The sequence below is a fragment of the Anastrepha ludens genome, chromosome 3 (genome assembly GCF_028408465.1).
Source record: "Anastrepha ludens isolate Willacy chromosome 3, idAnaLude1.1, whole genome shotgun sequence".
In the NCBI taxonomy this organism is placed as follows: Eukaryota; Metazoa; Arthropoda; class Insecta; order Diptera; family Tephritidae; genus Anastrepha; species Anastrepha ludens.
In genome coordinates, this window is record NC_071499.1 from 115,315,335 (window position 1) to 115,446,616 (window position 131,282).

The 131,282-nt window shown below is 36.1% G+C and overlaps 4 protein-coding genes across 6 annotated transcripts; 2 read left to right on the forward strand and 2 right to left on the reverse strand.

Annotated features, from left to right (window-relative positions):
* Positions 1-15,630: 15,630 nt before the first annotated feature.
* On the forward strand, positions 15,631-104,090 carry LOC128858841 (microtubule-associated protein futsch). Of its 3 annotated transcripts, none has more exons than XM_054095367.1 (6): positions 15,631-15,724; positions 78,196-78,368; positions 83,476-83,698; positions 83,765-83,923; positions 83,995-103,431; positions 103,502-104,090. In XM_054095367.1, the coding sequence occupies exons 2-6, from the start codon at positions 78,279-78,281 to the stop codon at positions 103,669-103,671; spliced, it is 20,079 nt and encodes a 6,692-aa protein (XP_053951342.1). In that variant the 5' UTR covers positions 15,631-15,724; positions 78,196-78,278; the 3' UTR covers positions 103,672-104,090. The 3 variants fall into 3 exon arrangements, with proteins under 3 accessions (XP_053951342.1, XP_053951340.1, XP_053951341.1); XM_054095365.1 differs by lacking the exon at positions 15,631-15,724 and having other exon boundaries at positions 78,201-78,368; positions 83,995-101,685; positions 101,743-103,431; XM_054095366.1 differs by lacking the exon at positions 15,631-15,724 and having other exon boundaries at positions 78,201-78,368; positions 83,995-101,685; positions 101,761-103,431.
* An 18,223-nt stretch (positions 104,091-122,313) lies between these two features.
* Positions 122,314-123,660, reverse strand: LOC128857684 (putative gustatory receptor 39b). The gene is made up of 3 exons (XM_054093430.1): positions 122,686-123,660; positions 122,455-122,622; positions 122,314-122,379 (listed from the first exon to the last, which is right to left on the reverse strand). The coding sequence occupies exons 1-3, from the start codon at positions 123,658-123,660 to the stop codon at positions 122,314-122,316; spliced, it is 1,209 nt and encodes a 402-aa protein (XP_053949405.1).
* Positions 123,661-125,486: 1,826 nt separating this feature from the next.
* On the forward strand, positions 125,487-126,234 carry LOC128857685 (uncharacterized). The gene is made up of 4 exons (XM_054093431.1): positions 125,487-125,647; positions 125,747-125,918; positions 125,976-126,080; positions 126,151-126,234. Exons 1-4 carry the CDS (start codon positions 125,487-125,489, stop codon positions 126,232-126,234), a joined length of 522 nt encoding a protein of 173 aa, XP_053949406.1.
* A 2,093-nt stretch (positions 126,235-128,327) lies between these two features.
* Positions 128,328-129,669, reverse strand: LOC128857686 (putative gustatory receptor 39b). Its single transcript, XM_054093432.1, has 3 exons — positions 128,695-129,669; positions 128,435-128,602; positions 128,328-128,375 (listed from the first exon to the last, which is right to left on the reverse strand). The coding sequence occupies exons 1-3, from the start codon at positions 129,667-129,669 to the stop codon at positions 128,328-128,330; spliced, it is 1,191 nt and encodes a 396-aa protein (XP_053949407.1).
* Between the last annotated feature and the right edge of the window lie 1,613 nt (positions 129,670-131,282).

Here is a 131,282-nt window from a genome sequence, read left to right on the forward strand (position 1 = left end):
AACGATAGGTCGACCGGAGCGAGGTGCATCTTTCACATCGAAATTTCCAGAACGGAAGCGAGCGAACCATTGTTGTGCTACACGAACTGATACAGCATCGTCTCCGTAAACTTCACAAATTTCATTGGTGGCTTGCGTGACATTCTTCCCTTTTTTTTACAAAAATTTCAAAATATAGCGAATTTCTTCATTATTTTCACTCATTTTTGAACAGCTATAACTTTTTTCAACTTCTCCGAATTTTATTTTTTTTTTTGTTAAATGAAGCTTAAAAGGTCACCTTATAACACCATATGATATGACACAATGTGTCATCTATCTCCAGTACTACCAATCACATTATGTTGTTGTTGTTGTAGAAGCATAAACATTCTCCTGGAACAACAACAACAACACAATGTGATTGGTAGCACTGGAGATAGATGACTCCAACGACATCTATTGACATAATAGGAAAAGACTTTTTCGACTACCCAATATACATACATCCTTCATGTAGCTTTGACCAACTTTATTTTATAAGGCAAATGGAGGCAATTGAGTTTTTTGCGAGAGAGAAACTTTTTGTTTTTGTGCTTTTTTTTTTATGTTTAGTTAGAGTGAGTTTTGTAGTAATAGTATTGAACTACGTATTTTTACACTGCTTACAAGTACTTGTAAGTTAAGTGAATACATAGGTACATACATATTTGGTGCGTTTAATAATAACAACAGCATAGGAGCTTGTTGAAAAGTTTTGACAATTTTTTATGAAAAAATAATTTAGTCTACTAGGAAAACCCATATAAATCCAACTTTTAATTTCTTTTGAAAATTTACAAAAAATAAATAGAAATTACTCAGAATGTAACATTTTGAAGTTCAAATTTTTATAAACATCCGGGCCTTCAATTTTGTAGCTCAGTCAATTCTGTAAGTTTGAATTCGCTCAAAAATCGCGTTGATTTTGGGCAATTTTTTTTTTTTGCTGACGGTATTGGATGCTTTATTGTTTATAAAAAAAATGTCGAGCATTTGTTATGCGATTTATTTATTTTTTATTTGTTTGATAAGTATGCACGTATTAATATATTAGGCGGACCGAAAAGTAGAGTAGAATGGGGTAAGATAGGTATGGGGGCACAATAGGTAGGTGGGGTTTTCGTCGCACTGTTTTTGCAGAGGTCACTCGTCTTATGTGAATTGAATAGTGGTGGGGAACAACGTTCGCGACTGTCATTTCGGCCGTCACCATTGATAAGTTATCCTAGTTCTGGCGTCGTTTAGTTTTTTGTGAGCTTTTCTCCGACATACCATTTTTTTTTTATTCTACGGTGCAGTGCATTTAATGTATGTAAATATTTGTCAGGTGAGTTTTATTTTACGTAGAAAATAATGCTGAACACGAATAATGTGTTAGTTTTTTGATATTTTTGTTTTTAAAAAAAATATCGACACTAACATAAAACATGTGCTTGGGGGCAATATAGGTCAGCCGTCTGGGGGCATTATAGGTCACTACTTTTAATTGAATAAAATAAATTTTAATTGTTTTTGCAGCAAAATGGTGCGTAATTATGTGCGAAAAACGCCAAAACGAAGTGAAGAGGACATAAAAAACGCAATCGCGGCAGTCCGAGATGGCGCTAGTGTTCGATCACCCTCGAAACAATTTAAAATTCCGTTCGAAACATTACGTGCTCGCGTGATGAATTAAAGACAAATTCCTAACTTTTATAACATGTGCAGTGTTCATACTCTATAAATAAATGTTAAAACGTTAATTTCCAAGCCATGTGCATTGTTCTTTTCCCCTCACATATAGTGACCTATCGTGCCCCCCGATTTTGAAAATATCGAAAAAAAGTACCTTTGTCTTATTGAATGCAGCTTCCAAAATATTTAGCCAAACATAAGTCAGTATAACCAAAATGTTAGCAGATAAATAACCTTTCAAAATCTTGCTTATTTTTCAAAATCAGTGCAAAAACACCGTAGCAAGAGCTCTCCAAAAAAAAATGACCTATCTTACCCCATTCTACTCTAATGTCGTTTCTGCGCATGTCAATGATGCTTTAACGTTTGTAAGCTCATTGCGTAGTTCAAAGGCGTGCCAGAGACATTTTAAAGTTAAAGTGGTCTGTTTAGTTGTGGGATCTGACACCCTTAATTCTCTTTCACTATTTTGAGTTAAATGACTTACCAAATACCAGAAGAGATTCAACTACGCCATCGCATGTTCGCAGTTCAGAAGTAATTCACTTCCCCAAAGTTCCTTTGGACGATTTTGCCTATTGATGGTATGGGTTTCGCCGTCCATCTGCCACTCGTTGTAACCGCAGCAGAAAATTGAGTTTGTGGCCGCCATGATTAGCTTTGTTTTGCTCTGTGTTGGCCAGCCGATGTTTGTCATTTATCTGCTTAGCATTTCCGTGAACTTTGCTGTTTTACTAGCCGCAGGTACTCGTATATGGGCCCAGAAAGTAAGCTTGCAGTCAAGCTGAATACCTAGGTAACATATTCCACTACTTTTTAGGTCACTAGGGAAGTGTCGCCTATTTGCATGCTGACCTCGAGTCATCACGCTGACGTCCGTCTTATATTAGGTGAGTTCCAGGCCGTGGTTCTCAACCCATATTCCAGAGATTAGGGTCGAGAATAAATCCTTGGGCTGCGCCAGACGTTACCGCTGTTGTTTCCTGACCAGCTGGTGTGTCTGACCAGCTGTTTGTTCATGCCCATAGGTAGTTCTGTAGAATCCTTAGCAGGTTCCTTCGAAACCTTTCTCATACTACTCATAATGTCTAGCCATCGTAAGCTGTTAAAGGCGTTTCGTACATCAAACATTGCCAGGATGGTGCAATGTGGTTCGGGTAGTCTGCGTTGAATGCTTTCGATGCTACGTATCACCTCCTCTATTGCGCTAAGGGTTGACTTTCCGCGTCGGAAACCATATTGCCTTGCTGACAATCCTCCTGCACTCACAACAGACTCTGCAAGCCTGCGCTGTATGAGTTTCTCATTTCCATTTATTTCGCTCACTGCAACTCTTCTTAACATATAAACAATTTTTAAAATTTGGTTGAACTGAAAAAGGTCATCTCCAAATATTTGACTGAAAAACCAATTAATTTTTATCGATCTGGCATTAAAAATTTGCACACTAAATGGCAAAAGGGTGCTGGTTGCTGACATCATTGATTGAAAAGAAAAAGTTGTAAGAAATTCACTGTAAAAAAACGACATTATTTTCCGGTCACCCTAATATTAATATTATCGGATTAGTTAAAAACGTATTTTTACTTTTACGTAAAGGGGCGTAGTACATAAATTGAAAAATTTGAAGCGGGCTAACTCGAATTTTTGATTTCTCGAATTATGTCGTTCTTTCAGAAAACGCGCGATATTTTATATTTTTTTCTCTCTCAGCGAAATTCCCTTTCAAATAAATTAATATTCAACCTCTTTTAAGCAACACTCGGATATTGAATGTAAAAAGCTTTGAAAAATATTTATGAGCGCTGGCAAAAACTTTGGAAGGCTTTAAATTATAAAAAGTTACCGAATGACAGCACAAAAACTCAAGAAAAAGAAAGTGTGGGAAAGCAAGAAGAAATTGGCAGCCTTTGGTGGGCAGTGACTTGGAAATGCCTGCTAGCGATTGAACAAAAATAATGACTAAAAGTAAGAAACAATTTCGTATACAAATTAAACGAATAAAAATAAAAATAAAAATAAAAATAGAAAGAAAACTGAAAAAAATTGTAAGAAAAAAAGCACGCATTAATGTTGACAGAGGCACAACGTTCACTTAAAGTTTTTGCTGATGCTTTTTGTTTTTGTTTTTCGCTACTTCCATGAAAGTACATGTTTTTCTCGTTTTTCGAAAGCCAACAAGGCGCTATGAAAAATGCGAATGAAGCCACTCAGCCAAAAGCAGACAAGGCAAACACACTTGAAAAACGAAAGAAGTGCGAGCGAGTGTGTGAAGGCATGTGCACGTATGTATGCATATGTGTAGGTAGCTGGCATGAATAATGTATGCCTGTATTGTTCAGTTTGCATATGCTATGAATACGTGTATGTGTGTGGATGTATGAGTATGTGTACATGTGCGCCACATTGGATGGTTGACTATGACAAAAGTAGGAAGATCCTCAGCAAGTTGAGACAACAAACAAAGGCACACATACTAACACATTTCCATTTATGCAACAAAAAGCACACTTACTGGCTCGTGTATGTACGAAGTTGTGTCTGAGCCAAGTCAAGAAGAATGGAACTAGTAACTACTCGTACAATTACGCTGCCGGTGATATAACAATAAAGTAACAACTACATATACAACCAAGTAATGTCTGACTGTTTGCTTCGACCCACCATTTGTACACCATAGTTGGTCATAATGTTGGCAACAATCGAGGCACAAGGACGACTGGTCTGGGTGCTGCCAAAACAAAGCTTAGCTGGTCACCGGAGGTGAGGCGAAATGTTGCTGAGGTAGGCTGGTTTGAAACAAAATGCTGCAAAACGACAACTGCGACTCTACCAAGTAAAAGGCGCAGAAGAAGATTGCGAAAAAAGATAGCGAAAAGTTAGGCGTAAGAGGTATAAGAGACGTAAGAAGCGTAAGAGACGTAAGAGATGTAAGGGGTGTAAGAGACGTAACAGACGCAAGAGGCGTATGAGATGTAAGAGACATAAGAAGCGCATAATGTGTGGAATGTAAGCAAAGTGGCCGTTGATAGGTAGCCAGCAGAGTGCATTTGCTAGAAAGTGAATGCTTGGCTCTGAGAGTGTGTATGTAAAAATCTGTAAAATTGAGTCAGCTGAAAAAAATTGGAGTGAAAAAATAAATAAAAAACTTAATGAATAATGAATAACTAAGTAAAACTGTACGCTTTTCATTTGATTACTTTATATATCACCAAGAAATGGAATGGGCTGTGGAAATCGCGGTTTTTCTATCTCTGATGTATAAAATATGTTCAAAAAATTAGGTGTGCAATACAGCAAAGCCAATTTCCCTGTTTGCTTCACATACAGGCATTTTTTGCACCATTCCGATTACGAAATCCTTTCATCAGAAATTTAAAATATATTGTAGTATCGAATAAAATAAATAAAATACAAATAATATAATATTGGCGGGCTAATTTGCTTAATTGTAAAGGTATATTTTTTATCCCTTTCATGATTCCGGCATCTGAGGTGTACAAAATCGTAAGTAATTTAATGTGGAACATTACATAATAACCCTTTATCTCCTTTAAAACTAGGTATATTTTGCCTCATCTATAACCTGAAATTTGAATAGATTGAACCAAGGAACACCAAGAGATGTGGTGTCTCCTAAAACACTCAGGCTAAAACGCCCATTGTATTTAGAGCTCTGGAAAGAGGGTAGATAGTCACGGAGGAAAGGATAAAAGTATCACAGAAAGGGATAGAAAATAATAGAGACAGAGACAAAGGTAGTTATTCCTGGGAGAATTTTTCAGTTAAGCAAGATCACTGGCGTAGTTAATTCTATTTAAAATTATAGTGTAACTGGCGGTTGCAATGCGGATTAGTGAATTTGCTGATTTGCTTATTGGGTTGTTTTGTCAGTAAAAGATAGACCGCAGACAACAAATACGGGTATTAATGGCCCTGATACTAAGAAATTATTTATTTATTTAATAAAAATCTTGCATTGCTATTTCTCAAACTGCTCCGAAATATCAAAGCAATTAATGTAAATTCGAACGTGTCAGTGCAAACTAGCATTGCATCCAATCTTGCTTATTCTTCTCTTTAAAGGATTCATTATTTTTCATTCACAATGGATATTAACTGTCATTTTTCCTAATTCGCTTCAACTTAGTAAATTAAGTTTGCATTAGTTGCACTTAATTTCTGAGTTAATTCCGAATTAAGTTGTTAATCCAGACTAACGTCACCGGCTGTCTAGACTATTGGGGAAAGTACTATTGCAACTTAAAAAGAGTAAACTGTAAGTTGTCATGCTTAATTATGCCTTCAATGTGGAAAAAAACATAATTTTCATATAAACATTTTCGAAAATATATAATTTTATCTGTTTCAAAAAAAATAAAAAAACAAACCAAAAACCAAAACTGATTAGTGTGCAATAGTCACATCTCAAAACTTAAATCATCCTGTGTTGAGCTCCCAAAATTATTATTAGTAAAGTAAACTTTTCAATTTTCGTAAGCAAGATTTTTAAATCAGTTTGTCTTAACAAAAAAAACAAATAACTGATTACTATTCCATAATGGCATCTCAAAACCAATTAGCAAGCTATGTATAAAATTGTGTGTAGTTTGCAAAATCATTTATAATAAATCTTTGTTTTTTTTATAATTTCAAAAAAAAAAAAAAATTACATACATATATATTTTGAGATTTTTGAAAATCAATTGTTTTGAGCTCGCAAAATCATTATTAATAAAAAAACCTTTTTTTTAATTTTCGTAAAAAACATTTAAAAATAGTTTTTTCTTAAAACAAGAACTAACTAGTTCCTATACAATAGTCACTTCTCAAAACTAAATTCTCAAGTTGTGTTGAGCTCGTAAAATAATTTTTAATATTGTACAATAATAATTTTTTTTTTTTAATTTTCAAAATAAAAATATACATAACACATTTAAACCTAACAGTACAATAAGGAGATTTTCGAAAACAAATTTTTTTTGAGCTCGCAAATTAATTATTAATAAAAAAAATCTTTTTCAAATTGTCTTAAAAAACTTTTTTCTACAATAATTTTCTTAAAAAACACTTTGTTTTAAGTTTTCTTAGAAAATCCTTTTTTTTCATAAATAAATTTTTCTATAAAGTCAAATAACTGTACAAACTCATTCTTAATAATTTTTTTTTAAGTTTTCAAAAGTTATATAGATATTTCAATCTAACAATGCAATATGAAGATTTTCGAAAATAATTTTTTTGAATTTAATTTAAAACTAAATTTAAAATTTTTTATTTCAAAAAAATTAGTTTTTATTAATTACAAAATTTTCCAAAAAATTCATTTTTATTAATTTAAACAAAATTTTTCAAAAAATTCTGTTTTTACCTATTTTAAATTTTGTCCATCGAGTTCATAAAATTTATTTTTCTTTTTTTTTTAAAAAATGTATTCTAACAATTTTCATTTTTGTGCGTCGAGCTCCCTAAATCATATCATAATTTTTTTTTTGATTTCATAGAAATATTTTCGAAAATAAATTTGCCTTAAAAAGCGTTTGAGTGCTGCACAAAAGCCACATAGAGTGAGTGGGCTGTTTGCAAGCCTATCTATTATTTACGCGTTGATGACCCGTAGCCAAAGTACACAATTTGATTTTTTTTTGTTGTTGTTTTTTTACTCAATCATTTTTTACGTCCGTCCTACCCTATGCTACTTATGCAATAAGTTTGCTTAGTTATTTATTTATTATTATATCTTTTGTGTACAGTGTATCAACCAACAGCATTGATATACACACCAAAATAGTTTTCTTAAGAATATTGTTTTTTTACTTTTATTATCATATTTTATTTATTTTTTATTTTTTTGTGTGTGTTTTCAGTACTTTTTTTTCTTGGTTTATTCTTCATTTAGTGCGTATATTTCTTCTCCCCTTGCCTCGTTGTTATTGTTTCTGTGCGTATTTAATTGTGCAAACACTGCCTGAATCACATTTTGAATGGCTGCCAAGTGCGGGGCATCACAACCAGCCTTTCTCCGGTGGCCATTGTGCGTATTTCTGCATACATTTTGTTATTATGTATTTTCTTGATTGTTTGCATTGTTGTTATGCGCATAAATACAAGTAAGTGTGTAGAAATGTAGCAACATTTATATTTTTATTACTGTACACGCACACATACACCCATGCGCCCAATAACTCGCACTTGTGGAGAACAGGGTAAAATGGCTCATCAACGCCGGCGTACACAGACTTACAATTTACCTAGTCGTTGTTTCATTGTGCTTTGTGGGACAATATTAGTGTGTGTTGGTATTTACTTAGATGCCTGCTTTTCTATAAATATTTGATAAGTTCTAATATAAGCATCTTTGTATATTTATGGTTGCTTTGTTTGCTCATTGTGGCTTTTGTGAATTGGTTTACATGTATTTTTTTTCTTTAATTAGAATTTACGGCAATTATGGTTATTGAGCGGCCGCCATTATGAATATTATTGTTGCTGGTAGAGAACTGAGAACTCAAATTATGTTGTTCATCCATCAAGTGTTTAGAAAATGTACTTTAATCATACTTGCGAGTGGAACGTTTATATGGATATTATGTCTTTAAAATTTACGAAGTAATCAAAACGGTGACCTGCTAATTTAACTTTAAGCTAGCATCCATACCGCTTACTTGTTAGTAATATAGTTTTAAGTATATTACCACCAGACCACAGAGGCACAAGTGATGATTGGTCTGATAAGTGCTGTGATGTCCATAGGACCACAGCAGGTTTCAGATCCCAGGTTTTACTACAAGCTCTGCGGCATTACTGAAAAATCCTTCAAACGCGATTCACCTTCAGTGAAACGTGTATCTCCCAAGTCAGCTTCTTATCCAGAATTATTCCTAGATATTTAACTTCATTGGAAAGACAGAAAGTGTCACACCTTTCAGTGTTGGAAGACTAAGCCCATCCAATTTCCATTTTCTCGTGAACAAGATTATAATGGTTTTGTTCGGATTGACAGAAAGATTGTCTCATGCACGCAGTCATCGATTTTGTCCAGAATACTCTGCACTTTCATGAAAAGCCTCCTTAGGGATTTATCAGCTGTTAGCGCACAGGCATCGTCCGCATATGCTTGGACATGAATGCTCTTCTTAAAGAGCACGAATGCTCTTCTAAAAAACCGTTTCCAGTTTCTTACTTACAAAAAGAAATGGAAGGATTTGTGTACGTGTTATTTGTTAAAACTATCTTCCCCACAATTCCAGAAGAAACTGTGGAATAGGTACCGGAATTTACTACTTGACCGTGTTTACATTACATTATTTTGAAAATATAACTTTATTCTGAAAAAATGGTTACAAGTGAATCATTGAAAGTATTGCCCATCGCTGGCTACTACTTTTTCCCATCATTCTGGTAGATCTTGTATACCGTTGCGGTAAAACTGTTCATCTTTTGAGGCTATCCACGGATCAAGCCATTTTTTGATATCTTCATATGAATGGAACTGCTGCTCAGCTAGACCATGTCCCATCGATCGGAACAGCTGATAATCGGATGGCGCAATATCTGGAGAATATGGCGGGTGGGGTACGATTTCCCATTTCAGCGTTTCCAGGTAGGTTGTAACGGGTTTAGCAACGCGAGGCCGAGAGTTCTTATGCTGTAAAATCACTTTTTCATACCTATCTGCGTATTGCAACCACTTCTCGCGCAGTGCTCGGCTCAATCGCATCAATTGAAGTCGATACCGATCCCCATTGATGGTTTCACTTGGTTTTAACAGTTCATAATATATAACACCAACTTGGTCGAGGCGACGACGTAGAAGCATGACTTTCTTTTCCTTGGATTGCTGTAATGAATCCATTTTTCATCACCCGTCACGATGCGATAAGGAAAGCCCTTCCTTTTTTGCCGCTGGAGCAGTTGTTCACAGGCGGAAAAACGACGTTCCACATCCCTTGGTTTTAACTCATAAGGAGCACAAGGCCCCTGTTTCTGAATCATTCCCAAATCATGCAATCCCAAAGAATGGATTAGCGGGTAACTCCTAATACTGAAGCAAGCTCTTCTTGCGTTTACCGGGATCCTAATTGAGCAATGCCTCCAATTCCGTGTATTCGAAGGTTTTTGGCCTTCCTTCACGCGGACGGTCGTCAACATTAAAATCACCGTCTTGTCTTTGAAGCAACGGCACCAATCTCGGCCCGTTGTTTCACTTAAAGCAGCATCTCCATATACTTTTTGTAGCCCCCGAAGCGCTTCAGCCGCCGTTTTTCTCGAATAAAAGAGGAAAAGCAACACTTCCCGCAAATGACGATTATTCGGCATAAAATCAGATATTTTCACAAAACCGAAAGTATATCATACCAAAACAAAATCACTAATGTGCCGAAGCAGACATTTTCACAAAACCAAAAGTATATCATACCAAAACAAAATCACTAATGTGTCGAAGCAGTTTGTTTACCATATGTCTAAGCTTGGTTTTTGACGTTTAGGTTATGTTAGAATCGACTAGCATACACTGCTGGCGGCATCTATTGACGAACAGCGGGAACTTAGTTGCGCATCTAACAAATACATATTGTCGTTTTACATTTAAATATACTTACATAAATTACAAAAATATGGATTTTTCTAAAGCTTTCGACAGAGTCTCCCACAACATTTTATAACATAAATTATCTTCGCTTGGGTTTCACTCTGTTTTCCTGCATTGGTTAAAGTTTTCTTATTAATTGGTCACATTTTGCTATTCTGAAAATACGCTAAAGCCGTCCCAAGCGGTTTTTTGTTAATTTGAAGCTATTTGTATGCAAAAATTTGAGAAAAACCACTGAAAGCAATTTTTATTTGGCATAAAGCCTAATATAAGTCCCCCAGAGAAGCAGATTTTACTCAAGATGCCAACAACGAAAAGGTTAAATCGAATGGAAATTTATCAAAATACCCAAAAACTTTGCCCGAACATGAATTTTCATTATATAAGTATGCCTTCGATACAGTATATTTATACATATATACACAATTTATATGTACATGGTATTATAAACAAAATTTACAACTCATATGTATGCGTAAGCATCACGAAAATATTTATAAAAAAAAATAAAAGTCATCAGACAACTGTCAGAGCTACTGGCAATCATCAAACGGAAATTATCTTCCAATCACATTTACTGCTGTAATATTGAATAATGCACACACATTCACATAATGTACTATATGTATATCTATGCGCATGATTAAAGAACAAATAGTAGGAAATACCGATAATCAAACAGTTAGATAAAGAAAAGAAAATATATGCAGTGATGTCACTCTAAAATTGGTGATGGAGAGGGCACAACAAAGTAGAAGAAAGTTAAAAAAAAGAACACAAACTGGATAAAACCTAAGAGAGAGCGAGAAAGAGATGTGAATAACGCTGGATGGGTCTCATTCGACGTTAAGCTGATGCAGAGCATATCATGCAGGACCTCTTGTGTTACTGCCAAGGATTCTGCACATCGCGGAAGCAGTTAAAGGTTTTGCGTTCATCACTTCATTGAGGAGTATTTTGGGGATCAGTGGTAGAGAATTTTTCTATGCTATTCGATCCTAGTAAATTTATATTTATTTATGCTTAAATAATTTTTTTTTTTTGCTAGTCAGTTGCTTCAGTTTACAAAAATAAAAATATAGAATTAATGTATCTTGTTCCGACTTGACTTTAGAAAAATTTCAAAAAAAAATTAATAATTGTAAAAGTTATCGCTGTGTGGAGATTCATCTAAAATCAATCGGTCAAGAGAAATTAGTTTTATTAATAAGTAATCTTGTGCCTGATCACAATTATTTTCGGTATATTTTTTCAATATGGTGGCCTCAAGAAATATTTTTCAGATTTTCGAGAAAAATACCGACAATTCGTTGGTTAAAAAAAATCGAAATTTTTTAAGAAAAAATTCTTCGATCAGGCACGATTTTTTTATGTTTTTCAAAATCAGTATAAATTTTGCCAGGCAGTTTTCAAGTCATAGTGATCACCAGTTCAAAAAACATAGTTTTGAGAAAAACGCATTTAAAGTTTAGCTTCTTGCTCTCGAACGCTCCGGAGCGGCCGAGCGCCCTTTGCTAACTGTTGAATAACTCGAAAAGTGTTTGTCTGATTCACTTCAAATTTTCACACAATTCTACTTCGATATTATACTTTAAGAAAATGTAAAAATTCCTTTTCCATTTTGAAAATTCTGGCTACCCCTATCCCATTAAGCAACATACATTCGATTTTCTATGTTTTTATTTTGCTGATATTCTGGTCGCTTTTCCAAACGCAAGGTATACATATTTAATTTTATTATGACAGATACGTGTTTTCGTGCGCTTCTCCATTTACAAACAAAGTGGGCTATTGCAAAAACATGTATTAAAGAAATTGCACCAAGTTTTGTCTAAAATATAGAATTATCTACTACAAAATATTTGAAATATTGCTGCCAAGTATGTCGTAGCTGAGGAGGATTACTTTGAAGCAGATAAAACAGATGTAGATAAATGTATAAATACAAAGGAACAATTCATCTTACTTTTGGGACAAACATCGCTCAACTCATTCAGGGTAAAGTCTAAAATAAACAACACTGAGTTAAACAGAAACGACAGGAACTTCGTTCTGATAACTTTGAGTTTCTTCATTCGGAATAATCCCTTTGGCCTCAATGCGCCTGTTTTGCGCCATCTAAAAACTTTTCGAAAGAGTGTTTCAGGTCAATAACCGGAATGTCATTCAGGATGTCTGTGCAAGCCTCTTCCATATAGATGGAATCGTAAAACCAAATGAGCATCGACTTGATTTTTGACTTCTCCAAACGCCATTTTTTGGGTGGTGGCTCATCTGGGGCTTTCTATTCAGCACTTTGACGCTTAGTAATCGTCTTTGCTCGCCTCTTTAATGAGGTCTTTCGAATGTTGAATTCTGAGCAAATTTTGGTCCTCACTTAACTTGTGCGGAATGAAACGTATACAGACCTTTCGTAAGCCCAAATGATCAGTTAGAATGCGATAAATCGATATTTTGGAGATATTCAACTCCGATTCCATTAATTTTCACGATGAGTTGGGTTCATTTTTTATAAATTTACGAACAATTTCGATGGAGTTTTCATTTATGTCCTCACAACCACCTCTGAAGCGTGTAAGCCACTCACTCACGCTATAAACTTTTTTCATCAATTCAAATGTTTCGGTAACGATTTTACCGATTTTAAAACAAAATTTGATATTAGCTCTTTGTTTGAAACTCATTTTTGTACCGATACACAAAGATACTGACACTTTAAATGCAATAACTTCGCTTCCACTGAAGCGAATGTCACCAAACTTTCACTGGAAGTCAGCTAGGGATGTAACTTCCCACACACTAACTCATTAAAAAGATGGTGCCATCAAGAACATTTGTATGACGCCAGTCTTGTTTATTTTGGACTTCACCTTGTAGTTTTTTTGTGTATTTTATTCATTTTTACGTGTATTTTTCCATTTTGTTTTTTGTATTTTTTCCATATGTATTTTATGTGTCGTCTTAAAAAATTCATATGTGCATGTAAGGAAGTATATAGGCATACCTCCATATACACTACAGTATACATACTTACTACTTCCAAGTTGAATACGAAGTATGAAAGTACTTAGTCCACTAAGAAATCTGACACAGAAAATAAAATAAAAAATTATTTATTAAAAAACTTTTCCTATTTTATGGACATGTACGTATAAATAATACATGATTTCGAAAAATGTATGTATTGCAATGTATGCGCATGCATGCAAATTTATTGATCACACATACCAGCTGAAAAATAAATATGATAATAAACAAAAAACTTTGGCATACAAATGAAAAAATTAGCAAAAACAATAGTTGAAAATTAGTAGTAGCAGAAATGCAGAAAAAGAAAACTAAAAGCGCATATTTTCAGATGTCCTTTAACACTTTTCAATTTCCGCCAAACAAGCAAAAAAAACGATGTACTTATATTATTCCAGTTTCTTTGTTTTACCATTTCAATTTGTGTGCCAGAAAAGTTTTTTCATTAAAATAAATTTGCCTGTATTGACTGCTGTCTATACAGAAACTTGTCTGCCAAATAATTTACACTACTGATTTTGCAAATGTGTGCCTCGTTCATTTTGTGCCTGTATACATATACATAAGTATACATATACGTATAGATATATATATATGCATATAATATACATATACATAAACATATATACATATAGTAAGCAGTGTTATTCATCGGCTTTGGTTTGTGTTCAGGAACTCACGCAGATATTTGAGTTGGTTCGCAAATTTTCAACAAAGTTGAAATTTAAAATTGAAATTTGAAAAAGGCAAACCGAGAAGCACCGAGGGAATGGTAACACCTAAAACACTCAGGCTAAAAAGTCCATTGTATTCAAAACTCGGGGAAGTAAAAGGGTGGATAGTAAAGGAGGGAAGAAGAGAAGTGACAGAGGGAAGGAGAGAAGTGACACTATAGTGACAGAAAGAGAGACAGAGACAGAGTCCGAGACGAAGATAGCTAGTCCTGTAAGAATTATCCAGATTCTTTAGCAAATCTGAAAATATTCTCCAGTTTAAGAGAACGAATATTGCCCATTCACATTACATCGCAACTCAAATTTCGCAGCCCTCCCCTGGCAAAAGCAAGACAGTCACAGAGAAAATGCTCAGCGCTATCCGACTTCTCTAAGTAAGCCAGGCAAATCAGGTCTTCAATGATTCCAATGATGGTCATATGCTGACCCCATGAGTTGTGTGCTGGTCGATGTTGCGCGAACTAGCTGATGCCGACATCACATGGAACAGTACAAAAACAACCGCACAGAACCGTGTACGATGGAAGAGTCTTGTCGAGGCCCTCAGCTCCTGGGCGTGAACAAGGAAACAAAAACACAAAAAAAACTTAGTCTTTGAACAAAAGTTTCATTCAGACTATTTACAAAATAGGGTAATTAATAATGGAGGTTTTAAAAATCTGGAATACTGAATTGAAAATATTAAAAAATACATTTTTCGAAGATGAAAAATCAAGTTAAATGGAATTCGAAATTAAACTAAATTCATTCCAAACCCGAACAAAGATAACCATGTCTTTATTATGAGTAAATGTTTACATTCATAACATTTATGTCCGAGGTGAGGGTCTCGCTAAAATTTTCTGATAAATATTTTTGTAGAACATTTTTTTCCTCAAAAGTGCCTTTATAGAGTACTTTTTGGGCTTATCTGGAAAAACAGGTCGAATAGATCCACGAAAAGAGAAGCTACAAGGTTAAAGTGTTCAAATGAAAATGATGTCCAAAAGAAAGAAAAATGATGTCCATCAAATTCCACTATGGAATATTAACAATTGTATTATTATCAGTAATCAACTTGTAACATTTTTTAGAAAACATTAAAAGTTTCGAATGGGCAACATTTACAAAGTTTGACCAGCTGTTAAGAAAAACCAAAACGTACCGGAGCATACCTCAGTCTTACAAAAATTGCCTACTAACAATGTGCTTTCCCAACCAGCTAGTCCCTTTTCTGTTTCCAATATAATATTTTTATCAATAATCAACTTATCGCACTTTTTAGAAGGAACATCAAAATTTCCATGAGCAAAATTTGCGCACTTTGACAAACTCTAAAGAAAAACCGACACGTGCTGGAGTAAAACTTTATACTACAGAAATCGTCTACTGATGACTTGCTTTCAGAAATATTTTTCCGCTTTTCTGTTTCAATAGAAAATTTTTAACTTTTTTTACTTTGTAATCGAAAGTACGAGCGCGTAAGGCGCACACGTCTAATTTAAAAATATTTTCAATATTTTGTGATGCTGTTTATATGAAATATCCTCTCATAAAACTAATTGTTGCCCTTTTCTATTCTTCTTTTGCTACATTGCAGGTTTCCTCTCATGGGACGTTGGCGATTGTCATGTCGATTTGGAGGAGGAACTGAATACGATAACACAACACGCATCTGATGGAGAGGAAGCTCGTCACGGTAAGTGTGTGAGATATTTGAAAAATTTCAAATTTATGTAATAGAAGAAAGCGTACACGCTTTAAATATGTGTTTTTAAGAAAAATAATAACCATATGGAAAAGTGTAGGTAAAAATGATATAAAAAACTTAAATTTCGCAAATAGTTGCGTATACGACATGTCGCACAATTAATCACAGCCATCACATACAAAGTACTAAGACTGAGTATGTAACATGAAACTTATTTGAAATGCTGCACGCAAACTGAAGTTTATGTAACTTTTAAAACTTAAGATGAAAAAGCTATGAAAAAGAGGTAGAGAGGCATAATAATCAGTTTATGAGTAGTAAAAAAGTTATAAAAGAAGGAAAAAAAGAAGTACTTACAAAGTACCTTAAGGAATTAAATGCGAAGGCAGAAAATTGTATGAGCATAAATATTAAAACAAGAAGAGCTATGTTGGATCATAGCGTACAACTTACTCTATTTAATATGCGCTACAATATTTATATGTTGTGTATATATATGCAGTATGTCCATACGCATGTGATCTCTTTCAATTTTACATCACGCCAGCTTAATACTTATGTTTGAAGTTATGAGACGCAGAGACGCCTGGCGAAACTCGTTACAGTCGGCTTTAATCCGTTAACGGGTTATGATGCTTTATGAGGCCATATAAGTAAGTAAGTAAGTCTCATCCCACAACTATCAGAAGCTTAAGCTCGAAAACCATGTTACAGAAGCTTCTTTCGATTAATTTAGAATGACTGCTGATACATACATATATTATTACTTGTTAGTAAAAATCTATAAACACATGATTTCATAATTCTGATAGTCTACAACAAAATTGTTCAGAGATAAGTCTGCATTCTTATCTATATAATGCATTTAGTGACAAATGCAAAGTTTATTTGAAAAAAATAAAAAATTAAGAGCCAAAAAAATTGAAATTTTGTTAAATCTATTCAATGGACGCCTTACGATCCAATAGGAGCTAAAAGGAGGTTAAGTTAGGGAGTACTGGCTGGTCTGTAAAAAGATCTTACTTAGACCACCAGAGCGCTATGTATCTGGAATCGAAGATATTATTTTATGTAATTCTCAATGCAGATCTTCACGAGTTTTAACAAGCCGTTCAGCCTTTTGTCAGCAAATTCCTTCAACAATGAACAATGTATTGAGCCTAGGCACATTTGTCCAGTCTTACGAAGAGCATGGCAGTGGAAAAGCAGGTGATTGAAAGTACCCATAGCACTCGTTTCATTGCATGCGTTATACGCATCGCTTTGGACAAATCCCATTTTCGCTGCGTGCTGTGGGGTGCGATAGTATCCCGTCAGTACACCAACACATATTTTTTCGTCTTTCCTAGACAGTGATAAAATAAAGTGTGCAGTTTTCATTTTCTAGATCCTTAGCAGAATTTGGCAGTTTTGTAGAAGGTTGGGGGTTCCCATATCGACTACGTTTCCAGAGCTGATTCCTCATTTAGTTATATTTTCAGAGCGGAGAGTGTCGTGCTCAATCTCATGAAGCGAATGTCCGCCTTAGCGAGCTCATCGGCTCCCTCATTTCCGGTTATGCCTTTGTTTCCTGGTATCCCATAACTACTGGCCTTCCTCTTTTCCGTAGAGTTCATTCATTTTGGATCTGTACTTTTGAACACATTCCGAGGTAGTGCAAGGAGCTATAATTGCTTTAATAGCCGCTTGACTATCAATGAAAATCTTTGTCCTAATATTAAAAGGAGTTAATTCCAGAGCTACTTCAGCTGCTTTTTTTGTTGCGACATCATAGATTTCAGCTTGAAATATTCCACAGTAATTAATGAGTCTGCAAGACTTTTGAAGATCAAATTGCGAGCAAAAGATAGCCGCTCTTATCTCAACACCGGATAGTTCCGTGAGAGAGTCAAACTGGCATATCCCTTTCCAACCTTGCTCTACTCCTAGCTAAGGCTAGACAATTACAAAGGAAGTGATCTACTGTTTCTTCCTCTTCCTCGTCTCTACAAATTCTGCAGAATTCATGTGAAAATATTTCTAGAAGAGTACCTACCTAACAGCCAATGACCGGTGACGCAAGCCACGACCTACGAGATGTTTTTTCTAGAGAGGTTAAGCAATTCGCCTGATCTTTTCTAATATATTTGCAGCCAAATTAGCCTGGTTGTAAAAGAGATATTATATTCTCTCCAGGACCTATTGGCCTCCTGAAGAATATTATTTTTCATCCTTAATTTGCAAGTTGCCATAGGGATTCCAATATTGTCTCCATTTGCAAGCATAGGAAGATTAGTACCCTTTCTGGCTAGCGCATCGGCCTTACAATTTCCATCAACATCTCTATGTCCCGAAACCCATATAAAGCCGACCGTCCAGACGGTGCTAATATAATTTAGAGCTGCCAGGCATCCTGAACAACTTTTGGTTTTACTATAACTGTCTCCATTGATGTGAAGGCTGCCTGACTGTTCGAGAAAATATTTATCGTAGTTTTTTTACGGCGTGTTTGTTAAGGTACGCTTCATCTGGGAACCAAAATAAACACCACAAACACTATCAACTATAAGATCAACCAAGAGGAAACTAACCATGGCAAAAGAGCCTAAGTGTGGTGAATAGAAGTGCGGCTGGGACTTCTGCCTGGTAGAGCCTGCAGTAATCCGGAAGTCGGACATATAATTCTAATCCTAACTCTTTAGAAAAAACTCCATATCCTACTTTATTTTCTAGCTTGCATCCATCCGAAAAAGTATAGTAGCTAAAGGGGGTAAAAACAAAAAAAAAATAATAATCAAAAATTGTTCAATCTTCTCTATATCGGAATATAAGAGGCATAAACGGTTCAATTCTGCTCCACAAAGAATAAACCATTATTCCTCATTTTCGTTTTTTTGTGGAATAGGAAAATAAATGCGCCACTTAAAAAGAGGGCAGTCAACTGCACCACTGATGATATTAAAGCTAAAATGAAGAGAAAGAATACTGCTTTTGTTTTTTAACGACTCCGAATTGATAAGGGCACATTTTGCAGCATATCATTCATAGTCATATGCGGACTTAAAGTATTCAGTCACATTTTCATTATAGCCATTTGCACACTTAGGGGCATTAAACTACCTTGACTACATTATTTTATGTCATTTTGAACACTTAATTTTTTTTTTAATTTTTTCCCCACATATTCCATGCTTCTGTGCTTTTAATCTTCGCCATAAAAATGTTTTTGAACTTTGCTGACACTTTTAATCCGAGAGTTAAGTTAAAATTTTTACCAAGTGCGCGCACTTGACGTTCTGCAGATTGCGCGCACCTGCCTGCATACGCAGCATATGTGTGCATATGTATATGCAACACAAACTTCTGCGTTTCACTCGCTACCGCAGTGTATCCAATTCCCTACGCTGCGTATTGTGGCGCTCATTTCCTGAACGCGCCAGCTTAAGCGCAGGAATATCATATGTTCGCTTGTTCGCTTGTGTGGCTGTGGACAGTATGGCATTTGGTTGGCGTTGCTTTTTTTTAATTTTCATATTACTTCACTTTACCATTATTACATTTCGCTCCTCACCTCTAATGGCGTTTTCCTTATTTTTCTTGCTTAATTTCCATTTTTAGCATTTTCCGTACATTTTTCATGTTCTTACATATTTTTTTTTTGTCTTTTTTCACATTTCTCATTTTATCCGTTCCGTGCTCATATTACTTTTGCGGGTAATAAAATTAAAATTACCACAGCGTAAATAGTTGGCAGGCCAATATGGCTGAGTGACCATGTGGAAGGCATTTAAGTATATGTGTGCGTGTATGTGTGTATGTTGAAAAGCATATGAATGCTATTTTGCATGGTTTTAAGTAAGTGGTTTCAGCGCACTTAAATGAAAATGTTGTTTATCCATATGCCCAAACATACATACATACAAACATACATAGGCATGTTTGCTTAGTCACAAGCGCACATATTTGCGCTGAAATAAAAATTTAGAGAAAATTTATATTTTTTAGGCATATAAAACTTTTGAAGCTTGCTAAACATGTCTCAGCTGGGGTCGAGGAAAGCTTTTTCGCTAGCAAAGTAATTAAGTTCATTTAGCGCATTGCACTTCGTTCGCAGCGCACTCGTTTACATGAATCAGTCCCATCATTGAATCTACCGCATGTTCTATGTAAGCGATTCCAGGTCGAGTATTCTTGGCATTGTCATCAGTTCTCCTAAAACTTGGGTTCGTAAAAGTTGCTAGGGTTGAGTATAGGTAGATAGATAGGTAGGTAGTTAGCCACAAGTTGCAGTCGGTCTTTAAGACAACTTACTTAGACTGTTGGCGATCCAATGCAGCTTTCCTGCTACACCTTGTTAAACCATTTTGTTTTGTAAACCCACAGATCTGGCTGACTAAGATCTGACTCTAAGGGCATTAGTGTCATTCAAGAACGACGACCCAAGCATCTAAACTTAGTGGCATGACACACAGAAGAGTAGCAAATGGGCAGATATCTGGCAGACTCTTCCTCCTCCTCCTACTTGCAGTTTCTGCAATAGTCGAGCCTTCTTCATGGCTCAGTCTTCCACAAGTCGACCTAGGAGGCAATGGCATGTGATCAAAACAACTAACATAGATCTATTTTTCCTTGATCGATTAAGTAGCGCCTTTGAGCGGCTGACGTTCCGTTTTGGCCAAATTCTTTTTGTAACGTTACATCGTCAGACTATCAACCCATCTGTGAAGTGGATGAAGTGGCTGAATGCTACATGTACCACACACTTTGTTGATTGAGAGGGGGGTATACCTACAAAATCCATACCAAAAGGGAGGCGAGTGGTAGTGGCATCTCTCGCTAATTTATCTGCCGTACAATTCTCTGTTATTTCACTATGCCCTGGCGGCGGAATTACTCATAAAGCGATGCCCGGCCTTTACGAGCAATGATAGAATTAGTAGCAACCAGATTCAATTACAGCTTGGCTGTCGGAATAAATATAGATTTCTCTGAAAGTAGTCAAATTTTTGCCTAAACAGGCAGCTATCTCATTAATGGCTATAGCTTTAGCCAGAGGTACGCTGCAGTAGATTTGTGTATAAGAAGAAAAATTTTGAGTTTTTTCTCTGCTGAAAATTTTTGTGCAGATTTTTTCAAAATGATTTTTAATAACCTTCTTGTTAATTTATAAGATGAAATAAAATATATAAAAGAATTGATAAAAATTTAATTAAACAATTGTCTTAAATATTTTTATTAAAAAAAATGTGTAGGTTTTTAAAAAAAAAAATTTTAAATAAGACTTGTTAGGGACAAATTTTTTTTCGTCAGTTCTGAAAAACACCTCCCTCACATTTTTTTCTAAGTTTTTTATTAATGGGCTTTTTATTTATTAAATTGTTTGTATAGCCTTTGTTTAATAAAATACATAAAAAACTAACACAACAAAATTTTGCGAAAAAAGTAATTAAAAATTTTGTTTAAGTTTTTGGGGAGAAACTGTTTTACGTAATTTTTAAAAACACCTTCCTCAGCCTTTTTTTGTTAATGGATTTTTATATTTATTAAATTGTTTTTATAGCTTTCGTTTAATTTATAGTATAAAATAAAATAAATTAAAAATTACCAAAACAAAATTTAGTTAAAAAATACAATGTGTAATTAAAAATAAAATATTTTTTGTTAAAAATTGTTGGGGACCAACTTTTTTTGTAATTTTTTTTCTTAATTTTTTATTAATGGATTTTTATATTTGTTAGATTTTTTTTAAAACTTTCGTTTAACTTATATTAAAAAAAAAATAAGAAAGAGATATTATAGGAAAAAATATTTAATTAAAAAAAGTTTTTTTTTAATAGATTTGTTTTATTTATTAACAGTTTATAGATAAATAAGATATAAAAAGTATTTAAAAACATTTTGTTAAAGAGAATAAATTAAAAATTAAAAAAAAAATAACTAAAATTTTTGAGTTAAATTTTTTTTTTTAAACATTGTTGGGAAAAAAATTTGTTAGCCATTTTTAACTACTTCTTTCTTCTTAATATTTTATTAATTGATTCTCACAACTTTTCGAGGTGACAGCATTTAAACAAAATTCGGAAGAAGAGCTAAATTTCGGCCTAGTTCAAAATTCGGTTCAGAAATCAACATTTTACATTTCCAATAGAATTCGATTCAGGTCACTTGTATCTTTAACGCCACACAGTAGTCAGGGAAGTTATGTATGAGTATTAGCGAAGAACGATATATTTAAAGAATTATAGGTTAAATAGACTGGAATAAAAAAATGCGTATGCAAAAATGTTCAACAAACTCGGAACTGATTAAAATGCTCGTATTAGGCTTTTTGAGCTCGTTCAGAACGAGTTTAAAATACGTTTTTGAAAATTCATTAATGCAAATCCCATAAGATGTTTGAGATTTAACGCTTTGCCTTCAAACAACGTGTGGGAGTTGTGATCTTACTTACTTACTTACTCCATTAAATGAGAACCCGTAATGGCTACTTCTACCCAAAAGTGAAAAGCTCGTATGAAATATGAGGTTATTTTTACGCACGAGAAAAGCTTTTATCGCAATTGGCATACACAAACGTATAAGGATAAATGGCTGCCCAAGTGAGAACCCAAAAAAGTGCGAGCGCATATGTCTGAATCATAGCCCAGCGAGAGCAGAGTAGCTGAAAGGAAGTTGCTGAGAATGCACACATCATCTTCCAGACTCCACCTGCAGAAAGTATTTTGCTTATTCAATTCCCCATTTAAGACTATTTTTAAGTTTCTCAAAAATGTAGTATATTACTATTTGGTTCGGAAGATTTGTAGCGCTCATCGCGAATCTAAAATTTTAAATACAAGAATTTTTCTCTCTTCAAATCCTGACAATTGTTATTTGTACAAGTAAGTAGTTACTAGTAAATATGTAATGAAATTAATTATTTAAGCGAAATATTTTTTAAAATTATTTAGTTAGAATCTATTAACTATGCTTATGCTGGTACATTTGCGTGAAACATCTTATTAAAATGTCTACAAAAATTATTTTGCTAAACTACTAACTTTGAATGTAAAAAGTAAAGAGGTATTGCAGACGTGGCAGGCAATGGCAGGCAACGCTTTGTAAATTGATCTACTATTAACGTAAAATCCCAAGGTCATAGTGCACGTCTTATATCCAAACTGGCTGCGCTCGCAATTTATTTGTCAAGCGCCAAACCAACAAATTAATTCATGTTTCATTTAAAGCAATTAATTCTACTAAAATCCGGTGAAAAATTATAATTAAATAAAAATGACATTCATATAAAAGCGAGAAATCTGCTAAGCTACATACTTGACCTTTGGGATTTCGCGCAAAAAAATGTATGGCAATTAGATTTTTTACAAAACCCTTCCGTCAAACAATTATTATAATTTTTTTTTCTGTTACTGCGCATTAACGAGCATTTGCTTGTATGCATGCGGCTGAGCAAGAAATTTCACCACCTTGACTTAATGGCATTCGCATGGGCACTATAAAAATTTTGCGTGTTTTTCCACATTCTACTGGTATTAGTATGGCACCGACTCGAACGAGTTAGGCGTAACCAAAAACAAAGTAAAAAAAACCAAAAAAAAGCGGGTAGTGCCAAACCACCAAACCGCCAACAATCAGCCGTCATGCTGGAGCAGCGCTGTGTCAACTAAATTACTGGCAGCCGTGGAATAGTTGCACGTTTGGCATTTCTTTCGGTCGCCTGTTACCAAGCGCATGGAGATGCAGATATACATACATATATCGGTACATGGAGGAGACATGTATGCACATACAGTCTTTCGCAGAAGTCTAAGACCATTTGAGTGTAATCTGTAATGCACTGTTAGAATTTTGTGATATTTATTAGATTTTTCTTGGGCAAGCTCATGTATTACTTTATTATTATTAGTATTTCCTATGGCTCCAGGAAGGTAAAAAGAACCAAAAGGGCAAATAGTGTTACTTAAAACGTTTTCATTTATAAGATCCCAAAAGTTCACTGGACTGCTTTAAACTTGCTAGGTTGCCCAATATAATTCCGATACAAATTTAAAGATTTCTTGATAAGATTCGTAGGCCTTGGCTGTCTAACAAACTTGCGATCTTCCGGTGCCGGTCGTTGAGCTGGGTATTAAAGCCGATTTTGTACGGCCTGAATCTCAGAAGAGATATGCGAAACACGATAGGGATACTAACAGCGCATTGTCTAATTGGAAGGCATTCAAATAGACTGGAGGTACGCAGAGAAGGCTCAGAGGTCTAAAGGATGAACTCGAGTGGTATCACAATGAGGCCACTAAGGTCTAAGTGTGTCGAATGGCAGTCACTCAAGCTAACTGAACCTTACTTAACCTAAATGAAGCTGTACCTGTAAGACATTTTAGTGTTTTATAAAAAAAATGAATTGTGAATTTAGTTAAACCGCGCTGGATTTTGCAAAACGCGATGAATAAAAAACCCTAAAAGCTTGAAAAAAACTCTCTCGCATTATTCCAAAGTTCCAAAATTATTAATATATCACAAATCTGCCATCATCTATAGTGGAGAGAGTAAAGTTTATTCTTTGTATCACACTTCTTCATTTCCTCCTGAAAACTAATAATGCTATGTCGAAGAAAAGCTCAACAGGATTGGGGTACAATTTTCCCAAAATCACTTTCCCAAAAAAATTTTTTCCCAAATTTTTTTTTTTCCAAAAAATAATTTTCCCAATGCCATTTTTCCCAAACTAAAAATTTCCCAATAAATTTTCCCATAAAATATTTTTCCCAAAATATCGTTCGTCTGTAAAATATCGCATATACATTTGCAATGAATGGGCGAGTACATTTTTTATTATTTGAAAAGAAATGATTTTTTGCATTCAATTAATTCCGCCATAATTAGAAATTTTGACTTTAGGCAGCAAATTTTGGCTCATGAAATTTTGACACGAAAAGAATGACGTGAAAAAACTTGTTTATATGAGTGAAGTTGGATACATTCGTTACCTTGTCTTTTTATCCGAATTGAAAAATGTATATTGAAAAACTTTTTCGAATCTTTTTCGATTACTTAAGTATAAGATTTTTGATTATTATATACACTCATATTGTCGGAATCGTCGAAAAATGTGAAATAGTAGAATAATAAAAATTAATTTCAGTAGTATTTGTTCGGGAAAGCTATCTATTGGAAAAAAGTTATTTTGGGAAAACATGCATTCGGGAAAAAACAATAAAGCGGGAAAAAATATTTTTGGGAAAAAAAATATTGGGAAAATTATTTTTTGGGAAAAAAAATTTGGGAAAAAATTTTTTTGGGAAAGTGATTTTGGGAAAAATGACCCCCCACCGCTCAACAGCTACCATTTCCTATTATATTAACTTAGAAAACTATATAATAATAATAATTCATTATGTTTATTGTATGTATAATACGTCCCGTATTTGCGTTATAGCGTTGGATTTTTGATTTTTTTTTTTTTGGCAGCAAAGACGGCATATAAAGGAATGTTGACCGTTCGTTAAATGGAGAAAATGCACACGAACGCCAGCAAAAAAAAAATCCAAAAATCAACGTAACTTCTAAGCAAAACTTTAACTTTGTTTATTTTAAATTTAATGAGCTACAAATCTGCATACTCGAAATTTTTCGAAAAATTCTAAAAATAAAATTTTTCACTTAAGATAGTTTGAAGTTTTCATGGAAATTTGTCGAATTTTTTTGTTAGTTTAGTTAGTTTTCACAAAATTTATTTATTTTATCAAAACTCAATGAGCCACAAAATTGCTTATTCGCCCTTTTGTTAAAATTATTATATAAAAATAAAAATTTTTCACATAAAAGGTTTGAAATTTTCGTGAAAATTTCTTGATTTTTGTTTTTAATTTTCACAAAATTTATTTATTTTATCAAAATTCAATGAGTTATAAAATTGAATCGAAATTTTTATTTAAATTCTCAAAATAAAATGTTTAACATAAAAAGTTTCCAATTTTAATAAAAATTTGTTTAATTTTTTTTTTAATTTTCACAAAATTTATTTAATTTATCAAAATTCAATGAAATATAAAATTGCATACTCGAAATTTATCACAAAAATTCTAAAAATAAAATTTTGGACATAAAAAAAATTCCAACTTTCATGAAAATTTGTTGACTTTTTTTTTAATTTTCATTTCATTAATTTATTTATTTTATCAAATGAGCTATAAAACTGCATACTCTAAATTTTTCTAAAAATTCAAAAAATAAAAATCTGAAATGTTCATGAAAATTTGTTGAATTTTTTTACAAAATTTGTAACTTCCATTCATGTGATTTTTTTAAGGAAATGAACTATTCCTTCATAAAATAAATTATTGAAATTAAATTCAAATTAAATATTTTGTCAATATTTGTTGCCTATAGTTAATTAACGCAGAGTTTTTCATTGTGCCGCTGAAAAAAATTAAAACGAAAATTAATTTTCCTTCAAATAAATGCGATAATCATTGCAATCTTCATTTCAACCCAGTTTATATTATATGCTTCGAAAATTTCAAAGTGATTTCGCTCTAAATTTGATGAAGGTTAAATAAACTACAGTGGCCTTAAAACTGTTGCACCAGACTGTATATAGAGCAGGACATAATATACGCTGCTCATATATAGAATATATCATTTATTTACGTAGCGTATTAACTATGCATGCACATAGGCTTACCTTCCCTGTGTGTGTACGTGCTTACATGTGCGGCTGGCTAATAATGCCGCACTTGAGCTACTCGTTAGCACTTTTGCGCTAATGTCGAGCGGCTGAATGAGTGGCTTTTGTGCAAAACTAAAATATTTAGTTACGTATATTTGTATGAATGTATGTGTGTTTTATGCACATACACACCGATAAGTATGGTAATTATGCAACACACGTAGAAAATCATACGTGCAAATATTTATACAAAAAAAAGGTGCAGTTTTCCATAGAAAAATGTAGCCCGCACAAAAGCATATGCGCTGCCGATTCATACGCTTCTGTGCGCACACAAAAACTTTGCACGTTTGTATTTATGATCCTACAACTACAATTATTTCATTTGCCACTTGGCATGTGTGGAAACTTTATGCATAGGAAAACATAAAAATGTAAGAAAAACGAAATTTAACCATTGCTTTGCTTAGTCACAAAAAAGTTTCAAATTTTCTCGTTTTCAGCCTTACTGCTCATATTTCATAACTCATTTCCTCACTTTTCTTTTTCTTACCACTCATATCCGTTGGTTTTTCCAGCTTAACATCTGGCAAAAGCGCTGAAACATCGCTTGCCTTTAAGTCACGCGCTCAGGCATATAATTTTCAAATTCTAAATTTTTTCGGCTTAACTCATGCTTACTGCCTTTTTTCGCATAACTACTCTACAGGGTTTTTTCGTAGTCCGCTTTAACTACACACACGCACACACATATTTTTATACTGTTTCTTTGCCACAAATTCCGTGCTGACTTTTAGTGGCCATTCAATTTTCTTGAGTGTCATTCGTCTTTATATGCATATGAAATGTAAAATGCATGTGTTTGGGCACTTAAAACTGCACAAATTTCATATGAGAGCATTTAAGTATTTTCGTGAAAGCGCCGAAAATTGCATGCACTCAAGTTTGAAAGTTTTTCTGCTGATGAGAAAATATATTTGCACCAAGTTCTCAGGGGTAAGAAGGCAAAATTTTAGCAACCAGATAAGATTGTGAACAAACCCAGCGACGAATGTGAAATGCTCCGATGTGAATTAAATTGCCCCTATCAGAGCATGAGCTGCTAATTCTGAACATCAATGTGACTATGTGAATTCTTCCGTACTTGAAATACCTCGAAAATTTCTAGGAACAAAAAAATTTTCCAGCTCAAAAAAAAACTATCAAAATTTTTATGAAATACAAAATAAACTCTTAGCGAAAATTGTTGAAGCTATAGCTAAGTAATAATATCTTCCCACATAGTTGTGACAACTTTCTCCTCCAATTTGCGATGTTCATATTGATGTTTTTCCACAAATGGCGACCCACGTAGTCGAATGGATTGATGCGTGACTACCATCCGGAAGTGCACAGACTCGAATCTCCGTGCATGAAATACCAAATGGTTTGGTCTTACATATGGAGAAAATGCACAAGAACGGCAGCAAAAACAATTCTGAAAAATCAACGCAAAAATCAAACTTGCACATTCTTGCATCAAAATTAAATAAGCCGCAAAACTGCATACCCAGAATTTTTATTTTTAGAAAATTCTGAAATTCAGGAATTTAAAAAAATTAATTTGCAAAAAATAATTTGACACATTGCATCAGTGGCGCCAGCAAGAGGAAGCGGGCGACCGCGGTAATAGCGCAGAAATTTAGCGAAGTCCTCAACCAACTGTGCGATCCTTCTGCCAGAAAAAGTGTGAGACACAGATGGCGCTCCAAGCAGTAAGAAGGCGTTGTTCCTAAGCAATGACAGGTGGGCATTTCCACTACTTAGGACTGGTAGCGGCAGGCTAATCACCTTTCCTGTCAGAAATCAAGAACAGGTTAATGAAACCAACGCAAAACTGATTCCCTATGCCGCCGAGAGAAGTGGGCAAGGAAAAAATAATAATAATTTGAACTAAAAAATCATTAAGAAAAAGTTTTCGCACCCATATACTTTCAGGCACAAAAATTCTTAACTTGCTGAGCATTTTTAAAACTCGCTTTGATTGTAAGATTTAACAAAGATTCTTACCTTCCTCAGTTATTTTTGAACTGCCAAATTACTTGCGAAAAGGTTCATTTCAACAAAGCTCCCCAAAACATTTGAAGACTTTTTCACTTTTTATGCCATACAAGTACTGGGAATTGGAGAACGTCTGTTGTGTTTAATGTGAGTACCTGCCCGCGACGAAGTAATGGTTACTGAATAAAACAAGATTCAGCTGCTACCACTTGCTACCTTGCGACCCCGAAAACATATAAATTTACATGCATCTTGATTATGTTCTAGAATATACGCTATTTCACGTGAGGGGGTGGCCAATAGGGGTGGAAGGGGGTGGATTTTCAAAATTTTAAGATCAAATTCGTAATCAGCGACCCCGACAACCCCCGAGTAAGAAATTTTGAATCAATTACTTAATTTTTTGAGTTTTGGCCAGCTTTTCGGGAATCGGCCGCACTGTGCGGGAGCATAGGGCCCCGACAAGACATTTGTCTTGCGCTGGTTGCGTTAATCTATTTGGCTTTTGACAGGGTTGGTGATTAGCCTGCCGCTATCTGCCTTAATTTCGTATTATTTTATTCTTCGATGTAATTACAGGTCTTGGTACCAATTGGCCGTGTGACAAGGACACTCGCCTAGGTAGGGCCCGGCAAGACATTTGTCTTGCGCTGGTTGCGTTAATCTATTTGGCTTTTGACAGGGTTGGTGATTAGCCTGCCGCTATCTGCCTTAATTTCGTATTATTTTATTCTTCGATGTAATTACAGGTCTTGGTACCAATTGGCCGTGTGACAAGGACACACGCCTAGGTAGGGCTCGAGGCCAATCTAAGCCTTTGCCATTCTAGCGGGCCCGGCATCCAGTTGCAATGCAACTCCACATCAACCAAAAAGTTTTAGTCGCATTTTAGATAATGAAAACTTCCCCGAAAGGCCGTTCCCATGAACTGTCAGAACGATCTCTGACGGCCCCTGTTCCCCGTGGTACCAAGAGTAAGTCTTCGGCCGGACCTTGTACCCGAAAACACCACCAGTTGAGCTTCCATGCTGCTGAGGGAGTGGTAACCCTAGATCTTAGTCACTTTTTACAACAGGCATACCTCGGGCAAATCCTTACCGTTGACGCGGTTATTATTCATTAAAATTAATTACATTGCATTCAAAATAGGTGCCCTTTCAAAATAATATACTAAATCCTGCCATAAAGTCTGTTACAAGTTAAGTCCGTTATAGGTTTGATATTATAATACTTTTTTAATAAAGTTAGTCTTATTTAATCATGTGAATACTAAAAACAAAAAACAATTTTACGTCTTCATTCCAAATGGTCACCATTTGCTTTTACTGCTTTTGCACATGCCTTCAAACGACTAGGCCATTCAGCTACGGCTGCACGCACGGTTTACATGGATATTGACATCGCTGCTCAAACTAAAGATTGTTTGAAACTCTCCGAATTCCTGTGAGGCCTTCGACAGGCCATGATCCATAATTCTGGCCACAAATTATAATCCAATGATTTCAGATCTGGACTACCAGAGGGCAAATCTTCTGCGACTATGAACTCAGGAATATTGTTCTTTAGCCACTGCTGCGTGGATTTTGCCCTAGGGCTGGAGCGGAATCTTGCTGGAAGATCCAACGTTCTCCATTAAAGAGAGTATTGCTTAACTGTTTCACCACGAATTGCAAGATATCCTCTGGGTACACTTTTGGTTCGGTCTTAACCAATTTTTGGCAGAAATTAAAAGATGTAACGCCTTTACGAGATACTCCCCACCAAATCGTTACGGAGGCTGGATGGTGGACGCGCTGAACCCTTAGAACAACATTTTTTGCGTCTTTAAAAGTTTTAGCATGGATCTTTTCGTTTTGCTTATTAAAAACGTCTTCAACAGTGAACAGTTTCTCTTCCGTGAAAAAAATATTTTCATGGCCGTTGACCGCGTGCCACCGTCACTTCTGTCGAGTCTAATTTTCTTCAAGCGCGTTGTCGAAACATGATCAGTTGAGCGACGGAGGGCTTTCATGTGGAAATCATAGAGACTATCGGCATTTCATTTCTTTTTTTACGATTTTTGCATAAAACTACATGGTTCTAATAGCTTTTATGCATTCATTTTCCTCATTTCCATTATTCGTTTGATTCTGCTACGCACACCTGTAAAATAATTTTCGAGTAAAATCATGCACTTTCAACAATTACATCAAAGGCGGCAATTTTGAAAATATTGAACAGCAACTTTCGCAGCCCAGAAGTTGAAAGCAAAATAATTCACTCACTAACTTCAATTTGTTTGCAATCAACGTAACACTTGTCCTTGGCAGCAACAACCCCGCATAACACAGCAGCATCTAAAAGGCATAGGCTCACTTGTGTGGAAGCATATTTGCAGGCGCATACATTCAACTTGAATGCCAATGTTCCAGAATTCAAGTGTGTTTGTATAAGTTTGTTTTGCAGTATGTGTAAATGGGTTTCTAAGTTGGTCGGTCTACATGTAAATGTTGTTGACATTTAACGCATCAAAGAATGCCAATAAAGCAAACACACAGATGCATGAAATAGGCAAAGGAAGGGGGCAAGTAAATGCAAATTCGCATATAGATTTTATTTCGTTTGATAACTTATTGCATTTTTGCAATATTTTCACTGAACTTTTTTCTGCATAACACACAAATATCTGAACTGTAGTATAACTTTATTTATATGATGCTTGTTTCCTTACCACCTTGAGTAAACGAGATTGATGTAGATGTACCTATGCGTGCCAAAATGTTCAAAATTACTGCAGAAATCGATTTAGCCATGCTCGAAACGTGGCGTGTGTGTTGTATTTGGCCCAAACGAAATTAGAAGTAAAGATGGGCAGCATCAGGCACTAACAACGCCTATCCCCTATGTACGGGCAATTTTCATATGTGTTAAAAAATTGTATAAATTTATTTCATATTTATTTTTATTTTTTTAATTAAAACTTTTTTTTGAAAATTAAAAAACAAAGTTTTCGGAAAAAATTTATATAAAACTGAAAAAGTTAAAAATTTTACTTAAAAAATAAAAAGTACATAAATTTTTTTTTAATTTTTCTCCAAAAACATTATTTTTTTAAATGCATTTATTTTATCCTAAAAACTTAGAAAAAAAATTGTAACATTGAAAAACTCTCAATATAAAAGAAATCTCTAGAGGTGAAAAATTACTAACAAAAATTATTCCCCAAAAATTAATATACAAAAATACATTTTAATTTTAATGAGAAAAACATCTAAAGGGGTTTTTTCAAAAATGACTAACTAATAAAATTTTTCCCCCCAGAATTAAAAAAAAATGTATTTTAATCAAAAATTAACAACAAAAAGTTTTGCCCCAAAAATTAAAAAAAAGATTAATTTTAATAAGCAAAAAATCTAAATCAAAAGGGGTGTTTTTCAAAAATGACTAATAGAATTTTTAACACCCAAAATAAAAAACCAAATCTAATGGGAAAAACTGCTAAAGCGGGGATTTTCTAACAAAAAAAATTTTAAAGTAAAAAAAAATAAAAAAAAAATTTTTTAATTTTAATGAGAAAAAAAATCGAAAGAGAAAAAAATATAAAGGGGCACTTCTCAAAAATGACTAACAAAATTGTTTCCCCAAAAGTTAAAAAACCAAATTTTAACTTTTCAATAAATTTTTTCTAAAATATTGGCGTTTTCTTTGTAAGTAAGTAATGAGATGAAAATTTAAAGGGGTGCGTTTCAAAAATGACTAACAAAAATGTTTCGCAAAAAATTAAAAAAAAACTTTACTTGTAATAAAAAAATGTTCTAAAAATTTTTTTTATTTTTTGTAAGTAAGAAATCCAACGTAGAATCTCTCTTGCCAACAAGTGCTACTTTGGACTAAGTAGGCAACTGAGCAGTAAAGTCCTCTCTCGACGAACAAAACTAACACTCTCTACATTTCTCATCATGCCCGTCCTGACGTATGGCGCAGAAGCTTGGACGATGACAACATCCGATGAAGCGACGCTTGGAGTGTTCGATAGAAAGATTCTGCGTAAGATTTTTGGACCTTTGCACGTTGGCAACGGCGAATATTGCAGGCGATGGAACGATGAGCTGTATGAGCTTTCCGACGACATAGACATAGCGCAGCGAATAAAGATCCAGCGGCTTCGTTGGCTGGGTCATGTCGTCCGAATGGATACAAACGCTCCGGCTTTGAAAGTATTCGATGCGGTACCAGCTGGTGGTAGCAGAGGAAGAGGAAGGCCTCCTCTGCATTGGAAAGATCAGGTGGAGAAGGACTTGGCTTCACTTGGTGTGTCCAATTGGCGCCGGTTAGCACGAGAAAGAAACGACTGCCACGCTTTGTTAAACTCGGCCAAAATCGCGTAAGCGGTTATCGCGCCAATTAAGAAGAAGAAGAAGAAGATGTAAAATGCCCATCGATCGAGAATTTCACAGCATTGCTGATCGGAGGTGGCGAGTGGAAACTACTTGCGTTACGACCAGACAAATCTGGCCATCCGACAATCTGAAACAGACAAAAACCTTTATAAGTCTTTCGAAACACGAACTAAGGCATATAATATCTCTTATCACCGGCCACTGCCTTTTGGGCACTCACGCACGTCGGCTCGGGGTTCCTCAAAACGACCTGTGCAGATACTGCGAGGACGAAGATGAGGAAGTATCGAGCAGACATTTGCTGTGCAGTTGTCCCGGTCTAGCCAGAAGTCGACTCGCTCTTCTAGGCTCTCCAACAATTGACAATCTTTCAGTACTCTCGAACCTGAAAATCGAATCTCTCATCAAATTCTCGAAACGAATTAATATCTTTGACCAAAATCTACAATAAAAATCTCGGTTAGGTGGGGAAATCATTTAAAATAATGAGCTCTATGGCAACACAACGGACCCAACTTGCGGTCTATGTGGCACTCCGATGCGGGGTCACCCTTAAACCAACCAACCAACCTACCAAGAAAGAAATGAGAAAAAAATCTAACGGGGTGGTTTTCAAAAATGACTAACAAACATTTTTTCCTAAAAATTACAAACAAGAAATTTTTTAATTCTATTATTTTTTTTAATTTTACAATAAAAGGCATTTTTTCTAAAAAAAAATGTTTTGTTGTCAAGAATATATATTTTATCTCAAAAACTAAAGAAAAAATTTACAAATAAAAAACTAAAAACTTATGAAAAAACTTCAATATGGAATAAATCTCAAACAATCTAAAGATGCTTTTTTTCAAAATGAGTAACAAATATTGTTTTAATGTTAAGAAAAAAATTGGTTACATCTTTTAAATTTAAATATAAATTTTTTTTTAACTTTTTAATTTTACGTACATGAGTTTTATCCTAAAACACAAAGGAAAAAGTTTCAGTACTGAATAGATCTCAAAATTATTTAATTGGTTTCAAAATGTTTTCAGTTTACTTTTTATTTACCTAGAAATGAACAAATTTTCAGAAAACTTTACGGCAATATCCAAAATACTTTTGTCGCTCGACAAAATTGCCGATTCGTAGTGATGTCACATTTGGTTTACCCAAACCTCTTGAATTATCCAATAGCCTGATGGATCTAATCAGTTCTCTTAAATACGATAACAGTCTCTTGTGGTTTTTTGTATTTTGTGGCGGTGAGGTAAGGTTTAAAATGCCTTCGCACTTCGAGCAACCGTCGTCTGCTGCCCTAAAACAATTCTTTCTCTTTCTTTCCTGGACGTTTGCTCTGCCCTAAAACAATTCTTTCTCTTTCTTTCCTGGACGTTTGCTCTGCCCAGGAACTATGGAAGCATTTCATAGAAGACAGAGAACATCCAAGGAGGCATTCTAATAAAGACTGCCTCTTCTACGCTCGCTCCGTCTAGAGTCGCCAGTTTTGGAGCCAGCATCATGCTATCGATTCAATTTGTAATTAGGTGGGTAGGTGGGTTAGTTTAGATATTTGCGAAAATACCCATGTGCAGTTAGCATCGGAGTAATATAGAAGATCACCTCTCTGAACTGTCTGTCATGCCATTTCTCTATGTTGGTACAAGGCTCGTCGTTCATCTGACTTTCGTCACTGGATTAAGAGTTGCTAAAAATGGAGAACCGAGATGTCGAAACCTTTTTCTGGGCACTGCAGAGCAGTAGCAGAGGAGTTGAGAGCTCATTTCTTTCTTCTCATAATATTTTACAGCCTCTACAGCAACTTTGAAAAGGCAGGCATGGCTTTTCTAAAAACTTTCCAATGAAGCTGTGTTACGTGATCACTCCATACATTTTCTTATTCTTACTTTAATTTAATTTATTTCATTTTCTCTAAATTTCAATGCCAAGTGCTTTGCAAAGTATTTCAATTTGCCACAGAGTTAGTAAAACATCTGCAGCGAGCTTGTCAAATTGGTTTTCAATGCAAATTCTTAAAATATTTACAGTGCTTATGTATACCGTCTTGCTTAGCTGTGCAGCTGCTGTAGCTGTGGTTGTGTGCGTGTACAACTTAAACGATTTACATGCATTATGCAAACGCATCGGCAACACTGTTGTTAACTGCCGGTTGTCTGTTGCTTAAGTATGCAAACAGCTGTCAGCAAACAATTGTCAATAATGATTGGATAGAGCAGGAAGACAGGAGAGAAGAAGGAGGAGTAGCTGTTAGAATACAAAGTTAAGAATATCACAGTGGAATCACAAAACAAAAGTGGGCAATTAAATGAAAAAATCTTGATGCTCAGAATGCATATTTAAAAATAATAATAATCTGATACTCTTTGCAAGTCACCATGTCAGGAGCAATAGTTTGAAATAAAAAGTTAAAATTAAAATAAAATTAAAAATAATAATCTTTTGTTTATTAAAATTAAAATAATAAACCTTCCACTTCTTCAAGCAATCTCTAAGTATATTGTACAGAAAACTGATGGAGAGGCAGCTCTATATGTGTCTGCAACGACAGCCAAGCTGCCCTCATGGTCCGTAGACATAATCGCCTGATGCTAACATGGATCCTGGGACGCGTGGGTAACGAGAGCTCTGACTCCTTAGATAGGAGCCAAAGACGTTCGCCTCAGAGCCCATTCTGTCACTCCCTTCTGGAGCCATGAAAGCTCAGTTAGCAAAGGGGCTACTTCAATCCACAAGCGAGTTTGGCAGACTGAGAGATGGCTGCAGATGAACAAAACTGATATTTCCTATCATGTTCGACCGACTGTCGCAAATCCTGACAAGCCATTAAGCAGAAGGGACTCTAGGCAACTGGTTGGACTGATGACGGGAAACTTTCTATGGGGGAAGCACATGGAAAAGTTAGGCATCTCAGACAGCGCACTCTGGCCAGAATGTGGAGAGCAGGATGATACAGCGAACCACTTCCTGTGCGTGTGCCCACACTCGCCCGAATAAGGTCTGAGGTATTTGGAACTGATGTGTTAAGATACTTGCAGTTGTCCCGACAAAAAAAAAAATTTTACAACGTATGATTGCCTGCTCAATCTGCTAAAGGAAAGTGAAATTTTTTTGTAGCATTTTTTTGGGTTTAACTGCCTATTAAAAGTTTATGATCAGCGATTATTGAAGGGAAACCAATGTTCCCACAACAGCGGCTCTACATTACGGAAACGACCCGGATTTATAACCGGCTAAGGAGTGTCACTCTAGCAGCATTTCGAATACATGTATGGGGAATGTTTATGCCGCTACAACAAAGGGAAACTAACCGATTTTCTCCAAAGCTGAGGAATTATACCAAAATTTAGGGGGAACCACTGATAGGGCTAAGTTTCTTTAAAGTTATACATACAGCAAAGTTAAAGAGGAATTTGCGACTTCAAACTTCACTAACTTTCTATTCTCAAAAATTTGCCTGAATACCCCATATATTCATATCATTATATGTATGTATGTATGTAATTATTTTTGTCGACTTCAGACACCTTAAGCTGAAAATTTTTACATCTTTTCATAACAAAAAGAACTAAAAAGTAGGCGCCAACTCGAACGCCCTCGCAATGAGCGCCTCTTTATAATTCTTCTAGGTACTAATATGTTTGTTAATTTTCGCTTACTCCCTTTTTGGGTGTTTGGCCAAACTGCTCCTCTTATTTGTAGAGTGCGTCTTTTAGGTGATTCCGAACGGCAGATGGATTTTGTATGATATCTCAAATATATATATTATATATATAATTGGCGCGTACACCCTTTTTGGGTGTTTGGCCGAGCTCCTCTTCCTATTTGTGGTGTGCGTCTTGATGTTGTTCCACAAATGGAGGGACCTACAGTTTCAAGCCGACTCCGAACGGCAGATATTTTTATGAGGAGCTTTTTCATGGCAGAAATACACTCGGTTTGCCATTGCCTGCCGAGGGGCGACCGCTATTAGACAACTGTTTTTCTTAATTTTGGTCTTTCACCGAGATTCGAACCGACGTTTGCTCTGTGAATTCCGAATGGTAGTCACGCACCAACCCATTCGGCTACGGGGGTCGCCTATATGACATAAATTTGGAAATCCTACTCCCATAAATACGTATACCCTGGACAGTCAATAAAAATGCCCACTATACTTTTCTAATAAAATTCCTGGAAGACTACACAACTATTACAAAATCTTAGTTTCCTTCTATTACACAGTTTATTGAAAAACCGAAGCATCATTTCCATTCTATTTCCATCAAACCCTAACTACAATTAACCTTTTACTACAATATCGCATTTAAATTTCCAAATTCCTGTGCAAGCTTTTTAATTAAATAAAAAATAAATAAAAGTAAACTCCCATAAGAGAGAGCAAAGCTTACTCACTTTTGCTGCCTTAACAGAAAATGTTGCCTTAACAGTGGTAGACTAACAGACAAATGCAAAATTGCTTACAGATATTTTTCAGGCACATTGAGAGCCGTAACTATACGAATAAAAGAGGAAACAAAATCCTGTTGACGCTTACTTTGGTGCCACCATACTACAAAAAAATACGTCAAAAAAATTGTTTTTGTATACAATTTGATGTCAATTCTTAAAAATCAAAACGATCGCATTTTATTTTCTTAAAAAAAATCCTAAAAACTATCTATAAAAAATGAGTATTTGACCAGACTTAAATTAACTTTTTCTTTTAATTTTTTTGCATTTCAATTTTTTTTTTAATTTTTTCAAATTTGATTGTGGAACCTTTTAAAATACATTTTGTTTTTAATTTTCCTTTTTAATTTTTTCTGCTCAAATATATGTTTATTTGACACAATCACTCTTTTTTAATTGTTGCAAAGTGGGATCAGCAAAAAGTTTTGTAAGCTTTCAACAAGCCACTTTGGCCAGGACCAGTGTCAAAAAAATTTCCTGAGACCATGTTTACTCATTATATTAAATACTGGCAAATTTTTTATATTCCAAAATGATGTATTTTGCCGCATTCAAATATATTAAATGAAATATTTTATTATTCTATTAGCTCATATCTGTCTCTGTGTTTGTATATGCTCATGCAATCAGTTATCGCTACCGCGACTTGAAATATATTTCCAATCGCGCTTTTTGCCATTCCATCGTATTTTAAATGAATATGCAGATCTTCGAAAAAAATTGCATTTACACCCGACTGCACAAGCGGAATATGTTGAAAAATTGCAGCAAAAACTATTTGCCCTCCACAAAATTATTTAAAGCCAACTTTTACAGAAAATTTCACACACAAAACAAAAAAAAACAACTATTTTTTAAACTTTGTGTAGCAAATTCACAGCGGCACACTTAATTACCGCTTGCCCTTAACACCTACCGCTGCATATATCGTTTGTGCACTTTTCAACTTTGTTATTATTTTTCCCGTTTTTCTGTTCTGTTGTCACTTGCACCGTGCCCATGTAACAAAAGCAATTTAAACCAACTACAAACGGGAGCAGGAAAAAAGTGCGCACTTTTGTGGCCAGGGCGGTCAGCCAACAAAACAGTTGACCGACTACAACCGCGCTTCTCAAACTTTTTTTTTGTTAACTCTATTCACTTCCTCTCCTATATTCACAAGCGCTGTGGGGAATTTCTAAGTTTTTGTTTCAAGTCTGTTTTATACACTTTGTCACATAAACGGCAGCTGTTAGCGAGGCTGTCAGTTTTTACGCCATTTCTCTTTTCTCGTTGCCACCTGGCGGCTGGCATTTCAAGGTGTCACGCTGAAATTTTTTGTTTTTCAACGGAAGGATGTTGCAACTTTTTTGCTACTAAACTCCGCATTTGCAAGCACAATTTGAGGTTTAGTTTAAGGATTAGGATCAAAAATATTTTCATGATGCCATGAGCAAGTCTAGCTTGAGCTTTCACGTCTCGAGTTGTCAGGTGAGTAGCCAACATGAACTGTTGAAAATTGTGTTGCGATTAAAGTAAAAATTGTCTTGAAATAAAATATAAGTGGATAATGTGTCAGTTACAATATTGAAAGGTTTAAACGTAACTCCTTCTATAGTTTGTGTTGAGCTTGGATGTTCATCCTAAATGGAGGATATTGAATATTAAAAAGTTTGTATTTATCAAAAGTTATTTCATTTATTTTTTCTTTTTGTCTTTGAAAGAGTTGTCAGAACGTTATTTCCATCATTTAATTTTAAAGTCATGCCTTTTCAAACCTCTCTTATACTCGAACACTCTAGCTAACATTTATGCCTATCAACGCCTGAACGCACACTAATGTCTACTATGTATCACTAATGTGATTTCAATAAACTTGTCAATCACAGTGGTACATCAAATATCTCTTCTGAACATTGCTGTAGGCTTTCATAAAACCGCAACATTGTTAACGACAGAGACATCAATAGAAAATCAAACACAAACACATTGCAAATACATTGTCTGTACGTGGCATATTCAGCTTTTTTAATACATCAATATGTATGTAGGGGTATATGTTTTTTTTTCAAAATATATTGCCATTGTGCTATTCTTGCATTACGTTCGCATATAATGAAGGAAATGTTGTGTGCCATAATCGAAATATCCTTGAGAATCACAGTTGGCATATGTCAATTATTTGTTATTGCATACGCAATAACCGCAGCAACGGGTGTAAACACTAGTTGGATAGATATGGTTTAGTGCATACCCTGCAGGGTACATCTGTAGTGGTATTGGTGTGGCTTTAATCACTAAATTTTAAATCAAAATTATTTTGGGTCACGTTTTGTTCCACTCTTTTTCATACAGGCGAGTGGTGAATTTTAGATGGACTTGTACTAAATTTTAAATTAGTACTAAATTCGGTAAATTTTTTGTATAATTCTTAAGCAGTGCTGAATTCCATATAATTTTACTAATAGCTTAGAACTAGTACTCAATTTAGTATACGTTTTTATGTTTTTACGTTTGTAAGTACTAAATTTGGTATTTTTTTTTATAATTGATGTTTAGTACTAAGTTCGGTCTAAGTTTTGTAATAACTGGGAACTAGTAAAGAATCCGGTATATTTTTTTAAGTACTAAATTTGTCAATTTTCTCGTTTTTCTATAATTGGTTCTTAGTACTAAATTCGGTATACATTTTCTAATAACTTAGACCTAATAAGAAATGTGATTCACCTGTTCTAATATTTTGGAACTAGTACTAAATTCAGTTTTTTTTTATAATTTGTTTTAGCACAAAATTCGGTATACCTTTTCTAATAACTTAAAACTAGTACTAAATTCAGTACATGTTTTTAAGTACTAAATAAGTTTTTTTTAATTTGTTGTTGGTACTAAATTTGGTGTAAATTTTCTAATAATTTAGAACTTGTACTGAATTCAGTATATATTATATATATAATACTAAATTAGGTTTTTTTAGAAATAAATTTAGTATATTCTTTTAAGTCCTAAATTCGTTCATTTTTGTTTTTTAATTTGCTATAAGTACTAAATTTGGTATCCTTTTCTAATAACTTTAAACTACTAACAAATCCAATGTACGTTTTCTAATAATTTTGAACTAGTACTAAATTCAGTATATTTTTTAAATACTAAATTTCGTTTTTTTATTACTAAATTCAGTACATTCTTTTAAGTACTTAGTTCGTTAATTCTTTGTTTTTTTTAATTTGCTAATAGGTACTAAATTAGGTATACTTTTTATACCTTAGAAGTATTAAAAAAGCCGATGTACCTTTTCGAATAATTTTGAACTAGTGCTAAATTCAATATATTTTTTAAGTAGGTACTAAATTCAGTAATTTATTTTGGATTTGTTTCTTATAATTTGTTTTAGTACTAAAAGCAATATATTCTTTTATGTACTAAATTCGTATATTTTTTCCATAATTTGCTATTAGTACTAAATTGGGTATACTTTTTCTAACAACTCAGAACTCGCACTAAATCTAGTATATCCTTTTTTGTTAACTTGGAATCAGTACTGAGTTTGGCATTCTTTGCTTAATAATTTAGTACTAATATTAATCTCGTCATTCCTTTTACAGGCCATGTACTAAAAAGCGTAATTTTCCCAACACTTTTTAAGAATTTGCAACTAGTACAAAATTTGGTATACTTTTTTGATACCTTAGAACTTTTTCTTTGTGCTACTATTACACGGCGGGTTAAAAATCCTTGAAGTGCCAAGGTACACCTCTTTATTTTTATTTTATTTTTACATCAAACTACACTTTTTTCAAATTACTTGTCTGTCTGTTATAACGGCAGCTCCTTCTTAATCTTATGAAATCTCAGAACTATTAAAAAAGTTTTTTTTGTCAATTTAGAACTAGGTATAAATTGGCTATACCTTTTCGTTAGCCCACAACTAGTACTAAATTCGTCACTCTCTTTTTTTCGAAAATTTAGCACAGTGAAAAACTCGATATACCTTTTTTGATTACTTGGCACCGGTACTAAATTCTGAATATTTCTCTTGCAATTTAGTACTTGTAAAAATTTCGGTATACTTTTTGCATAACTCGGAAGTATTTCTAAATTCGCAATCCTTTTTTGCTTTTTGACAAGTAAAAAATAAGACATATCTTTCTTAAGAACTTGGAATTAGTAATTAGTTTTGCATTTATTTGCGAATAATTTTGAACTAGTACGCATAAAATTTGATATACCTTTTTTGATAATTTGTAACTATGTAGTACCAAATTTGTCCGATAAGGCTAAGTACGTCCTAAATTCCTTTTTTGAAGAAGTTTTAAATTAGAACAATTTCTTATATAAGAAAAAATATGCAAAGTAGCGCACCTTGTTGACGCTGTCGCATTCACTGCTAGGGTAGAGCATTAAAAGCACAAAGCTATTTACGTAGAACAAACTATTTTTTTTTTTGTTATAAATTTCTGTTTTTGAATATTTCTTCTTCACCGTTCTGTTTTTGTATCTGGAAACAGAAACTTTGTTCACCTGTACTAGCCTTCTCTGCAGGGTTTGCTTTGCCTACTACACATTCACGCATTTTTCCCCACACTTCATATTTTACATTTTCCTGGCATGCTTTTTGGGGCGCAGCAGCAGGCTGACTACCAGAGTGCAGCTGATAAACCTAACCTGAGGCTTTGATTTCCGCAGCAAAACCGCGACAAAGCCAACACTCAATGCTGTTAACAGTAAGATGTCAAGTTGGGGTGTACGCTCTTATACATGTGAGAAAATGATTTGTGAAAGAGCATGGCGAATGAGGGGTACGAAAGTGGAGAGTGAGTAAAGCTGTTAGAAAGATGAGATTTTCATATTAATATTGTTGAAAGGTCTGTTATTGAAAGTAGTTATCATTGTTTTGTAAGGAACATATATGTGTATATGTATGCGTGTTGGTGAGTGTACGAGATTCGTGAATAAGCAGCATTTAAGAAAACCCAGCATTTAAGGATCAGCAAAATGTTAACAAGCCAGCTATCATAGAGCAGATTAAAAAAATTGCACTAATTTTTTCGAAGGCTTGAAAACCACTACCAAAATCGTAAGTAATTATGGCAAACGCAAAAATATTCATTAAATATGAAATGTGAATATGAAAAGTTAAAACATTTTTTTTACAAATAAAATATTATTTCAACCTAAAATTTACTATCTTCGGTTTTCTCAACAAAGTTATAGATTGGTAAAGCTCAGTTTATCTGGCCGATAAACGAATTTTCGTTCGCTTAAAAATCGTTTAAGTGTACTTTAAAATTTACTTTATTTGTATTTTAAAATTCTAAGATTAAAACTGAAATAAAAGCAAGTGAAATTTAAAGTAATACAGGAGAGCTTTTTAAATAATTACTAACCGAAAAAATAGTGGCTCAACATAGGGAATTTTTACTCCAGCCTTGCCTTAGTTTGGAAATTATCAGATCTATCTTTATCAAGAATTTTGACTGGAACTGAAGTATAAGCACCCCTTGAACTAGGCATGGCATAACTGTTGAAGCTTTTTAGATTATTATTTTTTCTATGGCCCCGAAGGCAGCCAGATTCCACTTGTTTTAGTCGCTAATGTAAAAAATATATTAAGATTGGAGAATGAACGCTAGTTAGAGGCACTTCTTGTTTTTATAAAATCCCAGTAAATCCCTACATTTTCACTGATAGACAGACGGCGTTAAAATCCCTCACAAAACAGTCAACAACCTCCAAGGCAAACATTAAAGGCCGCATATCTCTTAACGAAATAGCTGAGTCAACTCACCTAAAGGTAAAATGGGTACCTGGCCATCGTGGCAGGAAGATATCTACAGGCAGCCAGAGCTGTTCATATAATGGAGAAGATCGATGGGATTTAGGTTGAGGCTGTTGAAGGAAGGGGCACCCAGTGACCTCAATCGCCTAGCTGTCGAACCCGGACATTTACAGAGAAAGTGCTCAACAGTCTCCTTCTCTAAAAGGTCCCCACAGCTTCTGCAATGGGGGTTAAATGGCAACCCTAGCTTTTCCGCGTGTTTGCTACTAGTTTGAAAATTGAATGGCCAAAGGGCTTTCTGAGTCCTTGTATGTTATAGTGGGGCGAAAGGGTTCTCGAAATAACAGATGAAGTAATGGAGATCCATCTTTTCTGCTCTCAATGATAAACGCGCAGGATCTGTGTTAAGCCAAAATAAGTCTAAGTCATAGTCTTAGCACACTGATTTTCATTTTATCAGAACATTGTTTAATAGGGAGACACGCCCAGAGAAGGGACGTGCAAACATATGACTTCTGCAAAAGCTGTCTAGATGAGGAAGAGATGATCTCGCACTGCTTGTGTTAATTTCCTATCCACCCGTAAATGCACCATTTTAGGTAGACAATTCTTTAATGAGCTGGAAGGTCTCAATACTGTGGAAATCAGGGATCTTCTAGAATTTTTGAAAAATACACAATGATTTTAGTTTAGAGATAAGAACAAGTCCGCCCCACAAGGTATCAAAGTGAGTTGTGAAACTGAGTGCGTTCCACAGTGGACAACCGCTTCAACCTAACGTAACCAAATCTCGTACCTTTCCTTCATCACAACACTCTCACCGATCGCTGTTTGAATGCAAACCAAAGTCTATAGGGAGCACCAGCCTGCAGTTACGTATTAGATGCATATACAGGATGGCGCAAAATTGATCACTCTATCGGATCGTCATTCATACTTGTTACTTGTGAACTGGACAGCTGCAGTATACAAACAGATAAGCAAAGAAGCGCGTAAATGTCAAAATAAAGATTTCTATAACTAAAGATATTTTTTTTAATTTATTAAAAAATTTGTTAAAAAAAGTTAGATGATTAATTTTGCGCCAGCTTCTATGCATTTCCTTTTAGATATTTCTAACATTTTCACTAACAATCATTTCTTCTAATTTACGTATTAAAAACAATTTTAAAAAACAAAAATCGAATGATTAATTTTGCGCCAGTTTATATATATGCATTTCCTTTTAGAGATTTCCATCACTTAAAATAGAATTTTTTTTTATTTATTAAAAAAATTGTTAAAAAAAAACTTGGATGATTAATTTTGCGCCATCTATGCATTTCCATTTAGATTAACTGATTATATGTATTTCAATTACAGCTATAACAAATACTTCAAATTTTTCATCTTCAATAATAACTTAAAATTGTACGAAATTAATTCGCACTTTTCATTTTCATTAATTGGAGAGTTTTATTCGTAAAAAACTTACAACCCATAAATTCATATATGTTAACATAAAAACTCATAGTAAAATAGTGCAATTTAAATATCATAATTTTCATCAAACCAAATTGCATATTTGCATTTAGCAAACTTTTTGCCTTTCGTTCTACCGCACATCCATAATTCGAATTTCATTAATTGTTTAATGAAGTGAACGAGTTGATAAAATTTTCATTTATTCGCTTGGTATGACATTTTTTGCATCCCATATTCAACCTTCATTGACTTTAATTGGCAAAAATCGAATAATTTTAATCAAAAAATAAATTCAACCAAATGGTTCTACTCCCTCACGCTCCGGACAATTGCAGCGAAATGTACTCGAAGTTAAGTTCATTGAACGACTATAACTGACAACCACCCCTTACGAAAGTGGGGACTTTGTTAGCCTTCACTTCTCCCTGAACTGTCTCCTATACAAATTTACTAAGCAGAGCTTATCAGTAACTAACTGTATCAGTACCAACGCACGCAGAGTTGAGCCGTGAAGTTCACGTTTGTAAGTGCAGAGCACAGTTAGACTGCCCAGTATACTCGCAGCTTCTCTTTCCCCTAGCAACCAACTTGAGAGTTAGCCTGACTAGTCAGCTCGTGACCTATACTCGTACAGTTTCATGCGCTGAGCTTCAAGTCTGGTAACCATATGGGCTTGAATGCTAAGTATTCAGACGCAACCGAAAGAGAAAGAAATCAGATGAGACTCAGCACTCTGGCAGGCGAAAAAACATGCGTCAAGTAGTTTATTGTCTCTTTATATAAACCACACAATAACAATAAATACCAGACAAATCATTTCAGTATTTTTATTAAACTTTTCTTACAAAAATTTCCACATCTGCTGAATTCCTTAAATTTTCAACGAACTCTAAATCAGCACAAATTTTAGTAACACTCGCTTTCGCATTGAATGTCAGTCATTAAATTTCATCCTATTCAATTATTCTTCGGAAATAAGTGAGCTATGCAATTGTGCAAATTTGAAAGTATGCAAAGCAATTTTTGCACAGCAATTTGCATTTCCACAAATTTCAAATACTTGTGGGGTATTGTTGTTGTGCATGTGAGCAAGCACTAAATTTTCACTTGCTCTGAATCAGGTCAAGTTAATCAACCAATTTGCAGCCACCTACCAACCAATAAAGCCCAGCAGCAAACAATAACGCACAATCAACATAGGAGCTGCAAGCAAGGCAGCTAACAACAATAGAAGAAAGGAAATAGAAAATTTATTATGAATGCAAGTGTGAAAATGGCGAATGGATAGAAGCCAGAAATTTTTTTATTACAAAAACAAATTTCGTATGCAAATAAGATACTGAAAAGTTTTTGGTACGAGCTGTATGATAAGCCAGCCATTAACAAAGACACGAAAAATGCTGGTGAGATGGAGGGAGAGCGCAAAACAAAGTCACTGAGAAAAAAACTAAGAAAACAATTTATAAAGTTCGTGGATAAGAAAGTTAAACAATTGCTTTGCCATTGGTGATTTTGAGGATATCTGATGAGCAAAAACTTGCTGCGCAATTGAAAATTTTCAATTGCAGCTTCTGCCAGATTCTGACGCATTGTTCGATTGGTTATTGGCGGCAACCATAATTTAGTCAAGTGATGTGGCACAGGAGCAGAGTTTTTTTGATAGGGAGGTAGAGTTCAAAATGCCTTCGTACTTACAGCTAACGTCGTTTACTGCCTTGAGTAGTGTGGCCACTAAAACAATCCCTCTTTTACTTCTGGGTACTCCCTCAGAACGGCGTACTACATGAAATGGATCAATTCTATTCACCCACCGGTCCAGCTTTCAGCCAGCTATAGGCTCGTCTTCTTGTGTCTCTGTATGTGAGGCTTCACTTTGTTGCACTAAGTCGAGGCCTATTTTTTTTTTAATAACGGCCCCTATGTATATTTTTACTGCATTCCAGCTATCCTCGCGTTCGAACATTTTGCTGATTATGTTGCTCGGCCCCAAGGCACCAATTTGCTTCCTCAAATCATTTCTTTTCGCGAGCCATCTGTCCCAACGTGTATTCTGGTTCATCGATCGCCGAATATACACCTGGGATCACTTACCTTGCCCATGCTGCATAGGGCACTTCTCCGAAGTTCCTCCCAACTCATTTTCCTATTGATGGAATGAGTTTCGCCGTCTATCTGCCACTCAGTTCAGTGCCCTATCGGCTTTGCAACCACAGCATGGCTGGGCACCTTCGTTCCGTAACGTTAGTGATGAGTGCTTCTTCATGGAGTCTCACGCATCCATTCATTCCCAGGTCATGAGGTCGCCGGTTGCGCACAAAGTGCCATGAAGTAGAAGTGCACACCTTATAAAGAACCTAAACTAATCTATGAGGACAACAGGTATCTTCCCGCTGATTACAAAAACTGCAGCGCCAGAAAGAATGCGGTACACTGGTAGCCCCAACGCAGTTTAGCGCATTTCCCCATACTTCGCTGCTATACAGGAGAATTAAGTTTGTGGCCGCTACGATTTGCCTTTTTTTTGCTCTGTGTTTGCCCCCCTATGTTTGCCAACACACGATCCGTCCATACTGCGCGCTGATTATAATCGCATGTAGCTCCCTCTCGACAGCTATCTGTTCGAGCAGAGCGTCTGCTGTGCGACTTCTATGCATCGCCATACCAGCTATAACATCTCTTAATTTGTTCGCATGTTCACATCTTGGCTCGGATCCAGCCGATTTTTTGATCGCCGATCTCAATGAGCTTGGCGACTCCTTCTGCAGATAGCGTGAGAAAAGCAAGTATTTGTTTCCGCGCGTTCTGGGCTGCTGTTTCCAGCTCCGCCTTGGCCACCAAAGAGTCGGGATGTCGTATTTCAAACGTGGTGCTCAGTTTTAACTCTGACGGACCTTACTTTAACCGGTCTGGATGCCATTCACTTCAGTCGGAGTATCTGTTCGAGTATCTGCTGTTGATTGAGTGGCAGTGTTCTTACGGGAATTCAAGAGCGCCCTTTCGTATTCTCCTGCCTACCACGAACGTCTGTAGTTCAACGTTAGCTCCAGCATCTCAGCCATTTTCGATACTTCAACTTTGACTTCGTTGCTGATGTTCTTTTGCCGTCTGAATTCTTGCCAGATAGAACTTTTCACCTCTTCATATTTTTAATCAGCTCAATCCGAGGAGACATTTCAATTGCGTCGATTGACGTCCTCTCTTTTGTGGCATTCATTACTGTATTACCACTTTCTGGGGTGGGAGTGGCGAGCCATTCTGCCGCTGTTGACGTTTACAGCGCTGGATGTAGACCTCCAAATAAAATTCAAATTAAAATTAAAATTAAAGTTACAATTAAAATTAAAATTAAACTTAAAATTAAAATTAAAATTAAAATTAAAATTAAAATTAAAATTAAAATTAAAATTAAAAATAAAAATAAAATTAAAATTAAAATTAAAATTAAAATTAAAATTAAAATTAACATTAAAATTATAATTAAAATTAAAATTAAAATTAAAACTAAAATTAAGATTAAAATTAAAATTAACATTAAAATTATAATTAAAATTAAAATTAAAATTAAAAAAAAAATTAAAATCAAAACTAAAACTGAAATTAAAATCAAAATTTTATTTGAAATAAAACTTAAACTTGGATTAAAACTTAAATTCAATTTAGATCTCAATTGAGGAAAAATTAATATTAGATAATTAAAATTTTATTTTATTTAAATTAAAATTCAAGTCAATATTAAATTAAATAAAACAAAAAATCAAACTGCTCGCTTTATCAATTTGAAATACAATGAATCGGAAATTGTTCCGTCAATTGTTCGCAAAAGTTAGAGAACGAGACCAATGCAATGTATTCACATATTTCACGCTTCCTCGAATGTATTTTTCATGTCATTGTCCAATGCAAATTACAGTCATTCGACATTTTTCTATTTGCTACTTTTTTGCTTATCATTTGCGGACACACAAAGAGAAGAAAATAAAAAATACATAAATATGGGCGAACAAGAAACGGTTGGTTGGCTACTATGCTTAAATAGGTGTGCGTGTGCATGTGTGGTGACAAATAGGTGAAAGAAATTTACAAGTTTGCCAAAGACAGTTTCGTAGTTAACACCAATTCAAACAAATATGCACGTATGAATACATACATATATGCATGCATGCATGCAAACATACATACATACATATGTACGTGCATACATGCCACTTACTTACATAAACAATGAGCGCTGAGAATATGGCAACGCTAACATGACAAGCGAATTTATTGTGTAGCATATTTTAAGGGATAAGATCCAACAGGGGGGGGAAACCCAAAGGTATGCGACTGCGTTTGTGTCTTATGGTGTATGTATATGCTCATACATGTATGTATGTATATATATATGGTATATATGTATATGTATAATGTATATTGAAATTCTTTGCCATGCACGCCTTTTACTTGAACCCAAAGTTTTAAATAGCAACTAAAAACTTACACATTCTCGAAGTTCATTTGCGGTGAAAATAATCTTTGTAGCTTACACACACCCTTAGACGCATAAAACTTCACTAGTACTCGTGCATATGTATGTGTATTGGTGTGTCTATTAACCCATAAATATCTATTTCTCACTACTGCCGCCACAAAGTATGGCAGACGAAAGTAATATCCTTCCCTACTCTGCATAAATTTGCATAAATATATGGCCACACACATACACATGTGCATGTGTATCTGCACATGTATAGCTCTATACTTATCTCCACTAACTCTTTGCAGACATTCAATAATTCCCAACTACAAAATTGTATTACTTAGGTGCGCGCGTAGTTACATACGAGTATAGCTTAACTCTATGGTGCGCCGTACAGTATGCAATAAATTTTTGCTACTTTTCACAAGACGCTTACCTTGAGAAATCCCATTTCATGAGCACTGTGTGCACTATTATGCAAGCAGGGTATACCACGACCACATCTGTATGCAGGTATATGTATAAGTCCGCTTGCGTGTAGTGGCGTATCAATTTCGCAGCCAAGCTTTCATTCATACTCGCACAATATGCGTATGAGAAATCGCTTAAGAGTTGCCCACACTCTGGCGCATAGATTTTTCAGAAGATATACGGGTGTTTTGGTGACATGTTGGCTTGCGTAATAAATTCGAATTACACTTTGAAGTTGGCACTTTTCGTTGCTTGCTGTGTGAGAGTGTGTGTCTTCAACTAGGTACTTGTGTCAATATAAAATTTTGTTAATTTATATGTAAATTATTGTGAATTATTTTGAATTATCTGCTAAAAAGTTCCGCCTTGAGGTCGCCTTAAGATTTTTTTGAAAAAATAGTAAGCCTAAAAGTATGTTAAATTGATGTAAAGCCTAATAAAATAAAGACATAAATTATTTAATTTTATGTGCCGGAAAGAGGTTCAGCATAATTTTGGGTCGCTTAAATTACTTTATTATCTGAACAAAAATGTGTATTGCACCTTTGTGGAAGAACTACAAAAATTATATAAGCTACGGAACAAAATTTAAGCTGCTGCTTTTCTCACTCTGCTATGCCTGCATTCGCAAATAGGAACTCCATCTACCTACCGTAGGTTTCAAATTAGAAAATCTCACTTATAGAAGACGGCAGTAGAGAAATATGTTGCACAAAACTTGCAAAATTAAAAATTAGGAAGTTTCAAGTTTCTAGCGATACTGCGATTGGTGTGATCAGGGCCTCCAAATATTCGAATTTATTTAATTATACATTTCAGTCTACAGATAAATCTTGCAGATCTATTTATTAAAATGTTTTCGATTATTTAAAACATATTATATTTAGTCATTAAGTGGTACTTGTCCAACTTTTAGAAAAATCGCCTAAAATGCAACACACTTTTGTTTTCTTCGTATGCATATTTTGTCTGAGCAGACTATTATTGCAAGTTTGGAGAAATAATTCTATGGAAAATCTTAACCTCTTCCCACATAAATTTTCTTCAGACTTTTCAAAAACACAAAAAAAACTTTCAAAACTTTCCTTTATTGAAGGCGTGCAACATTTGAGGAGAGGGCATGGACAACATGTTTATGGATCGCTCAAAGTTGGACGGAAGGGGTGGTGGGAGAGTATTCTGCAAAGAACTCCCCATCAAGCTTAAATTTAGGCTACCTTACACTTTAGTGTTTTCCAAGTGGAGGTAGCCGCAATTAAAAAAGCAACGGATTAATTGCTTACATCTGCAACTAATGCAAAGGCGATAAATATTTGCCCCGACAGCCGGACGGCAACTACGGCCATGGGCTTCTTGTTTGTGCGTTTCAAAATAGTCGTGAAATTCCTGATTTCCCTCTCAATTGCATCGGAATACTTCGATGTAAGACTCATTTGGGTTCCGGGTAACAGTGACATAGCGGAAAACTGCTGGTCAGATGAGCTGGCTAGACAGGGGACCTCGAGATTGTTCTATAGCGAAATGAGAAGATTGGGGCTCCCTTGCAAGTCTAGTCTACTGGGGCGGCAACCCTTGGCCGAGAAAAACCCGAGTCATTTCGGTAACGTAGAACCAGCCGCCATAGGAATGACTCCTTGAAAAGCTGTGGTCTGCTGTTGGAAAGATGGGCCTCGCGTTAACTCAGCAAGCGGTGTGCTAATGCGCAAACGTGCAAAGCCGCGAGATTCTTCTGCCCATAGGTAGATCGGAGACACTTGGAGGAACTTCTGAGGCTAATAAAGCCGCAGCTCAGGAATTTAGTGGATGTGCTTAACGGGCATTATCCGTTAAATACTTATGCGCGGAGGCCTGGAATTGCTTTCCTAGTCCTTGGCGAGTGTCCTTACCGGTCATTGTCCGTTAGGTATTCATGCGCAGACTTGCAAGTCCTTCACACAGAAGCTGTCTGGCAGATGACGTGGAATCATCTCAGCACTTTTTTCCTCAGCCTCATCGGCCTAAGATTCAGACTTCTAGGCTCCCACTGGTTTGCTACACCTGTGAATATATCTGGTTTAAGCATTGCATACCTGGTGAATTTCATCAGCAGCTTGCAGCGGTTAACGCATTGTAATTAGCACCCCTTTTGGTCGCCATCACCCAATCCAAAGCCCTTTTCTTTCTTTTTCGCCGCTCATCGGGTTTCCCCTCTGTGTTTTTTCTCTGTATGCCCAAGTGGGCTCTCGTTTGGACAGCCATTTGTCCCAACCACTAGGTGGCGTTGTAACTATCCATAATTTTCCGCTTCGCCATTTTCTGTCACCAAATCCTTTTCATTTCAAACTTTTCCAATCATTTATACTCTTTAATTCAACTTCAACTAAAACCGCTGTCAAATTTAATGAGATACTGCTTTCTCGCATTGCCGGTGGCTCACTAAGCCTTTAAATGCTTTCCTTTCCTTTTTAAAACCCACAATCCTTTCAGAGCTACAACGTCCATTGTCACCGTCGGTCGCTATAATCTTCAGCGTCAGCGACTTTATTATTTGAGGTTGCCACATTCATTTGCAATTGAATGATATGAAAGCTGAGAACTGAAAGCTAAAAGCGACTACACCCAGTGCATCTATAAGTATGCATGTATATGTGTGACTCAGAAGACCTCAAAGGCGGTGTGAATGAAAAGGAATAACAACAAAAAAAAAGAGAAATAATTTGAAAAATAAAACTAAATAATTTAAAAGAAAAATTAAAATGTCTGTCTCATTTAAATGGATAGTGGAAAATATGAGAAAAAAATTAGATAAAATATTGTCAGCTAGGCAAAACAGTTTTCTACTCTCTCCCTCATTGCCAAGAGAATGGAATGCACATCTATACATACATGCACGCATACATACATACATTCTTCTTTGCTTTAGAAATACACACTGTTGTGTAGGTATTTTTTATTGGACTGTCTTTTTTGTTTGCTTTGTGATTTTAATGAGCGTAGCGTAATTAAGCCACAGCATTTTAATTTAGTGCATTAAAAAGCATGCGGCATAGCAGACGTTTGCCGGTAGTGGTATTTTTCATAAGCGCGCATAGAAGTTTGGCAAATAAAGGAAGCGGATGCAGAGAATAGGTTTCCATAAAGATTTTTTTTTTTTTTTTTTTGGTGAATGAAATTAATGAGAACAGCAGCATAAAGATTTGATAAATAAAAATATGGAATATAGTATGCAAATAAATATATAAATATGAAGGATATGAAGAATATGAAGGGGAAAAATGTATTAAGTATTCTGGAGTCTCATAACTAATGGCAAAACAAGGTTAAAATGTAGCAGACTTTTATATTTTGGTATACATACTGAGTTTTTCTGAGCAGACGAATAATGAAATTTTCCAGAAAATGAACAACGCTTGCAAATCATTGAATTTTATTATAAAAATGCGGGTTCTGTTAAGAAAGTTTAAGATCCAGTTTTTTATCTAAACATTGTGTTCAGCCACGAAGCTCATTTTTGGATCAATGGGTACGTAACATAAATAAGCAGAATTGTCGATTTTGGAGTGAAGATCAGCCAGAAGAATTGCAAGAGCTACCAATGTATCAATGTATCCAGAAAAGGTCACAGTTTGGTGCGGTTTATGGGCTGGAGGTTTCATTGGACCGTATTTCTTCAAAGATGCTAACGTAACTGTGGATGGTGAGCGCTACCGTGAAATGATATCCAACTTTTTTTGCCCAAAATGCAAGAGCTTGACTTGCATGACATGTGGTTTCAGAAAGGCGGTGCCACATGCCACACAGCACGCGTAACAATAGACTTGTTGAGAGGCGAGTTCGGTGAACATTTTATTTCACGTTCGGGACCTGTCAATTGGCCACCCCGATAGTGCGATATAACGCCTTTAGATTAATTTTTGTGGGTCTATGTTAAAGCTCATGTCTATTCAGACAATCCTGCTTCAATTAACGCATTGGAAGACAAAATTAAAGCATTTATATGTGAGATACCGGCCGAAACATTGGAAAGAGTATGCCGAAATTGGACTAAGCGGATGGACCATTTGAAGCCCAGTCGCGGTCAACATTTACATGAAATAATCTTCAAACATTAAATTATATGGACTGTACTATTGATTTAAATAAAAGTTTCACACATTTTTTTGAATTTTACGTGTGTTTTTTTGAAAAACTTTCCTATAGATCTTAAAAAATCACCCTTTATATATTAGAATATTTTAACCCTCTAGCGACCACTCAGATTCTATTATTTCTAGACAATTCATGGAAAATATTTATTCACGGAAAATAGTCAAAAACGCTCTTCCGGGAGAGAGTTAATGGCTTAAATGTACTACAAAACTATTCCTACTCAAGCTTTGCTCTATTCACGTACCATCGAACTGGGTATCTTTTTAGATTTTTCGCTCTGATACGCATTTTGAACGTATTTTCCAGTATCCATTCACACAATTATGTGAATATTTAAAAAAATGTTACATTCTTTACTCGCATATGAATAGTAACTGCGGGTTGCCACCTGTTTGTATTAAAAATCTAGTTATTTATTGGAAAATAGGAATAGACATCACTGCATTTTGAAATTTGTAAGAAAATTTTGTTCCAGAAAGAGTATTTCTGATCTGATAGCGTTGCCACCTGAATTTTATTGCAAAAATTGCATTTTACTACACATTTCAGTTGAATATGAAAATATAGGTGCTAGATGAAAGTGTTTAAGCAAGCTTTAATAAAAACAAAATTTTTGCTGGTGTTGCCGCATGATTTTCATAGCAAAGGTGGCAACTTTCAATACATTTTATTTGATTATTAAATTATGGACGCCAGGTGAAAAGTTTCTTTGTCTTTAAAAAAAACAATATATTTTTACTGACGTTGCCACATGATTTTCATAGCAAAAGTAGCAGTTTTCAATATTTTTTATTTAAATACTAAATTATGGATGTCAGATGAAAAGTTTCTTTAATTTAATAATAAAACATTGAGCGAGTGTTGCCACCTATTTGTTTGAAACTAAAACATTAAATATAAAACATATACAAGTAAACTTATATAAATGCAGATGTCAGATGAAAAGTTTCTTTAATTTATTAAAAAAAACCTTGAGTGGGTATTGCCACCTATTTTTTTCAAAACTAAAACATTAATTATAAAAACAATTAATTGTAAGAGCATAACCAAATAAACATATATTAATGCAGGAGTAATGTTAATTTTGAGCCAATAATTTGTTTAAATCGCGTTGCCATCTAACAGAAATAAAAAATTAAATAATTAACAAAACTTAATTAGTAATTAAAATATAGGTATCAAACGAAATGCTTTAGTTAAAATTATTTGTGTATGGCGTTGCCACGTAATTCTTAAAACGCATATGTTAAATAAGAGTGCAGATGAATTAAGTTATAGGATGTGGATATCTCGCAGAGTATGATTGAGAGCGTGCTAACTAAAAAGTATTTTTAAACGGTGTTGCCACTTATTTTTTATTAAAAAATTATTCTTTCGTATTATTTCCTTATTATATTAAAGAGTTAAAATTAACAACAAAAAAAAATCAGCTGAAAATTAGAGCTCTAGATACTCGGGTATTAAGTAGTACGAGTAGTTGTATACTCGCTCGAATTTCGAATTTTTGAATTTTGCTCGCTATTTTTGCGCTTTTGAACAATTTAAGCAGGTAAAGAAAAAATATAGATTCTATTTTTCAGCATTTGCACTAGCTTTCCAACGTTGTTCGCACTACATATGAATAATTAGTAAATCTAAAAAACATGAAGAAAAATTAAATTACAATGAAGCAAAAAGAATCAACTCGAGAAAACTTGATGCACCCGAGCTCAAGCTCAAGAATTTTGGAGCAATGAGCATTCTATAGGTGAGCGAATATTCGTTACTCATACGCCCGGGCAGCTGGAAAATGTGCGATAACAATTGATAGTTATACGGAAAACAAAAAATGTTTTGCTTGTTGCTGTTTTTATGCACTTGTTGAGTGAGAAATAGATTAAGGATTTCACTTTATATCCAAGCGGGGCCGCGTGAACCAGCTGGTTATTATATACAATTTTTTTCTCAACCAGTTAAGTGCTCAAATCCTGATAAAATTCGATGTATAACTGTTAAAAGGCACATAATTTGTCATGCTTTTACCATATAAACATATACTCCATACTTTTTACAGCATTCTTTTGCCGCATTTTAACTACCCTAATATAACTTCCTCGTATTAAGGGTGAAGCGCGCAAATATTATTTAAACCAGATTCTAATGAAAAAAAGTATATACTCGTATATAGATTTAATTCTACATCTAGCAGTTGAGCTAAACACACACAGCACGTGAAAGAAATCCTGATTTTTTTTCATTTCTTCTACTTCCTTCAAAGCCACATTCATAACAAAGTTGTGCTCAAGCAAAAATGATGACAGCAGTAGTTCATATGTACTTGTGGCAAGTCAAAGCGCCTGTTAGCACGTAAGCAGCAGCGTGCGATGTTCGCCTTATTTGCGGACGACTTACTCCTACACAAAATGCACATCAAACATTCAAAAGGCTCATCCGCGCAGGTGGCACTCACAGGCTTTACCATGCAAACTGTCAAGGCACACTCTTGAGCTCCAATCTCTCGACACGCCCTCTCGTGCGAATTCAGTAGCAGCTGCTGTCAGCCTACCACCACTACATTTGAACCATTCAAACGGCTGCTTACGCTTGACAATTCAAGTGTGCAGATAATGAACAGATGGCATTAATGACAGCTGGTAATGTAATGAATACCGCAAATGTGAAAATCAGAGAGGAAGTCAAGTCAGAAATAGACTGAGGCGCATGAGACGCATGAGTGCTTGCTGATGTATGCATGCAGCACGAAACCAACTTAAAGCCAACAATAACAATAGATTATCATATTCATGGGCTAACCATAAAAGGCATGGCTGTACAAGTGAAATGCTGCGCCAACAATCGACGTTCACATTTCAAGTGACCTCTTTCAATTCGCCTCACACTTGGCGGAAAGTGGCAGTTAATCGACAGCGCTAACAACAAAAGTGCCAACAAATAGCCGAACTATAAATACTACTACACTGCGGGCTCTGGCAAAACTTTGGCTCAACGCAATGACAATAAGCATTAACGTTTGACAACGCACATTTTGGTGTGGCAGGAAGCTGTCTCCCAAGAGTATAAAATTCACTGGATTAGTGCTGGAGCGGTGGCTGTTCTCCACGTTTTTCCTGCCGCTACCACCGACATTTTCAATGACGAGAAAGTGCCGTAATGAAGTGTACACAAAACTAAACGAGTTGTTAACTCGGCTGTGATGAGCATCAACCGCCTGCTTAACTGTCTGAGTCTTACTCGCTAATTCAGCCACTTGACTGCTAGTTCCTGCTAGCTGCCTGGCTTTCGCTTGGCGTAAAAACAATACGTCAGCTATTTCATTTTTATTTCTATTATTTTTTTTTAAATTTTAAGCACTTTCACTCATCTCTTCAAGTCTATTTAGCAGCTCAAGTGTTTGCTATCGCCTTGGCTTGCATGAAAGTAATCACAAAATGACACTCGCTGCAGCACCTCAAGTATTTGCGTTTGCAAATGATTTGTGAAAATTTAGCAGGAGATGTTCATTGCTAAAGTGAAGTGTAAATTTGCTTTGGAAATTGAGGAAAATTGCACAGCAATGGTCACTGGCACTTGAACTGCGCTGAATGTTTAAGAGAAGCTGCACAAAATAAGAGCTTTGAAGTGATTAGATGTTAAATACAGTAAGAGGCAGGAAGCAGAAGTGAAGTCATAAAGAGCTTCTTCTTCTTCTGCCCAAATTAGGAGCTCTAAGCGGAAAATGTAATTGAGCAGCTAAATATTTATACGAAAAATTTGCGGTAATGTTCAATTAACTTCCGAAAATGCAGAAAAAAAATTAAAACAAAAAATTGGCAACAGTAGAGTAGTTGCATATAAAGTTAACAATTGAAACCACTTTTCTCCTGTAGTATAACACTCCTTCCGGGACTACTTTCTGCATTACTTCGGGGGGGCTCAGAACGACGTCCATAAAGGAACAATTATATTCACCCACGTCTGGGGCCACCGTATTTGTAGCCAGCTTTCAACCAGCTATGGGTTCGTCTGCTTGTGTCTCCACCTGTGAGGCTTCGCTCTGTTGCACTGATTCGAGGTCTATCTTTTCTTCCGCAGGAGGTACTCAAAGTATCGCTTTACCGTGTTCCAGCTGTCCTCGCGTTCAAGCATTTGGCTGACTATGTTGCTCGGCGCGATGTCACCAATCCGCTTCCTCAGAGCCTTCTGTCACAATTAAAAAATGTGTGTTCACCGTCATCGCTCGGCGCTTCACAGTATATGCACATGGGATCGCCCATACCAAAAAAGTGCAAAAATTATAAATCTTCCGGTAGGGTGATTAATTTTGCGCCACCTTGTATTTTATTTACGAATTTAATTATTTTTGTAAAAAAATATCACGGCCTCGGTAGTCTATCGTAAGTACACTAGTCTGCCATTCCAGAGGTTTTGGGTTCGAGTCCCACGTAAAGCAAGGTCCTTGCACTTTCCCAAATATACCTGCTTTCCGTGTTTCTAAAAAAACGAAAAATCTCATTCCTCAAACGAAAAACTTATTCTTTCCATCCTTACTCCCGCACAATAGTCAGCGCATTATTTGCATTGTGGCTGCTAAAAAAAAGCAAAAACAAAGAGTTACACATTGCATCAGTGGTGCCAGCAAGAGGAAGCGGGCAACCGAGGCGCTGACACCCCAAATTTAGCGAAGTCCTCAACCATCTGTGTGGTCCTTTTGCCAGAAAAATGTGAGATACAGATGGCGCTCAAAGCAGTAAGAAGGCGTTGTTCCTAAGCAACGACAGGTGGGCGTTCCCACTACTTAGGACTGGTAGCGGCAGGCTAATCACCTACTCTGTCAGAAATCAAATAGATTAACGAAACCAACGCAAGACAAGTCTTGTCGAGGTCCTATGCTCCCGAGAGAAGTGAACAAGGAAAAAAACAAAAAATCAAATGTGCGCAACACAGCAATACATGAAACATTATTTTTATCAAAAGTGGGCGTGGCCGATTTTTTTGTGAGGACTCTCACACTTGTGAAGTCATTTTAACACTCAACATAGGCAAGCAATTGATGTTTCGTTATTTTATAATAGGCTTCCTGATTTTTTGCCGCAAAGAGTATAAACATTTTTTAACAAAAAAACCTTTAAAATTCTTTGGCAAGCTATTCTCTTTTTTCTGAAGAAAACTTAATTGGTACCTTGCATTTCGCATTCATTCCACTTCACATGCCTTGCCTGTATTTGCCAATTTTGCCACAAATTGCCTCTAATATATGAAAACAATTTGTGCCTTTCAGTTGCGACATTCAACTACCTAATATTAAATGTCTGCTTCTATTAAGCTATTTGCCGGTTGGCTAATTAAGGGCAAACTCATCAGTTATTTGCCTTAACTTGCTAACTTTCACTATCTATGCCTTTTGCTTATCGCTTTCCTTTTATTTCTCGCAAAACATCAAAGGCAAGTAGGCACATGCATGCACTCATACACATACACACACACATATGTGAATGTACTTGTGTACAAATTAAGTGAGATAAATTTTTTGCTTGCACTTCTTTTTAATCAACGACATGGCTCGTTTAATTGCCAACATCGAAGAGTCAAGGCACATTAGGAGGCTACAAAAGCGTTTTTCCCTTGCAAATATGGCAACAAATGCGAAGCACTGAAGCAATAAAGGCGAAGAAATATCATTTACCGAAAACCAGTATCTTGTTGATAAAAATTTTTCATTTTCCATTTAGTTGGATGTCTGCATTTTACCCTTTTTTCAATTGTGCTTTTGCTTTCATCTCAGCTATTTTTTTTTTTCTATGACAGGATGCTTATGAGCAAGATTTCAAGTTGGGTTTCGACATAAAGGAAATGCAAATTGTTGCAAAAAATTCGTTCAGGGTAGAAAAAGCAACTTTTTCTATAGGCCAAGAAACGGCTTATTTGTTCTCAAGGCAAACACAGTCGAAATGGAACTAAAAGTCAGCCTACTCTGAAGTCACCTGTACTTCATAAAAAGTGGGGAAGCGCGCGCGAAAAAATTTTAGTACCACAGCATTGCGACCAATTTTGGGTGCTTTTCTTGCTTATTTTTCATTTTTATTAATTTTCTACCAAAATATCGTTTATTGTACAACAAAATTCATAAAAATAAAAGTTTCAAAGTTTGCGCAAAATTCCTAAAAAGTCGATACATTTTCGTCAAAATTTCAAAATGTTTAATCAAAATTAAAAAAAAAAATTGGGTACGCAGTCATATAGCCCCTAAATTTTTTTTTTTTTTTTTTGTATAATTTTATTTTAAATCTCATTAAATGTTATTCTTTTTTCAATTTTATTTTATAGCTCCTAAATTTTATTCTAACAAGGTGCAAGTTTGAATCCCTCAAAATTTTTGTCGATTTTTGATCATTTTTTCCACTGACGGTGTTGCATATTTTTCTCCATGCAACAAAAACTGTCTTACATTCGACGCCTTTCTTGGTCCAGATTAGGTTAGATTGAAGCTCTGGTTCACTATGGGACAACTCAGGCTCATAGCGCATTTTGATGCCGCGTGGTGAACTCGTCCTTATCTCTCCTAAGTCCAGTGTGTAATTTTCAAAAATTTTAGAAGATCCGTGATTTCCACAGTACTGAGATCTTCCAATTCACTAAAAAAATTGTCTATCTAAAGTGGTAAATCTACGGCTGGATAGAGCAGGGCAAAGACACATTAGGTGCGAGATCACCTCTTTTCCTTCCTCATCTAGCCAGCTGCTGCAGAAGTCATGAAGCAAAATGAGAAATTATCTGTAACTCATCCGTATTGCGACCCCGTGTCGATTGGGCAGGAGCAGGGCTGCAATTTCAGAACTCCATGATTGATTTTAGCAAAGCATTTCATAAGCTTTCGCACAAAAGGCTGTTGGAAAAAGTGGAATATGCTGGAGTAAGGGCAAACTACCTTAGATTTTTTCAAATTTATCTCGAACGAAAAAGTAAGGATATTCCCAGTATTTTCGATTCTACAGCCGTTTTAGCAGGTAGAGTCAGATTCGTCACGCGACCGCATCAATGGACGCATTGTCCACTCTCAAACTTTAAATTCAATTATCTCAAAACTACTTTTTTCGGCGTTGTGTTGTCAAAAAAAAAACATGTTCAACCGAATCGTCGAAATTTTAATATTTCGTTCACAACATCAATGGCTATCGCCCGTACTAGAATCAAATTATTATTTGAATTATTTCGTATTTTTGTTTTTTATTAATTCAAAACCGCGCAATTTTGTCAAATTTTATGTTTTTTTTCTAGGGTCATAGCTACAATCATACTGACTAAAAAATATTTTGGGTTTTGAGTTTTAGATAAATAGAAGAGTCAAAATGGACAACACCGTCCAGCTTCAATTTTTCGGGAGGTTCAACTTCAGCGCCATTTTTAAACTTTTTAAAATTTAAAACAAAACAAATTAAAAAAAAAATGTTTGGTTTTTAACTTTTAAATTAAAAAAAAAAATTTTTTTATATTTTTTAAATTTTGTAATGTCGTTTTTCATTTTTTTATTGTAAAAAAATCGTGAAAATACCCTAAATTTCGAGCTTTAGACCACCAGGACCCCTTAACAGCAACACAAAGCTTGACATAGTCACAAGCCAAAGTAACCGCAGACAAAGCTTGCTTAGCTTTGCGGGTTTTTTCAGAAGAAACGAAGTTCTGATCAACGTGATAAACGGTTCACTGGACAGGGCTAGTTTACTGGGGCAGCAGCTCTTGGAGAGGAAAAACGCGAATCATTCTAGTAACGTAGAACCAGCTGTCATGGGAATGAAATTCTCGTTGCTATTGGTTCAAAAAACTTGGTCATCTCATGTACATAAATTGCTTTTGAGATCAGTATTGTAACTACTAGAAAATGCTCGCAAAAGTGATTACCAGTTGATTGCCAAGTCAAGGATGCAAGGTGGAGCAGGTGAGATGGCACTTTACTGCCAAGCTTCTGATAGTCTTATGAGATGATGTGTTATTGTGGTTTGCCCTTTCTTGCGAGTCTTTTTCGGGTAATTTCCTCCCTTCCAAGAAAATATTCTATACTTATCGCCTGACCTTTTTTTATTTGCAGCAACACCTTTAAGCCATTTTTTTTTTTTAAGTTCAATTCCCGGTGCCTTTTTGGCAGAATAAATTTATGATACATACAGCTGCATAAAAAGTATTCAAAAGCGATCGAATTGAGTGTAGCAAATGGACAAGATGGCTTTCCCAAATAAAAATGCTTCCATAAGCCGTACAAATAAGAAGGAAATTATTTGCATTAATTTTATTATTTTTTATTTTTCTTTTGACGGGGCTTTTATTATTGAAGCAGTGGAAAAATAGGTGGTGTGCCTTCTCTGCAAGATTTTCGGGGGTCGAAAATTAGCAATTTTTTATTCCTTATTATTTTAGTAAAAGACAAGTAGGTAGTACATCTTATTCGCAAGATATTCGTGAGTTGAATATACGAAAATTAGCATTATTTTGTATTCCTAAATGCCCCACTAATAAGCGACCACAGAATTGCTGGCAGCAAACCTCAGGGTATGCCCTCAGCCGTAAAATTTCCAAGCTCTAAAAAACAGTAAGCAAAGGAGCTTAATAAAGTAAAAAAAGCTAATCACTCAGGGTTTAAGGCATTTCCAAGGGACAAACAAATTAAACAAAAACAAAACACGACAGGCATCAACACTAATTGCAGTTAATAGCAGCCTTCACCATCAATTAACTTATCAATTTACCCATTGGAATGTTAATTTCCGAAACGTCGTTAACAGTTTCATGCATAGAGTTATGTGAAAATTAAAATTATGAAAAATTAATGAACAGCAGCAATAAAGAGAATCTGAATTTTCCACGTTTTCCGCGTTTCCACGACAGTCGGTTCTACGTTACCGAAACGACCCGGAATTATATCCGGCCAAGGACTGTCACTCCAGCAGCATTCTCCGTATCTAAGTATGGAGAATGTTTATGCTGCTACAATTAGAATCTGAATTTTGGCAACACTGTTGTTTGAACTGCTCATTATTCAAAAAACAAAACTGCTCCAAGAATTTTTTTAATAAATAATAATATTTTTTTGAAAAAAAGTGTACAAATACTGCAATTAAAAATGGAGTCAATAAAAGGAAAGTAATAAAAAAATGTCTAAAGCGTCATTCATTGTCTGCTTGACAAATGTCAAAGATGACCTAAAACAAGGCATCGTCTAGGAATTGTGCACTGGTGGCATCTAGACGTCACTTTTGAAAGACCCTTTATATTTGCAAGTATTACTCATTAAAGAAAAAGTAGGAACATATGCTCAGAAATTAATTAGATATAAGGTTGGCGGATTTTTTAATAATATTAAAACATTTTTTTTTTAAATTATGTTTTTGTTTATTTTTTCTTTTTCTCTTTTTTATTGTTTTTTATTGTTTTTTTTTTGTTTTTGTAATTTTTTTATATATACATTTTTTATATATATATGCATACATATATATAATTTTATATAATTATTTTTAAAATTGTTTCTCTTGTTACTTTTTGTAATGTTTTTTTTTTTTGATTTTGTAATTTTCGTAATTTTTTTTTTATTGATTATTCATATTTTTTATTTATTTATTTTTTTATTTAGATATTATACTTCTTTTTTTTAAGTTTAAAACGTAACAAATTGTTTTTAATTAGAGTTCTGGGCTCATCTACATTGAATTTTTAGCTGTCGCTCAGTTAATTGTAGCACCTAATTGCTATCGCAAATGAATCACACAATCTGAATTTTTAATAAATTCAAAAATAATAACGCAATCTTGCTTCAACCATCGTACTCACTGGTTTGGGACGCTTGCAACTTTACCTTGTTCCGAAAACAGAAAATAATAACGAAAAGACGGAGATTTACCGCAATTGCGGAGTTAAAGTTCGCGTCGATGGTAGAGCTTAGGTCAAACCAAAGCGCTTTTTGGTCAGTGAAGTTTCGAAAATTAGAAAAGAAAGCTGGCACAATTGTACGGCTCTCTTATATTATAACTGAGTGCAACTACTTTGAATGGCGCTTAATAGATATTAATGAATAAATAAATAGTTAAAGTTAAAAGTTAAATTAATTTAATTACAATTAATTAAAAAATTAATAAAATTGATAGGGATTAATTAAATTAATAGTGAGTTTACTTTTTGAAGACACCTCGTATTTCTACAGAAATGAAATTTTTACATAAGATAATAGCCCCAGATGATAGTTGCCTTACTACTGAGTAAATAAAAAAAATCGAAAAAATATATTAAATTAATAGTGAAAATTATATTAAATTTAAATAAACGGAAAAATAATTAAATTACCTTACTTACTTACCTTACTTTATGAACATACATATCTCGTATTTCAAGAGAAATTTACTTTCTACTCAGGCTAGTTGCCTTACTACTGTAATGTAATAATTTATAAATATCTTTCATATAAATAAATAAGTAAATACTTTTTGCACGTAATAAAATATTTCTACGACTCAAATTTAGTAACTTTGACCCACTGTAAAAAAAAGCTGAGACGCGCTGGCCAATACCTTTATACTACAAATATCATTAACTTAAGATGCACTTATATAGTAACTTTTCCAATCAAAACAACAAAAAATTGAAATAAAAAAAATATTTCGCTGTTCTAAGCCTTGCAATAGTCCTTTAAACTAACCAAAATACACCAATTTTACTCCCCTTTGCATTACATAACATATTAATGTTACTACACGCTGTCCCCAACATTTTACACCCAACTGTTAATTCTGTACATATAAAGCCATTTAAATACAATACATAAATTGATTATGCTCCCAAGCGCTCGTTAAGCCTTTTCCCCGTTTATCAACATCGTCTGGCACATCAGTACACTGTTACACTACTCACCACCACCTCTCTCTCTCTCTCTCTCTCTCATTAGCATTCAAGCACTCCATCTCTGTTTATCTCTCTTGCGCTCTACTTCCCACATAATTTATGCTATCAAAGTTCATTTCCTTTAACGGCTCAGTTAATTACTAACGACTTGTAAGTAATTATGATTATCCGTAATATTCCACTTATATATTTATAATGAATATCCCTGGTAACCATTTAATAGTGGGTATGATAATGTGCGAATGGCCTCTAGTTGATTTTATTACAATCAGTTTTTCTTTATTTATTTATTTTTTTTTTGTCCACATATTTTCCATTTTAATTTGTAGTAATGAGCTGTCGTCAGCTATTTTAATGTGTGCTATATAATAGTTATGGCATTCTTTCCTCTGCTGCTCCAACTCCCTGTCGCCCTGAAGCTTAATTGCAAAGCAAGGCCTGCAACTATTTTGTGGACAAAAAAAAATAGCACTTGGAGTATAAACGCAACATCAGTCCCCATCACTGTTTACGCCCACTAGCGGCGGCTATAGCCACTTTTCTGGAAAACATTTCCACCTACACTACTTTTTTCATATACACAAACACATTCACTCTAACTATCGTTATCTATTTTTTAATTTTTCTTTCTCTCTTACTTTGCCAAACGCACTTTGCACTCTTCTTTCCGTAATTTATTTTACTTTTCCATTCACTATATTTTCAGTGACCTCCTCCTTTGACCCACTTCAATTTACTATTTGGTTTCACTTCACACTAATCGGCAACCCTTCTCAATTCCTCCTCCACTCGCTCCTTAATGACCGCTCATTAGAGTTTTATTAAATAAAAATTGCAAATCTCTTGAGAGCAATTTGTCGCATTCATGGCGTAGGAGTCCAACAAATTACACGCAACGCAGAGAGAAGTGATTGGAAGGGGTTTTGGCTTATTTATTTTATTGTTTCTTTTTATAGAAAATCATATATTTGTTTCTTCACACAAACAACAAGAACTTTCTCAACACTTAGTTGGTGGTCATCTCGTGTAATTGACTTTTGAATCAACTTCTTTCACCAATACAGTTATATTAATATACATTCGTGTTTGCGCTGCTGCCGTACAGTGAAATTAATAAATTTTTGAATAACGAGGTATATCTTCGCATTCAAAATACTTGAATAACTTCTAAAGCATTTTAGATAAATTGTAACAAATTGAAACAAACTTTAAACCAGCTTTAAAGCTCCACGTCCCTCCCATCTCTTTACTCATTTCCTAACAAACAAAGAGAGCAATTTTCCATACAAATACTAAGACAAATATGGGCATACGAATATTAAAGATTTAAAAGAAACAGTAAATGGAAGAAAGTTTTCGAAAACTTCAGCAAGTGTAAAAATATAGACTAAAAACTGAAGAAGTGAGCGCGTGACCGGTAGTCCGGTTCATTCAATGCCGCAGCAGTAGAAGCAGTAGAGAATTTAACCACATACTAATAAATGACTTGGCCACAAGTGAGTGGCGGCCGCTTTGCGCATCTGCCAGCACGAAGCAAGCAACCAGCTTATCCACCGCTCCACCGCTCAAGGAGAGTTTGCAACACTTGAATTGCGGAAAAATTAAATTTTAAAAAGCTATTCAAATTGAAAACTAATCGTACCAGCGAAACCCACTTGAGCAGCAGTGGAAGTCAATGTTGAAAAGCAAGGCAAAACAAAAGCAAAGAAAGATAAGGCAGTAGAGCCAGAGAAGTGAGCGCAGTACAGATAAGGAAGCACACGAAGTGCCAGAGATAAAGGAAGTTTTAAAAGTGCTGACGTTGAATCTCGACTACCTCGACAACTCTCAAGAGGCTGCAAGTTTTACTAACATCCACACACACATATGCGCACATACTAACATTTTGAAGTGGAAACACTGGTCCAGTCAGCACATAATTTGAAACTTTTAAAAGCAGTAATGGCAGCTACTGAATTTAATGTTCAAATATTTAAAAGTGTCCTAAGTACATACATTAAAAGTTAAAGAGTAGCGAAGGCAATGGGTAGAGTAGCCGTACCATTTCCATGATTGAGCGCAGGGGTAAGCAACAACTCGCATACGCCTTCAAGCCTTCAAACACCAAAATAATATCGCTCAAAACGTGCCACAGCCACACAGTCTCATTCGCATTGCTGTCATATTCTTAAATACCCTACACACATTTTAGTTAAATAGCGCCACGTGCCGCTACAACGCTCGTCAACGAAAGTGTTTATTCAATTTTACTGTTACTTTTAGTTAGCACATTTTGTTGCTTCTCTTTATGAGCTTGGCTGCAATATGGCACCGCTTGTTTGCAGAGCGTTCTTTCAGGCGCTTCACACGCTGAGTTATGTTCGTTTTATTGGCTAATAATGGCAGTGTTGTACACTTAATTAATGAATATAATGGGTGCTTAGAGAGAGTGCGGGTGCTAAATGGCAAGGCTTTCGTGGTATATTCCATTTGATGGGTTGCACATTTGTGGGAGTACAAGCCGGTATTTGAAGTTTATTTTATATACGAGGGTTGCTTGAAAGACCCGAAACTACTTCATTATTTGGGCTAAGCCTTTTTTATTTACAACGTAGTCTCCTTATAAGGCCCTCGCCTCATTTGAAATGGTGTTTTTTGGGTGTTAGTAGTCCGATGGATCCGAGGCAACCAAGTCCGGAGAATAGTGGGGATTTAAAACGAGTTCGAACCCTTATTACTACTGCTACTTTTTCCCACTTTTCGGGCAATGAATAATCGGAAGAATCATTAATTTTTTGAAGTCATATGGTTTAAAGTGCTACCCGACAGGTGCGATCGACCAGAGTAGATGATAAGCGGAACGTCTGGTGAATATGGCGTGTGAGAATTTCCACGGTAGAACTTCCCAATGCAGTATTTAGCCTAGAGCAGTAATGGGCGCGCTTTTCTTATACTGCTCGATTTAACATCATCAATCGGGTGTGGTAGAAGAAAAAAATTGTACAATTAAAAAAATAAATCAACAGTGCCCGCAATTGACCGTTTTTTGGAGCCAAGATGGTCACTTCTTAACACATCCGTACCAAAGACCTCGGGCCTGATTCCAGCGAAGACCGGGCAGACGTACAGAAAATGGTCCTCCTCTCCACATGCTGGGCAGAGTGCACTGTCTAAGATGCCTAGATTTTCCATGCACTTCGCCCATGGAAAGTGGCCCCTCATCAGTCCAACCAGTTGCCTATAGTCCCTTCTGCTAAATGATTTGTCAGGATCTGCGACAGTCGGTCGAACATGGCAGGTAACATCAGTTTTGTTCATCTGCAGTCTCTCTCAGCCTGCCAAACTCGTTTGTGGGTTAAAGCAACCCGATTGCTAACCGTGGATTCGATAGCTGCAGAAGGGAGAGGCAGAACAAAGAAGTTGACCTCAGAACTCACCCCAGCTACATAGTCAGAGGTCTCGATACCCGCAATATCCACGATAGCATCATAATATTTTGTCTACCAACATAGTTGAGCCTGGATTTACAAGCCACAACTATATCGTACAACATCCCGAGGACGAATTACCTGTTACGATGCGCTCGCTCAAACATTTCGCGTATTACTGCAACCCCTACAAGTGACTGAAAGGTAGGGGATCTTGCAGTCAGACCCAAACTTTCTTTCAATCCCATCTGCAGAAGCTGTCAAGCGGTGGGTGTGAAAGAAAGTCTCTTCCATTATTTAAGCGAATGTCCAGGTTTGGTCAGAACAAGACTTCGCTCTTTCGATAAATCTCTCCTACAACAAATTAATGAAATCCCAGGCATAGAGATAAAAAATTTGCTGTTCTCACAAAATGGATCTGACTTAAAAAAAAAACCAAGACATCACACGAGAACATTGGTAATCAAACGGCGCTAGCCGCTAATCAAGATTATTAAGATTATTCAAATACACAACCACTTCAAAAACAACAACAACATAACGCTGCCACTAGCCGTTCTATTTCTACATTTTCGACGGACACCAAGTTCTTTAATTATTTTTTTAAGTAACACAGAAATTTTTCATACAAAATATATTTTGCAACTAGACTGCTACATATTTTCTTTGAACCTGAGAATGTTGTGCATCTACAACCCACTTTTGTTGCCCATAAAGATTTAGTTGCGATAACCCACAATAGCTGAAAATTAACCAAATTTCATGTGAGATTACGGCGGGGATTTCTCTCACGCGCACACTAGCACACCTGTGAACTAAACCAATCAACAAACAACATGCAAAGGGAGAACCAGACACCATTATAGGGATCAACAGATCGAATTGCATATACTCGTATATAGTGTAAAACTACAAGTATATGCGTGTATAGCCAAAATAAAGCTGAGAGAGTAAGTGAGTGAGTGCATTGTTACTATGTGACAACCGCACAAGTTGTGACAGAGCAGAGAATAGCAAATAGCGGCACTGGCATAGAAAGCAACAAATGCATGCTCTTAGTGCCCCTAGCTCACGCTCATTTGCCCCTCTAAACCGGTATACGTTTCAATGATTTTAATTTCGGATCATAAAAGCTGCACTCACACACATATTCACTACTTATCACCATACTCACACTTCTCCACTTCAACTGAAGCACAATCCGATTTGAGGTTTGCTTCCGATGTAAAGTGGTAGAACTGTGTAGCTGTTGTAAGTCCCGAAGCAATGTGCTATGCGCAATTGTGCGGTTCACATACACGTACATAGCAATGAATACACTTACATATACATATGTACATACCTATATGTACATTGGTATTTGTGCGTCACTAAATATAACGCATGTCATTTGATGTCATGTCAAATTATGTCGTTTTCTGAACCACAGGGATTTGCACTTACCTCAAAATAGCATGATAACCTGACATAACGGCATGCACATAATGGCAACCACAGCATGCCAACCACAAAAGCATGTTAGTACGTATATACACATACATATGTATGTATATGTAAATGAGAATGGGAATGTGCTGGTGCTGGTGCATAAGTCGATAAAATGAATTGTGGTTTAATTTAGTAAGATTTCAAAATGATAAACAATAAATTCCAACATACCTCTCAAATTTCTGTATGCCTGAAATTTAAAACCAAATAGGTCATATGGCAAGGGCATACTGTAGCTACTGTGCAACCTACATGTGTGCTTATCATGCAAAACAAGTTGTTTATTTGTACATGGAAGCGACATAGCATAAATAATAGTCACACACCCACACGCAGCCACCACGGAGGGCCGAGCACTCAAGCGGAAGTCTACTACAGTTAAATTCATTTGTACCAAACTGGTTACATTTCTAGTGTACGTTGAACTGCTAACTGGTTCAAGTTAACTGGTTTCTCTTCTCATCGCTAGCAACTGGTGAATATGACACGTTGCTGTCCATTGAAGTGGATGTCCAACGAGAATGAATGGTGGGTACGTTGCACATTTCCCAACAAGCACACAGGTTTCAGGGCGACAAATTTTCAAAACATATGTTCTAGCTGCTCGCAGCGTTGGGAAAATCTAAAGAATAATAAAATGAGAATATTTTCATTTAACGTTAGAATTCTTAACTTGAAGAGATGTAATTGTAATTTTTTTGTCTTATGGGCAGGCGAGGTGTGTGCTTCTGTTTGCGCACGAAATTCTTCCCTTTTTAATATAAAAAATCATTTTTCATTTTCGGCTGCTTCTGACGCAAAAAAACGATTATTTGCTAGTACATTTCATCTTCAACACTTTCACGCCCTAAAGACAGATGTGGCTACCAGCGACTTGCGTAATGAGGTGGCTCGAAATTGTCCAAATCCTACTGGTTCTAAGTAAACAAGATTTTCCCTATAGGAAATAAGTAATCATTGCAAGTGAGCATCTAAAAAAATATTACATCTATAAAATAAAACCACCGAAGTACTCTGGTTGACAACACTGACCAGCAAAGCGCGTATGGTAATGAAGCGAGCGATTCTGGGCAACTATAAAAACAATTTCAAATTTGCATATGTATAAGTACCTATGTGCATATGTATGTTTATGCGTAATAAACATTGTGAAAATAAATAAAATTGTGGGAGCAGCTGACCCTGAAATATGCGCATGGGAGTGGATGCTGTCGCTGATATGTCGGAAATTTTCATTTTTCGTAGCATACTTTGGGGTGTATCAAGCCCAAATGCGCCCCTTTCAAAATGCGAAATCCTGCGCATGAAATATGTTTTATGGAAGTAGCCCTATGCATGTATGTATATGCATTTGTACTTGTGTAGTTGATATTTTTTATTATGTTTTTCGTACATGCGATTCTATGAGCCAACCTTGAGCAAAACAAATGAAAATGCAAAAAAATCAAACAAATATTTTCGCCCCTTTTTGCAACTGCAAAAGTATCGATACTGTTATTTTTTTTTTTGTTATTTTTTTAACAATATATTTACAATTTATTCTTTAATGTCCCTGTCCTGCCGTTTGAGTCTCACTATTTGGTGGAAATATTATTTTCTCTTTAACTGGCCTTTGAGTAGCTTTGCATTTGCGCGCTGAAAAGTACACAAGCAGATTGTTTTTTAACACATTTTCTAGCCGTTCAAGAAGACTCGGAAATTCAGTGTCACAAACAGTCGCCCATAGCAATCGTAAAATTTGAATTTATGAAATAAGAAATCTCTAACTTTGCATTGCAGTTGTAAAAAGGGAGGTGGTCTAAAATGTTTCTTGACGCCCCACACCGCACAGTTTTGTGACTATACAAAGTTAGGTAGAAAACAAAATCGATTATTTGAATTTCCCCTCAAAAGTCAATACCAGTTAAAATTTAGTTACTAAAAGTGTTCGAACTGATGATATATTTTTAATGCATAAAAAAAATGAATATAGCTTTTCAGCTTCTGCCTTCTCTTATCAGAAATAAGATGGTTATACTTAACACCTAAATTGTTTTCCAAAACCTATTTTATTAAATTTATTTTATCCTAAAATAATAAAAATGAAATAAACTTATAAATAAACAAAACTCACAAAATTAATTGTATTTGTTTCCAAAAAATATTATTTAAAATAAAATTAATTTAAGAATGAGAAAGATTACCTCGAGTTTTTCACAAAAGACAACAAAAAAATTACCAAAAAAATATGAAAAAAATTAATTTGTTTCCAAAAAACATTATTTAAAATAAAATAAATTTATAAATGAGAACAAAGACACGATAGACAAAAAAATGTCCCAAAAAAATCACAAAAAATATGTATTTGTTTCCAAAAAACTTTTTTTTACTTTAAATTTTTTTAACTTTATTTTATCCTAAAAATTAAATTATTGATAATATTAATTTAATAAACATAGAAATATGAAAAAATCTGAGAGGAGTGTTTTTCACAAATGACAAAACAAATATTTCAAAAGAATATTAAATTTGTGTTCGAAAACATTTTCAAAAAAAATTATTTTATCATAAAGAAATAAAAATAAAATAAATTTACATTCTCACAAATGAGAAAAAATCTGTTTTTTATTACAAATGGCAAAAAAATGTTCAAAGAAAAATTTCAAAGGAAATTAAAATTCTTTTCCAAACTAAAAACATTTAAGAAGCAAAATAAATTTATAAATAAGAGAAAAACCCCAAAAAAATTTTATTTTATTTATTTCCAAAAGGATTTATTAAAAAGTTTTTTTTTTAGACTAAAATAATAAAAGTAAACCAATTTTAAAAGTAACCAAAATATCTAAGTAGGAGGCTTTCATAAATGATAAGAAACAAATTTTTCCAAAAAAATTATACATACAATATTTACGAAAAAATATTCTAAAAAGTTTATTTCAGCCTAAGAAAATAAAATTAAATAAATTATTAAATAAGAAAAAAATTTGAGAGAGGGGGTTTTCACATAGGGCACAAATGTATTTTTTTCGAAAATTTTTTTTTAAAGTAATATATATTTTAGTCTAAAAAATTAAATTTAAATAAATTTATAAAAAAGAGAAAGGATCTGAGAGGGGGCTTTTTCACAAATGACAAAAAACAAATTTCCCCAAAAAATTTAAAAGAAAAAAATATTTGCATACGAAAAAATATTTTATACAAAATTTCTTTCACAAATGACAAAAAACAAATTTCCCCAAAAAATTTAAAAGAAAAAAATATTTGCATACGAAAAAATATTTTATCTTTTTGCATTTGTTTCGAAAAATTTGTTAAAGGTTTATTTTATCTTAACAAAAATAAAAATAAAATAGATTTATAATAATAATCAAAATCTGAGACGGGTGCTTTTTATATACAAAAAATTCCCCAAACAATTTTCAAAATTATATTTGTTTCCAAAAAAATTATTTTCAAAAAGTTATTTTAGCTTTATTTTTTGCTTCAAACCAAAATTTAAAAGATTTATTTTAGCTTAATATAATAAAAACAAAATAAATGTATATTCACTCACAAATGAGAAAAAAATAAAAGAGGTGTTTTGCCCAGGTGACAAATAAAATGTCCCCAAAAAATCAAAAACTGAAAATAACATTGGCTTCCGAAAAAAATTCTTTTAGAAGTTTCCTTTGCCCTACGAAAATAGAATTAAAATACATTTTTAAGCAAGGAGATCTAAGAGGGGTATTTTTCATACAAAAAAAAAAACAATTTCCCCAAAAATTTAAAAAAATTTTTTTAAGTTTATTTTGTCCTAAAAAAAAGAATTAAAATAAATAAGAAAAAAATTTCAGAGGGGTGCTTTTCACAAATGACGAAAAAATTCGCCAAAAATTAAAAAAAAAGTTTCCCCAAAAATTATAAAGAAATTATATTTGTTTCGAAAATAAAATTTTTTTTAAGTTTATCTTGTCCTAAAAAAAATAAATAAGAAAAAAATCTCAGAGGGGTGCTTTTTACAAAAAACAAAACAAATTTCCCCCAAAAAAAAAGAAAAAAATTATATTTTTGTATACATATGTATATATAAATTTTTTAGTTTTTTAATTTTTTTTTTTTAATTTAGTTATATTTTTAATTTTTTAAATTTTGTTTGTCCTAAAAAAATTGAACTAAAATAAATTTGTAAATATCTTAAAAGAAACTAAAAATATTTTATTTCAAAACTACACACCAAAATTTATTTATTGGATAAATCTCAATTTGATAAAAATTTTTCAAAATTTTTGAAATATTATAAAAATTTTCAAATCTATAAAAAATTTTCAAAATTTTTTCAGCTTATTCTTATTATACTGAAGCCTACAATTAAACCAATTCGCAGAAGAATTAAATCTCATGTCTAAAATACTTGGCTCACTTGGCATGGAATCGCTTATACATACATATATGAAAGTCCAGCCTTCGGTCGCATAAGGGGCATCTGGATCGGTAGGAAGATCTTCCCGGATGATGATCCCAAAGAGCTTCACCTAGCGCACCTTCTTTGTTCCGCCTGATTAAACTTACTTAAGCAACCATAGGAGCAACGGTTGCACTTTGACGTCAATCACTTGCCAATCTGGACTACCTGTTTGAAGAGTGGGATGCACTTTACTGTAGTTAAATAGGCGAGCGTCTAAATGCCTGCATATATGAGTCGCTGTCAATCTCCAAATAAAAGAAAAAATCATGGTTTCGGATGATCAAGTAGACAACTTACATATAGGCAATTCATCCTGCTCTTAAGCTGCTGCTTTGTCTTGTACTACTTTCCGAAGAATATTTCTGACGAACTCTATGATTTTTATTTTAATAGAAAATTAACGAAAAAAGTTGACCATGAAAAGTTTTGTACATATTATAGAAATATCAAGCGACTTAGTTATGAGAGCTGAAGTGCTTGCAGAAAAATCATTAGCAGAAGAATTTTCGAGCAAATTAAATTCTTTCAAGGCTCTTTGAAGGATTTTAAACAAAATTTTCTTTAACACTTTCTTGTAGAATAATGTCATGATTCCTAAGGCTTCAAGACCCATAACACAAACAGGAGGAAGAACTCAGCCAAACACCCAAACAGGGTGTAAGCGTCAGTTATATATATATACATATATACATATATAAACTCGTGTAATTGGATTAATTGAAAAGTTTGTGGCAGACTATAATTTATCTCTAAACGTCTGCCACAAACCCTTCACTTAGTCCCCAACTATGCGCTTATCTCCTTCCATCCTTCTCATCATCAGTCCTAATTCACTTTAACAATTTTCGTTTACGAAAAGAAATTTCCCCTTATCGAAGGAAATTTACTACGTAGTTACACATTTTTGACCAGCTGCGTGTCGCATAAATCATGCAAGCGTAAAAAATGACAATCTCATTAAATATTTTAATTACATCAGCACCTGAAGACCTTGCACCAATGACATTGAAGCTGATTCTATTCATGAGCAAATGTCGCCAACACACATATACACATACAAATGCACATTCCATTGGGTGCGTGCGATTTTCATAGCTGCCAAAGTCTGAATGTTTTATTAGTGCCACAAGAGTGTCAAAATTAAAAATTTAAAGGGAATAAAAGTTAATAAAAGGGGACGTAGCAGAAGAGTGAAATTGGTCAAGAGAGTGAAAGAGAGAGATAGAGAGAGGAAGAGGGAGAGAAATAGTGTAAGCGGAAAAGAAAAGGATAAACTTTGGAAATTTGTAGATTCTGATTTCAATAAAAAATCTGACACAACACCTTAATCACTTGCAGCGCCTAAAAGCAGATACATTAAGTGATACTGGAACACGGAAAAACACATTTTTTCGTAATAAAATAATCTGAGATTAAATCGTTTTACCTTTCGGTGTGAGCGAAGAAAAACAACATTAAAATAAAATATGTGAAAGAATTTATTCCACTCCTTTAGTGTAAAAGTTAAATCATTTTCAAGGGCGTAAAAGGAAAGGGATGTATGGGACAAACCTAGTATTAAATTAAATTTTAAGAAAGAATATAAAATAGTTTTTAATAGCTTGTATGCCCTCCGATGTTTATTTCAACTGATACTAGTCGTCGTGGTATTTTAACAAAATTTTTAAAGAAAACAATCTTTTTTTTTTATTTTATACATTTATTTATTGTTGGTGCGCAACTAAGTTCTCACTGTTTTTTTTTTTTTTGATGAAAATACAACTTTATTCTGAAAAAATGGGTACAAGTGAATCATTGAAAGTATTGCCCATCACTGGCTACTACTCTTTCCCATCATTCTGGTAGATCTCGTATACCGTCGCGGTAAAACTGTTCTTCTTTTGAGGCTATCCACGGATCAAGCCAATTCTTGATGTCTTCATATGAATAGAACTGCTGGTCAGTTAGACAATGTGCCATCGATCGGAACAGGTGGTAATCGGACGGTGCAATATATGGAGAATACGGCGGATGTGGCAGGATTTCCTATTTCAGTGTTTCCAGGTAGGTTTTAACGGGTTGGGCAACGTGAAGCCGAGCATTGTCATGCTAAAGAATCACTTTTTCATGCCTCTCCGCGAATTGTGACCGCTTCTCGCGCGGTGCTCGGCTCAATCGCATCAATTGAAATCGATACCCATCCACATTGATGATTTCGTTTGGTTTTAACAGTTCATAATAAATAACACCAACTTGGTCGAAGCGACGACGTAGAAGCATAGCTTTCTTTTCTTTGGATTGCTGTAATGAATCCATTTTTCATCAGCCGTTGCGATGCGATGAAGAAAATCCTTCCTTTTTTGCCGCTGGCTCCACAGGCGAAAAAACGACGTTCAACATCCCTTGGCTTTAACTCATAAGGAACCCAAGTCCCCTGTTTCTGAATAATTCCCAAAGCATGCAATCGCTTGGGAATGGATTGGCGGATAACTCCTAATACTGAAGCAAGCTCTTCTTCCGTTTGACACGGATCCTAATTGAGCAATGAATCCAATTCAGCGTCTTCAAAGGTTTTTGGCCTTCCTTCACGTGGACGGTCGTCAGCATTAAAATCACTATCTTTGAAGCGACGGAACCAATTTCGGCATGTTATTTCACTTAAAAAAGCATCTCCATAAACTTTTTGTAGCTCTCGATGCGCTTTAGCCGCCGTTTTTTTCGAATGAAAGAGGAAAATGAAAACTTCCCGCAAATGACGATTATTCGGCATAAAATCAGATATTTTCACAAAACCAAAAGTATATGATACCAAAACAAAATCACTAATGTGTCTAAACAGTTTGTTTACCATATGTCTAAGCTTGGTTTATGACGTTTAGGTTATGTTAGAATCGACTAGCATACACTGCTGGCGGCATCTATGGACAAACAGCGGGAACTTAGTTGCGCACCTAATAATTTTTTTTAATTTAATTTTTTTGAATATCTATATTTTTTTTTTATTTTATAAATTGCCATTGGCCTTTATTAAACTGGCGTCTGCCTTGCTTGCTAAGAATCCTCCAGAAGTTCTCCATTGAGCTTAAGTCAGGCTAACTGCGGGCCACTTCAGCACAGGACTACTTTTCTCCGCGAAAAACTGCTTTGTACGCTTAGCGCTGTGGATATAAACATTATCCTATTGATACGTCCTGGACTCACCATAAAATACTTCGCCAAAATTCAATAAAGTATTAGCCAAGATATCTACGTAATTTTCTGCGTTCATCTTATGCGCATTGAAATAAATTGGGGTCTTGCCACGGCTGCTAAAAACACCCCGAGTCATAAACGAGCCGCCGTGAGAGTTTCGTGAATGAAGCGTTTGTGATGGCTCGCGTATATCTCTCCAATACTTCTGATTGAGATTACTTTTTTTTTCATCCCTAAAATTAATAGATTGCCATTCGTATTCCCAGAACTCATGATTATCGGCGAGTTCGAGTTTGCTGCTTTGTGGCGTGGTGTAAATTTTGGTTAAGCCAGTATATTTTGATATTTTAAGCTCAAAAATTTTGAGTTCAAATTTATTGTATTCTTCTCTTCGTAGCAATGAGAGGAAGTTCACATCTAATTTGGTTAGGGCTGTTGTTTCTATTGACGGCCAAGCCTTTTATCTCTCTCGTACAGCTGTCGTCAATCTTACACTTTGAACCAGTTCTTTTAATTTTTCAGGAATCGGGATCTATCAGAATTTTTAAAAACTTTGTAAACTAAAAAAATTTAAAAATTACCCCAACAAGTAATAAAATCTTAGCGCAAGCATTTGCTTTTGTCTTTCAAGAAACCCAAATTCCAAGCAACGCTCAAACGTAACGGGACTTGATATATAATCGGCACTTACACCCTTTTTGGATGTTTGTCCGAGCTTCTCCTCCTATTTGTAGTGTGCGTCTTGATGTTGTTCCTCAAATAGAGGGGAGTTTTAAGCCGACTCCGAACGGCGGATGGTTTTTTATGTGGAAGTCTCGGAAGTCTGCCATTGCTTGCCGAGAGGCGACTGCTATTAGAAAAAACGTTCTTTCATTTGGTGTTTCATGCACGAAGATTCGAACTTACGCGCTTCTGAATGGAAAAAATATTTACCACATTTTTACTGTCTTTTTATAAGAGATTGCTTTTTTTTGCTGTTATATTCGAGTGGCTTCATAAGTGATGAAATCAATGGGGCTCATCATATATTTATATAAGTTTTGTATCCCATTTTGAGTGCAAGCAGCTGTGTATATGTATGAAGGTTTTCTGCCCCTGCCTCTGTATCTCCAATAACTTTTCTAGCGTTTAAATAATTAATCACTCAGCTGTGTGGTCACTTCTAGTTACCGAAATTTAATATTTATTGGTTGTTAATGTGCGCCCAAATTATAAAAAAAAAAATATCCTATACTATAGAAAATCTCTTATACCTCACATAAATAATTTTTGTATAATATTGTTGATTTTTGTTTTTTTTTTTTGTTCTCATTTCAGGCGAACGACTCATTCAGTATGCTAGTGAAAATCTAGTCACTGAAGTGCTAATACACCCTCAGTACAATACACTCATACAATGTATGCGTAATCTGCTGAGTAGTTTTACACGACATCGTCATATAATACACGCTGGCTACACGTTCTCTGGCAATGGTTCCTGGATATTGCAGGTGGGTAGACATTTTTTTACAATTCCCAATTAGTTAACTTATTGAGTGACAGCCCGAAGCTCTTTAATTGCATTAGATTTTTGCGATTTAAGTTATCAACTATAGGGGTTTTCAATAAGAATGCTGACAAGTTATTGAGCATAATTGAAGTCATGGCTATCTCTCGCACCAGTGCACACTGTGAATTTTTATCGTTTTAGGATGCCAAAATTAAAAAAAAAAAGTTCTGCGAAAATGATTTACTTTTGGTATGTTGTGTAAAAATTACCAAATTTTACGACAGTGTACTCAAAATTTATCAAAACAATAGTTTTAAGAAAGATAACCGTTTACAAACACAAGCCGGAGCGTCAATTGAATAATTTTTGTTTATTATCCGAACATCGCTGTGAAGTTTGTCAAAAGATATAATACGAAAAATTTTGTACTTCAGGGGTAAGTAAGAGGATTATAAAGTTTTTACTATCGATACAAATCCGCTCAGTAAAATATCACTAAAACAGCCATAGCTTAATATTATTTTTGATATTTTACTGAGAAAAACTTATATTGGTCCATCGAGTTCCGTCCATTCTTTAACAGCGAAACGACCTTTAGGATTCTGTGTTTCAGACACTGGAATAAAATTTTGCTACAATTTGCTACCACAGCTTTAAAAGAAGTTTTCATTGCGATTCCTCGGAAAGAACTTTTTGAAATTTAGCTGACGAGCTCAAAAGAAACGCGTCGTGATGCGGTGTTAGAGAAAATTTTTGCGGTGATCGGAAGAGACGTGGATACTAAAACGCTAGGAGAGCGTATAAAAAAACTGTGTTACCAATTTTCTTCAAAGTGGGAGGGGTCTTGCCGAGTTAAGGTCCGTGTTCTAGCCCGTAATTATTGTTAGTTTTCAAAGAGTGAAGACTTTGGAAAATACCGTCTTGGTGTTGGGCCATCAACTTCATCCTCTATTAGATCCAATGTAGGTAGACCACATGTGGCGTTTTCCGATTCTTCTCTTCGCACAAAAAAAAGAAAAGCAAAGAGTCTTTTAGCAGTATCAAATAGCGAACAAGTGTTAATGGCGGCAGAAATGGGACTTAGATCAAACGGTAAGAGAAATTCCGCAATATTATTTAAAGAGCTGTGTTTGTCTTCACCGTCAAGAGGTACTGTGTTGAAAAAATCTCGACTTTCGAAAGAGCGCAACAAAAGTTTATCGCCAGACCAAGCCCTTGCACTGATAATAGATGCAAATGATTCAACACATGACTATAATATGCATAGACAGCATACAGCAGAAATAAATCCCAAATTATATCCGTCGTATAACTGCATAAAAAAGTCCAAAGCTTTATGTTACCCAGAAAAAATCACAGTAGCCGAAACGTAGCCGAAATTGAGTTGCAAGCGCTTATTGATCATAGTATAAAAAGTTTGTGTAACGCACAAAAAGAAGTACTGCTGTCGATTCCCAGTATTAAAGAAGTTTTCGTGACTTTCAAATGGGGTTGCGATGGCTCGGAGCAAAAACGGTATAAGCAAAAGTTCAGCGAAGAAAATCAATCTGATAGCAGCATGTTTTTTGTTTCACTCGTACTTCTCCAAATGTATACTCTAGTTAATGAACGTAGAGTTGTTATATGGAGGAACCCTGTTCCATCATCAACCAGATATTGCCGTCCCATTAAATTTTTGTTTGAAAAAGAAACGCGAGATGCTATTGTGAGAGAAGTAAAGATTGTGGAAGACCAAATTTCTAATCTTCTTCCTACAATAATTAAGATGGAAAATTTAAACTTTAAAATTACTAGTACACTAATTTTGTGTATGATTGACGGTAAAGTATGTAATGCACTTTCAGCATATACCTCATCTCAAGCATGTTATATATGTGGTGCTTCAGCGAAGGATATGAATAATTTTAGCGCAATGAAAAGTTCACGAACTCAAACAAATGAAGACTTATTGCACAGGCTTTTAATATCATCCGATCCGGGCGTTGGTTGGTTGGTTGGTTAGAGTGGTGATTCATCCAGAATCCAACTAGCGCTTCCGCACCATTTTGTTGCCACATCCTCGTTACCAAATTGTTTAACAGTTATTTGCAGCAAGACTATATCCAGTCTGTGCGGTTTAGGAACCTTATTAGGTTGTTGACGTCTACGCCAGACAGTTGCTCGAGACTCTCGAACAGCGGTTTGCCCAGGGTTAACATTCTGTCTTTCCATAGGGCAGGGCATTCACAGAGGAAATGGAAGATTGTTTCTTTTTCCTCCGGTTGTTTACAACTATGACAGTATGTATTGTGAGGGATACCCATTTTGGCGACTTGTTCTCCGATAGACCAGAAGCCAGTTATGACTGCCGTAAGTCTGCAGGTGTCCCGTCGTTTCATGTTTATTAATGTCAACGATTGCTTGAGGTTGTAGGTGAGCCATAACGTTCTACTGATTTTGCATTTCGTCTGGTCTCTCCATCTACAATCTGCAATTCGAAGGTATTTTAGGGAAATTGCATTCTTGACCGCACCTAGTGGAGTGAATACTGATACTGCAAGAGCGCTATTCATGGCAGATCCCCCTCTTGCCAATTCATCAGCTTTTTCGTTACCTTCTATGTTCCGCTGTCCCGGGACCCAAATCAAGGTTACTCTATGGTTTTCACTCAAGTTGGTGAGGCTATTCCTACTTTGCTCCACCACTTTAGAGGTTGTTATAGTCGCGTCCAGCGCCTGGATTGCGGCTTGGCTATCCGAAAGAATAGCGATCCGGGCGTATCACGCCCATTTTTATTTTCAAATCAGATTTAGGTATCTGCAACCACACTGCAAAATTTGAAATGAATTGCTTCATTGGTTTGGCTGTTATTAATTTTGGCATCCTAAAAGTGAAAAAAGTCACAGTGTGCGGTGAGGAAAACTGACCACCAAGCAGGGGTTATTCCGCAGTATCGCAATCGTTCGACACCGCCAAAGTCCGTACAAACTAAAATATTGCTCAAACTCAGTCTGATCCAAGCAAGTACAGTCAATGAAAATTGGACCACTCGACTGACGGACCGATTGCCCTGGTAGCTAATATTAATATAACATTTATTGAAATAGCACCTCTCGAATCTGTAGCATCATAAGAAGCCGCGGCGCTCTTCTAAATAGTTTGGGGTGGTCACTGACATGAAAAAATGAGAAAAGTGGGCTTCCTTATTAATTTTTTTCAACAGTATTTGAGTTTATTTAACAAAGCTAATAATACGGAATTGTTATATGCAGTTTTAACTTGACTTCATTAGGTTTTTAGAAAAATAAAAATAAGAAACTTGATAGGAAGTGATGGCCATATTTTCAATCGGTGGATGGCTGTAGTGGTCGATAAATATCTCGTAAATAATCGATCAAACAATTTACAGTTTAAGCTCGTTGTCAAGTAGACATTTCACATTACTATAGATAGTCTTTTGCTGTCTTTTGTTTATTCCATTGAGTTGTGCGTTACCGGGTGTTAACAATGGAAGTCAACAAAGAGGAAATTCGTGAAATTTTTCAGTTTTTCTTTGATAAAAGGGGAAAAAGCAAGTCGGCTGCTGAAATTGTAAATGGTGCCGATATTTTAACGTGCAATTTTGGTTTCGCCGATTCCGTGCAGGCATTTTTGATGTTAAAGATGAAGCAGTATTTCCTCGCAGAGAAAGTAAAAATCGTGTCGATGTAATTCACCCTTTTATTATAAGAGCCGTTTTACATTTTAAGCATCGCCTACTATATTGTGTATAATTGTACAAGTACAAAGTTCCATGTGAAGTACAATTGTTCGTATAAGAGAGCAGGATTGGTTTGCAGAGTTGTATTTAGAATTCAACAAAAGAACATGTCGATAAAATCATACCGCAAATAATCGAAATTAACCGTCATGTCAGTAGTCGTCGCATCGCTCAGAAGCTAAAGATCGGCCATAAAACAGTTTTAAGCCATTTTTGTAAAAATTTTAAACAAAAATAATGAATTTCTTCTTCCCCAAACTAATATAATTGGCGCTTACACCCTTGTAAATGGAGTGGCCTACAGTTTTAAGACGACTCCGAACGGCCGATGGTTTTATAACGAGCTTTTTCATGGCAGAAATACATTTGGAGGGGTAACCGAATGGAAGTCACGCACCAAGCCAAGCGTACGTCAAGTTTCCACTAAATTCAATCGAAGCAAAAAAATGTTCGCTTTACTAATAAATTTAGTACTTGCAGAAGCTCAAGACTTTTTTGCGAAAACTAACTAAATAGCGACTTCTGAATTACCGGAGTCATCGACATCAAAAACATAATTTCCAGAAAAATGCGGCTGAGAGCTTCTCTCTCTTTCGTAGTCGCATATCTCACTTGAGAACTCTCTGACTTGAAATTTTACAAAAAAATAAATACTCAACTCAAGCAATCAATTTTTCGAAAACTTTTACTTATCTTAACCCTTTAAAATATGTCGTACTCGTTGACCGATGGCGCACACGTTGACCTTTCAAACAAATAAATCAAATAAAAATAAAATGCATAAAAAAATGCCTTTAAATCCTCCAAACAGCTTACTTTACCCCTTTCAGCCGCCTTTTATGGACAACCTCATAAATAATAATTTCTTATACCCAACACCGTCTGCTAAGTAAACAACCAACGAGCTTTCCATTTTCAGCCATTCTACCCCACACGAATCTGAGTTATTTTCTCGCTCCGATTTTAGGCGTTCATAAAGTCTAGTCCCTTCAGTCATGGAATCGTGTTGGTGGTGTTGATGGCTGCTTAGCGATGTTAAAATAAAATAATATTAAATACTTCAATCATTTGCCGAGGTTTATACTGGCTCAGTGGAAGAAGTCAGAAGTTGACCCTGAAAACCGGTATGTCACTTGGTGAACGATAATTTCTGTTTTTTTTCATATCCCTGTTCACTTCGCTCGGGAGCATAGGGCCTCGATAAGACTCTTCTATCGTAAACGGGTCCGGGCTATTGTCCTATATGTTATCGGCATCTGCTATTTCGCGCAACATCGTCCTTTGCCAAGTGATCTTTTTCTTACCTTACAAATTCATAAATGCTCCGAATTATATTAATTTGTGTTTTCCACATTATTTTTTATTGCAGGATGGAACCTTCTCCGTCTCTGACTTCTCAGAGGCGTTTCAGGAACACGACGTACAGCGTGTCATACGAGCCTACGCCGACACGATTACAATGAATATACATTGTGCCGATGCCGGTCACTGGTACAGCTTGCCACATAAAAGTTTTACACGCCTCTGTAAAATACGTATCAATCCCGTCGATGTGTTGGACACAAGCAGTGAGAGTATCAGTGCATTTATTGGTGAGTTCTATTGAGGCAAATATATTTCATCCATAACACGAATTAAATTTACCATCTGCCTCACAGACTATCTCGCACCATTGCTCGTGCCCACTTCCTTGCGCGAATTACTTGAGACTTCGGATGTTGTAGGCAATATACGCTTTACACATCCTACTCTGTATGTCTTCCCAGGTGGTCAGGGTGATGCCGCACTCTTCGGCATCAATGGTTTTAATATGTTGGGTAAGTGGTGTGGCATTGCTGAAATTCGGCGGAAATTCAATTAATTAAATTCTTGTTTCTTTTTATACTAGTCGATGGTGGTTTCAACCGCAAGGCTTGCTTCTGGGATTTCGTACGTCACTTGGATCGCTTGGATGCCGTCCTTATGACGCGTCTTAATAATAGCAATATTCAGGGTATTAGTTCGGTGTTTTCGCGTAAGCGTGACGCTCATGTCTATCCACAAATTGGACACTTCTTCGGTAATATACCTGATCGTAAGGGTGGGCTGCCCAGTCCCGACGGTGATAAGGATCGAGACCCACTATTGGTGGATCTCTTCGAACATGGTCATAATTTGGTAAGCGATCTTAAGTCGCTCGATTTGAAGCCCCAAACTTGCTATCGCAATCAGGAGCCAATCAATCTGTATCACAAAGTTGGTCATGGCACATTAGATATGTATGTGATTAGCCCGGCGCGTGACTCGAAAGAGGTGAAAGAATTCTTAGCGAAATGGCATTCCGGCGATCAACGTTTATTCGCTGCACGCGACACACGCGAGTTCAATTTCCCATTGCAGAATTTAGTATCCATTTGCGCTTTGCTGGTATGGCAACCAGCGAATCCAGACGATACTATTACTCGCATACTCTTCCCTGGTAGTACACCAGACTTCAAGGTACAGGAAGGTTTGGAAAAACTCAAGCATCTGGAATTCATGAAACACTCCACCTGCACTGCCAAATCTATTGCCCCAACTATACAGACTGTGGTGACCACTCGTAAAACATTCAAGTCCGCTATCGGAGCGCCTATTGAGCCACTAAGCGTACCGTCCAAAGCTATTGGAAAATTTGCCCCAGTTGCCGCAGCCGCTATTGCCGTACAACAGGACAATAAAACCAAAGAGGCCGCAGCCTCTGCTGCTCAGGTCATCGAAGAGACCAAAATTGAGAAAGCTGAGGCTGAGGAGAAGATTATTTTGCAGAAGAAAGAAGATTCTGTAGACACTGACGAACCAGCCGCTGAAACTGGCGATGAAGCTGTGCCCGAGCCCACTACGGAAGCAGAGATAAAAGAGGAAGACAAGCCCGATGGCGAAGTTGGCGAAGAAGATAATAAAGAGAAGGAAGCTGAAAGCGAGAAAAAGGTTGAGGTAGTTATTGTGAAGCCACAGCCACAAGCTACACCCCAAAAGGAGGAAACTATCACACCCGAAGTTATCAAACCAAGCAAGGTTTCCAAAGGTAAGACTGACAAGCCACGTGCGGAAGTAAAGCCTGTGGTACGTTCACGTATCGATACCAAACCGCCTAAATCAATGGAACGCAAAATCATGAGAAAAGATTTAGCTTCAGAAAAGAAGGCATCACCCACTGCTACACCACGCAAAGAGCCAGCAAAACCTGCTGCGGCGCGTGACATTAAACCACGTGTAATTACACGTGCTAGCAAAGCAAGTCCGAGCAGCACACCAGCCAAGAGCGCCAAGGATGCTAACAATCGTAAGGTGCTCGAATCCAAACAGCAAGCTACTCGCCAAGTCACCAGCACTTCTACTACCGCAACGACGCGCCGCGAGATGACACGCACAACTGCTGCGGAACGCAAAGAATCACGCACGCAACAACAGCAAGTACAACAGCGTAAGCCAATTTCACGTCGTCCACGCGGTGCTTCACCATCAAAGCGGGCGCCTGGTAGTCCCGTCAAATCGGCCAAACCTAAAGCAGATTTGAAAAAATCCCGCTTGGACAAGGGGGGCACTACAGACTCTAGTTTGGTATCTACACCATCAGCCGATGAGGCAACCGCTGCAAAGAAGCTGCAAGACTTGACAGCTTCACAAGAGTTAGATGCCGAAAAGCAACGTGAGTTGGACGATCTTAAGGAAGAGCAAGAGGTTGTACGTGAAATAGAAGCTGTATTTAGCCGTGATGAAATGAAAAGGCAAAAACAATTGGCAGCAGAAATGCGAGAGATATCGAAACAGGATAGCACTACTGAAGCCGAAGAGGAGGAAGAATATCTAATAATTGAAAAAGAGGAGATCGATCAATACACTGAGGACTCGATTGTAGAGCAAGAGAGCAGCATGACTAAAGAGGAGGAGATTCAGAAGCATCAACGCGATTCCCAAGAGTCTGAGAAAAAACGCAAAAAGAGCGCCGAGGAAGAAATCGAGGCTGCAATTGCCAAGGCCGAGGCTGAAGAGCGTAAGGCACGACTTGAAGGGGCAGAAGCAGCCGAAGAACCTGAGGAAGCAGAAGCAGCTGAAGAGGAACAGGAAGAGCTTGGCGATGATGAAGCTGTAAAACCCGAACCCAAAATAACTACACCCGAAAAGTCAGAAATTAAAGCAGAAGTACAGGAAATAATTACCACAGCCAAAGATATAGCAACAACACGCACTGAAGAACACATTAAGGCTGAAGAAGAGCTATCTTCACCTACACCTGAGGAAAAAATTAGTAGTGCTAAGAAAACTTCCGAAACTAAAGACGAGCCTGTTGAACCACCTGAAATCATGCCTGCCAATTTACAAGAAAGCCTGCCAGAAGAGAAGTTCTCCGCCACCATCGAGTCTGGTGCCACGACAGCGCCAACGCTTCCTGAAGACGAACGAATACCATTGGATGAAATCAAGGAAGACCTTTTAATTGAAGAGAAATATGTTAAAGAAGAAACCAAAGAGACAGAACAAGCCGCTGGGCCTGAACCTGCAGCCTCCAAGCCATTGGAGCTAGCAGAACCAGCAGCAGGCATTGCCATTGAGAAGGTCGCCGAACCTATAATTGTCGGTTTAGCAGCCGCAGAACGTGTTCTCCCAATGAAGATGACCTTCGAGGCACAGCAGAATCTGTTGCGTGATGTAGTGAAAACTCCGGATGAAGTTGCGGACCTGCCTGTGCATGAGGAAGCTGACTTGGGTGTATATGAAAAGGACACTCAGGAAAGTGGAAAAGTTATTTCACATAAAGAGGAAATTACTAAAGAGGAGAAGGAGGCCGAAGAAAAAGATATATGTGAAGGAAAAGAAGTGGAAGCTGAAGAAGAAGAACAAGGAGAAGAAGAAGAAAAACTCAAGGGAGACAAAGAAGGTGAAAAGGAGAAACTTGCTCCCCTTGTAGTCGAGACGACAGTCTTACTAACAGCACCATTAGAGGTGACACCCGTCCCCGTGGAGAAAGCTGTATCCCCTACCGAAAAGGTAACTTCCCCCACCGAGAAGGAAACCACACCCGAAGTGAAAGAAATCCCTCTTGCTGAGAAGACTTCTACGCCTGTCGAGAAACCTGCTTCTCCTATAGCAAAAGAAGTCGCTCCTGCTGAGCAAACTCCATCACCCGCTGAAAAAGCTGTTTCTCCAGCTGAGAAGGCACTATCACCAGCAGAGAAACCAACATCACCTGTCGACAAAGAAATCCCTGTGGATGAAAAAACTCCTCTAACTACCGTGAAACCCGCTTCTCCAATAGATAAAGAAACCACTTCAGCTGATAAATCTCCATCACCAGCAGAAAAGCCAGCATCACCTACTGAGAAAGAACCATCATCCGTAGATAAAGGTATTCAACTATCTGAGAAGCCTTCTTCGCTTGTCGAGAAGCCTGTTTCGCCAACGGAGAAAGTAGGGGCTCCAACTGAGAAAGCTGTTTCACCAGATGAGAAAGTTTCCTCCCCAGCCGAAAAACCAGCTTCCCCAATAGAGAAAGAAATAACTCCGATTGAAAAAACGGCATTGGAAGCTCCTTCGCCTACCCAAAAACCAGCCTCTCCAGTGGAAAAAGAAGCCACACCAACTGAAAAAGCACCTTCGCCTGTTGAGAAAGATATTCCTCTAGCTGAAGAGACACCTTCACCTGCAGAAAAACCAACTTCTCCTGTTGAGAAGGAAACCACTCCAGCTGAAAAAATTGCATTGCCGATTGAGAAAGTTGTTTCTCCAGCAAAGGAAGTTCCTTCGCTTGCCGAAGAACCTGATTCTACATTAGAGAAGGGAGATGTCCCAACTGAGAAAATACCATCACCCGTGGAAAAAGTTGTTTCACCAGCTGAAAAGGCACCTTCACCTGCAGAAAAGCCAACTTCTCCTGTTGAGAAGGAAACCACTCCAGCTGAAAAAATTGCATTGCCGATTGAGAAAGTTGTTTCTCCAGCAAAGGAAGCTCCTTCGCTTGCCGAAGAACCTGATTCTACATTAGAGAAGGGAGATGTCCCAACTGAGAAAACACCATCACCCGTGGAGAAAGTTGTCTCACCAGCTGAAAAGGCACCTTCACCTGCAGAAAAACCAACTTCCCCTGTTGAGAAGGAAACCACTCCAGCTGAAAAAGTTGCAGTGCCCATTGAAAAAGCTGTTTCTCCAGCAGAGCAAGTTTCTTCGCTTGCCGAAGAACCTGATTCTACATTAGAGAAGGGAGATGTCCCAACTGACAAAACACCATCACCCGTGAAGAAAGTTGTTTCACCAGCTGAAAAGGCACCTTCACCTGCAGAAAAGCCAACTTCTCCTGTTGAGAAGGAAACCACTCCAGCGGAAAAAGTTGCAGTGCCCATTGAAAAAGCTGTTTCTCCTTCAGAAGAAGTTCCTTCGCTTGCCGAAGAACCCGATTCTACATTAGAGAAGGGAGATGCCCCAACTGACAAAACACCATCACCCGTGAAGAAAGTTGTTTCACCAGCCGAAAAGACACCTTCACCTGCAGAAAAACCTACTTCTCTTATTGAAAAGGACAATGCCCCAACTGAGCAAATGCCATCACCCGTGGACAAAGCTGTTTCACAAGCTGAAAAGACAACTTCACCTGAAGATAAGGGAGTCAGTCAAGCTGAGAAAACGCTATCACCAGTTGAGAAAGCTGTATCCTCCATTGAAAAATCTGTTTCTCCATCAGAGAAAGAACCTTTACCTGCAGATAAATCACCATCTCCTACCGAGAAGGATGGAAAACCAGTGATTCCTTCAGAAGGGCTAATACTCTTTGAGAAGGAAGAGCCTGCAATAGAACCAAAGACTTCGATCACTCCACCTGAAGAAAAGGATGGTAGCGAAGTTACATCCGAAGATGAACTTCCTGCCCATGTACTTGCAGCTATTAGCTCAACTCAATTAAAAGATAAAGATGACACCGGCTCAATCGACAGTCCAGAGACAATCGAAGAAGCTATTGAAGTTGAAATACGTAAATCCTTAGAAGCTAGTAGAAAAACTTCAAAGGAAATGAAAGAAACTGAGGTTAAATTAGAATCTCGTATGACATCCGTTGTTTTAGATGAAGGAGAAAAAACCAAAGATATATCCGAGCCATGCTCCAAGGAAATTTCACACCCCGAAGGTATAATGGATGAGAAATCACCTCCAACATCGAAAATACCTTCGGAAAGAGAATCAGCGTTGAGCAGTAAAGATGAAACTGAAAAAACCGTGATAACAGAAGAAAAATCTCCACTTCCATCTACAGAGCCCTCCCGTCGGGAGTCTGCTGTTGAAAGCCCCAAAGATGAGAAGTCCGCGGCCGTTTCTAAGGACCAATCACTTGCTGGTTCGGCTGCCGAAAGCCTTAAGGGTGATAAATCCCCAAGTGTGTCTAAGGAAATATCAAGGCGAGAGTCTGTAGCAGAAAGCGCTAAAGACGAAAAGCCAACAACAGGCTCTAAGGAAGTATCCCGACCAGCATCTGTTGCAGGAAGTATTCACGGCGAGGCTGATATATTAGATATGGAAACTGTTTCGTCTCCAGTGGACAAAGCTCCAATAGATGTATCAAAACTTACTTTAGATTTAGAACCCGCGAAACGTGTATCCAAACTGCCAACTTCCTCCAGTCCCGTAGACGTTGCTGAAGGGGATTTCCCAGAAGTGAAGGAAGAATCGACAGATACCAAACAATTTCCCGCAGAAGACACTACAGTTGCCGGTGCAAAAACAGTTTCAACTCCAGTGGACGAAGCAAAATATATCACGGCCGACGGTGTTGTTGCAGTATCGCGTCCTGAAAGTCCTGAAGGTGAGAAATCTTCTGCTATATCTAAGGAAAGTGTAAAGGAAGATAAATCTCAGTTGGCCTCAAAAGATCAATCTCCTGTTGTCTCTAAAGAAAGCTCCAGACGTCCATCTGAAGGTGAAGCTCTCCCTTCACCTGTTAAAGATGATGTACTATACCCACTAGAAAGTTTAGAAGATGTCAAAGCTGTTGAATCAAAAGAAAGGAAGGACTCGGCTCCACTTCAATCGAAGGAACCCTCTAAGCCTGTATCAGCTGCTGAAAGTGTTCAAGATGAGAAATCTCCAATTCCTTCCACAGAAGCTTCACGACCTGAATCCGTGGCCGAAGGTGTGACAGACGGTAAGTCACCAGTCGCTTCCAAACCAGAGTCAGCTGCAGAGAGTAAAAAAGATGAGAAATCTCCTACGCCTTCCAAGGAGGTCTCGCAACCAGAGTCCGTGAGCGAAAGTTTGAAAGATGATAAGTCACCAATCCCCTCCAAACCAGAGTCAGCTGCCGAGAGTGTAAAAGATGAGAAATCCCCAATAGCTTCCACGGAAGCCTCACGCCCCGAGTCCGTTGCCGGTAGCGTGGAAGACGATAAATCAGCAATGGCCTCCAAGCCAGAGTCGGCTGGAGAGAGCGTAAAAGATGAGAAAGCCCCAACAGCTTCCAAAGAAGCCTCACCACCGGAGTCCGTAGCTGAAATTGTAAAACATGATAAGTCACCAATCCCCTCCAAACCAGAGTCAGCTGCCGAGAGTGTAAAAGATGAGAAATCCCCAATAGCTTCCACGGAAGCCTCACGCCCAGAGTCCGTTGCCGGTAGCGTGGAAGACGATAAATCAGCAATCGCCTCCAAGCCAGAGTCGGCTGGAGAGAACGTAAAAGATGAGAAATCCCCAATAGCCTCCAAGGATGCCTCACGACCGGAGTCTATTGCCGGTAGCGTGGAAGACAATAAATCAGCAATCGCTTCCAAGCCAGAGTCGGCTGGAGAGAGCGTAAAGGATGAGAAAACTCCACTTGAATCGAAAGAAGCCTCACGCCCAGAATCCGTGGCCGAAAGTTTGAAAGATGATAGATCCCCTCTTGTTTCTAAACCGACATCAGCTGCAGAGAGTGTGAAAGATGAGAAATCTCCAATTCTTTTCAAGGAAGTCTCACGCCCAGAGTCTGTGGCCGAAAGTGTGCAAGATGATAAATCACCAATTGGCTCCAAACCAGGGTCGGCTGCGGAAAGTGTAAAAGATGAGAAATCACCAATAGCTTCCAAGGAAGCCTCACGGCCAGAATCCGTGGCCGAAAGTTTGGCAGATGATAGATCCCCTGTAGTTTCTAAAGCGGCATCAGCTGCTGAAAGTGTAAAAGAAGAAAAATCTCCAATTGAATCGAAAGAAGCTTCACGCCCTGAATCCGTGGCAGAAAGTTTGAAAGAGGATAAGTCACCTATTGTTTCTAAACCGGCATCAGCTGCAGAGAGTGTGAAAGATGAGAAATCTCCAACTCTTTCCAAGGAAGCTTCACGGCCAGAGTCTGTGGCCGAAAGTGTGAAAGATGAGAAATCTCCAACTCTTTCCAAGGAAGCCTCACGGCCAGAGTCTGTGGCCGAAAGTGTGAAAGATGATAAATCACCAATCGCCTCCAAACCAGAGTCAGCTGCTGAAAGTGGAAAAGAAGAGAAATCTCCAATAGCTTCCAAGGAAGCTTCACGGCCAGAATCCGTAGACGGAAGTTTGAAAGATGATAGATCCCCAATTGTTTCTGAAGTGGCATCAGCTGCTGAAAGTGTAAAAGATGGAAAATCTCCAATTGAATCGAAAGAAGCCTCACGCCCAGAATCCGTGGCAGAAAGTTTGAAAGATGATAAGTCACCTATTGTTTCTAAACCGGCATCAGCTGCAGAAAGTGTGAAAGATGAGAAATCTCCAACTCTTTCCAAGGAAGCTTCACGGCCAGAGTCTGTGGCCGAAAGTGTGAAAGATGATAAATCACCAATCGCCTCCAAACCAGAGTCAGCTGCTGAAAGTGTAAGAGATGAGAAATCCCCAACAGGTTCCAAAGAAGTCTCACGTCCAGAATCCGTGGCAGAAAGTCTTAAAGATGATAAGCCACCTATAGTGTCTAAACCGGCATCTGCTCCAGAAAGTGTTAAAGATGATAAGTCGCAAATAACTTCCAAAGAAGCTTCTCTACCTGGATCCGTTGCTGAAAGTATACAGGGAGAGATATCACCAGTTGGTGCAGAAGAATTAATAACTGTTTCATCTCCTGTTGACAAAGCACCTATAAAAATGGAGGATCTTCAACTTGCTTTGAACTTAGAAAGCTCCAAATTTGAAACAAATCTGCCAACCAAATCAAGTCCTGTAGATGTAGCAGAAGGTCAATTCCCTGAAGTTGAAATAGAAGCATGCAGAATCCCTGATATACCAAAGATATCTGCAGAAGAAGCTACTCTCAAGGTATCAGAAACCATCTCGAGCCCCGTAGATGAAGCCAAAGATTTGATTGATATTGGAGAAGGTCTCCAAGAGGTCGAAGATAAGAGTCCAGTTTCACCAAAGGAATTAGGCGAAGAAATCAAAGAAGCTTCTAAAAAAATTGTCGAGATAAAAGAGACTGTAGAAACCGACACCACGACTTTTATTGAAGAGAGAACCAAGACAATCGGAGATGTGAAAGAGACAACTGAAGATTTGGTGAAAAAAGTTTCCGATGAACCCATAAAGAAATCAGATGAGGAAATTGAAGATATTTCAAAGCAAGCCACTTCAAAAATTGAAGAAGCAGCGGAAAAAATTGATGAAAAGGGAGAAGCTGCTATGGAAGAAACTATCAAATCTGCGCAAGATGTATCAGAAAAAGCTGCAGATAAGGCGCAGGCACTAATTCATGAAACTACGAAAACAGTCGAAACTCTAAAAGATGCAATGGAAGATAAGACGATGACTATCACCGAAGAAACTGCCAAGAAAATTGAAAAAATAACAACAGCCGCCGAGGATGTAGCAGAGAAGGTAGCTGGAGAAACTACCAAGATTGCGGAAGAAATTGCCGCAAAAATTAAAGATAAAGCAGAGACCGCGCTCGAAAAAGTTACTGCAAAAGTTGATGAATTAGAAAAAGCAGCTGGAAAAACAGAAAAATTGGAAGAAAAGGTAAAGACTGTCGCAGAAGAAGGTACCAAAAAAGTTGAGGAGTCAACTCAAAAGCTTGAAGATACCACAAAGACTATTGGTGAAATACTTACAAAGAGCAAAGAAGACATTACAGTGACGATAGATGATTTAGCAAAAGCAACTGAAGAAAAACGGAAAACAGCCATTGAAGAAATTTCGCAAAAAGTTGACGAAGTATCTGAGCAAGTCGAAGACGTCAAGAAAGTCATCGAAGACAAAGCAGTAACGTCAACTGAAGAAATCACAAAGAAAGTTGAAGATGTGAAGCAGATCATCGAAGGCACGACAAGTGACGAGGTAACTAAAAAGATTGATGAGACTAAAAAGTTGGCAGAGGAAAAAGCACTGGTAATTGGCGAAGAAGTCACTGAAAAGGTTTCCTCCATATACAAGAAAATGTCAGATATTAAAACTGCAACAGACCCCAAAACCGAAGCCGCGGCAGAAAGAGTTAAAGAAGCAAGAGAAGTCGCCGAAGACAAAATCAGCGATGTTACCGAAGAGGTAGGTAAACTCATTCGGGATGTAAAAGATACCACAGAAGATATTACAACAGCGACAAGTACCGCTGTTGATACCATAAAAACCGATATTTCTACTGGTATTGGTGGATTCTTCAGAGATGTCAAAATGAGCATTTTCGGTGAAGCACAGCAGAAAGAGGAGCAATTAAAAGAAATCACAGAAGAAATATCAAAAACCGAGCAAATCGAACTCGAATCTTTACCACCATCTTCCAAACTGCCACTTGAGTTGGGCACATTTTCAACCGAATTGAGAGAAACTCATATAACAACTGTGGAATCACCTGAGTTCAAAGTAACACACACGGAGCGTGATGAATCCATATTGCATGATATTAAAGAAGAAGAAGAGGAACACAGAATTTCACCACCAACAACTAAACCAGCAATATGTCCCGAACAACCTCTTCGACCGGTTTCACCACGTGAAATAGAGGTATTTAAGATTGTAGCCGATGTTGCCAAGGTTCTGAAATCCGAAAAGGACATCACTGAGATTATTCCCGATTTTGATGAGCAAAAACTAGAGCAGCGCCTAAAAACACCAGAAGAACAAGAGCAAGAAAGCTCAACCGTTCAACGAATGTTAGTAACTGCCAGCAGTGAAGATGGCGGCGAAGAAATAGACATTTGTCCCAAAGGTAGCATAGTTTTTACACCGACAATGGCACAAGAACCGATACCGGAAAAAGTTTCTCCAATCAAACCGCTCGACATAGACTATAAGCATTTCCAAGAAGATGCCGCAGCCGATGAATCGGAAAAGTCTTCCCCTGAGCTACGCTCGGGTCCAATTTCAATTGAAGAAAAAGATAAAATAGAAGAGTCTGAAAAGATGTTGCGAAAAGAAGCTGAAACCAAATCCGATATAGAAGCGAAGGAACTACGTAGCAGCTCAACAACCAGCCTACTAAGCGAAAAAGATCTTATAAAAGATGAAGAAGAAACTGATAGATCTAAACGAGACTCAACAATATTAGCCCCTGACAGTAAGGCATCACCACCATCACCGAAAGATGCTTCTGCCACAGCACTTGCCACAACCGATTTAGTTGTCAAGGCTGATGGAGATTCAGCTACAACCACAAGCAAGAAGGATGTCTCCAGCTGCAAGGAGGAACAACTTGAAGAAACTGTAGAATCTCAGCGGGAATCTATTCCACCTACTACAGCAAGCAAGAAAGATGTGGATACGGAGCCGCAACGGGGATCGATTACATCTGCTGCTGAAAGTACGAAAGAAGAAAAGTCACCAACTCTACCCAAAGAATCTTCACGACCAGAATCTGTTGCTAGCACCAAGGAAGACAAATTTGAAGAAACCGTTGAATTTCACAAAGAATCAGTTATAATGACTGCTGAAAGAAAGAAAGAAGACGTCATTGAATCCCGACGGGAATCGCTCCTATCTACTGCCGAGAGTAAGAAGGACGATAAGTCATCAGCTCCGTCAAAAGAAACTTCTCGACCAGAATCTGCTACCAGTACCCAGGAAGAGGAGGTTGATAAGTCCGTTGAATCTCGTAGGGAATCAGTCAAATCATCCGCCGAAAGCAAGAAAGAAGAAAGCGTTGAGTACCGACGGGAATCGGTTCTATCCGCCGCAGAGAGTACGAAGGATGATAAGTCACCAGATCCATCTAAAGAAACTTCGCGACCAGAATCTGTTGCTAGCACAAAGGAAGATAAGGTTGAAGAATCCATTGAATCTCGTAGGGAATCAGTCTTATCAACTGCCGAAATTAAGAGAGAAGAAACCTTTGAGTCCCGACGGGAATCGGTTCTATCTACTGCCGAAAGTAAGAAGGATGATAAGTCATCAGCTCCATCAAAAGAACCCTCCCGATCAGAATCTGTTGCCAGTACCAAGGAAGACAAGGTTGAGGAATCCACCGAATCTCGGAGAGAATCAGTTATATCGACTGCTGAAAGTAAGAAGGACGATAAGTCACCAGCTCCATCAAAAGAAACTTCCCGACCAGAATCTGTTGCCAGTACCAAGGAGGACAAGGTTGAGGAATCCACCGAATCTCGGAAAGAATCAGTTATATCGACTGTTGAAAGTAAGAAGGACGACAAGTCACCAGCTCCATCCAAGGAACCTTCGCGACCAGAATCTGTTGCCAGTACTAAGGAAGAGAAGGTTGAGGAGTCCGCTGAATCTCGTAGGGAATCAGTCTTATCAACTGCCGAAAGTAAGAGAGAAGAAACCTTTGAGTCCCGACGCGAATCGGTTCTATCTACTGCCGAAAGTAAGAAAGATGATAAGTCATCAGCTCCATCAAAAGAACCCTCCCGACCAGAATCTGTTGCCAGTACCAAGGAAGACAAGGTTGAGGAATCCACCGAATCTCGGAGAGAATCAGTTATATCGACTGCTGAAAGTAAGAAGGACGATAAGTCACCAGCTCCATCAAAAGAACCCTCCCGACCAGAATCTGTTGCCAGTACCAAGGAAGACAAGGTTGAGGAATCCACCGAATCTCGGAGAGAATCAGTTATATCGACTGCTGAAAGTAAGAAGGGCGATAAGTCACCAGCTCCATCAAAAGAACATTCCCGACCAGAATCTGTTGCCAGTACCAAAGAAGAGAAGGTTGAGGAGTCCACTGAATCTCGGAGGGAATCAGTCTTATCTGTTGCCGAAAGTAAGAAAGAAGAAAGCGCTGAGTCCCGACGAGAATCGATTTTATCGACTGCCGAAAGTAAGAAGGACGATAAGTCACCAGCTCCATCCAAGGAATCTTCGCGACCAGAATCTATTGCCAGCACAAAGGAAGACAAGGTTGAAGAATCCATTGAATCTCGTAGGGAATCCGTCATATCAACTCCCGAAATCAAGAGAGAAGAAAGCGTTGAGTCCCGACGGGAATCGGTTCTATCTAGTGCCGAAAGTAAGAAAGATGATAAGTCCCCAGCTCCATCACAAGAAACTTCCCGACCAGAATCTGTTACCAGTACCAAGGAAGACAAGGTTGAGGAATCCACTGAATCTCGAAGGGCATCAATCTTATCGGCTGCCGAAAGCCAGAAAGAAGAAACCGTTGAATCACGCCGAGAATCGCTACTATCTACTGTCGAAAGTAAGAAGGACGATAAGTCACCTCTATCAAAAGAACCGTCCCGACCAGAGTCTGTTACCAGTACTAAGGAAGAGAAGGTTGAAGAATCCATTGAATCTCGTAGGGAATCAGTCATATCAACTGCCGAAAGTAAGAAAGAAGAAACCTTTGAGTCCCGACGGGAATCGGTTCTATCTACTGCCGAAAGTAAGAAAGATGATAAATCAATTGGCAGTGCCAAGGAAGACAAGGTTGAGGAATCCACTGAATCTCGGAGAGAATCAGTTATATCGACTGCTGAAAGTAAGAAGGGCGATAAGTCACCAGCTCCATCAAAAGAACATTCCCGACCAGAATCTGTTGCCAGTACCAAAGAAGAGAAGGTTGAGGAGTCCACTGAATCTCGGAGGGAATCAGTCTTATCTGTTGCCGAAAGTAAGAAAGAAGAAAGCGCTGAGTCCCGACGAGAATCGATTTTATCGACTGCCGAAAGTAAGAAGGACGATAAGTCACCAGCTCCATCCAAGGAATCTTCGCGACCAGAATCTATTGCCAGCACAAAGGAAGACAAGGTTGAAGAATCCATTGAATCTCGTAGGGAATCCGTCATATCAACTCCCGAAATCAAGAGAGAAGAAAGCGTTGAGTCCCGACAGGAATCGGTTCTATCTAGTGCCGAAAGTAAGAAAGATGATAAGTCATCAGCTCCATCAAAAGAACCCTCCCGACCAGAATCTGTTGCCAGTACCAAGGAAGACAAGGTTGAGGAATCCACCGAATCTCGGAGAGAATCAGTTATATCGACTGCTGAAAGTAAGAAGGACGATAAGTCACCAGCTCCATCAAAAGAAACTTCCCGACCAGAATCTGTTGCCAGTACCAAGGAAGACAAGGTTGAGGAATCCACCGAGTCTCGGAGAGAATCAGTTATATCGACTGCTGAAAGTAAGAAGGACGATAAGTCACCAGCTCCATCAAAAGAACCTTCCCGACCAGAATCTGTTGCCAGTACCAAAGAAGAGAAGGTTGAGGAGTCCGTAGAATCTCGTAGGGAATCAGTCTTATCAACTGCCGAAAGTAAGAGAGAAGAAAGCGTTGAGTCCCGACGGGAATCGGTTCTATCTACTGCCGAAAGTAAGAAGGATGATAAATCAATTGGCAGTGCCAAGGAAGACAAGGTTGAGGAATCCACTGAATCTCGGAGAGAATCAGTATTATCGACTGCCGAAAGCAAGGAAGAAGAAACCGTTGAATCACGACGAGAATCGATTTTATCTACTGCTGAAAGTAAGAAGGAGGATAAGTCCCCAGTTCCATCTAAGCAACCTTCGCGACCAGAATCTGTTGCTAGCTCAAAGGAAGAGAAGGTTGAGGACTCCACTGGATCTCGGAGGGAATCAGTATTTTCGACTGCTGAAAGCAAGAAAGAAGAAACCGTTGAATCACGACGAGAACCGATTGTATGTACTGCTGAAAGTAAGAAGGACGATAAGACACCAGTTCCATCTAAGGAAACTTCTAGACCGGGATCTGTTACTAGCTCAAAGGAAGATAAGGTTGAAGAACCCGTTGAATCTCGGAGGGAATCAGTCATATCAACCACCGAAAGTCAGAAAGAAGAAAGCGTTGAGTCCCGACGGGAATCGGTTCTATCTACTGCTGAAAGTAAGAAGGACGATAAGTTATTAGCTCCATCGAAAGAAACTTCCCGACCAGAGTCGGTTTCCAGTACCCAGGAAGAGAAGGTTGAGGAGTCCTTTGAAGGTAAGGTTGAAGAATCAGTTGAACCTCTGAGAGAATCAATCTTATCGACTGCCGAATGCAAGAAAGAAGAAACCGTTGAATCACGACGGGAATCAGTTCTTTCTACTGCCGAAAGTAAGAAAGATGATAAGTCTCCAGCTCCATCAAAAGAAACTTCCCGACCAGAATCTGTTGCCAGTACCAAAGAAGACAAGATTGAGGAACCTACTGAATCTCGGAGAGAATCAATTATATCGACTGCTGAAAGTAAGAAGGAGGATAAGTCACCACCTCCATCAAAGGAACCTTCGCGACCAGAATCTGGAGCTAGCACTAAGGATGAGAAGATTGCGGAATCTGTTGAACCTCGGAGGGAATCAGTCTTATCGACTGCCGAAAGTAAGAAAGAAGAAACCGTTGAATCACGCCGGGAATCGGTTGTTTCTACTGCCGAAAGTAAGAAGGACGATAAGTCACCAGCTCCATCAAAACAAACTTCCCGACCAGAATCTGTTGCCAGTACCAAAGAAGACAAGATTGAAGAACCTACTGAATCTCGGAGAGAATCAATTATATCGACTGCTGAAAGTAAGAAGGACGATAGGTCACCAGCTACATCAAAAGAAGCTTCCCGACCAGAATCCAAAGAAGAAAAGATTGAAGAATCCGTTGAATCTCGGAGGGAATCAGTCTTGTCAACCACCGAAAGTAAGAAAGAAGAAAGCGATGAATCACAACGGGAATCAGTTCTTTCTACTGCCGAAAGTAAGAAGGACGATAAGTCACCAGCTCCATCTAAGGAACCTTCGCGACCAGAATCTGTTGTCAGTACCAAGGAAGACAAGGTTGGGGAGTCCACTGGATCACGGAGGGAATCAGTTGTATCTACTGCCGAAAGCAAGAAAGAAGAAACCGTTGAATCACGGCGGGAATCGGTTCTATCTACTGCCGAAAGTAGGAAAGACGATAAGTCACCAGCTCCTTCAAAAGAAACTTCCCGACCAGAATCTGTTGCTAGTACCAAAGAAGAGAAAGTTGAAGAATCCACTGAATCTCGTAGGGAATCAATCTTATCGACTGCTGAAAGCAAGAAAGAAGAAAGCGTTCAATCACGACGTGAGTCGGTTCTATCGGCTTCCGAGAGTAGGAAGGACGATAAGTCACCAGCTCCTTCAAAAGAAACTTCTCGACCAGAATCTGTTGCCAGTACCAAGGAAGAGAAGGTTGAGAAATCTATTGAATCTCGGAGGGAATCAGCTATATCGACTGCTGAAAGTAAGAAAGAAGAAAGCATTGAATCACGACGAGAATCGGTTATTTCTACTGCCGAAAGTAAGAAGGACGATAAGTCACCAGCTCCATCCAAGGAATCTTCGCGACCAGAATCTGTTGTCAGTACCAAGGAAGACAAGGTTGAGGAATCCACTGAATCTCGGAGGGAATCAGTCTTATCGACTGCCGAATGCAAGAAGGAAGAAACCGTTGAATCGAGGCAGGAATCGATTATATCTACTGCCGAAAGTAAGAAGGACGATAAGTCAGCAGTTCCATCCAAGGAATCTTCCCGACCAGAATCTGTTGCCAGCTCCAAGGAAGACAAGGTTGAGGAATCTGTTGAATCTCGGAGGGAATCAGCTATATCGACATCAAAAGAAACTATCGACAAAGAAGAAGCCGTTGAGTCACGACGGGAATCGGTTCTATCTGCTGCCGACAGTAGGAAGGATGATAAGTCACCTGCTCCTTCAAAAGACACTTCCCGACCAGAATCTGTTGCCAGTACCAAGGAAGAGAAAGTTGAAGAATCCACTGAATCTCGGAGGGAATCAATCTTATCGACTGCCGAAAGCACGAAAGAAGGAACCGTTGAATCACGGCGGGAATCGGTTCTATCTGCTGCCGATAGAAGGAAGGATGATAAGTCAACTGCTCCTTCAAAAGAAACTTCCCGACCAGAATCTGTTACCAGTACGAAGGAAGAGAAAGATGTATCTCATATGACATCAGATCCTCGTCAAGTGAGTTCGAAAGAAGAAATTACAAAGGCAATAACAGAGTCAGTGGTTAGCAAAAAAATTGAGGAATACAGCGAATCTGAAGCTGAAGCAAGCGCAATAACTGTTGAATCTTCTTATGTTACTTGCATCTCAAGTCATACTTCAGTTGAAGAAAAGAATTCGGACTCCGTAAAAGTATTACAGTCCTTGTCTTCTTCTACAGTTGGGAGCAAATCAGTAGATTCATCAGTTCGGACGTATATAAGCGAAGACTCTCTTAGGGAATCAATAAGTAGTGTTAAAGTCGAAAATGGTGAACCTAGAGAGTCGATTTCCAGTTTTTCTGGAAAGAAAGATATGGAGAATATTGCTGAAGATGAAAAGTCAGAAGAATCAGTTGTTAAAACTGTGACGGAGGTGATAGCCAAGGCGGAAGAATCGATGACGCATTCGGAGGAATGCTCATCGGAATCCATCGTAAGTGAAATACAAACTACCGATATTATTACTCAGAAGTTAGACTCCCGCACAACAGCTGCAAAGCTAATCACTACAGTCGGACATGACAGTAAAGAAAGTCTGAAAGACACAGTTGCCGAGTTCTTGGCTACTGAAAAAATTATCTCAGTAAAGGACAGCTTGATAGGAGATGTGAAAACTTCAAAGTCCACAGAAGAAAGTTCAGAGAAAATAACAACAACCGGGATAGCACAGTCAACCACTGCATCTCGAAGAACATCTGATTTGCTGCCAAGTATGAAAGACAGTTCAAGAAGAGAATCCGAATTTAGTCAAACGAGCGAGGGACGCCATACACACAGCGATCACGAAGACGATGATGAGGATGAGGACATTGTTAATATGAAGGAGGGGCGTTCCAAATCAATAGCCACGATCATGATGACCAGCATATATAAGCCATCCCAGGAAGTAGATGCATTTGAGAAACTAGAGGAAGAAAGTGAAGATCATGCCGAGACACTCGAACAAACTAAATCGTCCATAACAAGAACCACACATACCGTACTCAAATCGAGCGAACAAGTAAGCCATTTAAGCTCGGATGTCAAGTCAAAGGCATCAACACAATTGGAAACCATAATATTAACACAACCTCTGGAAAGCGATCCAAAAACACCACCCACTGCACCAGTGAGTCCAGGTATAAAGCACATAACAACAGGTGTCAGCACAGCCACCGCCACAACCACCACATTAAGCGAACCATGTGGTAGTAGCGCAGCCTCTGTGAGCGGTCCCTTATCACCAAAAGATGTTAGCGGTAAGTCCAGTCCAGGTGCACTTACCTCTGAAAGTCAATCAATTCCGACACCAAAAGGTCGCGGTTCCCTTTCAGATACTTCCGATTCATCACCAAAGCCGACTTCACCATTCCCACGCGTCACCAAAGATGACTTAAAAACCGCCACCGCGACTATCGTAGAAGCTACCAGCAAAACTGCATTTACACCAAATGAATTCACCGAAGATTGGCAGCCAGACTTCCATGAGCGCGGAATTGAGAAGACAACCGCACTTAGTGGCAGCACTGAAAAAATCATCACAACAACCATAACTACAGTGACCAAGGTGATCTCTAGCGATGGCAAGGAAATTGTTATGGAAGAAAAGACCGTCACCACCACAGATACAACTGAGCCAGATGGTGAAAAAGTGACGGTGACCACCACACGCACCACCAGCGAAAGCGAAAAGAGCGATCTTGTACTACCCAAGGAAGTGGCAATGTTGCGAGGCGCGTATCGCTCTTCGACACCCGGTAGTGACGAGGAGCGTATGACAGGTGCCTACATGAGTGACGATGAGTTGCCCGCGTCGCCACGCAGCATTGCATCATCGCACGGTGCCAGCTATGAACTGCAACGCTCAAGTTCAGGTGTGAGTAAACGTTCTGACTTTGAAGTGGACGATAGCCAAGATGATATACCGCCACAATATGGCAGCGAGGAGCACTCAACAGCGCGCGCTGTCTCCATAACCGCCAGTTGCTTACAAAAAATTCCCGACCCAATGAGCACCTCCTTCTACGGCGCACTGCCCGATTGCTTCGACACAAAACCAACAGCTCCCATACCTATCTGTGGCACAACAACACGTACAGTCACAACGCGCACATATGTCGCCGACTCACCTGCCAGCCAGTCTACGGAAAGTGTCGAAAGCACTAGCCAAACTTCAGCCAGCCGTCAAGTAATCAGTGGTGGAACACGAGCTAGCGTCGAGAGTGGTGATCATAAATTCCTTGAAGAAGCCGACATGGATTTCGAGAAGGCGCTCGAGGAGCACGTGCAAGTGCGTGGCGCTGATGTTATGTCCTCGGTGACAGCCAAATATTCGTATTCACCTTCCAAAGCGGAAGAAGTAGAAGAAAGTGTCACCAGCGCGGAAAAACCAAAGTTCCCGTTAGTAGATGTACAGAAGACACGCTTCACTGAAACCGGCACTGTATCTACCAGCGCCACTAGCACCAGCACCAAAGTCGAAAGCGCAAGTGAATGTACAGATGGTAAAACGACAACGACTACCACTACGACCACGACTAGCACTAGCGCTGAAGGCGCAGATGCATCTACTTCAGACACAACTACCGCTACTGTTACAAGCGAAACAACAACTACGACGACAAGCGCTACCGGAGCACTGCCTAAAGACCCACTGAAGGAATGGGGCAAACCCTTAGGACTGCCATCACCTGCACCGCTGCCCGTTGAAAACGATGTACGCACTACACCGAAAAAGGAACGTCGATTAGTGGCGACAAAGACACGACTGAACAACGAAAAGAACCTTCGCAAACGTTCTGAATCGCCGAACAAGGCCAAGAAACCAACGCCCGTGTATGTGGATCTCACCTACGTGCCACACAATGGAAACTCCTACTACTCGCACGTTGAGTTTTTCAAACGCGTACGGGCACGTTACTATGTCTTCTCGGGTACAGAACCCAGCCGGCAGGTATATGATGCGCTGTTGGAGGCCAAACAAACGTGGGAAGACAAGGAGCTAGGTAAGTTTTGTTGAGCAGTATGCAGACTTCATGAATAATGGCTAACTCGAAAATGTTTCTTTCATTGCAGAGGTCACCATAATACCCACATACGATACTGACGTGCTCGGCTTCTGGGTAGCGCAAAATGAAGAGCTTTTGGCTAAGTATCGCATCGATTTGTCGCCTTCAGCATCGCGTTGTACAATTAACTTGCAGGATCACGAAACATCCTGCGCCGCCTACCGCTTAGAATTCTAGGCCACGGGGATGTTCATTTCATTTGCTGATGCAGAAAATCTCATACAACTCTACAACTAAAAGCTTAACACTCTACTAAGTAATTTAAGACACAAAACAAAATGTAACACAAAGTAACGAAATGAAGCTTTTGACAACATCAATCGTGAAGCTTTCTTGGAACAAATACCGAAAAATAAACAAGCAAATAATTGCAAAACACATGAAAGCTTTTGCGGCTAAAACTTTGGCGTCGATCGAAGTATGAAACTTTAACAAACGTACACAAGGTTCAATAGCTGGAAAAAGCTTTCACGCTTTAAAAGCCCACAACTCAGCGCTAGAAGTCAGGTGTACCAACGCCAGCTTGACATACTTGACAAAGAAACTAAAAAAAAAAACAAAAACACAAAAAACAGCAAATGAAAATTTAAAACTGAGAATCAGAGTGAAAGCTTGAAGGAGCTTTGCACTTATGTACCCAGCTTTGTAGCTTTTTAATGAGAGGATATGACAAGAAATAGAGCACAGAAAGACATGAACATAAGAATGGCGGAGTTTTTGGTGTACTACACGAAATTTTGCAAAAACAAAAATGTAGTGTAGCGCCATTTTGTTTACTAATGCCGCTCCTATTTATGCAGAATGTCAAGTATGTAAATCGTAAGACCCTAAGTAAGAAAGGTAAAGGCTAAAGAAATATTCAATAACAAATGCAATAAAAGGAAGAGTAAATAAAATGCTTAAAAACTTATTATAGTAATTAAATTAATATTTGTTGAACAAATTTAATTACATGAAAACAAATGCGAGCACGATTATTGGAAAGAAAGACACACGTACTTAAATAATATAATAAAAAAATTATATTTGCAAAGGAAATACAAACCAAAAGCAAAAACTTAAAGAAGAACAAAATGAGCAAAATTATCAATTTTGAAGATTAACATAATTCAAATTGGTTAAAAAGAAATAAAAATAATAATAATATAAACCAAAAAATGTAAAAAATGAATGTGAGGAAAAATGAGTAAAATGCACTTGATAAAACAAAACGAGAATATTAACAAAAACGAATAATAATAATGCCAAAGAATGCAAGAATATGACAGTAAAAAGCAGCAATAATAAATAGTTTAACGAAATAAGTACAGCCAAAATGTAAAAGTAGAAGATGGGCAAACTTAATAAAAAGGCACTGTGCTTTGCGTGCATACGTACGCGTAAAGGGGAGACGAAAGTTAATCATTGAGTGAATTTCTATGAGTATTTCATTTAAAAAATTTCAATCCCTGTACAAACAACATAATTTAAAAACGCAGCGATTTAATTTGAATATAAAGGGTTTAAAAATTTAATAAAATAAAAGAGAATTAAATTAAAGAAGGTATTATAAATAAAAAATGGATAAATAAAATATAAACAAAAAAAAATTTTTTTAAATGATCAAACGAATTTAAATAAATTGTATATTTTATAAAAAACAAATAAAATTGATATTGAAGATGAAAAAATATAATAAAACAAAATGAAGTAAGCTGAAATCAATTTAAATTAAATTAAACAAAATGAAAAGTATTTAAAAGAAACTGAAATTAAAATTTTAAATGAACAAAATTAACACAGAGACTAAATAAAATTAAAGAAAATAAATTAAGTCTTAGGAAGCGAATAAATAAAAAAATTAAAAGGACTAGAATTAAATGTAATAAAATAAAAGTAAGCTTCATAAAATGCGGAATCGTAAATTAAAATATATGAAGAAATGAGTTGAAAATAAAAATAAATAAATTTGAACACAATTCAAAATAAATAAAAATTTAGTTTAATTTTACTTTATTAATTTAAATATTTTGTATTTATTTAATTTATTAGATTAAGAAAAGAATAAAAAATATAAGTAAATAAGTTTGAACAAAATTAAATATAAATATAAATTTTGTTTAATTTTATTTTATTTATTTACCGTAAATTAAATGAAAACAGAAAAAAAATAAAACAAAATTAAGCATAAAAAATTAAATAACATAATATGAAATAAAGATAATTAAAAATAAATTAAATTTAAAATAACGAAATAGAATAATATAAAATAAATTGAGTATAATTAAAATAAATTAAATAAAGTGAAAAAAGTAAAACAAAATAAAGAATATAAATTTAAATAAAATAAAATGCAATAACATAAAATTAAATTCAGTGATATAAATCAAAATAGTATAAAATAAATAAATAATAATATGAAAAAATATGATATAAATAAAGTAAAGTTGAATAAGACCAAATCGCATTAACTTCAAATGAAGTAATCTAAAATGAAATTAAATTTGATTAAATTTTAAAAATGTATAAAAAATAAATTAATTAATTTTAATTAAATTATATTACAAAAAAAAAATAAAATAATGTAAGCAACATTAATTAAAATAATATGATATATATATATATGAAATTAAATCAAAATAAATTAAATTAAATGAAGTGAAAAAGATTACATTAAATTAACTAAAACAAATTAGGCAGTAAAAGGTCAAATAAAAAAATGTAATAAAAATAATTTAAATAGGGTGTGGTTAAATAAAAAATTAGTAGAAATAAGTTAAAATAAAATAAAACAAATTAAATATATTTAAATATAATACAACAAAATGAAAAAAAGAAAAAATTTAATTAAAAGAAATAAATCAAAATAAATCAAAATACTACAATACAAAATAAAATAATAACGTACAAATATATAAAAATGTAAGTAAAAAAATTAAAATTAAATTAATAATATAGATTTAAATCAGCTAACTTAAAATAAAATAATGTAAAATAAAACAAAATAAAAGCAAATAAAACAAAACAAATTTTAGAGTAAAAAATATCAACCAAATTAATTGAAATAAATTCGATATTAAAAGGCAAAGTAAAATAAAGTAATTAAATTAAAAATAAATTAAATAATAAATGACATAAAATAAAATAAAACAATTTTTTTAGTTAATGAAAAAAATATTAAACGAAATTAATTGAAATAAATTAGATATTAAAAAGTAAATAAATTAAAAAGACAAAGTAAAATAAAGTAATTAAATTAAAAATAAATTAAATAAAGCGAAATAAAATAAATTAATATTAAAACAAGCGAATTAAAATAAAATAACGTAAAATAAACAAATAACGAAATAAAAGTAACTAAAATAAAACAATTAAAAAAATGTATCGGTAAATAAATAAATTTAATCAACTTTTATAATTAATGCAGCATACAAATGCAACTGAGGAATTTAATAAAACTAATTAAAAAATAAAAATTAAATAAATTAAATTAAATTAAGTTAAATTAAAAGCAACACCAACCGTTAAAAAATATAATGGAAGTTTAATGTTAAAAGATGCGGTGCACATATTTCACTACAAAAATTGTTGTTGTTGTGAATTAACTTCTCCATCAATGGCTTGCACCTTCCATTGATTTCTAATATTTCAAAAATTCTTATGCGCATACGTAAAGATTATTTAAAATTAATATGCACTAATTTTTGAAACTCGCATCCGAATGTAAGTTCAGCCAATTTTAGCATTTTCTGCTGCTCTACAACATTGGCACATATATGTATTCTGCGTGTGTGTGTAATGCTAAAAATAGCTAATTCGAAAATTCTAAAATCCGCACTCAATATAAAAAATAGTAGTTTTCAAAATTTAACGCTGCATTCAACTCCTCCTCCAGAATTCTCCCTATACGAGTGCGTATAACCGCAAACGCCAGTGCATACATAAGAACCAAGCATAAAGAATTTCAATGTGAAAGAAATAAATACAAAAATATGAATAAAAATTTAAATGAAAGCCTCAAAATATATTTAACAAAATGCCTTAATTAGTTATGGCTAAAATGGCAAATTAAAACGATAAAGCTAATCAGAAGTACAGACCAAAATTATAAAAAATAATAAATGCATAATAAATTTACGCAAATGATTCAAAAAACAATGAAGTAAAATAAGTGAGCATCGCAATGTGCGCCGAAAATGGAACGCTCTGATAATAAGTAAAAATAGATGAATAAATAAAATATAAATAATAGAAGTGATAGAAGTGCAAAACAACTTTAGCTAAAAAAATAAATAAATCAAAAAATCTTAAAATGTTAAAACAATATCAAAAATGAACTAAAACAGCAGACCCAAATAAAAAGTATTCAGAAAATTTTAAAGAATTCATTCCAAAAAATGTATTCACACCTGTATAGTCATTTATTAAAATCTTAAACATTTCAAACATATTTATACTATTTTCAAGACAGTTTTCGAGAGTTAAAAAAATTAGCAGCTAAAGGGTGAATGTTGCGTAAATTACCAAACTTCTTTATACAAATCATTTAGCAAGCAGCAAATGCGTACCTATGAAACCGGAATTCATTAAATAAACAAAATATTTTTTGCTCGAAAATGGGCAAAAATAGTTTATGCCAAGTAATGGTCATTGTTGGAAATCAAACTTTTCCTTATCTTGAGTAGTACTTGAGAGCCTTGCCAAATAAGCTTGTTCGCTTTTTGAGCCAAGTTAATTAGCGTGTCATTTTTCACGCTTTCCTAAGACATGAAATGCCACTTTGCAAGTGTGCCAGTGTCATCGTTAGTGGAGTCATAGCAGATAAGTAAATAAACTAGAGTTATGTTGGACGAATAAGCTACATGGAACAGTACTTACTTCCAGGTTAACGCCACCCCGATTTGCTTGGCAAGCTTTGCTCTCTGTTGAGGTGCATTGCATCAACGCAAAATCACTTTGAGTAGCTACTTTTGATATTCAACGCCTTTTGTAGCATAAAGCAAAATACAAATCAATTAGTTAAAGTGGACAGCTTTAAATTGAACTCAACATTTTGAATGTACATACATACATATGTACATAAATGGCTAGCGCCACTTGTAGGAGAATTCCGTTTTCATAGGTCCTTGTAAATAGAAAATTTTCATTTTGTGATTCATGCAGCAGGCACCACAATAATAATTTGCTGTTTATTTAAGTAAACAAACTGAAAATAAAGAAAGTTAAAGAACAACAAATACAAGTGCGAGTATAACTAGAACTCCCAGCATACTTCGCACCAAATGGTGCACCACATTTTCGTATAAATCCTCTCTGCGAATCCTATCGCAGACAATACTCGTACAACCAGGCCATTAAAGAAGTTAGTGATGTAAGGCCAAAGAATCGTTAGCCAATGTGGCGAGTATTTGAAGTCTATAATATTGGGCAAAAGCTAGACCAGTTTGGAGCGGGGAAGTGTTAACTTTTATTCCGATAATCAAGCCGCGATCAAGGCTCTGACGACACCATGGCGCAGATCCAAACAAGTCGACCACTGGAAGAGTAAGGAAGAGATAAAATATCTGGTGGGTGTGCAGGTAACATTTCCCTGAACTATGTTCCAGGATATAGGAACATAGAGGGAAATGATATCGCTAATGAACTTGCCATGAAGGGAACTAAACTGGTCTCAGAGACCTGCTAGTCGATCATCGGGGTCCCCTGACTGTTGTGGAATTGCGCAACTTATTTCTCAGGAAAGCGCTGAAGAGATGGAGCTCTCGCAATGCGAACTGAAAGATATATTGCACCCGCTTCTTGTATTCAGCGTAAATCCTGAGTCCGCATTCCTCAATCAGTTTTATCTTTTGTCCTATTTTATTGAGTTTTCTTTCCGCCTCTGGTAAAATATTTTTGCCTAGGTGTTTGTGCCGCTTATGCAACAGCGCTGGGAAGGATGCCGTCACATGTTTAGTGGTTTCAACTTCTTTCCTACAGAATGAAGTTTGATTATACTACACGAATCACAAATTGTAGTAGAAAAAAGTTTTTAATTGAACGAGTCTTTAAGACCCAACTAATTTTAAATGAAAGTGTACAGTCTTGCTGCTAATTTTCAAATTTACTCCCACTAAAGCCTTAAAACATTTATATAACTTTTAAGTATTCCGAAATGAAAATATTACGAAAAGATTTTGTTTATTTATTTTTCAAAGAAATTCAAAATAAAATTAAATGACAGAAAATAAAATATGAAAGAAAATAATTCAAAAATCTGTAGAGAAAAAAAGTTAACGATGAAAGCTACAAATTGCAAAACAGCAAAGATTTCTTTAAAAACAAAAACCAAAACCAAAAGCAAACAAGAAATTAAAACAAATTAGCATAAAAAGAAAATAATTAAATGTGCCTCCTATGAAAAGAGAGAGATATGAAAAAAATATATAAAAAATATTATTTACTCAAAAAAACACAGACATATGTACGTATTTAAAAAAACAAAAAAAAAACACAAAACACACAACCAAAAAATGTACGTACTTAAACATATAAAAACATGTTGTAAAATGAGAAACAAAAAATCACTTCAAAATTTAACTAAATATGTATTTATTTATATATATGTTATAGGCGACAAAATCGCTCACAAATAATTAAAGAATAAGTTAGCAAGGCAAATCCAGCAAATGTATCCAATAAAGTGAAAACAACGCTAAGCATTTAAATTATTTTGCGAAAAACATTTAAATTATGAAAACCAAAAACAACTTATAAATAAAATATACACACAATTATTATATGCAAAATATACAAAACGCAAATCTTCATTTATTCATATTATAGCAAAAGAAAAAGCTAATGAAAGTTATGCATTCAAGCAAGCAGCTACATTCGAAAAAATTAAAATCGCATTTAAATATTGAGTTGAAAGGACTTTAAGTAGAAGCGGAAGTATGAGGGGAAGGTGAAAGCTTAACTGCAAGCACAGCATGGTGAAAGCTGTTTCAGTCAGAAATTGCAGGAGAGCTTTTGAAAGCTTAAATGAAATTTGTTTTTTCACACGTTTAACGAGAGGTTTTCAAAAGCACGCCATACGTCACAGAGAGAAACCGGCATACTTATGTAGATTAGAAAGTATAGAAAGTGAAATTCACTCCAACCGAAAGCTCACCGAGAGCTGCGCACGTATTTCGAAAGAGAATTACCAAATCACATTGCAGATTTTTCAGTTAAAGGTACGCTGTGATGTGTAGTAATAAGTCAGCAAAAATTTCAAGCATATAGGGTAGGCTCGCTCACCACATGCCGGCTAGTAAGTAAATGGCATTAAAGCTTAGAAGGAGAAATGAAAGTTTACAGGAGGATAATTGCAGCGTGCTTAAAGTATTGTGAAAGCTCCCTAACGGACTCAAGAAACTAACAAAAGCTCAACATGAGTCCAAAGTTTGATGTAAGCACTTCAAGATAATTGCAGTGGGCTAAAAGTCATGTAGGTGTTTGCACAGAGGCTTAAAAAAGCTAGCAAAAGATGAATATGAGTTTCAAAGTCAATGTAATAAACCAATTTTGTGAGAACATGCAAATTAGTAACAGTTTAGCAAGCGTCAGAAGTTCTGTGTAAGCTTTTCAAGACAATTTTAGTAGGCCAAAAGCTTTATGAAAGCTTTTCAAAGCACTCATTAAAACTAATAAAAGTTGAGCATGAGAAAAGTTCAGTGAAAGCTCTTCAAGGTAATTTTAGTGGGCCAAAAGCTTTATGAAAGCTTTTTAAAGCACTCATGAAAACTAATGGAAGTTCAGCAGAAGTCTGAAGTGTAGTGTAAGCTACTCAAGGAAATTTTAGCAGGCCAAAAGATGTATGAAAGCTTTCCAAATCTCTCATGAACACTAATAAAAGTTGAGCATAGGTCTAAAGTTTAGTGAAAGCTCTTCAAGGTAATTAAAGTAGGTTCAAAGACATATAAAAGGTTTCTAAAGCACAGATGAAAACTAATAAAAGTTGAGCATGAGTCCAAAGCTTGGTGTAAGCTCTTCAAAGTAATTCTAATAGGCTAAAAGTCATGTAAAGCTTTCTGAAGAATCCATGGAAACTAATAAAAGTTTAGCATAAGTCCAAAGTTTAGTGAAAACTCTTCAAGGTAATAGTAGTGAACTAAAAGTCTTATAAGAGCTGATAAAACAACTTTGGCAAATACAGCGGAGAGTTTACAATGAGACTGACTGATAAAGCTCTTTAAGTGAAGTACAAGGCGAGGAAAGCCTTGTGAAAGCAAGCAAATCAGAGCTTTCACTATTATATAAATCAGAGCTTTCACTATTGACTGCGTAGGCTTACAAGAAAGGGAGTGCAGAGAGGATATAGAGCAAACTTTAGTGCACCTTCTGTGTCTCTATCTGGCATTATCAAAAACGCGCTCGAAAATCCTGGGAGTCCCACAGTTTTAGGTCTGGAGGATATCTCAAAAATTAATCTTCCAGCGCTGCTTAGATTTGCTAAAAGCGTTGACGTCCTACGTGGTGTCTACTTTAAATCTAAATAGAGGTCAGTCTCCATTGGGTATCACTAGGGAACAAAAGGTATATGTCTGTGAAAATGTATTAGTCGGGAAGAAAAAAGCTTTTACGTATAGAAATCTCAATAGAAGTATGTCAGTAGATCGTTTTAAAGTAAAGGTCAACCAAAAAGTTATTAGAATAAAATAGTTTAACTTAAACTAAATAGTGAAGGCTGGGCAAGGTCGATTTCATTTAACTGCGATTGAATTATAGCAATCACTAGTGGAAGCTGCAATGAAGAAAAAGCGCATGCGATTAAAAGAAAGTAGAAATATTAAAATAAAAGCTCACTAATTTCACAAAAGCCCATTTGAAGCTAGACCCAAAATACAAAGAGAGCTCAAGCTCTATGAATTATGATGAGCACAAACTTCACTTGGTACAAAGCAATACTGAGCAGTAACGCGAATGAAAGCATTTGCTTCGTAATGAAAGCTTCATTCAATCAAGTGAATTTAAAAAATAAGTAAAAGCTGATGAAAGAGGCATTTGAATAAAAACTACAGAGCAGTGAGTGGTTGTAGGCAAAGGCTTGCACTTGCGAAACTCCTCAATTTCATTGCATCACATGCGGAATATGCTTTTATGATGATTTCAGTGAAGTGAATATTTCGGCGACTTAGTGGGCGTTAAGCAGACTTTAAAGCTAATTTATTAAATTGTGAAGCAGAAAAATTGGATAGGGAAAAAGAACGAAAGCTTGATAGAAGTAGTGTAGATAACTTAAATAACGAAAAGTAGTGAAAGCTTAATGAAAGCTGCAAATAGAACGGGCTAAGCCGCAACACCATGGAAGCTGATGGCTAGGAATTGATGTAGTATTTGTTGTTGGCGCAAAATTGATATTTTTAGAAGTTTTAGTGGTATGCTAAGTAAGTGCAAAGGTTTATCGAGAAAAAAGTTTCAGAAAAGCTCTATACACACGTCACTTACTAGGAGGGACACTGTGGCATGATAAAAATAGCCGAAAAAAGTAACCAAAATCCAGGCCAATTTTAGAAAAGCGGCCACAAAAAGCGCCAGATATACTTTGTTATAAATTCTCAAAGCTTGAGAGTTGCCTGAGCAGCAATTTCAAAGCTTAGAGCAAAGCTTAAATGGAGGAAGCTTCTACTTTTAAAAAAGTTTGAGTGGAGAAATTTCAGGAATTTAATTTCGCAAATATATTTTCTAACGCTAAAGCTTTAAATGTAGCGTTTTTAAGTGTTTGTTGTGCAAGTTACAAAACTTTAGTTCTTTTTTTTTCTGATTATTTTCATAGGTATGTCAAGTTGTAAACCGAAATGGCGGCGCAGCGTTAATGCAAGACTTGTTGTTGTTGTTGAGTTGTAGGGCAGCTAAGTGTATACACATACAATTAGGATATAGGAAGCGATTGAGTAAACACTAAGCCGTAGGTATGCAAACAAAAAATTTGAAATAAAAACCTAATAATATTTATAATAAATTTATAAGCAGGGAAATGACCGATGAAATGGATTTGATAACGTAACGAAGGTACCAGTTGGAGGAAAGCGAAGATAGATAGAGTGAATAAAGGTTTAACAAAGGAGTTTGAATGAATTCAAGGCTAATGCAAAGGATTCGATTTGAGGGACGAAAATATTTTATTTTTTTAAATATATGAATATGAAAACTTTTTTAATTTTTCATAATACATAGAACTAGAATAACAAATTACAAATTAACAGTAAAAAAACAAATAAACAAAAACAAACACTACTACTTAGTGCTAAGACAGTAAATACATAGAAAACCAATTATAAACAGCAAATAAAAATAAAAAAATTCAAGCTAATCAAGCAAATCAACCAAGAGCACATAGTTGGCGCATAACGGTAAAAACAGGCAAGATAACCGTAGTAAAAAGTAAGTAAAAGACAATTTTAATAAAACAAACAAACAATATGCAGCAAACTTTTAGGCATTCAGCATCAGAAACTTGGCAAAAGAGCTTTCCAGCTTTTGGGCTTTTATTATAATTTTCATCACAAAAAAAATCAACTTGTTTTACGGTTATTTAATCATTAAAACAGCAGCATTTAGGCAAAGCAAAACATACAAACAAACATAAAAATATAAAATGTCATACCTTTTTTTACGCTAGCAGTAAAAGTATACAAATAGACGCATACATGCACACACACATACATACATATGTACGAATATGAATAAATGTGTTGTGCTGAGCCAAAATAGCCGAAAATGCTGGCCGTGAGACCGTCCAGGATATCTTTTTTGTTGTTGTTTTTTTTTAGCATGCACACATACCAACAAATTTTCGCAGCATACTTTTGGGCTAATTAACGTACAGGTAACAAATTAAGTTGAAAACCAACGTCGATTAAGCGAGAAATAAGCAAATATGTGATAATAATAATTTTCACACATAGACACACACACACACGCACGCATACTAGATGAGATTTTTTTGCAAAATTTTTACAATAAGCTTGAAAAAAATTTAATTAAGCGGAAGAGATTCGAAAGAGAGAGCGGGAGAGAGCGCGCTGGTGTTTAGAGTTTCAAATTTAAGCGGGAGGTGAAAAGCAGCTATTCATTTCATTTGAATAATAAACGGCGGATTAGCGAGTTTAGTAGGTAGATATGCGAAAGTTAAAAAAAAATGAAAATTTGTTTAGCTCTTAAATTTAATTTTTTTTTATTTAATTTTAGCGAAAATTAAAAATTCAAATTATATGCTTTTTCAAATATATATCTTTTTTTATATACATACAATTTTTGAAACAAAAGAAAAATTTTCTTTATATATAAAATTTTTCGAACAAAAAAAATGTTTCCTTTGTAATAAAAAGTATTCAAAGAAAAAAAACTTGTTTTCTTTATATATGTGTAAAATTTTTCAAACAAACGAAACATTTGTTTTTATATATAAAATTTGTATGGGTGTATATAAAACAATTTCAAAGAAAAAAATTTGTTTTTCTTTTACACCCATACTTGATTTCTAATTGATAAGCATTTTTTCGAAATACATTACTTACTTTGCATCCAAGCACTAACCTCGAGTTAAGCCTCGTTAGGCTTAAAGTGTATGAGAATTGCAGGCGTTGGGCGCGAAATAATTGTGAGAGAGCAAAATTTGCAAAAAAAAATGCTTTTTAAACTATTTACAATTACTTACATATATGCATCTATAAATGTTAGCAACAAAAGCGAATATAAATGAAAAATTAAGTATGAAAAAACAAAACAAAAACCGTAAGCGATAAAAGAAAAAAAAAATTTCAAATTTAATAGCAATTTTTAGTGACACCTGCGAGGTTTAAAACAAATGAAATGGAAATAGTACATTTATTATTGTTACTTCTTATAAAAGCAGATACTTAAGGACAGATAAGTGGTTATAAAAAGAAAATAAAAAAAAAAAACAATAAAAAAACTATAAACTCTAAGAAGCGGAAGCAAATACTAATTATGAAAATACAAAATACTTTGAAACGAAAGTGCAAGCAATGCCTCGTTGTGTTGTTGTAAACGAGTTTCTAATATTTTTTTTTTGTAGTTGATTTTTTTGATTTATTTTTTGTTTTTTTGTTTTTTTATTTTTACTAATAATTTTTTTACTCTAAGAAACGAAAGCAAATACTAATTCTGAAAATACCAAATCCTTTAAATTGAAAGTGCAGCAATGCCTAGTTGTGTTGTTGTAAACGAGTTTCTATTAATTTTTGTTTTTGTTGTCGTTGATTTTATTTTTTTTTTTTTAATTATTTTTTTTTTTGTGTTTTTTTAGTTGACTTTTTTTATCGCAAACAAATTGCAATTACTAATATTTTATTGTAATAAAACTCAGCAAAAACATTTAAACAAGAAATTGCAAACTCAGCTCCTCTTTCGATTCCTCCAAAACCAAAGCTCTTGCAGGCCTTGTGTACAAGTTGCAAAGCTTTATTATCTATGAAAATAAATACTGAAAATTTTAAAATGTTTCCGTTCGCCACAAGAGCTTTCGCTCTCTAAGATCTGCCGCGAGAATCTGAGTTTTGTGAATTTGCTGAATATTCGTTTTAAAAATTTTCGCGATAAATTATTATATTTTTTTTCAGTTCTTTTTTTTTTTGTATTTTATTTTATTTACCATATTTTTTTTTATTTTTGGGCTTAAAATGCGCAATGCAACTTCAAAGCTGCCGTCGTAGCAGTGGTATATCCAAAGACTAAGAAACTTTCATATTGCAAACTAATTTCATATTCCATCTTTCCGGCGCACTTTGGTTTTATTTTGGCAATTTTGTTTACGACACACACTGGCATTGCACTGCTACATTTCAAAGTGGTAAAAATAAATAAATTTAAATAACAGTAAAATATTTACAAACGTAATAAAATTTTATAAAAATAAAGAGGCACTTATAAAATAGAAACTTAAAAACATACAAAAATAATATATATATGAAAGAACGTTGAAAGATGCAAAAATTAACACTAACTCAAAAAACTAAAAGACAAATGAAAATAAATGAAATATACTTAAAAAAAATTAATAGACAAAATCGTAACACCATTATCTGTTTAAAAGAATAGCAATAATATGAATGAATGTAATCCAAAAGTGCTTGAATAATATTTTCCCTGAATGTATTTTCCACCTAAGAGGGTAGTTGCAGAAAAATTTAAAAATTTCTTGTATGCTATTTCAATATTTTTAATTTCATTTATTGAGCAAATATTTTTTTCGTTTTTTTTTGGTACTTTAATAGATAATTGTTTTTATTGATTAAACATAATAAAAGTAAATTAATGAATTTAAATGATTTTTTGTATTTGTTTTTCGTTTTTTTTTACTTTACATTCAATTTAATTTATTTATTTCTTTAGCATAGTTTTTTTGTTTTGATTTGGCTTTAATTATTTTTAATACGCATTCATTTTTAAAATATTTTTATGTTATATTTAAAGCTTTTTTGTTTTAGATTCTTAAGATGGTATTTCTATTTGTTTTTAGTTTTTTTTATTTAAATTTTTTTCACTATAATTTCTTTTTATATTAGTTTCTTTCTTCTTTTCTTTTTATATTAGTTTCAATTATTTTTGCATTACATTTTTTTATTCATTTTTAACTTTTGCTTGTTTTAAAAAATTAAAAAATTTTTTTTATACATAAAATGTACTTGTTTTTTTTATATTAGATTTCAATGTTTTTTTATTTTCTTAATACTATTTTTTAATTAACTAAACATTTTACATATTTAATTATTTTGTACTTGTTTTTTTAAAGCAGCTTTCAGTGTTTTTTTATTTTCTTAATACTATTTTTTAATTAACATAACTTTTTTTATTTTATTATTTTTTACTTGTTTCTTTATATATTAGCTTTCAATTTTTTAGTTTGTTGGTTTCATTTTGTTATTTGTTGTTGATGTTATTTGAAGTTTTTCTTTTAATTAAATTTCTTTGCGCGTTTTATTTATTTATGTTTTTTTCCATATTAGCGTTTTTTTTATTTCTCTTATATTAATTAATTTCTTAATTTTATTTTTGAATTAACTACAATTTTTTTTTATTAATTATCTTTTAGCAGTTTATTTTTTATATTGGCTTTCAATTTTTAAGTTTCTTGGTTTCATTTGTTATTTAAATTTATTAATTATTTTAAATTAAATTTCTTTGTGCGTTTTATTTATTTTTTATTTCTGATTTTTATTTTATTTATTTATTTTTTTTTGTATATTAGCTCGGTTTTTTCTCTTATCTTTCAATGTTTTTTCTTTAGTTTCTTATTCTTATTTTTTAATTGTTTGTAATTACTTTTTGTATTTTTTTTATATTAACATTTTCTTTTTTTTTTTGTTTAAAAATTTTATTAGTTTTGAAGTGTTTTGTTTTTTAGTTTTCTTACTTCTCTCAATTTTTTTTATTAGCTTTCAATATTATTTTTGCCTGAATTTTTTTATTAGCTTTCAGTGTATTTTTTTAGTTTTTTAATTTTTTTATTTATTAAAAATCTATTTTTTTAATTTTTTTCAGTCTGATTTTTTCGATTTTTAATTTTTTTATTTCCCTTGTATGTTTTCCTACAGCTTTTTACTTTTATTTAACAAAACATTATTTTGATTTAACCATAAACCTCGAATTCGAGGTTAAATTAAAAAAAAATAATTGGCCTTAGCTTACAAACTAATATTAAGAAAATTTAATATCTGGAGGCCATTGAAGCAAATGAAATCGTATTATTTTGTTGACCCTTTTTTGTTTTATTGTTTTCACTTGCTCTTAATTTTTGTCAATTTTTTTATTTGTTTCTATTCTTATTTTTCTTCTTATTTGTTTTTTTAATTAATTTTTATTTTTTTTTTACTTTTGTTTTTTTAACTAATTTTTATTTTATTTGTTACTTACTTTCTAGTTTCACTTATTTATTTTTTAATATTTGTAATTTTTTTATTCTCATTTTATATTAATGTAATATATTATTTTCTTTTACTCCTTTTTTATGTTTCATTTGGTTCCAAATTTTTTTACATGTACTTATGTTTTAATTTTTTTTATTTGTTTTGTTATTTAGTTTTTATTTTACATATTTTTGAATTCTTCTATTTTATTTTTTGTCTGCTTTTAATTATTTTAATTTTTGTTTTTTTGATTTTTATTTACATTCCTATTTTGGTTTTTATTTGTTTTTAATTTTTTTTTTACAAAACATTTTCATTCACAGCTCTCAGCTCTTTGTGGAAAAATCATTTTAGCAGCTTTCGTTCCCAGTTAAACCATTTTCTTATAGTAGGTTGAAGAAAAGTCTTCACACATACATACATGCATATATAGAAATATTTTGCGATTGCTTTTTATTTTTCGAATAATATTGCCAATAATTATGTGTATATGTAAATGTATAGCGAGCTTTAAGCGTCATATTTCTGTCGAGTGAATTTTCAATTGCCTTAAAACTGCATGTGTTTGTTAAAAAAAATATTTTCTTTTCGAAAAAAAAACTAACAAGCTTTCAGTATAATATATTTAAGTATATCAAAGCTTGTGAAAGTCAAAATGAAAGCATACAAAAAATTATAAAGAAATTAAGAAAAAAATTAAAGAAAAATCTTATAACAAAAAACCTTTAAACTTAACTTAATTGACCTATTAAAAAAAAAAAAATTATAAAATCCTTCTCTTGCAGCACTTACGCCAAAAGCATTGGCAAATCAAAAAATTAAAAACTGCTAAGCCCCCTTCTTTTAATTAAAATATAAACCAATATATAAACTAAAATACTACAAATGTCAGGCAGCAAAATTGTCATTTCCAAATATTTAAAGAGATAATTTAGACTTACAAATAAGCACAGAAACAAAGTATTCATGCAAAAGCAAAGCAAAAAAAAATCCGATTGATGGTCAAAAATTGTGTGAAAGCAAAAACCCTAACACAAAAAAATAAAAAACCACAAAACCAAGCATTAAAAAATATGCGATGTCTATGAAATTAATTATATTCCATCATTAACGAAAATGAATGAAAAAAACAAAAACAGAAACACAAAATACTTAAAAACTGAAACTCTAAAAATTATGAAATGTGAAACTAAAACAAAAAACAAATGTCATCAAGCTTATCTCAAATGAAATAAATAAAAAACCAAATATGTGAAACACAAACGAAACTATATCTCTGAGTTAATACTTGTACTGATTTTGAGGCAGAGAGAAAGAAAGAGAGTATTCTTCTTCTTAATTGGCGCAATAACAGCTTACACGATTTTACCGAGTTTAACAAAGCACGCCAGTCGTTTGTTTACGGTGCTAACCGGCGTCAATTGGCCACACCAAGTGAAGCCAAGTCCTTCTCCACCTGATCTTTCCAACGCAGAGGATGCCTTCCTCTTCCTCTGCTACCACCAGCTGGTAACGCATCACATACTTTCAGAGCCGGAGCGTTTGTATACATTCAGACGACATGACCAAGCCAACGTAGCCGCTGGATCTTTATTCGCTGCGCTATGCCTATGCCGTTGTAAAGCTCATATAGCTCATCGATCCATCGTCTGCGATATTCGCTGCTGGCAACGTGCAAAGGTCCAAAAATCTTACGCAGAATCTTTCTCTCAAACACTCCAAGCATCGCTTCATCGGATGTTGTCTTCGCCCTCACTTCTGCGCCATACGTTAGGTCGGGCATGATCCTTGTGGAGTGTTAGTTTTGTTCGTCGAGAGAAGATTTTACTAATAATTTGCCTACTTAGTCCACAGTAGCACTTGTTGGCAAGAGAGATTCTACGTTCAATCAGTTGAATCAGCCGAGGCACACTTATCGCCTTATTACGTATGTCGAATTCGTGCCACATTTTCGTGTAAAATAAAAATGTTCTGGTAAGTATTATTGCATACAGCCCCAATATACTACACCCAGTGGCTAAATACATATTTCACTTACCTCGACGCCAAAGTGGCTCTACAGCGAGCTCACATTAACTGAACTAAGGCTGGTTAAACTTCAGTAGTGGATTCGTGCCTTTTGTGAAGTTGATTATTCATACCACCAAACCCTTTGTCCCACTGGGGATGAAAAAAATTGAGAAAAGTTTCAAACTACTACCAGATTTAAAAAGGTGCGAATAGACGATTCGTCTCTTTCTGCGGCTTAAAGCTCTTTAACTTCTTTAGTTACTTCTAATCGCGCTTCATTCAGGAATGTCACTGACAAAAGTCTCAGTTTCTTCATCATCCCACTTATTCACTTTCTGCGCCATTTATGTACTAAAGTGAAGTTTTGATCGCTCCGTATTGGAAATATTCCATAGACTAACGCTATGGAAATATTCCTTAAGCTCCTAAATTTTTTGGGAAAATCTTCGGACGTTCTGGTGTCGAGTTTCTGGCTATTGGGGCTCACTGGCTCACGTGTATTGACGTCAATGCCAAGAGTTATAATTTCGCTGTGGTAGAAGACTGAAATACGGCCGCAGTAGCCAAATGGGCTAGTGCGTGACTGGCATTCAGAAGTATCGAATCTCCATGCATGAAACACCTAATTGATATGAAAGTTTTTGCTAATAGCGGTCGCCCCTCGGTAGGCAACGGAAAACTTCCAAGTTTATTTCTGTCATTAAATCTCCTCATAAAAAACATTTGCCGTTCGAAGTCGGCTTAAAACTGTAGGTCCCTCTATAGCATCAAGACGCACACCACAAGAAGGAGGATGAGCTCGACTTTTAGAATACTAAAAAAATCTGGAAATAAACTGGTCAATGAGGCGCCATTCGAGAGTTCATTGGAGAGGTTTGTATAAGCTCCACGATGGGACTGAAATTTTTCAGGCATTTAAAATTTACACATTTTCGTTTTCTAAGTCAAGCAGCGAGAAGAAACGGATGTCGTATTTTGAGTAACTCGACCAAAAACGCTTAGAATAATCAGAGGAGACAGAAAAATGTACCAAAATGTAACGCAAAGGGCACATCTGGAGGGGGTATAGTAGACGACTCAGCTGCCAGGAAGTATCAGCTCGAGTGATGCTTCCGATAACAACTGGCGTTGACGGAGTACTGCAGGATGTACCCAATGATTTACGACGCCTCTTCCGAACTTCAGCTGATTTTAAAGAAAAACTTTTGCATAGCAGAAATTCTCTCGAAACTGTATCATTGCAAGCCGCTAATAGAAATTTGTGTGCGATCTGCACCTGGATGTTGTAAAAAAATGGAGTGGTCTACAGTTGTATGCCACCTCTGAGCGGCAAATAGTTTTTATGAGAAATGCTTTCAATGGCAGGCATTCACTGCCTTTCGACTTTTCTTATCATTTACCCAGGAACTACAGAATGTGGGCTCGCAAATAGTCAAGCACCATCATCGGCAAAAGGTGGACGCCATTAAATTTAGTGAAATCAGCTATCAGAGCCTCTGCCACATTCCAAATTTTCTCATTCACTGAACAAGAATTGGGGTATCCTATATTTTTACCGCTCTTCTTTTAGCTAAGCTATAATGGGTTGGTACGTGACTACCACTCGGAATTCAGAGAGAACGTAGGTTCGAGTCTCGAAGAAAGACCAAAAATTAAGAAAAAGTTTTTTCTAAAGCGCTCGCCCCTCGACAGACAATGGCAAGTGTATTTCTACCATGAAAGACCTCACATATACGCCTTCTAATCACCAGTATATTACTAGAGCGAACACAAACATAGTATCAGCAGCCACACCTCTTTTAAGAGGGCGGAAACTTATTACCATATCCAATATTTATTTATTGTATTTTATAATAAAAATTATATGAAACTTCGAACAGGTTTACTGATGCTCCTATATCTCTGGGCGTAAAACAACGCTGGCCTTAGCAAACTTTTAAACATTCTCTGTTTTTAAAAATTGTATGAGTATGACAAGATTTGTTGCAATCGCTGTACAGATCTGTTAAAAGTTGAAAAAAAAAACATTTTTTTTTCATTACTTGTGAAAGCCACTGTTGCATACCCACAAGCTTACCGACATAATCAGACGCAAGTCCAACACAAAGAAATGCTTGGCGGTTACCTCGATGCGTTGTAGTTGTAATTGTGTCGATAGCTGATGCACCACAGCACAATAACGCTGCGTTCGTTGCGTCGAAGTGACTGTAATGAGTCTGCTAACCAAATGCGCAATCGTATTACCCTAAAAGTATGTGCACGATTTGAATTAGAAACCAAATATACAAAATTTTAATCCCATACGAACCAATTTTTTGCATTTGTCACACACATAACACAGATAGCAGACAATCACGCTAAACGGCAAAACGGCTGGCAAGCCCACCATATAATTGTAGGGCGAATCGTAACCATCCAAACCGAGTAGTGTCCAATAGACGTGGCAAGTGAAATCTAACATATGACCAAAAATAATGCCGAAAAGCGACCAACCAGCAAAATCGTTCAACAACTGTATGGCCTTAAAGATCAGAGCATAGTTCTCTTTGATGGCCAGTAGCAGTTCCATAGATTCCAACTTCCCGTAGTTGATATCCAATAGTTGGCTTTGCGGTGAGGTACGGCATGCGACTACCTGCCGCAGTTTGACACACAAGCATTCCAAATAGTGTCGCATGATGCGCGTATAGATCAGCAATTGAAGTATTCGCACACGGAAAGTAACAACGGACCAGGCCGCATGGAATGCGTAGCCAATGTCGTTCAGCAAAACCGAGGCCGTCATAAAAACGGACAGTCCAACAAATGAAAGCAGCACCATACCCAATAAGAGGCGGCTCAAGCTCATCAGCAGTTGTGGCTTGCGCACATCACACTTTAGCCGCAACTTCAACAAGACTTCGATTTCCTGCAAGAGCAGCAGAAATCGTTCGTGTTGTTCCCTCTTCCACAGCGCTTCCATAAAGATGAAAAGATGCGTAAACACTTGCGAGGTATAGACTAAAGTAGCCACCAGCCAAGTAAGTTCCAGTCCGTTTTCTATATCACGCATGTACAGCCCATGCACGTAGAGTGTACAGACAGTTAAGGCGAGTAATGCAAGATATAGACGCTGCAGCAGATAGGTATGGCATATGGGCTGACTAGACCAAGCCTGACGTCTGGTGTTGGACGCTTGTACGATCTTTGACCTTGTCAATATCGAAGTGTCTTCTTCCACAGGACTCAAGTAGATGCCGAGAATTGTACAGCAGCGTAGCCAATTACGCAGGTGTCTTTCCATTTTGAGCAGGCAGACGTATCTGCGAGCTTAAAACAGAATACAGCGAGTTATTGGAGGCTCTTAAACTATTTGTCTTAGACATTTTATGCAATTAATTACATTTGTTTTGCGGTAATTAGAGCCGTAATGCACTTAGACAAATTTAATGGCAACAATTCTTCCAGTAATTGCCACCCCATGTGAAGTTGCGCGAACTGGCAATGTCCATTTTGCTACCACTGAATCGGTAATGACGGAAATAAAGTTAGGTAAATAAATTTTTGCGCGCCACAACTCAGGAGTTAACAGACGAAATGCCGCTTGCCATTAAGAGAGTACAACAAGCGGCTGATATCCACCCCAGATAAGTCCACCCTCCTCCGAGCCGTTTGGCACCAAATGAGATTTCATACGAGGTGACTTGTTGCCATGTGACTTGGTGGTGGAAAAGATCGTCCGAGCCAATTATAGGCGCATGCCGACAGTATTGATATCATCGGCCTTAACAATCGCGTTGTTAGTTCTGTCTTTTCCAAATTGGATAAAGAAAGACTGGTGCTGAACGAGAACAAAACGAAGTACCTCCTGTCATCACACAAATAGTTGGCGCACTCGCGTATCGGCATCCACGGGTATTGAATTCCAACAACAAGTGCTACTTTGGACTAAGTAGGGAATTTAATAGTGAAGATCTCTATCAACGAACAAAACTAACACTTTATAAGGCTCTCATCATGCCCGTCCTATCGTATGGTGCAGAAGTTTGCACGATGACAATATTCGATGACGCATCCCTTGGAGTGTAGAGAGATTCTTCGGAAAAGAGGAGGAAACCCTGCCCTGCGTCGGAAATGGGTAAGGCTTTCTCAAGTGGGCCCACAAAATTACCAAAGTGAATATTTTCCGATGAAATTCAGCCAGCACTGAGTTCTATCATCCAGAAGCACACTCAGAAAATTTGGTTTCAAAATTCATACCAACTCTTTTCACTTATCGCGCAAATAGTGAAGGGTTGGCAAAGGAAAAGGCCCGGCCAGTTGGGGGACCTACCCTAACCCATCAGCGTTCAGAAGATGTTAAAGCTAAAGTCAAACATGCAAAAGGTGACATGCCAAGGCGTAATATGTTTTGAATGTATGTATGTATATACTGATTGATGCCTTTTTAGATTATAGATAGTTATTAGATTCGATAATTATACAAATAGGCAACACTCAGGTCGTACGTAAGAGGTCTAGAAGAAAAAGCGACAGCGGAAATACGTTAAGTATATGTGTGGGCATAACTTTTTACGTATGGAAAATAAATCCAAACACATTAATCAATATACACACTCATACCTGTATGAATACGTATATTCACACATGTACCCGTGCTTATGAAATTCCCGATTACTCACCTCGAGCATTTTCAATACTTTTCATTCCACACCTACAAAATGGAGCAAAAGTTTCAAATTTGGTTGCGCTTGTGCATGGTTTTCGGTATTTATGTATGTGTTGCCGCCCAATTGCAGTTATAATGCAAATACAAGTTCAAATTTTATATTAACGCAATCTCGAAAACCCTCGCACTGCTTTGCCATGAGTAGCAACCGTATCTTTATGCTCCAAAGTCTCTATATTTCCATCCTAACACTGACGATTTGCGCGCTCTACGTGCATGGATTACAAAGACAAAACGTCTCACCCACACTACAACTCACCTGCGTGGCGACTGTAAAACTCTTCAGTTGCCAAGTGCTTACAAATCTTCTGATTGATGTGCGAAAGTTGACTCTACTGCGGAGTTTGCAGTGCCTGATCGGCTGCTTCGTTGCACTTTCGCTAGTGGGATTTTTACTCTTTATGGTCACTTCAGTGTGGTTGAATTACATTGGCTACTTTTGGCATGGACTTTGGTCTATACTAACAGTGCGTGTGCGTGTGATTCAGCTATTGGTCTATGTGCGCATACTACGTCACTATTTGGAGTGCCTCTGCGTGAAGCTGCGCCAGAATGAGAAAATGTAATCACTTGAGTATCTGCTGGCCATCAAAGAGATCTATGGACTTATTCTTAGAGCATTCCAATTATTGAATTACTTTGCCGGTTGGTCGTTCCTTAGCATTGTCATTTGTTATATGTTTGATATTATCTGCAAGATCTATTGGACGCTGATGGGTATGGATGGGTTCCCCAACCGGCGATACTTTTATATTGCGGGACCTGTATCGTTGCTGCCTCTTATCACTATCATCTGGCATTTATGCTACTTGTGCGATAAGTGCAAAGAGTTGGTGTGTGCGATGGATTTGTTTTTTGAACTATTTCAATATTTTAAAGCATACTTTTAGGCACGTAACCTCGGTTGTTTACTGTGCAGATTGAAAAAAAACGAGTATTACATCAGTTTTCCATGCAAAAATGTCTTTCCTTTGGAGTTGCGTTTTTTGGTGACGGTACGTAGAGGGAAATCTATTTAAACTCAAATTTTTGCATTCAATAAAGTTTTTTGTTTATTTCTAATAGGGTATTACCGCGACAGCAACAAATTTGGTAGTGCTTATGCAATTTGTAATGCTCTGGTTAGAATGGGCGGGGGGTAATGTATAGCGAAATTTAGCTGGCGAAATAGTAGAGCAGGCTACACAACCAATTTAATTCATGAAGTATAAAGTGGTTTGGTAGTAAGTAGAATGTCTAGGTGAAATATAGGCAAAACCTACTTCTTTGTATTTGTATTTAAAAGAACTATATCTTTATAAAAAATAGAAAAATAGTCGTGCGTTTATAATTTTTTCACAGAGTGTATATGAGCATAAATCGCAGATGAACTAGTTAATAGTACAATTAGGGCAAATATAAGGTGTTTTTATAGCTGAATGAGAACTATCGTTTTCGATAAGTATGGTGGGACAGCTGAGAATGGCAAACGGTGTTTCACGCCAGAGCAATGCTTCCTAATTGTAAAAATTAAAAAAAAAATATAAATAAAAAAAAAATATGTTCGCCAAGTTAATAAAGCTTTGGTGGCATCATCTGTCCTTATTTCTTTCGAAATGAGGAAGGAGCTGCCGTTACTCGTACGGTGAATGACGATCGCTATTGAGCCTTGCCGACTGAGTAGTCATTTCGAAAGAATAATCAGCTAAACATCGACGACGTTTGGTTCCAACAAGATGGCGAAATTTGACAACAATCGATTTATTGCAATATTCAAGCCACCATTGACGCCATAAGGCTATATTTATTGGAAACAAAATATATATATACTCGTATGTATATAATTCCTTTAGATCCTGTTGGGGCGTAGGGCCAGAACAAAATTACTGAAATCAGCTATATTGTGAGCAAGTTGGTTTAAGGAATTCCAAGTAGAGTTTGAGTTTAATACATTCGTATCCACCATGCGTCGTCAGGAGGGCTTTGGCTCTCCACGGTTCCTTGCACCTTGCGGATTCCACCACAGAGCAGCTCTTCAAACTTTGCTCAAAGGGTGGCCTATCCAGCCAAATCGTCTGCCTTTGATGATGAGCTCGAATGGAAGTTCGTTGATCGAAATAAGCAAATCCTGGTTTGAAATAACACGAGGCCATTAGATTCTCAAAATTTTGCGTAAGCACGCATTGACGAAAGATTTCAGCCTTCGTAGGAGCACGTACAGTCTGTGTCAGAAAAAAGGATTACAATGAAAGTACGAGTATGTACAAAACTACGAGTCGCAATTACTCAATAAGCCGTGTAGCCTTCTTCGTTGTCGAGTATAGCCTGGCATCTTCTTCATGCTTTGTACCAGCTTTTCTGCATAGCTCGTCGACAAGCAAGCCTAGGTTTTGCGAACTTGACGTACGAGTTGCTTTAAGTCTTGGATGGGCAAGATGCGTTTTCTTGTTTTGTGTTTCTCAATGTGTTTTTCTGAGAGCAGGGTTTTTGATGATGTGGGACGCTAGGATATGTTCGCCTCCTTCAATCGACGTTCGATGGCGTTGATACTCACATCTATTCCCTTTTTAGCAAGAACTGATCGTTCTTGGCACCACGCCACACTCAAAAAAGGCTTCCGCTTAAAAAGTTACCGCTGCTTCCACATCACAACAAACTTTTTTAATTATACAATTACTTTTGCAGCCGCGGCGTAAGATAATATCGGGCCTTTCCAATGCGTGTATGAAAATACCGCGTCAAAACGCTTCGCGAACTTCTCACTCATTTTTGTTTGGTTGCTTTTACGGGGGAGTTTCGAACGACACTAACCTGAGTTAGCACTGGCGTCATAGCCCTTGAGTGGGACTATTATGCAGCAAAAAGCAGAGGAAAACATATCTTGAAGTTACAAGTTATAACCGGTTCTTTTCTTCTGACACAGACTGTATGTAAGCGCCCCGGATTCACAGCAGCGATTGTACGTTGGAATTAAAGATTCGTAGCTTAGTTTATTGGAAAAAGTGGTCAACAAATTGGACCATATAAACTCGTTGTAGCCGCGGTCGGATATCATATTCAAAATTAAATGCCATGAAATTATCCACCAGTTTATAATAAAAGAAATTAATTCCAACAATATTTCTGTTTTGTATCATCATTTTAAGTTCTTAAAAAACACCTTTTATTTGCAGTTATAAAAAAATAACACGAATTTCGGAGCGATTTTAAGGAATTGGATAGTGGCATCCACTGCGCATTCTCGCTATATTTCCTGCAAGCGCCTAAAACTGTTTAAGTATCACCAGATGCATAGCCATGGCAGTGCAAATCTAAAAAGAAATAAATTTATTCAATGTTACTTGTTTGTACCAAACGTTCTGTGGCTTACCGACATAATGAAAGGCACATCTATAACAAACATATTTTTTGACGTCACTTCAATATGCTGGAGCTGCAATTGCATGGAAAAATCGTGCAATACTAGGCGATAATGTGCCGCTGATCTTGACGAGCTCCTGGTTATTATTTTACTTAACAAATGTGCCACTGTGCGATCCTGTAACAATGTGTTAATTAGCTTAGAAAAATCTTAAAATAATAAAAAAGTCTTAATTTAAATTTCAAACATTTCAAATAATAAAATCGTACCAATTGCTTGCAACAATTGCACCAGTAACACAAATACCCCACACACGAGATGACCGGTAGGAACCACCACAAATCGGCCCAGTAGTAAAAGCGTCGATTTTGCGCATCGTCGAAACTTAGCAACAGCCAATAGAAATTTGAGCTTATATCCAACATATAAGAGATGACAATACCGAATAGCGACCAGCCAGCAAAGTCATTCAACAAACGAAATGCCTTGTAGAGTAGCGTATAAATCTCTCTGGCGGCTATGAAATACTCCAAGGTGCCCAGTTTGCCATAGTCTACGTCCAACAGCTGCCGACTTGGTGCCATGCGAAAGGCCACAATCTGGTGCAACTTCTTACACAAGCCTTCTAAATAGTGATGCAATACATACAGATATACCAGAAGCTGCAGTGTGCGTACCCGTATGGCGCATATGAACCACAAGCCACGCCACAGATATCCGCCATAATTCACAAATATAAAAGAAGCCGCCATGCTGGGAACTGTACCAATCAATGATAGCGCTATTTGGTATATTAGAAAGCGCTGTAAGTGTCTTAACAGCAATGGCCTTTGCGTATCCCATCTGAGGCGTAGCCTCAATGAGTCTTCGATCTCTTGCAGCAATATAAGAAAGGTATCATGTTGTTGTTTTTCCCAAAATGTTTCCATCAAAATAAGTAAATTCGTGAGAAATCGTGACGTGAAGAGTATGGTGGACGCTATCCAATTGAATCTGATATCTGGTGGATAGCTATACCAATAGATGCTGGCCACGAACGTAACACATGTGCCACACCATAGAAAGTAGTTGTAGCAGCATTGAAAATAGTAAGTGCGATTTGATTGCTGCTTTGTTGTCCAGCAAATTGCTGAGCCCACTACTATGAGATGGGTTGAATTATTGCTGGAAGTGTTCTTGGTTGCCCTTATATAGATTCCGAAGAATACACAGACGCACAACCAAATGCGGAGCTGTTGCTGCATGGCGCTTTGGCTAAGTTGAAGTGCGTGTTAAACAGTCGACTTTCTGTAGCTTTCGATACACTTGACAGCTGAATTGATGAGTTATTGAATTATTGATTGCAGGAGATAATGAATAATAGATTTTCCCCTGCTGAATAGAGTGTGCTTGAGAAAATGGATAAAATTCCTTGCGTAAAAGAGTTGCCCGGTTAGTAATTGAAAGCGGCGGCGGTGGAACAACTCGGGAAGATACCATTTTATTTTATTTAATTTTTTTATTTTTATTTTTATTTTTTATTTTCTGGTTTTTTAAATATTTTATTTCATAACTTTTTTTTTCATTTTATTTTTTTGTTTTTTATTTTATTTTATATTTTTGTTTTTATTCTATTATTATTATTTTTTTTATTTTACTTTTCTCCTGATTACTCCTTTCAGGATCATAGTGTCATTAGAAGGCTTCTTCAACGCAAGCGGCTGGATGCTTTCGCCTTTGCATTGCCCAACCCAGTGTGTATGGAGGATAAGTCATGCAGATTGGAAGTTTTCCAGGTGTGTTTTGGCCGGCCGCGGCTTCTGCTTCCCCGAGGATTCCAATCTAGCGCCATTCTTGCGATGCTGTGGGGCGGTTTACTAAGAGCGGGGCCTATCCGACTCCATTTCTTGCGTTTTAACTAGGGTAAGATAGGCTCCTCGTTCGTTTGTCTCTAGAGTTCTGTATTACTTATCCTCAAGCATTTATTGGCCACCTTATTCGATTGGGTTGGTGCGAAACTACTATTCGGGAGTGCGCAGTTTTGAGTCCCGCGCGTGAAGCACCAAAAGCGGTTGCCCTTCAGCAGGCAATGGCAAGCCTCTGAGTATATTTAAAATGGCAATTCGCTTGGAACTATGTCGTCCCTAATGAACTGAGTGGACTTTATAGACACAAAAATACTGTATAAAACTTAATCTAACTTATGTAACTCAACCTAAACTAACCTCAATTATAAATAACCCCGTCTGGCTTCGAACGAGCTTTCCTCAATTTATGGTTTAGTTCTTACTCTCTTCCACCTTCAATAGATAACTGACTTTAGAAAAAAGTTGCTTAAAATAGAAATACGCTCGGAAGTCTTCTCTATGATGAAAGAGTAGAGATTCCATCCAATAGTCGAGATTATTCCTATTATCCTTCGTCTTCAATCGGTAGCTGACTTCAGAGAAATGTTGCGGACAACAAACATTCACTAGGAGGCCTTGTTTATAAGACCCTGGGATGCTAGTAAGTGAACTCTTTGTTTTCATAGATAACTAACATAGAAGGTCAGAAATTCACGAGGAGACCTTGTCTATTATGACCTGGGAGATCACTGAGCGAACTCTCTATAAGAACAATCCATCTAAACATTAATTCAACCTAACCCAACCTAATCTGGTCTAACTCTTAAATAATCCGCTCTATCTCAGACTGATCTTCCAGCCCATTAATGTAGTGTTCCTACTTTGTTCCGCCTTTCATTGAAAACTGACTTTAGAGCAACATCAGAAATTCACTCGGGAGAGGTGTCTATGATATGCGAATACTATTAGGAAAACTTTATATTATTTTTGAAATTTATTGTCCATGAAGTTTCCAACGAATCCGCAACCAT

Excerpts from the sequence above, each read along its gene's own strand:
- LOC128857684 (XM_054093430.1), bottom strand. The coding sequence starts at position 123,660 with ATGGAAAGACACCTGCGTAATTGGCTACGCTGCTGTACAATTCTCGGC. Across the intron at positions 122,623-122,685 it reads GTGACAAATGCAAAAAATTG|GGTAATACGATTGCGCATTT; the intron begins GTTCGTATGGGA and ends ACATACTTTTAG. Across the intron at positions 122,380-122,454 it reads ACTTGCGTCTGATTATGTCG|ATCTGTACAGCGATTGCAAC; the intron begins GTAAGCTTGTGG and ends AACTTTTAACAG.
- LOC128857685 (XM_054093431.1), top strand. The coding sequence starts at position 125,487 with ATGGTCACTTCAGTGTGGTTGAATTACATTGGCTACTTTTGGCATGGA. Across the intron at positions 125,648-125,746 it reads CTGCGCCAGAATGAGAAAAT|CATTGTCATTTGTTATATGT; the intron begins GTAATCACTTGA and ends GTCGTTCCTTAG. Across the intron at positions 125,919-125,975 it reads GCGATAAGTGCAAAGAGTTG|GCACGTAACCTCGGTTGTTT; the intron begins GTGTGTGCGATG and ends GCATACTTTTAG.
- LOC128857686 (XM_054093432.1), bottom strand. The coding sequence starts at position 129,669 with ATGCAGCAACAGCTCCGCATTTGGTTGTGCGTCTGTGTATTCTTCGGA. Across the intron at positions 128,603-128,694 it reads GCAATTGTTGCAAGCAATTG|GATCGCACAGTGGCACATTT; the intron begins GTACGATTTTAT and ends ACATTGTTACAG. Across the intron at positions 128,376-128,434 it reads ATGTGCCTTTCATTATGTCG|ATTTGCACTGCCATGGCTAT; the intron begins GTAAGCCACAGA and ends ATTTCTTTTTAG.
- LOC128858841 (XM_054095367.1), top strand. The coding sequence starts at position 78,279 with ATGCGTAATCTGCTGAGTAGTTTTACACGACATCGTCATATAATACAC. Across the intron at positions 78,369-83,475 it reads ATGGTTCCTGGATATTGCAG|GATGGAACCTTCTCCGTCTC; the intron begins GTGGGTAGACAT and ends TTTTTATTGCAG. Across the intron at positions 83,699-83,764 it reads GAGTATCAGTGCATTTATTG|ACTATCTCGCACCATTGCTC; the intron begins GTGAGTTCTATT and ends TCTGCCTCACAG.